This window comes from Bufo gargarizans, chromosome 9, assembly GCF_014858855.1.
Source record: "Bufo gargarizans isolate SCDJY-AF-19 chromosome 9, ASM1485885v1, whole genome shotgun sequence".
NCBI classification, from domain to species: Eukaryota; Metazoa; Chordata; class Amphibia; order Anura; family Bufonidae; genus Bufo; species Bufo gargarizans.
The window spans coordinates 31,326,785-31,470,963 of NC_058088.1; the positions used below are offsets into that span (position 1 = coordinate 31,326,785).

At 44.4% G+C, this 144,179-nt stretch overlaps 1 protein-coding gene across 5 annotated transcripts; it reads right to left on the bottom strand.

Annotated features, from left to right (window-relative positions):
- Positions 1–15,068: 15,068 nt before the first annotated feature.
- LPAR4 (lysophosphatidic acid receptor 4) lies at positions 15,069–81,610 on the bottom strand. Of its 5 annotated transcripts, none has more exons than XM_044305990.1 (2): positions 81,518–81,610; positions 15,069–16,570 (listed from the first exon to the last, which is right to left on the bottom strand). In XM_044305990.1, exon 2 carries the CDS (start codon positions 16,426–16,428, stop codon positions 15,379–15,381), a length of 1,050 nt encoding a protein of 349 aa, XP_044161925.1. In that variant the 5' UTR covers positions 16,429–16,570; positions 81,518–81,610; the 3' UTR covers positions 15,069–15,378. The 5 variants fall into 5 exon arrangements, with proteins under 5 accessions (XP_044161925.1, XP_044161926.1, XP_044161924.1 ...); XM_044305991.1 differs by lacking the exon at positions 81,518–81,610 and adding an exon at positions 69,402–69,422; XM_044305989.1 differs by lacking the exon at positions 81,518–81,610 and adding an exon at positions 58,941–59,166.
- Between the last annotated feature and the right edge of the window lie 62,569 nt (positions 81,611–144,179).

Consider the following 144,179-nt stretch of genomic DNA (forward strand, 5'->3'; position numbering starts at 1 on the left):
CCTGACCTCTGTGTTGACCCTTCACTGCCAGCCCTGACCTCAGACCTTTTTTCCATTCTACATATACTCTGCATGCCCTGACCTCGGTTTATCCCTACGATTTTGCCTGACCCAACGTGCTCTGTACTGGTGTCTCTGATCCCTGTGTGTCAGCTGTTGATCACATCAATCACACAGAGACTAGTTCAGGAGGTAGAAGCCTTGTGGGTCCCCTGCAGTGAAGTCCATATCTGTGTCCAGGGGTTAAAGGGTGACTACCAAGGGACTGTAGACCTAAGTCAAAGTTGTTGATTGCACAAACACTGCAGTAACAGACCGGCGGAGAGTGTGTGTGGATATCTCCTAAGCTTATTGGAGTTACTGCTGAAGCTACTGTTGTCCTGTTTGACTATTTGAGCCTGAGGCCTATTCCACCAATTAGGAGCATGGCATGCTAGAGCCTGAAAAGGTGGTTAGCAGAAGGCTGGTGCACTGAAGTGAACCCCAGAAGGAGAGTGGTCCCACTGTTCTAGGGAGAAACACCAACACATCACGTGAGAGACTATATAAAGGCAAACAATACCCATGTACTGTAAATATACTACCTTTTGATGCCATCTTCATATATCAAGTTCATAAGCATAATGGACCTAGACTCATTTGAAAGTTCTCAAAGCATTGCTGACAAAAAGTATCTGAACACATTTCTTGAGGGCCTATTCAAATTCAGGGCGAATGGGGAATCAAGTCACTTTAAAGGGACAGACACTTTTATCACATATTAAGAAAAAATGGGTTTCATTAAAGAACAGGAAAAGGATCTGAAGACTACATTCACACCACTACAAATTGCTGTAACATTACGAGCCCCTAAAATAACATCTCGATGTGTCAAGATCCAAGAGAATGCGTACAAAATTCTACCCGGATGGTACCTGACCTCAACAAAATTAGGACCTATCATCAAAAATGCAATGCAATCTGCAGGCAACATGTAGAGCAGGAGGAGCTGAGCAGATTGATAAATTACAGTAAAACCTGTAATTTATACATTAATTTTTTTTGCTATCGGGACAAGGGGGAGGTGTTATCAGTGATTGATGGCATTGTGTATAGGGAGTCATTCATCGATAACACCTCCTCCCTGTACCGATAGCTGTTCACAGGGCTGCAGATATAAATGTAAAAATTACAAGCTTTACTAAGTCTTTTCCCACATGGTGCTTTCAGATAGCATTGCATTTTTTGGTGACAGGTCCTTTAATGTATGGTACTACTAGGGACAGATGGCACTGTGAAAATAATGTTGACTCCTTCCTCCATATTTGGTGGGAATGTTGTATTTTTGGAAACCGATTTTCCAACATATAAACTAGGTATGCTATCTTAAATGGATTATCCCATAATTAATTAAAAAGAAAATAAGACATCATAGTCACAGTACATAAAAATCTCTTTATAACAAAACTAGGACCAGCCCTGTACCTCACATGGATCAAGAGATCTTCTCATTTATTTCTCCAATTATTCTGCTAGATTTCATTGAAACTGGCAACTTAAGGGACATGCCCTTTCTCAGAAGGCATGGCTCATCTCCTGCAGCTGGTGGCAGTTGAAGGATGGAACTGAGCGTGTGCTTCCATCTCAGTCAGGTGGACAGAGAAATTTTAAAAAAAGCAAACAGCAGGTGGCACTGTACAGATAGATTTCATTGAATAACTCAGTAGCGATAATACATTTTTAATTACATGCAATTACAATTTAGATCCAGGGGCTGGTTTGGAAACTGTAGAATATTATATAAAGTAGATCAAATCGCCAGATTGGAAGAATTGTTGCATTGGAATTTACGCTCGCATCAATCATACAGTATTTGCATATCTAGTCTAGCTAGTCTTCATCCAGATCAACTATATATAAATCAAGACCTGCTATTAGATTTGAAGGCTGAACTGGATACGCTTATATACTGCACTTCACACACATACCCCCCTCCCTTTTTACCTAGTCTACTGTTTCATCCCTCTTTGTATTTCTTTCTAGTTATCTTTTAGATTGTAATTGACCACATATGTGTCCGGCAGAGATGGTTGCTGATTTATTGCTCTCCGCACTCATTGGTAATGACATCAGTGTGTCTCACGATACATGGTCTGTAATCATCCTCTGTATTTGCTTCAGATGACATGATGATCTGATGACTGGATGATGTTTTTTCTGGATATATTTTTGAAGTCACTCCATGTATTCCACTTCCTGTCCTGGCTCTTTAAATTCGTCTTTGTTTGAACTTTTAGCATGGCAGGCAGTCTCGCTTAAAGGGGTTTTCCCTTCTCAGACAATGGGGGCATAACACTAGGATATGCCCCATTGTCTGATAGGTGCGGGTCTCACCACTGGGACCCACACCTATCTTGTAAACACAGCTGGAAAAGTGAAGGAGGGCACACCGTGGCTGCCCTTCATTCATTTCTATGGGGTTGACTTAAAGAGGACCTTTCACTAAAATAAAACTTCTAAACTAACTATACAGACATGGAGAGCGGCGCCCAGGGACCCCCCTGCACTTACTGTTATACCTGGGCGCAGCTCCGTTCTCCCGGTATAGCCTCCGGTATCTTCATAGTTAGGCTCCACCCAGGTGAACCTGCTGGCGCCTCCTTCTCCCATGCTGCAGCGCTGGCCAATCACAGTGCTCAGCTCATAGCCTGAGAGGCTTTTTTCTCTCTCAGGCTATGAGCTGAGCGCTGTGATTGGCCAGCGCTACAACATGGGAGAATGAGCCCACGGCAGGTTCCCCTGGGTGGAGCTTAACTATGAAGATACCGGAGGCTATACCGGGAGAACGGAGCGGCGCCCAGGTATAACAGTAAGTGCAGGGGGGTACCTGGGCGCCGCTCTACATGTCTGTAAAGTTAGTTTAGAAGTAGATAGAAGCGGTGGCCACGTAAGCACAGTGTGCTACCACTGATTTCTATAGGGTTTCCAAAAAAAAGCCAAGAACACTGCTCATCTACTTTTGAGGCTTGGTGGTAGGCAGACCCCGACCTGCCCGCTACCGCTTTGAAGGCTTAGTTTTTCGCTGTGTTTACGAGATCGGTTCGGATCACAAAGTCGGGATCCGCACCTATCAGACAATGAGGGCATATCCTAGCAATATGTCCCCATTCTCTGAGATGGGAATACCGCTTTAACTCTCTTTTTTTTCCAGACCTATCAAGAGAACTAGAGCTGTCATATCAGTTCTACACCTACTATTATCATGAGGATTACCCATCAGATAACATTGCCCCTCACAGCAGCAGTAAATTGACAGTGGACTACTCATCTATATACTGTAAGGCAGGCATGTCCAAACTGCGGCCCTCCAGCTGTTGCAAAACTACAACTCCCAGCTTGCCCTAATAGCTGTAAGCTATCCAGGCATGCTGGGAGTTGTAGTTTTGCAACAGCTGGAGGGCCGCAGTTTGGACATGCCTGCTGAAAGGTCTCTTTCACACGGGCGTTGCGGGAAAATGTGTGGGTGCGTTGCTGGAACATGCGTGATTTTTCCACGCGAGTGCAAAACATTGTAATGCGTTTTGCACGTGCGTAAGAAAAATCGGCATGTTTGGTACCCAAACCTGAACGTCTTCACAGAAGTTCGGGCTTGGGATTGGTGTTCTGTAGATTGTATTATTTTCCCTTATAACATGGTTATAAGGGAAAATAATAGCATTCTGAATACAGAATGCATAGTAAAATAGCACTGGAGGGGTTAAATATATTTTTTTTTTATTAACTCACCTTAATCCACTTGATCGCGCAGCCGGCATCTCTTCTGTCTTCTTTCTTTGCTGTGTGCAGGAACAGGACCTGTGGTGACGTCACTCCGGTCATCACATGATCCATCACCATGGTAAAAGACCATGTGATGACCGGAGTGACGTCACCACAGGTCCTGTTCCTGCACACAGCAAAGAAAGAAGACAGAAGAGAAGCCGGGCTGCGCGATCAAGTGGATTAAGGTGAGTTAAATTATTTTTTATTTTTTTTAACCCCTCCAGCGCTATTATACTGAGCATTCTGTATTCAGAATGCTATTATTTTCCCTTATAACCATGTTATAAGGGAAAATAATAATGATCGAGTCTCCATCCCAATCGTCTCCTAGCAACCGTGCGTGAAAATCGCACCGCATCCGCACTTGCTTGCGCATGCTTGCGATTTTCACGCAACCCCATTCATTTCTATGGGGCCTGCGTTATGTGAAAAATGCACAAAATAGAGCATGCTGCGATTTTCACGCAACGCACAAGTGATGCGCGAAAATCACCGCTCATGTGAACAGCCCATTAGAAATTAATGGGTCGGGATTCAGTGCGGGTGCAATGCGTTTAACTCACGCATCGCATCCACGCGGAAATCTCGCCCGTGTGAATGGGGCCTAAGTGTTTAGCTCTCTGTGCTGACTCCTACAAAAGAACATTTTGTATTTTATTTTCATTGGTATAGTGTGTGCAGAAATTAAAATTAAAAAAATAAAAATAAAAAAATTCCAGAAAAGTTGTGTTTTCTCTGAATATTGAATTAAAAAAACCCTACTGATGCAAGTGTATCTTTAACAGTAAATGTACACCTTTCTGAAAGTCTTGAAGCTGAAATAATCTGTATCAAAGCCTAGCAATGTCCAACAATTAGGGCTCACGCACACAAATGTGCCGTTTTTTGCAGTCGCTAATTGTGGATCCGCAAAAAACGGATGCCACTCGTGTGCCTTCCGCAATTTGCGGAACGGAGCAGGAGGCCCATTAAAGAAATGCCTATTCTTGTCCGCAAAACGGACAAGAATAGGACATGTTTCATAATTTTTCCGGGGTCACAGAGTGCTGTCCGCATCTTTTGTGGACCCATTAAAAAGAATGGGTCCGTATATGGAATGCAAAAAGCGTTTTTGTGCATGAGCCCCTAAGAGACAAATGTGCTGATCTAACCACAACTCATAATAGTAGTAATACTCCTAAAAGAGGATGTCTAGTTTAGAAGACGCATTTTCCAAATACCTTATACTGGTATTCTGAGTTAATGGGGTTCTCTGCGATTTTGATATGGATGGACTATCCTCAGGATAGTTCAGCCATATCTTATCAGTGGGGTTCCGACTCCTGGCACCCCCACTGATCAACTGTATAGGCCATGGCGCTATGTAAGAGCTTAGGCCTCTTTTTAGGCCAGTGATATCATGACCTAAGAGCAACTCAGTCTCATTCAAGTCAATGGGGCTGAGTTGTGATGCCAAGCACAGCCACTATCCAATGGACAGCACTGTGCTTGGTAGGCTGAGGAGGCCACGGCGCTCACCAGAGATCCAGTGATGTTGTGGCTTCATGCTTCAAACAGTTGTTCGACGGGACTGCCTGGAGTCAGACTCTGGACGATCTCATATTGATGAGCTAACCTCAGGATAGGCCATCAATATGAAAATCCCAGAGAACTCCTTTAACATAGGTAGTCTCCAATTTAGGTGCCATGATCCACTGATAGAGATGATAGAGGGAGAGATGCTGAGTTCTGTAATATACCGTATACTGTAGGTTTACATTGTTTTGGAGCAGGATTTCAGAGTAAAAAAAGCTGAGAAAATCCTGACAGGACTCTTAGACAGTGAGAGTCCAAATTACAGCTTTCCCACTATCAGTGTACACAAAAGGATGTCATTCATCCTGTGTGTGTGGGTTAATCAGGAGTCCTGTCTCTTCTAGGAGTTCTGTTAGGGTTTTCTCTGTTTTTCACTCAGAAATCCTGCTCCCAATCAGATAAACCTATTGAAATGTACTTACCTGGCCACAATCTGGCAGTGTCAGTCTCTCCACCCAGTAGCCACCACTCCAATCGATGCAGTGGTGCTGCGGGAGATCTGACGTGGCATCTATACCATTTGCATGTCTGTCTGTTTGCAGGACTCTTGGTCAGTGCCTGTGATTTTGTATATCTTCTGGCAACTTTTTGTCCTACTGTGCCCCTTGTTCATCCCCTATTCTTGCTTGGTTATCCTCGGTGTAATAACTTTTGGCTTGGCTCCTGATAAACTTCTTGTCTACTGATTTGGCTTCTACTTACTCCTAGTTTTGACCCTGGCTCCCCAAACTACTCTTCTGTTTTCCTTTTGGTCTTCTAGTATGGTCTGCTACATGTGAGCTATCACACTTTTTCTGTTGCCTTGCTAAGATGTAACTATCTTTGTGGGGGCTCTGGTGTACATCTAGAAGGAGCCTTAGGAGGACAGGTAGCAGTTATGAGTTTGCTGGCTGTTCCAGACAGTTCACCTCATGCCTATATATCTCAGAGCTCAGCTTCTCTCCCCCTATCACATTCTGCTCTCAGATAAAGCAACAGATATCACTAGATAGTTGCACTTTAAGAAGCAAATATGAAACTGTAAGACTGTAAAGAGGTTTGCAAAGTGTTTTTTTTACTGATGATCTATCCTCTGAATAGGTCATCAGTATCTGATCAATGGTGGTCCGGCACCCAGCTGCACTCACAGTAGAGCTGTGGACTTCTCTCAGCTTTCCCTTGGCCATGTAACGTCATGTTCATCAGTCACATGGCCTAGGCGCATCTCAGCCCCATTGAAGTGAATAGGGCTGAACTGAGATACTACACACTTGGTAAGCTGGGAGAAGGCCACGGCATCATTGCAAGCCAGTGTCTTCTCAAACAGCTGATCGGCGGGGGTCCTGGGTGTCGGACGCCCACCGATCAGATACTGATGACCTATCAAGAGGATGGCTCATCAGTAAAAAAAATCACTTGGAAAAACCCCTTTACGAATAATACCCTGAGTTTCTAACAATATGACATTTCACTCTAGCAGGAATTAATATTCCTATGGACATATGACTTCCTTTAGCAAAGCACAACAGGAAGCTCTATTGTAAGACAAGTGAATAACACAGCAAGAAGCTATCCAAGTGTGACAGATCTACTACTGGTCTCTTCTAGGAAGACCATCAATTATCTTGGCCTTAAGTGACAGCAATATAATTCTGAGCTATCCTAAGGCCTGTTTGATTTGGCATTCATAACTTATTTACAGCAGGCCTTATAGATGAGGGCCAGTAATCTAATTGGAACACACACCCTATATGACCTCCAGTGCATATAAAACAAATAATAATAATTAATGTGAATAGTTTTATGAAATCTAAACATTCTTTGTGAGATGTTTCCTTCTTATAATAGACCTCATATTCCTGCGAGATCAAGGCTTTCATTCTTAGGCTGACACAGCACAGTGAATAGCCAATCTGCAGACATTTATACACTTAGCTACGCCATTGTGAAAGAATACAGAGATTGTTCCAGTTATAAATGATCAGGCCTGACAGCGAAATGGCACTGAATCCTCCCTGTTTCTTAAATGCAGAGTAGCAGAGGATCAAGAGTAATAACATACTGGAGGATAGTGATTCATCTGTTGTAGGATATATTAATTTAGGAGTCATCAAAAATAGTACAAATTGCCCTAAATTTACTAAATGTATATCACATGGCATAATATCTCTAAGGCCTCATGTCTATCAGTGCACACGACTATATTTTGTATCCATGTCTGATCCGCATTATTGTTTTTGTTGATTGCATATGAACCCATTAGTTTGTAGGGGGTCCATTAAAAAATGAAATAAAACAATAGTACATGGATGTCATCCGTGTGCTGTCCGCATCCATGTGTCCATTCCACAAACTAGAACATATCCTATTTTTGTCCATATTGCAGACAAGAATAATAATTTCTAGTAATGGAGGAGAGAAAAATCTGGATTGCACATGGAAGGTGTCTGTATTTTGCAGACTGCTATACAGACACGGTCGTGTGCATGAGGCCTTACTTACATCATCATGGCTGGCATACAGTCGTGCTTGAAAGTCTGTGAACCCTTCAGAACTTTCAGTATTTCTGCATAAATTTGACCTAAAGCTACATCAGATTTTCTATATCACAGGTTTGTCAGTGGCAAAAGTATGTGAACCCAGAGTCGGACTGGAAGCTTAAAGTGGCCCCATGTTGTAGGCGTCGTCCAAATCGACAGAAGACAGGGCAACATAAGTAGGCAGGGACAACACAAATAGGCAGGGACAACAGAAGTCGTCAAAGCCAACAATGCCTTAGTGCAGCATAAAATACCACTCCAGAATACTGCTGCCCTACTGTGATATTCAACTGTATCACCGTCCTGAAAACAGTGACACAGTTCAAGTTAGGAGGGAACCTACAGCCACCGGCCAGACACTTAAGTACCTGATGCCCCTAGCATTAATTACTACTGAGAGCATCAGATCGTTAGGTACCCACATGGTTGCCATGAGGAGCACTTGGGCAGCCCGCTGGTCATCAGCCCACCGGGAAAATTACCCTTAGGGACTATGGCCAGTCTACCCCTGTGTGAACCTTAGCCTTCACCATCAGGTGTGATCTCCTGTGCAGCAATAAATGCAACTAAACGTTTCTGGTAATTGTTGATTAGTCCACCATATCTGCTTGGAGGAATTGTAGCCCATTCCCTTCTACAAAACAGCTTCAACTGTTATGTAGATGGGTTTCCTCCCAGGAACTGCTCACTTCAGGTCATTCCACAACAATAGATTAATGTCAGGACTTTGACTTAGCCATTCCAAAACTTTAAATGTATCCTCCTTTAACAATTCTGTGGTAGAACTTGTGTGCTTAGGGTTGTTGTCTTGTTGCATGACTCATATTCTTTTGAGATTCAGCTCAAGGACAGATGTCCTCAGATTTTCCTGGTATCATTTAGAATTAATTGTTCCATCAATGATGGCAAGCCGTTCTGGCCCACATGCAGCAAAACAGGCCCAAAACATGACACTACCACCACTGTTTCACAGATGGGATGAGGTTTTTATGTTGGAATGCAGAGTTTTCATTTCTCCAAACGTAACACTTCCAGCTGGTACCAAACCGCACTTCGGATAGCTATTTTAAAATGCTTTTAAAGACGCAGATGTTATTACCAAATTAATTCACTGAATTCTCATGCGACTTCGGGTTAATCAAATTTTTGCCTACACGGAGGCAATACATTTTAATGCTGTATGGAGGCAGCATTTAAACCAAAGTTTTTGAACGAATTGACTTTGGATCTCTGATTCACTCAACACTAATCATAAGCATGAACATTAGCTAATGTGAGAAAGGGCTTTAGTTGCTTTGAGGTTACCTCGGGTGGCTTTGTGACCTTATGGACCATTACACACCTTGCTCTTGGCATGATCTTTGTTGGTCAACCACTCCTGGGGAGGTTAATGGTCTTGAATTTCCTCAATTTGTATTCAATCTGCCTGACCATGGATTGGTGGAGTCCAAACTCTTTAGAAATGGTTTTCTAACCCTTTCCAGCCTGATGAGCATCAAAAAAATCTTCTTCTGAGGTCCTCAGAAATATCAGTGGTCATGTGTTGTGAAGATCCGACTTTGATAGATGTCTGTTCTTTTAATAAAACAGGTCCCCTACTCACACCTGTCATCATATTGATTGGAAGCTTCTTACTCAAATTTCACATTCAAATTATCAATTAACAATATTGATAAATTATGACTCCCAGTAACCCCATTTTCCTTCTAGGCAAAACTGTTGTTGATATATTTCAGCACTTTTGATTTTATATGGTGTATTTTGCACCTGCATTTTTGGTGCATATTTTGCTGTAAAAACACTAGCTCCAGATGTCAGCTAAAGGTCTATGGGAAACGCAAGACACAATAGCCTTTTTTTTTTGCTACTAGTATTTTTGTTAATTGCCTACTTTCAAAAGTAAAGCATGCTGTAGCTTTTTCAGGTGTTTCCACTTTACCTTCTCTATAAAACGTGCAAGTGCATTTTATGATTATTATGGTTGACATTTTTTTTTTTTTAACCAGCAAAAAAAAAAAAAAAAACGAAGGCAGGCAAAACTCATGTGTATAAGGACCCTTAGCTCCATACCATACTTTTTAAGTGACCAACTGACCCCACCACCCAAAAATAAAAAAAGCCTTCCTCTGGATCAACTTGCAGGATGACAGGCTGAACTGGATGGACAAAGGTCTTTTATCGGCCTTATGTACTATGTTACCGTATGCTACAGGTGTCTTTTTAAAAAATGTTGGGTATCAACATTACTGGGCATTTGAAGCCTTGGCCCTTAATTCTGTCCCAAAGCATCACATCAGTCAGAGGACATAGAATGTGTTAGAAGCAGTAGTTCTGCTTTTCCTTGCGGTCTATAAATTTCCACTGGAGTTGCTCTTGTTTTTATAGGGGCTAATTTGCATACTTTTTCCCATGGACCATTGACTGGAGGTAATTATCCTTACAAATATTAGATCTCTTTAATGAGAACCCATGCACCGACTTTTTATTTGTTGAGAGAAATGTGCAGAAGAATAAAAGGCTTGCACCCAGAGAAGGGTCCTCTGTGCTTTCTTTATGTTCTATGTGCATGTTGTGTTTGTGTGTGGAGATAAAGCTCCATTTTATAGCATTATGAACACCCCACTGATTCATGCAGTCAGTCCCACTAATAAACATTTTTCTGAATTAACAAAAATTCAGTCTGACACTATTAATGTATGTTATATAGCAAACGGGTTCTTTTTTGCAGCAAGCACATGGACTTTTGAAACCTCCATTCAGAACAAATGGGACATCACTGAAATGTCTGCAACAAATGTGTTGCATGTGAATATACCCTAACCCTAAGTTTACACCTGAGCGTTTTACAGCGCGTTCAAACGCGCTGTAAAACGCTCAACACATGAAAACCAATGCTTTCCTATGGGAATGGTTCTCACCTGGGCGTTTTACAGCGCGTACGATCGCACTGTAAAACGCCCGACGCATAATCAAGTTCTTGAGCTTCTTTGGGGCGTTTTGACGCGCGTTTGTGGCCATAGGACACTGCAGTCAATCACACAAACGCGCGTCAAACGCGCGTTTACCATTACAAAAAACACGCGTTTGAGAAACGCTCAGGTGTGAAAGCAGGGTAAAGCAGGCATGCTCAACCTGCGGCCCTCCAGCAGTTGTAAAACTACAACTCCCACAATGCCCTGCTGTAGGCTGATAGCTGTAGGCTGTTCGGGCATGTTGGGAGTTGTAGTTTTGCAACAGCTGGAGGGCCGCAGGTTGAACATGCCTGCCCTAAAGCATACAAAATACAGCATGTTATTATACCTACCTTCATATACTGTAGAGGTCTTCTAAAGTACCTACCAATAGCAGCATTCTTAAAGTTATGAGGACATTGTTATGGCTATTGCCAACCAACTAGAGTGGGCAGCTGGTGACCCACAGCGATCAGAAACACCAGTGTGAAGCCAAGATATTAGGCAATACTCATATGCTGAGGTCAGCACAGGCAATTCATACAAATCTATAAAATAAGTCCAGACGTGAGGGCAGACGGCTTAGGGTCAGCACCGTGAACAGGCACGGGTAAGTTCAGGTGGCAGAGAGTCTGAATTCAGGAATCAGGCAGAAGTCGGTACACAGGCAGACAAATGGTTTATAGATCTTTTGCAGGGTCTCGCAAGGGATGAAACAAACAGCCCAGCATATAAAGTAAAACCGATTAGCTCATTAGTGAAGAAGCTGCACACAGAGCAAAAAGGGGAAATAACTAACTTCTTTAAGGTGAGATTTAATGAATATACAGGTCCTTCTCAAAAAATTAGCATATTGTGATAAAGTTCATTATTTTCTGTAATGTACTGATAAACATTAGACTTTCATATATTTTAGATTCATTACACACCAACTGAAGTAGTTCAAGCCTTTTATTGTTTTAATATTGATGATTTTGGCATACAGCTCATGAAAACCCAAAATTCCTATCTCAAAAAATTAGCATATCATGAAAAGGTTCTCTAAACGAGCTATTAACCTTATCATCTGAATCAATTAATTAACTGTAAACACCTGCAAAAGATTCCTGAGGCTTTTAAAAACTCCCAGCCTGGTTCATTACTCAAAACCGCAATCATGGGTAAGACTGCCGACCTGACTGCTGTCCAGAAGGCCATCATTGACACCCTCAAGCAAGAGGGTAAGACACAGAAAGAAATTTCTGAACGAATAGGCTGTTCCCAGAGTGCTGTATCAAGGCACCTCAGTGGGAAGGAAAAAGTGTGGCAGAAAACGCTGCACAACGAGAAGAGGTGACCGGACCCTGAGGAAGATTGTGGAGAAGGACCGATTCCAGACCTTGGGGGACCTGCGGAAGCAGTGGACTGAATCTGGAGTAGAAACATCCAGAGCCACCGTGTACAGGCGTGTGCAGGAAATGGGCTACAGGTGCCGCATTCCCCAGGTCAAGCCATTTTTGAACCAGAAACAGCGGCAGAAGCGCCTGACCTGGGCTACAGAGAAGCAGCACTGGACTGTTGCATGTCATTTAGAAATCAAGGTGCCAGAGTGTGGAGGAAGACTGGGGAGAGGGAAATGCCAAAATGCCTGAAGTCCAGTGTCAAGTACCCACAGTCAGTGATGGTCTGGGGTGCCATGTCAGCTGCTGGTGTTGGTCCACTGTGTTTTATCAAGGGCAGGGTCAATGCAGTTAGCTATCAGGAGATTTTGGAGCACTTCATGCTTCCATCTGCTGAAAAGCTTTATGGAGATGAAGATTTCATTTTTCAGCACGACCTGGCACCTGCTCACAGTGCCAAAAGCACTGGTAAAAGGTTTACTGACCATGGTATTACTGTGCTCAATTGGCCTGCCAACTCTCCTGACCTGAACCCCATAGAGAATCTGTGGGATATTGGGAAGAGAAAGTTGAGAGACGCAAGACCCAACACTCTGTATGAGCTTAAGGCCGCTATCGAAGCATCCTGGGCCTCCATAACACCTCAGCAGTGCCACAGGCTGATTGCCTCCATGCCACGCCGCATTGAAGCAGTCATTTCTGCAAAAGGATTCCAGACCAAGTATTGAGTGCATAACTGAACATAATTATTTGAAGGTTGACTTTTTTTGTATTAAAAACACTTTTCTTTTATTGGTCGGATGAAATATGCTAATTTTTTTAGATAGGAAATTTGGGTTTTCATGAGCTGTATGCCAAAATCATCAATATTAAAACAATAAAAGGCTTGAACTACATCAGTTGGTGTGTAATGAATCTAAAATATATGAAAGTCTAATGTTTATCAGTACATTACAGAAAATAATGAACTTTATCACAATATGCTAATTTTTTGAGAAGGACCTGTACACACAGGAAGAGTCCTAGCAGCTACACTGCGGCCTGCAGCACAGAACACAAGAGTCTGGCTGCCAGCCCCAAGCAGCAGCTAGGTGCTTGATGAAGCCAGTGGATATAGTGGAACAGTGGCACGCACGGAGTGCCGCTATGACAAACCTCTATTGTTGATTAAGGAGACAGTTGTTGCAGAAACAATAGGTGTTGGAGAGACAGAGCCGTAGCTAGGCTTACTTTCAGTTCACCTTGTTGATCTATACCTGTATCTAAATATCTTGGCTAAGGAAAAATTGCTTGTTGGCACCTCCATGGTACTCAGCACCAGGGGTATATGCTCTGTTTGCCCCCCCCCCCCCCCCCAGCTACACCCCTGTAGTTAGATGTGTATTCAAATTTTTCTTTTCCAAGTAATTCACCTATACTCCGCCTAAGGCCTTTTTTTTGCGGACCAGGTAACAGAGCAACGGATGCGGACTGCCCCATTGAAGTGAATGGGTCCGCATCGGATGCGGACCAGAACTACGGTCGTGTGCATGAGGCCTAATTCTCACATAATTGTTGCATTAGCCCACTGATGGACTACAGACATAGGCTAGTTGCTTACAACATACGCAATCTTTCTATTAACAAACCTGTACATTTGGCAGAAAATGCATATTATGTGGCAGTAGTAGAGTTGCCAGGACCTTGAATGCAACGGACATCTGAGAAGAGCAATACAAGTGGGTTAGAAAAATCCAACCTTGCTAGCCCCTTGTGGAGAAGGCCTGAAAGCACCTATAGTCATTAGATGTGGGGTGTATTGACAACAAATGGCTAAGATTAATGTATGAGGATATGAGAAGCTCCATCTCACATCGAAAGATAAAGTTACATTTTCTGTAACTACATAACCAGATCTTCAATACCGTATTTTTCAGACTAGAAGACACAATTTTTCCCCTCAAAAGTGAGGGAAAATAAAAGTGTGTCTTAGGCCCCTTTCACACGAGCGAGTTTTCCGCGCAGGTACAATGCGTGACATGAACGCATTGCACCTGCACTGAATCCTGACCCATTCATTGCAATGGGTCTGTGTACATGAGCAGTTTTTTTTCACGCCTCAGTTCTGCGTTGCATGAAAAACGCAGAATGTTCTATATTCTGCATTTCTCACGCAGCCCTGGCTACATAGAAGTGAATGGAGATTCAGTAAAAAACGCATTGCATCCAGAAGCAAGTGCGAATGCAATGCATTTTTCACTGATGGTTGCTAAGAGATGTTGTTTGTAAACCTTCAAAAAAATTTTTTATCACGCACGTGAAAAATGCATCAAAATGCATTGCACCCGCGCGGAAAAAACTGAACGCAATCGCAGACAAAACTGACTGAACTTGCTTGCAAAATGGTGCGAGTTTCCCTGAATGCACCCTGAACACATCCGGACCTAATCTGTCACGCTCATGTGAAAGCGGCCTTATGGCCCGAATGCTAATGACCTCTTCCATTATGGAAGCGGTTATTAGTATGCAGGTGACACAGGGAGTGGTGAGGACAGTCCTGCACTGGCTCTACTCACCCTCCCTCATCTCCTTCCATGCTCCGCTGTGCATTGTGTCATGACTGCGTACAGAGTCAAGGGCAAGCGATTTGAGGCTTAAGGAAGTTGGAAAATCTTCTCTGAGTCTGATGGGGCTTGGGGGGTACGATTCTGGGGTCTGATCTGAGGTCTGTTAAAAAAATATTGTTTTCTTATTTTCCTCCTCTAAATCCTAGGTGCGCCTTATAGTCTGAAAATTGTGGCAATTCGCTTTTCTTAAAATTCAACCTGCAAAGTCATGACAAATAACAGCAGCCACCATATGTGCGTGTGTGTAATAATTTTTTAGTACTTTTTTTTCTCTTGTTGACATTCAAATGGTGTAAATACTGAAACACTGGCAATTTGGGACAAATACATCTACAACACTTCATAATGAGTATTTACACAAAAACATTAAAACTTTGTGAACTTTTTACAGTATGCCAGACAATATATATCTATTTAAATTAAAACTTCTATTTTTATACACATTAATTCCAACTATAATACTGACCACAGGGTTCGAAGCGTCCTTCATAAATTATAGTTCCATTCATTAGACATTTTGTCCCATTTTATACCATTACATAGAACTCTAGTCCTTAAAGTTAGACTCTGACACCAAATCCCCTCCATTGTTAATGTTCATTTGCTCGGTTAGTTCCTCATGTGTTCCTGGCAGAGCAATTTTTGTTGCCGAGTCAATCTTGAACAGGTTATCCATCTTTATGAGCGGGTTTATGTTAAAGGACTTTTGAAAAGATTTAGAAGTGAAATAATATACAAAGGGGTCAAAACAACAGTTTGTCGTTGCGATACACAAGGTAATTGGGTACATTGTCCGTGCAAATCTCTCAATCGAGCAGTTCGCTATCGCCTGTGAACGTACCAAAGCATAAAGAAACAGGATCGAATTGTACGGCACAAAACACACAACAAAGATGGCAATATGGACAATGATCATCTTCAGAACTTTTTCTTTGTTGGTTCCAATCTGACACAAGGTTGCTGGTTTCCTCAGTGTCCTTAAAACCAAAGAGGAGCAGGTAAGATTGAGGAGCAAAGGTATAAGAAATCCAACGATTTCAATGAACATGGTGATTTTTGACAAATAGGTTTTCCAGATGCTTTTGGAGAAACCTTCGAAGCAAGTGGTGGTTGTGTTGGACACATTGGTGGTAGAGAAAAGAGATGCAGAAATGCCTCCACTCAGTACTAAAATCCAAACCCCCGCACAAACAATGGCAGAATTTCTTCTTGTTCTAATGGTTCGGGAACGGAATGGGTAGACAATTGCCAGAAATCGATCCACACTGATGCATGTAAGGAAAAGCATGCTTCCGTAGATGTTGGTCAAGAATGCCGTGCCTGATATTTTACACAAGGTGTCTCCAAAGGGCCAATGGCGGTTAAAGTTATAAAATATTTTGAAAGGAAGAGTGAACACAAACAGTAGGTCAGACACGGCAAGGTTGGTCATGTAAATGGCTGTCTCATTGTGCATCTTCATTTTGAAGCAGAAGACGCAGAGGGAAGCACAGTTTGTGATCAATCCCAGGACAAATACTATACTATAAATCACACCATAAAGGTTGTATTTAAAAGAGTCATCGATGGAGCAGGTAATATTGCTGTAGTTTCCCATCCCAAGCTCCAGAATGTTCTGCTGAATCCTCTACGGATTCTAACTGTACCCATAGAATATTTTAGAAGCAGTCTTGGCATTGCATGGTTATGTGGTGGCCAAGCTCAAATGCATCTTCATCTTCATAATACATGTTGATAGCCTAAAAGAAAGAAATTTAAAATTAATTGTAAATCTTTTTTTTGGAGTGTAATAAGCTTACATTTGTGTATATAGACTTTGAATGAATATGATTAACTAATGTTCCAACCATCTTAAAGGGAAACTGTGATTCTGAGCATATTGTCCTATGGTATCTGCAGGCAGCAAGTTATAGAGCAGTTATAAGTTTCTTATAAGTTCTGTGGTTGACAACATTCCCTGTATGGCTTTACACACTGAGAAAATTACTTTCAATCACACAGTAGGACCACCAATTGGACTCCCAATCGCAGATGTACATAAATGTGTAAGGAATGTGTAAGACGGGAAACCTATTTAAAGTTTGCAGAGCAGATGATATTAATATGGGACAAATATCTAATTAGATCAGACTGCCTAATTTTAAAGAAGTCACCTCTGCGACCCGCATCTATCTCTAGAACGGAGCTTGCAAAGTGAAGAAGAGTGGACCTCTGGCGCAGCTATTTTTGTCAGCCCCATAGAAGGGGAGAATAGAGCAGAGGCCGCGCTTGCATCCTTGAGTTTCCTATTCATTTCTATGTTACTTCCGAATATAGCCGAGCGCACTGATCAGCCATTTTCTGCTTTCCCATAGAAATGAATAAAGGGCGGACGCCAAATGTAGTCCCCTCTCTTTCAAGTTGCGGCTTCCATTCTACAGATAGGCCTCTGGGACCTGCACCTATCAGAGATTGGGGGCATATCCTAGAGATATGTCTCCGATGTATGAGATAGGCCAACCCCATTAAAACATATTATAAGACCATTTTATATAAGGAGTCCAACAAAACAAGAAGATGATGGATGGTCAGTATCATCAAGGATGGATTCAAGCACTGAAAACCAAATCATGGACGAGACATTTGGAAGAAAACACTTTTGCGATGTTCAACAGGAGCGGAGAAAAGTGAATAATTGAATGTACCTCTGTCTATATTGCACAGACATGTATTTTTTCCCCTTGGCATGGTAGACACGCACACAACCTCAGGGTAAACACTTACACACAATGAAGGCTATATGAGCCATTTTCCACAAAGAAGCCATATTGTGTCTTTTCTAACTTGGATTAGACGTACAGATGGTTCACTAGATTATGGTGCGGTGAGGGAAAGACTATACACGTGTACATTTGGAAACCAAGGAGGCCAGATGCACGTTAAAAATAAATGATGGTCAGCCATAGCAATATAATAACATGGGAGTTTCTTGTGGTTGCGTGATATAAGTAGAGGCTTTACTTTAAAACCCATAAGGCATTTCAGGATAGAGGAGCACAAATTCTGGCAAAGCTTAGTAACATTAAACAAGTTAAAATCTGTTCTGTAGACTGGGATTACAGCGTGCGAAGGAGTCTTGCAATGATTATATTTATGTTCAGCTGTAACTGAAATCAGGTCCCATAGTATATACCAGAATATTCATATCCTATCCAGAGATGACATGACGGGTCTACATCATGCATGGTACAGTGGTACATTATTCTGTCCATGCATCAACTGGCTTCAATTTGCAGAAGGGCCCACACCACATCTGCTCCTGGAAATATCATTATAATGAACCAAATATACAGCGCAACTCTACTCGTTCTGTATACATGACCCAATGAGCATCATCTATGATTGATGGGATTTCAAATTTATTTCACTCCCATTGACTAGAACATGTCACAAAGCGGGTTTAGACCAACTGTGTCACTGAACATATGTGGCTTAGAGCTACTTCTAAGGATGTTAACCCCCTCTCCCCCAATCTTCACTTTTTAACCCCTGCACAGGGATCTGGACTCTGCTGCAGGGGAACCACTAGTTCCCTACCTCTTGAAATAGTCTATGTTCAGTGACCGCTGACCCAGGTAGGTCAAGAGACATCAATGTGTGGCACCGAGGAGACAAGCTTGAGTGTGGTCACTGGACAGGCAGGAAGAGTTCATTCAATCCGGTATGCAGGCAATAGGTTAGGGTAGGTGGCTTAGGGTCAATAAGGGAGTTAGGCAGTAGTCAGGTCAGGCAGATGAGGGTCTAAACCAGGAAACAGGAAGAGGTCAAGAACAGGTAATCAAAATGGAATAATAGCACAACTTTGCCAGGACTAGCAAGCTAGAGAACCTATTGCTCAGGTACAATCTCAGTGAGGAAGGTGCCTTATAGCAAACAAGGACAACAGCCACTGGCTGGGAACAGATTGGGCTACATACATGCTGGCCCTTTTAAGAGCCAGTGAGAGGATGCACGACCTAGGAACAGCAGGCAGAGGAGAAAACACAGAAAGAAATCAAACATGCAGAAGACTAAACACTAGGAGGAAAAAGAGGCCACTCTCATCCTGGAGTTACTAAAAGGGTGAGTGTTCCGGTGGCCATGCCTTCTGGGTTTGGCGGGACTGACAGCCAGTATAGCAGAATATAACATAGCATTTGAATAAACTGAACTTAGACTACCATACAACTGGTAATCTAAATTTGGTTTGGTTTAGGTGTTGCAAAATATGTCTTCCATAGTAGAGACTTAGAAGGGCCAAGATAAGACTAAAGGTGGCCATGCACATTTGACTAAGGCCTCATGCACACGACTGTTGTGTTCCGTTCCGCAAAATGGGGTTCCGTTGTTTCGTTTCCAATTTTTGTTTCCGTGTGTCTTCCTTTATTTTTGGAGGATCAACAGACATGAAGGAAAGTAAAGTAAAAAAAAAAAAAAAAAAAGTCTCAGTCAAGTTTGCCATGCAAATGATAGGAAAAAAACGGACGCGGATGACAATCTTGTGTGCCTCCGCGTTTTTTCACGGACTCATTGACTTGAATAGTCCGCAAACCATTTTCCGTGAAAAAAAATAGGACTGAAACCACGGATCACGGACGCGGATGACAAACGGTGCATTAGCCGAGTATTCAGCGGATCCATTGAAAGTCAATGGGTCTGCAGAAAATCACGTAAAACGGAACAACGGACACGGAATGAAACAACGGTCGTGTGCATGAGGCCTAAAGCTGATCAAAACAGATTATATCAGAAATGTTATAATGATTGATCGTTTTAGCCAACTGATGACAGACCATTATTGCGTGGAACGAAGTTGTGTTCAAAATAGTTAGTAGACTATAAATGATCTTACTATGAAAGAATCTTCCTGGAACTTTCTCAAAAAGATCATTTGTCCTTACCAGATGTGAATGAAAATGTATGGCAAGTTTAAATGACGGGGGGCAAAATTGACTTGCGATTGGCCCAATCCGTGTAACCATCATTCACCAGATGATTGCTCAACCATCGATCTTCTATCTAATGTGCATGGTCACCTTAAGGTTGGGCAGCTGAAGACATCTGTGTTGGTCCCATATGTTCATACGTGCCCACGTTGCTGAGAAAAATGATGTTTTAATATATGCAAGTGAGCCTCTAGGAGCAACGGGGGCGTTGCCATTGCACCCAGAGGCTCAGGCAGTTGCAGAGAGAGCAGAGCCTCTAGGTGTAACAGCAACGCCCCCGTTGCTCCTAGAGTCTCATTTCTATATATTAAAACATCATTTTTTCTCAGCAATGCGGACACATATGAACATGGGACCAACACAGATGCCTTCAGTTGGAACAGGTCATCCAGTTTCATAGGTACAAATGCTCTGATAGATGCCCTTTAAGTCACGCAATTTCCAATCACACAGTTGTCACGGCAGATTTAATTTATTTGCCATCCTATCTTATATCACATGCCAATGAATCTTCTAAAGGTTATTTATAGTGAGTTAATTAGACCATTATGTAGCTATATACAGCAAAAATAATTTAAAGTGACCTGAGCTCTATACATAGCATAGGGGTCTCTCCACTTTGGTTGGCGGTGGACGCGTCTATGAGAGGCCAGCTGTTATCAGCTTCATTTCTGCATTTATTCCACCCATCCAAAAGGTCTTATTAAAAATCCCATAAGACAGGATATTTACCTCAACATTCCTATAGGATTAAAATACCACACGGATCCCTTTGGATACTGACGGCCATGAATCAGCCTACTTAGCACACATTCAGAGAAAGATAGAGATATATAGAGATATATAGAGATATATATATATTTTACAGATTCTCTGACTCTACACTTTACACTACATGAAGCAAGATATTCTATCATAGATTGATCTATGCTTAGAAAGCTTAAAAGGGGTTGTCCAGGTTCAGAGCTGAACCCGGACATACCTCCATTTTCACCCCGGCAGCCCCCCTGACTTGAGCATTGGAGCACTTCATGCTCCAATGCTCTCCTTTGCCCTGTGCTAAATCGCGCAGGGCAAAGGCATTTTCAGGAGTTCCGGTGACAAACCGGGCTCTACATGGGGCTGCCAGGAAGCCTGGTGACGTCACCGATACTGATGGGCGGGCTTTAGCGCTACCCTAGCCATTAAAACTGTTAGGGCAGCGCTAAAGCACGCCCATCAGAGCTGGTGACGTCACCGAACACACTGCCGGGTGGAAGCCTCTGCCCGGCAGTGTGTTAGTGTGAACAAAAAAGAGCCCTTGCCCTGCACGATTTAGCGCTGGGCAAGGGAGCGCATCTGAGCACGAGATGCTCCGATGCCAACATCAAGTGGGCTGCCTGGGTAAAATTATCGGTATGTCCGGGTTCAGCTCTGAACCCGGACATACCCCTTTAAACTCAGCGAGACCCTCCAGGGAGACATACTGTAGTTTTATCAGTCAGATAAGTTTCATGGCCGGATGTAAATTCTAGATTATTTTATGGCCGTAGAACAGAGCCCGGAGCCAGACTATAGGAATATCTGCACTATAGGACGCTGGATGTTACTTTATCCAGAATGAGATGCTCATGACAAGAACATTGGCTCAGATTTACGGAGGACTCGTGCACACGACTGTATCCATTTTGCGGTCCAAAAACACAGGTGATGTCCATGTTGTGTCTGTTTTTTTTTTTTTGCTGACTCAGTGGGTCTGTGGTTGGACATGTTCTATCACATGTCGTCCATTTTTTTTATTTTTATGTTTTGCAGACCCATATAAATGAACGGATCCGTGTGCAACCCACAAAAAATGCGGCTCAGACTCGGATACAATATACGGTCATGTGCAGGAGGGCTAATCCTAAAGATGCCGTAAGCTTAGATAGGCACTTTAAACCTGCCCCAGATTTATCATAGGGGCTCAGGCTGGAGGATAAGTCTGGTCGAGGGACAGACACATCTCTCCAACTCTGTGCCAACTATTGGCTGGCTTACTTTGATACAGAATTTTGCGACAAAATTGTGGCGCAGTTTTTGATCAAAATGGGTAAGGGTATCCCAAGTAGCTTCTTTCGTGGGTTGTTCAATTCGTTACAAATTACTTAGTCACAAAATCGCATTCCTTTGTAAGTAGCAGGTGTAATGACGGGGGAATAGCGATTGTGTGGCCCCCGTCACTGAACCCCCCAGATGCTGCATTCATTACTGATGGCGGCATCTGATGTTAAAACATACTCACCTTTAGGGATGAGCAAACCCAAACTGCAAAGTTCGGGTTCGTACTGAACTTTGTGAATTCGGGTACCTGGACTCGAACCCAGATTTTTTCACTAAAGTCCGGGTACAGGTGATATTATTTTCCGTTACAACGCGGGAGAGCGCAGTGATGTCATCGGGCACAACGCATGTCCTTTGGCAGGACCTGCTGAATGAAGATAAAAGAGACTGTTGCAGTGCGATCAAGTGGATGAGGTGAGTTTTTTTAACCTGTAAATGGCTGTATTCTGTCATAAGAATGCTATTATTTTGTGATATAACCATGTCATAACGGAAAATAATAAAGTGAAGTTCGGGTCCCCATTAAACTTCAATGGGGTCTGGGTTCAAGTTCGGGTCCCGAACTTTGACCTGAAGTTCGGCCAAACCTGGCGAACCCGAACTTCCATGGGTTCGCTCATCCCTACTCACCCTATCTATCTGCTCACAGAGAGAGAAACTGTGCAAAATCTCACGCTGCGACATGATGACATCATCACGCTGGCGGGCACGGTGATGTCATCACTGATGACGCTACAGCGCCCTGCCGGTCCGATGATGTGGCGAAATCCCCCCACGCGAGGTAAATATTATTATTTATTTTTTTGCGTCTGACAAATGCATTGAAATGCCGGATCTGTCTCTCCGGCGTCATCCGGAAAAACGGATCGGGCATATATATTTTTTTCACATTTTTTGGGGTCTGAGCATGCGCAGACTGCAATGCCGGATTCATTTTGGGGCCAGATCCAGCATTAATGCATGTCAATGGGAAAAAATGCTGGATCCAGCATTTCGGCAAATGTTCTGGAATTTTTGGACGGCGATAAAACCACAGCATGCTGCGGTATTATCTCCGTCCTGAAAAGTCAAAGAGACTGAACTGAAGACATCCTGATGCATCCTGAACGGATTTCTCTCCATTCAGAATGCATGGGGATGAAACTGATCAGTTCTTTTCCGGTATAGAGCCCCTAGGACGGAACTCAATGCCGGAAAAGAATAATGCCAGTGTGAAAGTACCCTAAGTTGCCCATAATAACCAATCATATTCCACCTTTCATCGTTCAGAGCCCCTCTGGAAAATGAGAGGTGAAATCTGATTGGTGTACTGGAAAACTGGCTTAGTTGCCCATATCAACCAGTTGGATAAATCTTCCCCATGGAATCTATAAGGACATTACTACATGTTCTATGACGTAAAGCACCACCAAAAATATTAAATAGATATAAATGATTAAAGAAGTATTCCAGTTATTCTTTGTATAAAAGAATAGAAACATATATACTTTCAGTTCGGAAGATCTCTGCATGCTGTCAATGAATAGAATCCTGCATAGTAGTAGATGTTCCTGCCTGGTCTTGTGATGGTCACACAGGCGCACCGGTCATTACATTACAGTTATCAGAAGTGATGAGCGAAGTTATTCAAAATTTGATTCAGCTGCTTCCCTGAATTTTACAAAGAAATTCACTCTGTGACGCATTTCTTTGTAAGTAGTGGGCGCAATGACTGGGAACGGTGATTGCACCTCCCCCTGTCATTGAACCCCATCAGATGCCACGTTCATCGCTGATCGTGGCATCTGACATTAATATTAAAGGCCTTCGGGGGTCAATAATTTAAAAAAGTAAAAATTAAACCATACTCACCTTATCCATTTAATCGCAAAGTGTATCTGCCACGTGTGGCTGTACCCTAAGCCTTTAAAGTATAACGGTCATATTATTTTTTGGGGGAGTATTGGATTGTGATGATTAATATCACCTTGGTGGCCCTATTTCAACTTTTCACGGTGTATTCAATTACCCCTTAAGGGTACTTTCACACTTGCGGCAGGACGGATCCGACAGGCTCTTCACCCTGTCGGATCCGTCCTTCCGCTGTTTCGCCGTGCCTCCAGACCACCGCTCCGCTGGGGATGGGGTGGCACTCCGGCGCAGTACTGCAGTTCGCGGTCAGAGGACGCCGGACTAAAAAGTTGGACATGCAGGACTTTTAGTTTGGCGGCCTTTCGCCATGCACTGCCATACTGCGCCGGAGCACCGCCCCTGTCCCCATTGTAGTCAATGGGGACGGAGCAGCGGTCCGGCAAAACAGCGGAAGGATGGATCCGACAGGGTGAACAGCCTGTCGGATCCGTACTGCTGTAAGTGTGAAAGTAGTCTAATTCCACATTTTTGTTCCCTGTACTGCCTACTTTTACCTGTGCTTAAAATAGGGTTGCTAGGCATGGTCCGTCTATGTGTTGAAGGACGGAGGACGCAGAAGCACGCAGCGTGCAAGGTCACATTCAGGGGCGTAGCTATAGGCTCATGGGCCCTGGTGCAAGAGTTCAATTTGGGCCCCCCTACCCTCAATACGGTTTCCTAACACCACCAGACCCCTGCACGCCCACCATGCCCAATAGCAGAACTAAAATCTCACAGAGAAAATACATTTTGATCCAATAAGTGCATAATAATAATAATGATGATAAGGATGCCATCTAAAAGTAGTCAATTTTTTATTTTTTTGAAAAGTAGGCACTGTCTGTGGCAGCATAGTGACTTCTGTGTTACAGGGGGGCTGTCCTCGCTGCCAAAGAATCTCCCCCTGCCACTTGATTGACAGGGATGGATATCTCGCCGTACCAGGACAATTGCACGCCTGCGCTGCTGCTCTGAGTAGTGGCGCCATGTGCTCAGAGTCAGAGGCTTTGCTGGAACAGAGACTGTGCATTCACTGCAAACCAGAAGTAGCAGCACATGTACTCTGCTCTTCTAGCATGGTAGCAGCAGTGCAGGAGGGAGACTTTCAGGGCCCCACAACATGTCCAGAGACTCCAGCCTCCAGCCCTATCATTCAAGAGGCAGGGACAGATGAGATTCCTCATCTGCAGCAGCCAGCAGGGACAGTCACAGACTGGGGGTGGGGGGGGTTGGTTTATCACGCCGCCAGTTAATACATCCCTGATGTATTAACTGACCAATAACATGGAGATCCCAGTGCCAGCTGCCTTGCTAGTGGATGATTGGCATATACTTCTGTGGTGGCCCACTGCAGAAGTATATGCCAATCGTCCACCAGCAAGGCAGCTGGCACTGGGATCTCCATGTTATTGGTCAGTTAATACATCAGGGACCCCCTGGCATGTGGCCTGGACATAGCTAAGTGCAAACTGGGTGATCCATAGGCAGGACCGGGTCCTCGTCCACCAGCCCGTCCCTAATGCCAGTCAATACCCCCTTAGGAAATCTCTCATCAGATGTAAGAGCAGCAGCGATCGATCAGCCAGGATTAATGTGCACAGTGGGAGGCCCCCCCTTAGGCAGGCGACAAACTGCCCCCCTCAGTCTTAGGCAAGTGACAAACTGCCCCCCCTCAGTCTTAGGCAAGTGACAAACTGCCCCCCCTCAGTCTTAGGCAAGTGACAAACTGCCCCCCCCCCTCATTCTTAGGCAAGTGACAAACTCAGCTCTGCTACATCTACAATGAGCAACTACAACAAATGTAATGCCAAACTGCAGTTCCTCTATGTGATGCCTTGGATAGCTTCCACTGTACCCACAGGCTGTGGGTCCAGTGGAAGCTATCCAAGGCATCACAAGGAACTGCAGTTTGGCATTACATTTGTTGTAGTTGCTCATTGTAGATGTAGCAGAGCTGAGTTTGTCACTTGCCTAAGAATGAGGGGGGGGGGGCAGTTTGTCACTTGCCTAAGACTGAGGGGGGGGCAGTTTGTCACTAGCCTAAGGGGGGGCCTCCCACTGCGCACATTAATTCTGGCTTATCAATCACTGCTGGCCTGCTGCAGTCACATCTGATGAGACTGAGATTTCCTAAGGGGGTATTGACTGGTCTGGGCTTATCACAATCTCACCGGCGCTCTCGATCAGCCACCAGGTGGGTCAGGGGACTCACTTAGGCCAGGGACAGTCACTTACTGGACCGGACCAGGACCCCAGTCGGACGGTCCAGTAGCACCGGCGCCACGCTCACGTCAGTGTGTCGCAGGATAGGAGAGAGGAGTCACTCACAAGTTCGCAGCACCTCTGCACACAGCTTTCTCTTCCTGAACTGAAGCCACTCCCCCTCCTCACTTCGCCTGCACAGTCAGGGCTCGCCTCTCAGCCTCCGCTCCGCCCCCTGTGAATCTGATTTCAGTAATCAGCTGCGGGCTGTGTTCTCCTGGCTTGAGGGGGCCCCGTGGGCCCCCCTGACTTAGGGGCCCGGTCGCAATTGCGACCGCTGCGACCCCTATAGCTACGCCAGTGGTCACATTCCTGACAGCCAGGGACTGTAAGTAAATGATTAAAGCCAGGTCCTCCCCAGCAGCTGATAACAGTGCCTGGGCTGTGTGCACTTCTCCCTGTCCCTGAGCTTGGCAGACGCTCCCTCACTCAGCAGAGATGGAGAAGGCAGAGTTGAAGCAGCGCAGAGCAGGGAAGGGAGATCTGCCATCTGCTCAGTGTATAAATGAAAGCAACATGTGGTAAGAGGACCCCTTTGTGCTGCAGGAGATTAACCCTTTAGGGGGAGGGCTCTGGTTACTGACACTTTTGGGGGGCTATTGTTACTGGCTAGTGAGGGCAGGCGGGATTAGCCTCAGGGGGAGGGCAGTGGCGGCCATCTTAACTGAATAGTGAGATTGCAGTTTTATGCAGACTGGTTGCTAAGGGCTGAATCTTATTAAATATGTGGTAAGTCAGTCTATTAGTAACTGATTCTGGAATATCATGTTATTAGTAACTACATATATGAAAATTGAAATTAGGGTCTAAATGTGAGTTATCCTTTAAAGGGGTTGTCCAGTTTTAGAAAAACATGGCTACTTTATTCTTCACCAGCCTATGGGTTGTGTTTGCCATTACTGCTCAGCCCCATTGATTTGAACAGGGCTCAGCTGCAATACCACACTTAAACCTTAGACAGGTGTGGCACTGTTTTGAGCAGAAAGCAGCCCCGTTTCTCTAACCTTGGGCAACCCTTTTTAATGTAATTCGCTGTGTATGCTATTGTAGTTCAAATATCTATCAGACCTAAAAAGGCTATATCCCTTAATGTTTGTAAACTGAGCGGTCCGTCTAGATTCCCAGCACTTACACGTCTAGGGAACGCTTGGCATGGAGCAAGACTAACAGACAAATAAACCTCAGCCTGAGAGTCTCCAACCGTCCCTACATCTAAGCATGGATGTTGTAAAGAGACTTCCCGGGAAAATGGTGCTATATGCACTGTAGCGCCGTCAGATTATTTTCCACTGTACATCAGAACCCATTCTCACCATTTCTTACATTAATATTTACGGATTCACTCTTCTTCTTCAGAGCCTGGTTACGAAATAACTTCCCATAATAGAAAGTGCAATGTGCTTTTTTAGATAGGGCAGCACGTGTGATTTGTAATAAGGGTTTTACCGCATTTACGGAAAATCCGCAGTAGACCTGGCGTAATTACACAGCAGATGGATATTTAATTCTCCCCGAAAATGACAGCAGGAAACGGTGCAGATATGTTGCAGACTCCTCCCTCTACATTAGGCCTCATGCATACGACTGCATTTTTTATCCCTGTCCGATCCAAATTTGTTGCAGATTGCACATGGGCCCATTCATTTCTATTAGGTCATATGCACACGGCTGTTGCCCAATGCACGGGCACTATCGTGCGGCTGCCTCAAAAGGATCCGGACCCATTCAGGTTGATACGTCCGCACTGCAAAAAAAAAAGTAGTGGTACGGAGAGAAATCCCCCGAAAGCACTTTGTGTGGCTTCCGTGTGGTTCCGTTCCGCACTGCACCTTCCGGATCGCGGACCTATTCGTGATCCGTGATGTGGTGTACGGCCGTTGCCCGTATATTGCGTACCAGCTGTTTGCAGGCCGCAATACGGGCATGGCTTGTGTGCATGAGCCCGCAAAAAAAAAAAAACCCAGACGGCACACAGATGAAATCCATGTGTCCGTTTCACAAATAGAACAGGTCTTATTCTTGTCCATATTGCGGACAAGAATAGTCATTTCTAGTAATGGGAATGAGAGAAAGGCGGACTGCACACGGAAGGTATCCGTATTTTGCGGATCTGTGGTTTGTGTGCATGAGGCCTAATTATTATTTATCCGCCATAAAGAGGTTGTGTCATGGAGATGAACCCCTCGAAAATTAAGCTGGCAGGTGTGGCTCCGCACACCCTGATGAGAAGCCGCCTCCAGGTATAATGTTTCACTGCAGGGTAAATGTAGCACGACATGGTTGGCATTCACACGATACCCGCTCTGTAAGAGCGTATCTCCTTTGGTATGTAGAGGAGGGTCCTAAGCAGGGCACCCTCTCTGCATAGGGTGGCCACTGGCTTCACCCCAGGAAGCCTGACCTCACCGGCCACTCCCACCTCTGTGAAGCCACGCCTCCACCTCCATGAAAAGACACACTCCCAAATCGCCGGCCGGGAAAAAACAGGGGGAGGAGAGGGAAGAACTTTCTGAATGGCAGGTGAGCTGGCGGCAGCCGAGGGTGCTTATGTCACCCTCAGTCAGCCACAGGGAGCCATGTCTGACTAGCTCTAGTGACTGACCGGGGGTGAGAATCCTCAGTCAGTTGCTGCAGTTCATGCTCAGACAGCACAGTGCTGCTGTCTGAGTGTGAGCTACTGAAAAGGAGGATATCCCCGTGTCCGTCCAGGCCCGGCGCCGGACGGAGGACAGGGAGCCAGAAAACCGGACTGTCCGGCCTAAAACCGGATGTCTGGCCACCCTACCTCTGCAAGGTCCATATTGTCCTAGTTTTGCAAGACACGAGCCATGATCTTGAGACAGCCGCTTTAATATCATATAGATTTCTTATATAACATTAAAAGGGTTTTGCGAGACTTAAATACTGATGACCTATCCTCTGGATACTCCTGGGACCCCCGCGGCCTTCTTCCTGCTCACCAGGCACAGCGCTGTACATTGTATAGCGGCTGCGATTGGTACTTCAATGGGGCTGAGCTGCGCCCAGGCCATGATGTCCGAGGAACGTGATGTCACATGGCTTATTTACAGGGATGCTCAACCTGCGGCCCTCTAGCTGTTGTAAACTACAACTCCCACAATGCCCTTCTGATAGTTGTAGGCTGTCAGGGAATGATGGGAGTTATAGTTTTGCAACAGCTGGAGGGCCAAAGGTTGAGCATGCCTGGCTTAGAAAAAGCTGGAGAAGGTCACGGCGCTGGTGCCTTCTGAAACAGCTGGTCAGCGGGGTCCCGGGTGTCGGACCCCCACTGATCAGATACTGATGACCTATCCAGAGGACAGGTCATCAGTATCAAAGTATCTGAAAACCCTTTTAAGGCCTCATGCACACGACCATGTCCATGGTGTGGGCTACAAAATACAGATAGCTTCCATGTGCAATACACATTTTTGTCACTCCCTTTACTAGAAATTGCTATTCTTTTCTGCAATGCGAGCAAGAATAGGTCATGTTCTATCATTTGCGGAATGGGCATACAGATGCAGACAGCATGCGCGTTACTGTACATACATGCGCTGTCCGTTTTTTTGTGGCTCCATATAAATTACTAGGTTCGTAAATAATATGCAAAAAAATTAATAAATGTAGATTGGATACAAGTGCAAAATAAGGCAGTGTGTATGAGGCCTTAAACTGGATCAGTTTGGTCAGAAACGGAACCTGAATGCCCTGTGCCCCTCTGTAGCAGGGCTCGTGACCGGCAGTTTATATTACTCATGTCTTCTTCTATACCTTTGGGTTCTCTCACCATGGCCCAGGTGTGACTCTGCTATTGCCATGGCAAATATGCGGTACCACCTTTGGTTTTAGTAACTACTTGGAGTCCCCATGTAATAACAATTCTGGAACATCCATTCTTACCACTCTATTCCTGTATTATTCCTGCTAGAAGTTTATGAACGAATTGTCAGCATCTTGCAGTAACGGTACACATGGACGTTACCCGTTGGGGGTGTGACACTGGCAGCACTGATTGGACAGCGTCAGACACACGCGCTACCGGTAACACCCGCCAGTACCTTTACTGCAGGCTGCTGGCTATTTGTAAACTTCTTGCAGGAATAATACAGGAATGGCACAACAGAGTCATAAGAATAGATGCTTCAGAATTGTTATTACATGGGGAATGCAAGTAGTCACTAAAACAGACATGTCTCACTTTAAAAACTGAGGTAATTAGCATCAAGGGGAGATTGATCAAAACTGGCATAAAGGTAAACCAGCGTCTATAGCAACCAATCAGATTCCACCTTTCATTTTTCAGAGCTCCTTTTGAAAATGAAAGGTGGAATCCGATTGGTTGCTATGGGCAACTTAACCAGTTTTCCATTATACCAGTTTTGATAAATCTCCTAAGTCTCTATCGCAAAAAAGGCTGGAAAGCCCTGTACTTACTACAAACGCCAGTACCAGAGCGTACCTGTTAGTGTGGCAGACTATCAATGTTTTTCACCGCAAAGCACATTTCACTGTGAATTTGCAGCCCAGGATAGGCACTTCTGTTAGGGCATGTTCACACGAACGTGGTCCGCCCATTTCCGTATTGCGGATCCGCAATACCTGGGCACCGTTCCGTGTGCTTTCCGCATCACGGATGCAGACCCATTCACATCAATGGGTCCGCAAATCCGGAGATGCGGAACGGAAGCACAGAACGGAACACTACGGAGTGCTTCCTGGGGTTCCGGTCCTTGCCTCTGCACCGCAAAAAGATAGAACTATCTTTTTGCGGTACGGAGGGATCGCTGACCCATTCAAGTGATCCCATGCGGCTGCCCCATGGACGGTGCCCATGCATTGCAGGCCGCAATTTGCAGTCCATAGCACGGGCTTCACACGTTCGTGTGAACGAGCCCTTAGTGTTAGGGATCCATCTGCAGAAGCCACCTTGAAGCCTGGTAGATGGGCCCAACACACGTTTGATCAAAAATGTGCGCAAAGAGCTACTATTTTTTTTATTTATAGTAGGTATAATACCACTTTACTTTAGTATAATGCCTATTTCCCAGTTTCATGTTGTGCTGCCATGCCCGTTTTTGTTTGCTTCCTGCAGGCTAGCTTTATGGATGTGCACCTGCGACTATGAATGTGCTCGTCTAGATTTCCTTGCAGTCAATATGAACACAACACGACCAAGAATATCGGCCTCATGTCGTCTTTCAGAGGAGTCGATGAATGCTTGTTCAGCGTTGCTGAGCCGTCTATATCCTGTGAGGTCTTTAAGGCATTTCCTGGCCTAGTGTATACTGCAGGGAAGGATCTGTTTTGGATTCAGTTAATTATCTTCACAGAGATGTCTTGAGCAGAACTTTAGCCTAAGGGGGGGTGGGGGGGGGGGGGGGGGGAAGGGGCACATGTTCTCTTCAGAACAGATAAATGTCAGCCAACCCACCAACATTCATCCACACCCAACAGAAAATTGGCTGGCCACATGTTCTGCTCTCTCCTGACGTCGTAGTAGATGCCCCTTGGATTTTAGGGCAAAAAAACCCCCCAGTAAACAGTAAAATTGTACTATAAAAGTGCGGCAGTCTTTTTACAGGCTTTGTACTTAAAGCCGGATTTACATAAGGTGATTGTCAAGTAAATTATGGGGAAGAAACGTTAGTGTCGAACGAATCAAATCTGGACTTTGATCCAAGTTTCAGGGAAAATCCGATTCGCAGCAAAGCAGAATTTCCTTGTGATTTTCCCTGAATGGCGGCATACATTTAAAAAAAATAAAAAATTCATACTTACCTCCTCTGTTTGAGCGCGAAGAGCCGGCCACCACCATCTTGAGTGAAAATCTCACACGAAATCCCATGCGAGGTGACGTATGATGTCACCACGTCAGACAACGTCATGTCATCACAGGCCATACAAGATTTTGCCCTACATCTTCAATCAGGATGGCGGAGAATGGCTCTATTTTACACTGTATTATTGCTGTCAGATGCCGCGATCAGCTATTAACTATTAACTGCCTGCTCTGTCTGTGCGTTTGCAGCAAGTAGCAAATATGAGCTATTATCTGGTGGAATCAGCAGAAGATCTAATGCATTTAGGGTTCTCCAATGAACTGCAGCCAGCATGAATTCTTTAAAGGGGTTCTGCAGTTTGTTTTAACTGATGATCTATCCTCTGGATAGATCATCAGCATCTGATCGGCTGGGGTCTGACACCCGGGACACCCGCTATTTGAGAAGGCAGCTGCGCTCCAGGAGCACCGCGGCCTTCTCACTGTTTGCCGCTGGCCCAGTGACGTCATGACTAGTATCAACTGGCCTGGGCGGGGCTAAGATCTGTTCACTTGAATCTAGCTTAGCTCCGCCCAGGCCAGTTGATACTAGTCGTGACGTCACTGGGCCAGCGGTAAATAGTGAGAAGGTTGCGGCGCTCCTGGAGCGCAGCTGCCTTCTCAAATAGCTTATCGGCGGAGGTCCCGGGTGTCGGACCCCCGCCGATCAGATGCTGCTGATCTATCCAGAGGATAGATTAGATTATCAGTTTAAACAAACAGCAGAACCCCTTTAAAATTTCCTTTGTAGGTTCCACTCCTGGTTTTGGTAAAATACAGTGTAAGTGGCCTCACTCAGAGATTGCTACTGTGCAGGATGTGGCAACAATGCCTCCATAGGTTCCTGATCACATATTTTGGGGATTTTTTTTTACTTTACGATAGTTGATAGGAGTGCAAGAGAAAACCGTAGGCTTTAAAGGTGTTATCCAAAGTATAAAACATGCCCCCCCCCCAATGCCAGGGTCCCTCATATAGATTATACTTGCCGCGTTCCCCGGCACCCGTGTCGCTCCTGATCCCTGCGTGAGATGCAGCGGTTGTGGTGCGGGGATCAGATGCGACCAGCTTAGTGTATTTAAAAAGTCACAAGCATCGCAAGTGCCTCTTTTTCTGTCGCCCTTGCCACTTTTACAAAAGGGGGAATAGCAAAAGTGGGAAAGGGGCATGACCAACAGCAGAGACAAATTTATCTTCACTTACACCATTTTTCTGGTGCAAAAGAAGCCAGAAATCTATGGCAGCTCTGAGCTGTCGTAGATTTCCGGATTTCCGGTTAGGCGCACAGACTGCAGGAGGATGTGATGAAGCCTGTGCCTCATGATAAATTAGGCGCACCTTCCGTCAGCACAGGGGATATTAAGACAGGCGCAGAAAGCTCCAGTCTTGATAAATCTCCCCCTATATGTTGTAATGCCAAGGTCATGATGAATATTCAAATCTCCAGATGGCATTGATTCCTGCCTATGACATATGTCATTAAAGCGACTGCCTGCCATTGTAAATCTTTTCTTTCTACACCCCAGAGGGTCATTGGGGGGGGATGGGGTGGAGGGTCTTGCCGAGTGCTGCACCACAGCAAACCCACAAGGACACCTCACTGCAAGTATTAGACACCATGTTCATGCTCTAATGTCCACAATGATTTGGACTTGGTCAAGCTAAACAAAAATCACTTTGAAAGGGGTTTTGAAGTTATTAAGTTAATGAGGGGATATCCCCCCATTTAGGACCCTCATCTATTGATGCAGCTACAATGAGGGTCTATTGCATTGGAGAACCACACATGCATTACACAGACAGCCCACTAATTTCAATTCACACTGTAATATTTCATTTCCCCTGTGGTGGCGCTGTGGGGGAATGGAACACTTGCTGCAGTGTTCCTCCAACAGAGCGCTTCATCTCTTAACTTGGTGATCAGCCACTTTCTGGTGCCATTTTTATCTATAAGAAATTTCCAGAATGGGGAACCCAGGTAAATGAGCAGAAAATGTAATGCTGGAAAATGCCATACAGATACATTTAGCAGGGTCCGTGCCTCAGACAAAGATTGGGACTGGCCTACCAGGATACTAGAGGATCCACCAGTTGTCCTTTACTTATGCAGCAATGATCCAGCAGAAGACAACCCCATCCAGAGCAGACTGTGGAGGCAACCACTTGTTGCTAAGGTCTATTTCTAATGGGATGGTTTCTAAAGAGCCTATTAGCTGGGGTTCTCCAGAATATTAAAAATAATAATAATAATTGGCTTCACCCCGCACGTCCTGTGGGACCTATTGCCTTGCATTACAGCTCAGCTCGATTGAAGATAATGGAGCAGAGATGCAATAAGACCTACAACCTTAAAACAGGGGTGGCTGGGTCCAACTCCCGGGCATTCCCACAAAGCAACTGTTCAAGGAAGGTAAATCGTTCATCAAAGCTCTGGTGAGCGTTGCAGCCTCTTCACAGATTACCAAGCACAGCGCCCGCCGCCTTCCATTGTATAGTGACTGTGCTTGGTATTGCAGATCGGCCACATTCATGAGACTGAGCTGCACCTCGGCCATGTGACCGATGAACGTGACGTCACTGATCCGGGAAGAGGCCTAAACATTCATGGAGAGCCCCAGACTGATCTCATATTGACAACATGTTCTAAGTATAGGCTATCTATATGAAAAGCTTTGAGAACTGCTTTAACCTTTACTTTTAAGCCAACGACCACATAGCCTGCTTGCTCTTGCAGACCCTCCACTTCTTCACACCTATACCCTACTCTACCACAGCAGGAAGATACATTTGTGAAGAGCTCTTGACACAAACTTGTCTCACAGCGGTGCAACATCTAGGACATGCTGCATGAGTGATGAGTCCCTGAAGTATTTGTGTCCACCATTAACTGCAAAGATGTGTAAAAAATACAGTCACTGTTTAAGGGAGCAATCACATGACCATATCTATTTTACGGTCTACAAACCACTGATCAGCAAAACACGGATACCAGCTGTGTGCATCCCGCACGTCCTGCGAGACCTATTGTAAAACTGCCTAATCTTGTCATCAAAATGGATAGGAGGACATGTTCTATAATTTGCGGAACTGCTATATGTATGTGGGTAGCACACAGATGACATCCGTGTGCTGTTTGCATTTTTTGAGGCCCCATAGAAATGAACAGGCCTGCGTGTGATCCAAAAAATGCGGATTGGACGCGGGCGGACCAAAAATACAGTCGTATGAATGCTCTCTAACAGGCAGGAACCATCTTGGTTTTTCACAGAAGCAGTGCCACACATGCCCTAGCAGGGGCAAACTGGGAACTTAAAGTGGCTCTGGAAAAAAACTAAAAAGGGTCCCATGTTGTTGGCAGACAGAGAACAACATGAGTAGGCAGGGACAACAGAAATGGACAGGACTGGCAATAACAGTTCAGCACAAAATATTGCCCAAGCTGAACCAGATGTCACAGTGCAGCACAAAATACCACTGTCTTGTCGCAGTATTCAACGGTATCACTGTCCGGAGAAAGGTGATGCAATTGAACTCAGGAGGTGCAAAAAGTACCCAATACTCCTACATTAATTAATGCTGAGAGCATCAGAATGTTGTGTACCAGGCTGGTGACCATAAGGAGTGCTCAGATGGACCCACCCCTTTCCTAGAATAGTTAAAAAAAAAAAAAAAAAAAAAAAAAAAGTGTCAGGGCGGGCGTGTACTCAGACTCACAGATAACCCACCAACCAGGCTCTGGGCGAGAGACAGGGGAAGGGTCACCTCCTAGCTAATCCCTGACCTCTTTCCCTGCACTGCTCAACCCACATGCAGACCTTAAAAAGGTAGGTATGATGTGTCCCCATGCCTGGGCTGAAAAAACCCTAAATTCCCTGAGATGGTGAAGAGGGGAAATAGGAGCAGCCTGCTCGCACAGAACCTGGATAGGAGAGAGGACACAAAACAACCAAACTTGAAATCACACTTATCTTTCTGAGCTGGAACAGGCAACCTTCCTTCCTAGCTTCCAAGACCACAATGATTCCTATAATCCGCTCAGAGCACTGGACTGGTGTGCTATTTAAACTAATGACCCCACCCAGTGCACCTGATGAGAGGCGGATCCAGCACGGCTCCAAAACAAACACTAAACTCGTGCTGCTATCCTGACCGACCTCTGCACATCGTCAGAGTGGGGCATGACAATACGGTTATCAAAATGGATTGGGTGTAAAGCTTTGTGCTGAACCACCGGGGCAAAGAGCAAATTTGGCCTTACAGATGTTCTGCCATGAAACCTTCTGCCAGTCATGAGAAACATGAGATGAGATGTAAAGTACTATAAACGCGTCTTTATCTCAGTGTAAAGTCATGGTTATATGATGATGTCTACTAATTTCTACTGATTTCAACTAAACAGAGATGAGCTTGAGAAGAAACATCTTGACATCTTTGGCACATTCTTGAATGTCAGTTTTTGTGATAAACTTGGAGAATATACAGATGCTGGAGAAGAAGACCTCTGCTCTATCTAGAGCAATTAAAAAGAGATTGGCCTGCTAGATTTTATTCTTGTCCATTAAAGGGGTATTCCCATCATAAGCGTCCAATAGATGAGGGACCCACCATTAGTGTACATCTCCACAGAAACAGCTAATTTCCACAGAAGTGAATGGCGACCTCTCCATTTATTCTCAGATGTGATGACGTGGCCAGCAGCCAGAAGAAGATCCAGCGTCTATCAGACATTTGTGGAACATCATTTGGATAAGCCATAAATGTCTTAGATGGAGAGAGAGAGATAGAGAGATCTGGAAAATCCGTAATCACTTGTAGAACCTAAGTACCGAACAGAAGATCAGATGCAGAATTAGGGTCCATTCACACATCCGTGGTGTGTTGCGGACCCGCAAATTGCAAATGCGTAAGCGGAGAGTACATAGTGTGCTCTCAGCTTCACGTCCGGGCGCATAGAGAATGAATGGGTCCGCACCCGTTCCGCAAAATTGCGGAACGGGTGCGGACCCTTTTGCAGACGTGTGAATGGACCCTTAAGTTGAAGCAGATAATGTCGGTAGAAGGAAAGGACCACATGGCCGCCTTACATATTTGCTCAGAGACATGAGATCTTTCTGCCCAAGAGGTGGAAATTGCCCGCGTAGAATGTTTTCTAATAGAGAGAGGCGGAGAAATTCCAGACGAAGAAGTGTAAGCTAGGGAAATAACCGTCTTAATCCATCTGGCTAGCGAGGTTTTAAAAGCTACCTTGCTCTTATTTACACTTTATTAAAAGGACAAATAGAGCAGAGGATTTTCTCCAATCTCTGGATACTACTAGGTAATTTAAAAGACATCTCCTAACATCTAGACAGTGGAACTCCCTTTCGTCCTCATTTTCTGGGATCATCAAAAAAGGTTGGAAGCACTATCTCCTGGAGATATATTTTGATGGAACCTTTGGTAAAAAGGTTCTGGTTTAAGAACTACATTATCATCAACAATTGACATAAAAGGGGGGTTGATAGAGATAGCCTGGATCTCACTGATTCTTCTTGCAGAGGTTAAAGCCACCAATATAACTAAGTTGAATGCAAGAAGCTGTAAAAGGAGTCTCTCACCTATACTGACCATTATAGAACACTAACACCATTATCAGCATTATAGTCCCCAGTTTTTTCCATGTCTGCTGCTATATGTATTTTATGATAATTATGTAATATATATGTGGATTACCCAATAAAAATTTTCAAGTTTATAAAATAACTTCTTGCATGGTAGCTTTTTTTTAGCTTGATAGGAGTTGCATGTATGATTCCATGCAAGATACTTATAGTATTTAATCTTTGGGGTTTATAGATTTCTGAAGAACCTAGGGCGGGCCGGAGAAGGGGGAGACGTTTCATATGAATAGAGACGAGGGGCCTGGGCACCGGCCGCTTGAACGCTGCCCCTGGGCACCTTCAGGCCTAATTTGCATATTGAAAAGTGTTTTTTGAAGAAAATAAGTGACTGACAGCTAAACAGTAAGTAGCATTCCAATATGAGGACTATAATGCTGATAATGGTGTTAGTGTTCTATAATGGTGAGTATAGGTGAAATACTCCTTTTAAAGAGCAAGATGACAAGGGTTCAAAGGGGGACCTGGTCAAGGCATTTAGTACTAGATTTAAGTCCCATGGGGCCATACTGGGTGCTTTAACTGGAAGCATTCTGTCTGCCGCCTTAAGGAACCTTACTATCCACAAGACAGTGGCAAAGTTACTATAAAAGAGGACAGAAAGAGACGATGCTTGAACCTTAAGGGTGCTCTTTGCTAGCCCCATAGACAACCCCTTCTGAAGAAATTCCAGGACCTGAAAGACCGAAGTCTCTGATGGTATTGAATCTGATCCCCCAAAAAGCGAAGAATTTTTTCCAAATCCTGGCATAGATCGACATAGTCACGATTTTTCTACTTTTTAACAAGGTAGATACTAGTGCTTCTGAAAACCCCTGTTTTAGTAATAGCTCTCTTTCAAATTCCAAGCCATAAAGGTGCAGACCCCCGACATTCAGATGACAAACTGGACCCTGCAAGAGAAGGCCCGGTAATCTCTGGAAGGATCCAAGGGTCGGTTATCGACATGGATCTTAGAAGGGAGGACCATACCCTCTTTGGACAAAAGGGGGCTATTACAATCATCTTTGCACCCTTGTCTCGGATCTTTTTCAGAACTAGAGGAATCTGCTGGAAAGGAGGGAATGCATAACATAAGGGGAAATTCTATTTTAGAAGAAGAGCATCTACCCCATATGGGAACTCCTATAGATTGAGAGAACAAAATGTTTTCACTTTTTTGTCTTCTCTGGTGGCAAAAAGATTGATGAAGGTAGTCCCCAAGTCTTGGTTATCTCTGAAAAGACTATTGGATTTAGAGACCATTCCCCCTGTCTTAACTGATGTCGACTCAGGAAATCCTCCTGGAAGTTCTCCTTGCCTCTTATATGGAGATCAGAAATGTGACTGACCTTCCCTTCCAGGCTTTGAAACAAAAGATTTGCTTCTTTCATGAAGGGAATTGACCTCGTTCCCCCTGATGATTTATGTAAGCAACTGCTGACTGATTGTCCGACATTATCCTTATGTGTTTTGAACGAAAAAAAAAGGCATTGCAGTCTCCAAAGCTAGTCTTACAGCTAAAACGTTTTCTGCACTGGAGGCCACCTCCCCTGAATGACTTGATCCAGAAAATGTGCCCCCCACCCAAAAGGGACTGGCATCCGTTGTTAACATTACTGGATTGGCATGATTCCAAGTAACTCTTCGTCCCACCAGGTCAGATCCACTCTTTTTTAGTGCAAAAAGGATCTCCGTCTGTAGAACCCGAGCATGGAACTGAGCCAATGCTACCGCAGGAATACAGGAGGTTAGCGTTCCCAATACTGACATTGCTTTCTGAATAGATAGATTCTGTGAGTATCTTAGCATATTTATTTTCGTTTGTAGACAAGAGATCTTTTCCTCTGTCAGGAAAACTTTCTGGGCCACTGAATCCAGGAGCAGACCCAAGAACAGCTGACGAGTCTTCGGTATAACGGGATTTCTTTACATTTATCAGCCAACCTAATTCTTTCAAAATGTCTATCACCTTCTGCACTGCCGCCACACAGTCCTGATGAGAGCTTGCTATAAAATCAGAAAACCGTCTAGATATGGTAGGAATTGAATATTGTCCTTTCTTATGAATGAGGCTACTTCTGCAATCACCTTTGTGAATATTCTGGGAGCCATAGAAAGGCTCCCAGAATATTCACAAGGTGCCTGAAACTCCAGGTGACAAATATACTCCCTGATGACTACTGCAACCCTGAGGAACTGTTGATGCAAGGGGTGTATGGGGATGTGATAATACGCATCCGTCAGGTCTAGGACTGCCATGAAACAATTTGAAAATAGTAAATGGATAGCAGTTTTCACTGTCTCCATTTTGAACTCTCTCAGATGAAGGTGTCTATTTAACTGCTTTAGGCCTCATGCACAAGACCGTTGTGTGCATCCGCGTCCGTTCCGTCATTTTTCACAGTTTAGCGGAGGTCCCATTCATTTCTATGGAGCTGTGAAAAAAAAAAAATGATAGTCCTCCGTTTTTTCTCCGTGTCCGTGATTCCAGTCCGTCAAAAAAATATAACCTGTCCTATTCTTGTCAGTGGAAAACGGAGGACAGACCCATTCAAGTTAATGGGTCCATCAAAAAGAAAACGGATGCACAACATCCGCGTCCGTGTCCGTTTTTTTTCTACAAGACCTTGGTGCAATAAAATTACACTTTTCATTAACCTTCCTTTTTTTTCCCGTCAGACAAAAAAAAAGGAAGACACAAGGAAACTCAACTGAAGCAAAATCGGACACGGACCACTGAAGCCAAATCACTGACAGTGAAAAAACAAACAAACACTGTCGTGTGCATGAGGCCTTAAGTTTATAATAGTGCTAAACGAGTTGTCAGTTTTTCTTTTTACTAGAAAAAGAGCAGAGTAGAATCCCTTACTGCGTTCTTCCACTGGAACTGGGGTTAGCACATGTTTTTCTAATAAATCTAAAACCTCTGACTCTATTGCCGACAAACCTGAAGATGATGCCTAAGCTTTTGTGACTATAAATCTTTGAGGGGGTTTTGTACGAAATCTAGCTGTAAGCCTTCTCCTGTGAGCCTTTGGACCCATCCCCCTACTATCTTTTCCCATGCGGAAAGGAAGAGCTTTAACCTTCCTCCCACCGCGCTTCTGGCATCATTGCTGGGACGGTTTCCCAAAACCTCTGGACCTAGAATTCTGTTTTTTGTCTCTAACTCGACCTCTTCCTCAAAATTCAGCTGAGGAACGAAATTGGCGTCTGGATCTGGAAAAGGAGGTGGTGGAAAACCCAGTTGTCAGACCGGGAAATTTCCTTTTTCTATCTGTGGCTTTCTATCGTAGAAAGGAATAGCCTTTAATAATTTATCTGCGCCTTCAACAGGAAATAAATTCTTTCCCTCCATATCCTCTCCAGAGGATGATGAATATGGAGAAACGCCTGTCGGCTGCAGACTACTTCTGACGACAAGCCTTCTGTAGATTTTTTCTGACGTCTACAGGTTTTTAAGGAAGATTTGACCTCAGATCTGATGAGCGATTTAATATTTTTCAAAAAGGTAGGATATTCCTCTATCACCGGTTTGTCAATACATTGTTGGCAATGCTTCTTAGTATAAGAGGAGGATAAGGGACAACTACATAAAGCACATTCTTTATTATTTCTTTTTGCCAAAACGTTTTTAGGCCTTGTCTAAAAAGAAATAAATAATTACAATATCAAATCGGTATCAAGTTTGGGCACTTGCCCCTCTTATTTCAGATTTGAAAAGGTACCGGCACAATTTTGTGTGATCCAGATGGAAGTCAGGTCATTTTTTCCAGTCCAGGACCACGCCGGCCACTGCCGGTATTGTCGCCTTATCACTGCCCTTTCCCCCGGAAGCTATGCGCAATTAAGATGCGAATTCCAGCTAAACTTAAAGTATGTCACGTGGAACACACTTCTTACTGGAAGTGACGTCCACCTTTGTGCTGACTCAACGTTTGAACCACATGTTGGGAAGGCAGCGGAAGTCCTCAATGGTATCTAGCCTCATGTGGTGGAACGCATCACCCCCTCTGGGGCTGCTTCATTACTTCTCCTAACGTTGCATGGTCTTACTCGCCTGGAGGGGCACACGCACCTGCTGCAAGGACCTGACCGAGGCCCCGGAACCCCGCTGACTCCTAGGGTCCTGCCAGTCCAACATATGACCCCAGCAGGTATTATTTATCATCTAGCCCTGCAGAACATCTCCGGGACTTCCAGACCAGTGGTACCTGAAAGAAAACTGCAGGTCTCCCACTCCAGGGACAGGAAACCAATGAGGTGGGAGAGAGGCTCCACATTTTTATTCTGCAGGTGTCTTGTCCCTAGGGGCAGATCCTCTTTCTCTCTGTGGTGCTGTCGTAGGGGGGGGGGGGGGGGGGGGGGGAATTAATCATATGAAATTACACAAAATGGGCCTATTTTGTTTCCACAAAAACTGTGCCATTCTTGTCCATGGCCTTTGTCAGGTACTGAGGCTTCGCTTTAAGGGGGCTGAGTTGTACAGTTAGACACTATTCCACATTTCAGCATCACCTGTCAGAAGAATGACTGTTGCTCCAATTTTGGTTAGGTTCTTGAAAATCAAAAGCAGTGAAAGGATGTAATGGGTCACAGTTGATAAGCCACAGTGTATGTGTAACACAACGTCCAAACATGGTCCTCAACCATAAGCAGATATGTCTCCTTACAAGAGCAGTTGGCAGGGAGCCATCACATTTCCACAGTGGCTTATTGTAGTCCAAGCAGGGGGATGTGCTGGTTGAAAAATCATTTAATACTAGGCCATGTTCACAATTATGTAAAAAATTACTGAAAACTACTTTTATGCAACTTTTTCATGATCTGTTTCAGATGAATTGAACAGTTATAACATGGCTTCGGAAGTTCCTACAGTCTGTAATATCTCCTCGCCAGTGTGTCATATGACCCTCCATTAGCAGCCATTTTGTGGACAGGACCTCTATGCGGACAGCAAAAAAAGATTTGCCTAAGGCTACAGGCACACGAACGTATTTTGTTTCCGTGTCCGTTCAGTTTTTTTTTTTGCGGATAGGATGCGGACCCATTCATTTCAAGGAGTCTGCAAAAAATGCTGACAGCACACCGTGTACTATCCGCATCCGTTTGTCCGTTCCATAGCACCGCAAACAAAATAGAGCATGTCCTGTTCGTGTCCGTTTTGCAGACAAGGATAGGCATTAATACAATGTATACGCAACAGAAAAACGGATGCCATATGAACGTTCGTCCGTTTTTTTTCCCCGGATCCGCAAACCACATTGTGTGCATGTAGCCTAACAAGGGGACATAGCTTATGAAATATAGCAAACGGCACAGAAAATCAACAAAGGCTGAATTAGCAATTGTCATAGAGTCACCTTACATACACATTGGTCACTAGTAGCCAAAAAGTGGCCAACCGCCTTTAACTGCCGATGGTCATTGGATCAGGCTTTGAACTAATGTCATCGTAATAGTCATATACTCATATTTAGGGCTCATGCACATGACCGTTGCCTTTTGTGTAGTCCGAAAATTGCGAATCAGCAAAACACGGACACGGCCATGTGCGTTCCGCACTTTGCGGAATGGAACATCAGACCATAACTAAACGGTCTTATCCTGGTCTGTAATGTGAACAAGAGTAGGACACGTTTTATATCTTTGCAGATGCAACAGAATAGACTTGCGGATGCGGACAGCGCACATAGTGCCGTCGCATCTTTTGTGGCCCCATTGAAGTGAATTGAAGGGGCGGGAGAGAAAGCCATTGGCCAACAGCTATCTAATGTGTATGGAGACTGTTAGGAGTAAGAAGAAGCGGGCATGGGTGAATCATGAAGATACGGCCTCATGCACACAACCATATCCAGGACATGTTTTATATATCCGACCCGTATAAAATCTGGATCAAATGAAACAACACTTGTGTGCATGAGCCCGTGCTTGAGAGCGGAGCCTCTAGTAACGACAACGCCGCCGTTGCTCTTTGAGGCTCATTTGTGTGTGTGTGTGTGTGTGTATGTATATATATATATATATATATATCTTGAGGAAAATAGGACTGAACTCCAGATAAAAGTGAAAAATAAGTGGAACTTTATTCACCCATGATATGGCAACTTTGCGACGTTTCGGCTCACAAGAGCCTTCTTCCAGCCTATATATATAGCATATATTTTTCAATATAATTTAAAGTCTTCAGCATGTCAATTCTGTGTGCGGTTCTTTTGCAGTGGCGAGATCTGCAGCAAAACCTCATGTAATCCGCACCAAAAACGCAAATAACAAATGTGGTTTTGGTGCAGAAAAGCACAGAAATCCGAATGGACATTCATGAAGAATTTCTGTAAGACAGCCCACAACCATGTGTAGTCTAAGGGTACTTTCACACTTGCGGCAATCCGGACGCAAACTGATGGCATTTGTCAGACGGGTCTGGATGCGGATCCGTCTGACAAATGCATTGAAATACCGGATCAGTCTATCTGGTGTCATCCGAAAAAATGGATCCGGTATTAATTTTTTTTTTTTTGCATTTTTAAAAAAGTCTGCGCATGCGCAGATCGAAAAGCCAAATCCGTTTTGCCGGAACACTTCATGCCAGATCCGGCACTAATACACGTCAATATAAATTTTCTGTCAAGTGTTCAGGATTTTTGGCCGGAGAGAAAACTGCAGCATGAACTAAAGAGAGACTGAACTGATGCATCCTGAACGGAATGCTCGCCATTCAAAATGCATTAGGATAGAACTAATCCGTTTTTTTTCTGGTATTGAGCCCCTGTGACGGAACTCAACACCGGAAAACTAGTGTGAAAGTACCTGAACACATGGAGATTTTTGCGTGGATTCGGTATAGAAATGCAGAGAAATAAAATAAATAAAATAAATAAAAACATGCAGAAATTGTGTTTGTAAATCCGCACCCATGTCCATGTAGACTAGGGCTGCTGTAACGCATTTTTTTCTGTATGTTTTCTGTGTTTTAAGTGTCATTTTTGCAGAAATTTTTTGGGGGACGTTAAAGGTCTATGAGAAATATGAAACTCTGATACTTTTTTCTGCGTTGCTGCATTACTGGAGCTCTTGGCATATTCACATCACCTTCTCTACACGTGGAGCGCTAGTGGGCAAACAAACTCAGGGACATGTTTTAAACATTTTTATGCCAGTGGGGTAAGAAAGTTGCAAATTATGACACACGTACCATTTGTGCTTATTATTTCAAAAGTGGGTCAGGACTCCGTGACCGGCAGAAACTGGCACAAAGGATAGTTCATATCTAAGTCAACTCATAGCTGGTATAGATCTGAACCTCTTGTGCATGGATTTCCTGGAAGTGCACCCAATTTATTAAGAGGGCTGTGCACACAAAAAAAAAAAAAAAAAGACAAAAAGAGCAAATGCGGTTATTCTGGTTTTTACAGTCCCCAAAAATGCTAATTTATGCAAGTAATTTGCAACTGTAAACCATGTCTATACATATGAATGAAGTGGTTTCTGCCACTAAAGGTGGATTTACATGGGGCGACTAGAAGTCCATTGTTGGGAAGGAAGCATTTTCCCCCGACAATTGGCTGCTCGTTCAGTGGAGGAGACTGCGCATCTATATGCAGCGAGCACCATTGTGATCCCTCGTCCTCCTACAGCTACATTGTTTCTGGACAGCAGATCGCTGCTTAGACGGCACGCTGTGCTGCCCAGTAACAATCATTTCACCAGGTGAGGGTTTATCTTGTTCATTGGGTGATCAGCCGCACTGTTACATGGGCAGATTTCATGAGTGTTCGCAGGAATGTTCGTTCACGATAATCTGCTTGAATGTCGCCCTGTCCAATTCCACCTTTAGCGGATGGATTTCTGCAAGTCCCATTCAGATAGATGAGAGAATAGCAGAAGTGTATGGAACAGATCTGCCATGTGCGATTATACTGATACAGAAATCTAGAGAAGGGAACCATAGGATTGACATTCATATGTCTTAAAGGGGCTGTTCACCCCTGGGGACCTTTTCTGCAGAACCCCCAGCGTGGACATCACACGTACCTGATCCCCACACCTTGTTTCCGGCTCCATTGCTGCCCCTCAGGTGCCGCAGGTCTTGGATGCAGCCAGTTGGCTACTGCAGCCAATGACTGGACACTGCAGTGATGTATCACCCATGCGTCATGTCACTGGGTCACATGTCACCGTGGCAGCCACATGACCTGCGCCAAACTCGATGCTGACACAGGGAGACTCAAGACCTGCAGCACCCGATACGCAGTGATGGAGCCATAACCCAGCGGCGAGGATCAGGCAAGAATGATTCCCACCATGGGTTCAGCCACCCTGGAAGGTCTTGTCCGGGCTTTTACTATTAAAGATCTATCAGGATAGGTCATCAATATCAGATTGCCGAGGGTCCGACACCCGGCACCCCCACCGATCAGCTGTATGAGGAGACGGCGAATGCAGTGCCCACGTGCCGTCTCCCATCCTGTTCACCCCTGCCGTCTTTGGCAAAGCAGCGGTGAACAGGAAGAGAGAAGGGAGAGGGCACGTGCCCACGCCATCTCCTCATACAGCTGATCGGCGGGGGTGTCAGGCCTCCGCCGATCTGATATTGATAACCTATCCTGAGGATAGATCATCAATAGTAAAAGCCTGAACAACCGTTCCTTTAAGACAAGGTCCACAGAGGTATGCAATTCCTTTTATTTAAGGCCTCTTTCACACTTGCGTTGTCCGGATCCGGCGTGTACTCCACTTGCCGGAATTACACGCCGGATCCGGAAAAACGCAAGTGTACTGAAAGCATTTGAAGACGGATCCGTCTTCAAAATGCGTTCAGTGTTACTATGGCAGCCAGGACGCTATTAAAGTCCTGGTTGCCATAGTAGGAGCGGGGAGCGGGGGAGCAGTATACTTACAGTCCGCGCGGCTCCCAGGGCGCTCCAGAATGATGTCTGAGCGCCCCATGCGCATGGATGACGTGCCATGCGATCACGTGATCCATGCGCTTGGGGCGCCCTGACGTCACTCTGGAGCGCCCCGGGAGCCGCACGGACGGCAAGTATACTGCTCCCCCGCTCCCCGCTACACTTTACCATGGCTGCCAGGACTTTAGCGTCCCGGCAGCCATGGTAACTATTGAGAAAAAGCTAAACGTCGGATCTGGCAATGCGCCGAAACGACGTTTAGCTTAAGGCCGGATCCGGATCAATGCCTTTCAATGGGCATTCATTCCGGATCCGGCCTTGCGGCAAGTCTTCAGGATTTTTGGCCGGAGCAAAAAGTGCAGCATGCTGCGGTATTTTCTCTGGCCAAAAACGTTCCGGAACTGAAGACATCCTGATGCATCCTGAACGGATTTCCCTCCATTCAGAATGCATTAGGATAAAACTGATCAGGATTCTTCCGGCATAGAGCCCCGACGACGGAACTCTATGCCGGAAGACAAGAACGCAGGTGTGAAAGAGCCCTAAACCATAGCAAATATATGAACTTTTAAAATATTTGCATCCATTTCCTGGCCGGGCGGCGATGCACTGTAGCAGATTATCATGTTCTAATAATAAACAGAATAAAGTCTAAAATGAAAACAAAAAATGGAAACAATTCCTAATAAGACAAACAGGCAGCAGAGCCAGCGCCCCTTGTATATAAATCTACCCAAATCCTGCATTAATGCCCGAGCTCTGCTTTCCTCAATAAACATGTACAATTAATTAACACATTACATTTCTGCTTACAAATGTCAAAGGAATTCCCTCCATCCACCCAGGGTAAGATGCATCTGCTTCCATTATGTCTGACACTCATTAAAATGTGTAAACTGCCTCCTCCTCCTCCTCCGCTCGGGCCCCTTCCCCCATCTGAGAGCATTTCTCATCTCTCCTGATGTTTACTCTCCAGCCTCCTGTCCTTCCTCCCAACATCTGCATCAAAGTTCACAGTTCACTTTAAAAGACCAAGGTCACACCCAAACCCCCATAGAGCTGCTAATGAAGAGGATGAGCCACATTCTCATGCACTGGTCATAGTGGTATACAGTATGACACAGGTGGTGAGCATAGCCATCGCAAGTCCATGACTTCTCCTTCGCTTGAGAGGTTTGCAAACAACTTCAGGAGTCAATCCATGTTTCATGTGTGTGTCTTTGGCTTTGTAGATCTTAGGCTGTCAAATTGGTCCAAGGGCATGTGGAGCATCTAGAGCACACCATGAAGAACCAGGCGACACCTTCAATGATCCACAGCGGTGGTGAGACACATGATGATGAACAGATCCCTTGGACCAACTAGACTTATAATCATCACTAGGAAAGATTATGCCAAATGTAAACCATGGCCATGATTTGATATTTTTTCTTTCCCAATTGCCCTTGGTTAGCTTCTATGGAAAAAAACTGTTACATTGTATCACATTTTACCCTTGGATTATCCAATAATAAATCAGGGACTACCGATTCTGCCGTCAATAAATTGACACCAGGACGTGCAAATCAAATCCATAAAGACTAATCTGAGGAGATTATTCTGACCTTGCCGAAACAAGATTTCCTTCCCAAAGACCTTTGCCTCTTTCAACCCTATCCTTAGGGACCCGGCAGCTTATGAACAGACCATCAATCCTGATAGGCTTTTAACTAGCAAGGGCATTGATCTACAACAGCAGACCGCAATATTGTAAGGCTACCTTCCACCCAGATTTCTCTGCGTTTATGCGCCAAAACCTGCGTGTCTTTTAAGGCAGATTTGCCCCGAGCTCTCTTTTTTGCATTACAAAAGGGTGAAATCTGCACTAAAAGTCTGCAGAAACCACTGACGCGCTGCGAATATCAAATTCCACAAGGAAAATGCAAATCTCATTCCCATTGCTGCTACTGTATTAGGGCTCATGCACACGATCGTATTTTCTTTCCTTGTCCGTTACGTTGTTTTTTTTTTTGCAGACCGCATGCGGAACCATTCATTTCAATGGGTCTGCAAAAAAATAAATAAAAGGAAGGTGATCCGTGTTCATTGCGTTTCTGCATGTTCGTATACGCAAAAAAATAGACCACTACGGACAAGGAGAAGACTGTTCTATAAGGGGCCAGCTGTTTTCCGTTCCGCAAAATACAGAACACAGGCGGTATTTTTTTGCGGATCTGTGTTTTGCACGAGTCCTTAGGCTGCTGAAAAACCGTGCGCAATCTGCAACGTGTGCAAGTAGCCTTAGATTCCCCCCACATACAGAAAACATACGCTGGGAAATTGTACAAAGCACAGCAGAGGTGGTAGAGTTATTCCAAACTGGAGTTTACAGGAGTTTGTTAAAATCAACATTGCATATAGGTGTGGTCAGAAGACTGGACACGGAACTGCGATAGATAGATAGACTATAGATAGATAGACGATAGATAGATAGACTATAGATAGACGATAGACTATAGATAGACGATAGACTATAGATAGACGATAGACTATAGATAGACGATAGACTATAGATAGACGATAGACTATAGATAGACGATAGACTATAGATAGACGATAGACTATAGATAGACGATAGACTATAGATAGACGATAGACTATAGATAGACGATAGACTATAGATAGACGATAGACTATAGATAGACGATAGACTATAGATAGACGATAGACTATAGATAGACGATAGACTATAGATAGACGATAGACTATAGATAGACGATAGACTATAGATAGACGATAGACTATAGATAGACGATAGACTATAGATAGACGATAGACTATAGATAGACGATAGACTATAGATAGACGATAGACTATAGATAGACGATAGACTATAGATAGACGATAGACTATAGATAGACGATAGACTATAGATAGACGATAGACTATAGATAGACGATAGACTATAGATAGACGATAGACTATAGATAGACGATAGACTATAGATAGACGATAGACTATAGATAGACGATAGACTATAGATAGACGATAGACTATAGATAGACGATAGACTATAGATAGACGATAGACTATAGATAGACGATAGACTATAGATAGACGATAGACTATAGATAGACGATAGACTATAGATAGACGATAGACTATAGATAGATAGAATGAATCTGCAAAGGTTTTACAATACAACTGCAAAGGTTTTTTCGGATCTAGGGATGAATAGCAAGAACTTACCCCTATGAGAAACCAGATCCAAAGTTTCCTGTAGCCCAAGGACATATGACAAGAATTAAAAATCCACATGCATGGCCATGTTTGCAGGAAATCAAGTCTGCGCTGCTCACAGGACAGTTGCCCAGTTTCTTATTCCCCGAAATGAGTTAATCCTCCCAATGTGAAGGCAGCAGCTGTTATCACCAGTCCTTTGTTAGAGAAAGCCCAGGCTGAGCCTTACAAGCAGCATGCCCTGCAGAGGAGACTGCTCAGAAGAATAGGCCTAATGTCTGGGATGGATCTGAGAGCAAGGGGGACCCTTGGGGGTCTCAATAGGAAATGGCTTCTATTGGATGAGGAATATTATTAGACTGAGTTCCCTCCCAGTCCCCTGTGCTTTGCCCATTCTTTGCAAACCAATCCCAGTCCTTAGAGAGTTTATAAAGAGCACTGCCAGGGAAAACTGCTCCCCCAACAAAAGAGCCCCCAGCCCCGGCTCGGCTTCTGGGCAATGAGACCCATTTCCTGCTCAATTAGATAGCAGGGGGAGTGTAAGTGATGGGATCTCACTGTCCTAAGGAAAAGCAAACAGTATAACCTGTGTGTATATAGGGGACGTAGCAAAGCGCTGTTTGTTATTCATTCATTAGGGCTGTATAGTGACTGCTCCTTATGGCACGCTGTAACAATAAGCAGTGCTAGATGGCAAACTCAACTCTGCTACACTGACAGACATATCTGTGCGCACAGACCAAAGCTCTCTTAGGGCTCATGCACACGGGCCGTATTTTGTTATCCAAATACGGAACCATTCATTTCAATGGGTCCGCAAAAGATGCAGACAGCACTGTGTGCTCCGTTGCTCCATTCCATGGCCCCGCAAAAATTATAAGGCATGTCCTATTCCGCAAATTTGCTGAAGGCACGCGGGCTGGATCCGCAATTTGCGGAACGCAAAAAACTGCACGGTCGTGTGCATTGGGGAATGCTATTTGGGGTCCCCAATGCACAGGCAATATCCGTGTGAATGCCGCAGACCCGTTCAACTTGAATGGGTCCCTGATCCGTCAGCACCACAAAAAAAAATAAAAAAAAAATAGAACATGTTTTATTTTTTGGGCGGTGCAGAGGTACGGAGTGAAACTGCACGAAAGCGCTCCGTAGTGCTTCCGTGCCTCCATTTCACACCGGACCTTTTGGATTGTGGACCCATTCAAGTTGAATGGGTCCACTCGTGATGCGGTGCAAAAACGATCGGGATACGCTGTTTGCACGCCGCAATACGGGGCACGGCGGGGTGTCTGAGCCCTAAGAGATAACTATGATATCAGTAGGGATCTTCCCGCTAACCCATACCCCTTGGAGCCCCCTAAAATGAACTGAGCGGCAGGTAGAGCATGCGCACTGTCGCTCCATTCATCTCTAAAGGAGTTCCGGAAACAGTCGAGTACAGCGCTTGGCTATCTCCAGAACCCCCGTAGAGATGAATATGCCTTCCAATCCACTCATTTTGGGAGGCTTTGATGGGTACGGGCACCAGTTCTCCTGATAGGTGGGGGTTCTTTTCACTGATCTAATAAGGGATAACTTAACGACTGGAATACCCCTTTAAATCAGCATCCGATAATCCTGCATTTGTTTCCAGCGTGGAATTGCGATATGATGTGAAGTTTCACAAGACCAGGAGCAATAAGCCGAGCAGCTCAGGGAACGGGCTGCGCACCAGTACATGGGTTCAGTGTGACTTTCGCCAGGTTGTCTATACAGAAAAGTAGCGGCTTTGCTTTTTTTTTTTTTGGTACCGGCAGATTTTTGGCCTTTATATTATATCCTCAAACACAGGTCTAATGGCACAAACTTGCGGCAGAAGACGTGCAACTCTAACAGGTATTTGGGGGCGTTTGTCAGCACTTTTATATTTCCTGTGCATGGTGGTTTTTGCACCCGAGTTTCATGTTAATTGAAAGTCTATGGGAAATATGTAAATGCAGGACACAATAGCGTTTTATGCCTAGTGGCGACTTTTTCATGGAGCACCGCCTCCTCTTCAAACAGCTGATCACCGGGAATACATATTGGCTAAAAACTACGCCAGCCCCAGTTTTTTCCCCAGGCGCACAGCTGCCAGAGGATTAGCCAAAATGTGCCCCAATTGGGGTGTACTAGCCCTTAGGCCTCTGGTACTTTTTTACCACAAAAAGAAAAAGAGAAAAAAAAATAAAAAATGCTTTTTTGTTCTTCTCCATATTAGCGGAATATTTTATGTTTTTTCTTTAGTAGGAATTTTGTGCTTTTTATAGTGGCCTTAGCAGTCACATCTGCTCAACACATGACACATCAGAGCAAAGCAGCTGTGACGGCCGAGGCCTGCGATTAGCCGCAGCATTCATGGACCAAGCCACTTCCTGGTTCTGAGTCCTTTCCTTCCGGTCTAAAACGTGAAGCCACATTTTGCGCTTGTAATATTCCAAATATTGGCGCAAATTACATGACAGTCTAGACATTATCACATTACTAATCCCGGACAGTGTTCATTTGGTGCAGCTCTGTTCCTGAAGGACCTCAACCCTTAGGCCTCCTGCACACAACCATATCCGTTTTGCGGTCTACAAATCACGGATCCACAAAATACAGATGCAGTTCATGTGCATCCCACCATTTTTTTTTTTTTTTGCGAGAACCAGTGTAAAAAAGCCTATTCTTGTCCGCAAAATGGGCAAAAATAGTGCAGGTTAACTCATTTGCGGCACAGGTGAGTTTTTTTTGTGGACCTATAGAAATGAAAAGGGTCTGTGTGCAATCCGCAAAAAGTATGGATCAGACACGCACCAAAAGTACGATCATGTGCAGGAGGCCTTAGGCTGGTTTCATGTGGCATTGTGCATTCCGGGAAAAACAGTCCATGTGACGGTCATATTTTCCAGTCTTACTGCGGCTTGGCTGACCTGAACTTGCTGCATAACGGTGATCTCCGATACCCGACCATGGGTCTATTCTCCCAGTATGAGTACTATACTGTACAGTGTAATCTTGCAGCATTATAGGTTACTATGATGCAGTGATATTGAGTCAGACGAGTCATGGTCAGTCTGGGAAAGGTTACCGTCACATGGACTATTTTTCTTGGACCATGCAGGGCCGTGTGAAACTGGACTTGCAGGTGAGTTATTTTTTATTTTTTATTTTTTTCCAGTTTACTATGGCAGAATGTCTGTTAAAACAGCACCTGACTGGTCCTTTGATCCTAGATTAAAAGGGGTTCTCCGGGCTATAGATATTGATGATCTATTTTCAGGACAGGTCATCAATGTCAGATCGGTGGGGGTCCGACACCCTCATTGATCTGCTGTTTTGGGCAGTAGCTGCTCCAGAAGCTAAACTGTGCATGAAGCTGGGGGCAGACTGCTCCTTACGCCGTGTAGTGGCCGCACTGAGGTACTGCAGCTCAGCTCCCATTCAAGTAAACAAAGTTGTGCTGCAGTACGCCAGCTCCAGAAACTACACAGGGTACGAAGCCTTCTGCTTCCGTCCATAAACGGTTACATTTGTGCTGAATGGGACCCCACGGATGTGATAATTATGACCTGTTTTGAGGATAAGTCATTAACGCCTGTAACCCGGAGAACCCCCTTTAAAGAAGATAGAGAGTTTCACAAAAGTGAAGCAGCACTCCAAAAATGGTGAATTGGTGAGGACCCGTTTATTCATATCGATAGAGAGATAGAGAGATTTTTTTCGGGACTTGATTTTGCAGGGACAATAAACTTGTAGAACATCTGTTTTCCTTGTTCCCGAGCTTCATGAACCATTTCCAAACACATTTCCCATAACTCTCTCTGGCACAATGTCAAACTATTGAGGCTTCAGCATCATTTTACTGCAGGATTTTTGCTTTTTCACTCAACAAATTGAAATATTACGCGCAGTTTAATAAACCTCCATATACATTGTGAAGGCTGGGGCTACATGCTGACTTCTGTCACGTAACAGTTTTTGTTCGGGTCGGTCCGCGCAGGACAGACGCCCTATAGATTTGCTACCGCAGACTTGTGTGTGCAGCATTCTATATAATCAGCAAAGTGGAGGAGATTTTAGGAGATCCCATCCACACGTAAAAAACAATCTGCAACGGAAATCAACAGCATATCAATTTCTGGTGTGGATTTAAATCTTTGCAATGAATAGTGTGAAATTCAAGGCAAATCCACAGAAAATGTTCCACTACAGATTTGTGGCATAAACTGCCACTGCGGCCATTCCCTTAAAAGGATTGTCTGGGTTCAGAGCTGAACCCGGACTTATCCCCATCTTCACCCTTCCTGATATGAGCATCGGAGCATTTCAGGTTTACATTTTTGCACTGCTAGGCAGAGGCTTCCACCTAGCAGTGTTCCCCGTGACATCACCGGTTCTGATGGGTGGGCTTTAGCACTGCCCTAGCCCTTAAGCCTGCCCATTAGTGCCGGTGATGTCACCGGGCTCACTGCTGGGAGGAAGCCTCCGCCTAGCAGTCCCTGTGGAGAGCACGGTACCTCACCGCGATTCAGCAGAGGGCAAAGGAGAGCATTGGAACATGAAATGGGTGAGAATGGGGATATGTTTGGGTTTAGCTCTGAACCCGGACAACCCCTTTAAGCCAGTTTCACACGAGGGTGTTTGGACTGGGAAACATGTATCGTGGCTGCATTTCCCAGACCAAACACTGCTCCTGTGACCCAAACTCACAGCATCATAGTGACTTAGGATTATTTCAGGAAGGAAGTCACAACATCCTACAGTACAGTAGACCAGAGGTTAGGCAGGAACTCAGAGCATCATAAATCATTATAAATGCTGCAAGTTCGGGTTAGAGGAGCAGTATTTTTTCTGGGAAATGCTGCCATTACACTAAGCCCGCTGCCCAGAGCTGACACGATCGAGTGAAAAAAACATGGCTGCTTTCTTCCACAAATGAGACTACACCTGTCCATGGGTTTTATCTGGAATTGTAAGGCCCCTTTCATACGAGCGAGTTTTCTGCGTGGGTGCAATGCGTGACTTAAACGCATAGCACCCGCACTGAATCCTGACCCATTCATTTCCAAAGGTCTATGTACATGAGCGGTTTTTTTTTCCAAGCATCAGTTCTGCGTTGCCCTGGCCCCATAGAAGTGAATGTTCAGGCCCCCCAGAGCGTTTTGCTTGGGGGACACATGGGGGCAACGACACCATTAATATGTGTTTTTTGTATAGTTTTGCATGTTTTCTTTCTTGTATTCCCGCTTTTTTATTTCAGGTTTTATGAAGGGGTTAAGTCCTGTCAGATTCAGCTGGTTTTATCTGGTCTTACCTGAACCTTGGATGACATGCAGGGATCCTCTCTGATTGGTGCAGCTGGTTGCTGGGGGAGATTTCTGGACAGCTGATTGGTGTGGATGCCAGCGGCGGGAAAGTTTAGTCCTTAAAATGAGAGTTTCGGCGGCGCTTCTGGGCCAGTTTTATCAAGACCGGATTGTCGCCCTGCCCTCCCTCCGTATTCTTTTGCTTATGTCGCTTTGCTTTATTAGAGGGGCTGTATCACTCAGCTATTGCTGAGTGGATTTCGGTAATTATTGGAATTTTTATTGGTTATTTATTTATGAATTTTTAATTATTTATTAATTTATTTACCCTTAATAAAGCATTGCGGCCATTTTTATTCCATCACAAAGTGTCATGTCATTATTTTTAGTATTTATTTTAGGATAAGCTAAGTCAGTAATGGGTCATTTGCCTCCATGGGGCTTCAGTGAAAAACGCATTGCATTCGGAAGCAGGTGCGGGTGCGATGCGTTTTTCACTGATGGTTGCCTAAGAGATGTTGTTTGTAAACCTTCAGTTTTTTATCACGCGCGTAAAAAAACGCATCAAAACGCATTGCACCCGCGCAGAAAACACTGAACAACTTAGCACAATCGTAGACAAAACTGACTGAACTTGCTTGCAAAATGGTGCGAGTTTCACTGAATGCATCCGGAGCCAATCCGTCACACTCGTGTGAAAGAGGCCTAACTCTGCTCCACTGAAAGAAAAGAGAGCAGCCATATCATAAGACCGACCTCTCATGTCACTGTACAGTGTTCCCCGAGCCAAAGTCCTACATACCATAGAAGACCAAGCAGCTGCTATTGGGCCATTGAAGAGAGGAAGTCCAACCTTAGGTCTCTTTCACACGTCAGTCAACCGCTCACGTATCCATTGTGTATTCACACATAAGCGGTTTTCCACAGACCATGGATCAGTGATACTACCACGGAAGCATGCCCTATTTTGTCAGTGATTACGGATCCCACACGTACATTATAGTCTATGGGTCGGTATAAAACGTAGACACAACACGAATGCCATCAAAAAAAATAAATAGAACATAAAAATAGAACATATCCTATTGTGGACAAGGACAGGCATTGTTACAATGGATTCGCAAAAACAATAAAAAGGATGTAATACGGACGTCACACAGGTGTCATCTATTTGTTTTGCAGACCGCAAAATACATATGGTTTTGTGCATGAGCCCTAATACAAATGACACAAGGAAGGCAAAAGACGGACATGTGGACCGAACACAGATCCTTCATGGACATCTTCATGTATGAACCACTTGACACATGAAACAGGCCTTATCTGGTTCTTTCCGATTTGATACTGGGTGGTGAGATCAGATACAGATTGTTTAATAATCTGTGAAAAGGTGGTCCGTGATGGATCAGTGTGTCATCCGTGTTTCACTGACACGGCACAGCTGAAAAGTAATTTTCAAATCATCTGTTCCTAATGATTAGTGAAACATGGATGGCCCTTGTGTTGCATCAGTGGTTTTCACGGACCCATAGACTATAATCGGCATGACGGATCCGTGATAGAGCCTGCATCTGTGCTAAAGACACGGACCGTGGTTAAAGACTGATGTGTGAACACACACATTAAAATAAATAAGTACGTGTGCTGTCCGTGGAGAATACGTGCAGCACACATACGTGGAACACTGACTTCTGAAGGGCTTAAGTATGGGAGTGGAGAATCATTATTATTATCCGTTATTATTAGGATTATCAAAAAATTGTGGAGGAAGTCCTCTTGCGCATGAACATTTTTTTCCCCCCGTTTCCGTTCAGTTTTTTTGCGTTCCGTATATGGAACCATTCATTTCAATGGCTCCACAGAAAAAAAAAAAAAGGAAGGTACTCAATTTGCCTTCCGTTTCCGTATTTCTGTATTGCCGTTCAAAGATAGAACAGGTCCTATTATTGTCCGCATAACGGACAAAGATTGTACTGTTCTATCAGGGGCCAGCTGTTCCATTCCGCAAAAAACTGAATGCACACGGACGTCATCTGTATTTTTTGCAGATCCATTTTTTGCGGACTGCAAAATACTGAAAAAGCCATATGCTCGTATGCAAGAGGTCTAACTGTGACAAAACCCAGAACAGGAGGCCCATTTTAATTTTCGCTATCATCACTCTGCATCACTAGCATGAGCCATGGAATTGCTTATAATAAGGCTACATGCACACGACCGTTGTGGGTTTTGCTGTCCGCAAATTGCGGATCCACAAAACACTGCCATTAATAGAACTGCCTATTCTTGTCCGCAAAATATTTTTTTTGCGGACCACTGAACGGAGCAACGGATGCGGACAGCACACGGAGTGCTGTGCGCATCTTTTGAGGCCCCATTGAAGTGAATGTGTCCGCATCTGACCGGCAAATACTGCTGCTCGGATGCGTACCAGAACAATGGTCGTGTGCATGAGGCCTAAGAGGGGTGTGTGTGGTTATTTATGTCAGTTGGGGCTCATTCACACAACCGTGGTTTGGTTCCGCATCTGAGCCGCATTTTTTCACTTCAATGGGGCCGCAAAAGATGTCCGCATCCGTTGCTCCGTCCCGTGGCCCCGCAAAAAATTATGAGTCATGTCCTATTCTTGTCCGTTTTACGGACAAGAATAGGCATTTCTATAAAGGGCCGTCGTTCTGTAAATTGCGGAAGGCTCGAGGGCAGCATCCATGTTTTGTGGACCGCAAAATACGGCACGTTTGTGTGAACAAGCCCTTAGGTGTAGGCCGGATTGACTGACTTTTTCTGGGTATGGCCCAGCTGCAGTGATGGCCAGTTCGCATGCGAACATATGCGTCCTGCCATCTTTTTTCACAAGTCCGGTGAGGCACAGGTAAGCCCTTACCTGTGCCGCGAGCCGGTCTGAAAACAAATGCGGTCACCGGGAGAAGGCAGTTCCGAGAACAGCCCGATGAAGGCCCCCGGTGGCTGTTCTCGGAACTGCCTGCTCCCGCTGACCGCATTGGTTTTCAAATCGGCTCGCGCACAGGCAAGCCCTCACCGGACTTGTGAAAAAAGATGGCAACCCGCATAATAACAAGCAATCACTGCCCAGCTGGGCTGCTGGCTATATGTATGTGGCCAAGCCATGCCTACACAATTTTACAGCTAAATCATGCGGCCATTGGCTGGCCAAATGTATATATATATATATATATATATATATATATATATGTCTAATATTTCCCCCCCCCCGCCTCGCATGCCTCGTTATAAATTAGCCAAATCTTACAGCAATTTTTGCCCCTGGAGAGGAAAAATACCCCAGCCCGTTTCCAGGCGTAAATGTTAGTAAATACGCCAGAGCCGGAGTCCAGGCCCTGGCATGGCTCACAACATGCTTCCGCTCCGCCTGTCCCATCCACCTGACAAACATGGCGTAAAAACGGCCGGTTAAAAAGGGATGTGCAACTGTATTTATTACTGGGATTACAACCTGCATCAAAGTGCTTGCCAGAGATCCAGGCTTACGCATGCGCTGCGGGATTTAACCCCAGGCTGGGATCAAGTGCCCAATGTGATCCCACATGGGATCACGGCACATCTCAGGTAACCCCCTTTCAGAAGTAACCCCCAAAGAGTTCCAAAATTACCAGCATGATAAATATTGCAGAATATTTATCACAAAACTCGATCGGATCATCTTGAGGCGATAGGAGAGAAAACCGTAAACTTTACCAAAATTTTCAGTCATCTAATAAGAGCAAGTCATGGAATCCATGGCTAGTTTTAGTTCTATTCCCAGCCAACCTGCTGACCCAACCCCACCAGGGCACATCTCCTGGTGTAATGAAGATTGAAACATTCTGGAACTTGTAGTGTGACAGCCACTGGATAGCCACTAGCTGCTCACACCAATTTTTAATTTTTCGCCTCTTTTATCTTGATTGCACATCAGAATCATTGCCAGGAAGAAGACTGAGGAGCATTTTAACTCTCATCTACAGAAGAAGCAAGCCTAATTGTCTAGTTTACCTTAGTCTTGACTGGAATATCAATTCATCTGGTCCTTGGCCAGCAACTCTCTTTCTCTGCTCGCTCAGGCTATTGAGGGGAGGACAGTCCTTTACTTTCTTGCATCAAGAGGAACAATCTGAACCTGAAGCAAATCCTTCCTGTCTTTAGGGTTTTCTTCTGGTTCTCTTCAGTCATAATAAAATCATGAAGAGCAGTCTTACCACAGATACTTCTCTTTCTGAAGTTAATGGCTTGCAGGTCTAAAGCAAACCCAGACCCGCCTCTGCCTCCACATCATGTGTAAGGAGCTGCCTCATTAACCTCAGATGTGCCAGTGAGGTCTCACTTGTGGTTACAGAGCCATTCTGAGAGGCCACATACTGTAGATCAGATGTGACAATGCTTACTAACGGCCATCACGTTTCTTAAGAAGAAAAAAATAGCATTTTTTTTGCTGTTCTCTCACAGTTTTGCTAACCTGAAGTGCTCACACTGAGCCTCCTGATTCATGCAGTAAGGCCTCATGCACACGACCGTTGTTCTGGTCCGCATCCTAGCTGAAGTTTTTGCGGCTCGGGTGCGGACTCATTCACTTCAATGGGACCGCAAAAGATGCGGACAGCACTCCATTTTGCGGACAAGAATAGGCATTTCTACAATGGGCCGCCTGTTCCGTTCCGCAAATTGCGTAAGGCACACAGGCGGCTTCCGTGTTTTGCGGATACGCAGTTTGCAGACTGCAAAAAACGGAACGGTCGTGTGCATGAGGCCTTCAAATAACAACCCATATAGGGAGCAGGACAGGATTGTTGGTAGGGGCACTGATGGTGGTAGTAGTTCTTAGAGTGGCAATCCTTATTCTAGCGCTCCTTGGGACATAAAAGAATGGAAATGGTGCACCCTTTTTCCCCCTCATGGCACACGGTGGTTTTGGGGTTCCTGTCTGGTGGTGACTGAGATGCCCTTGGTGTTAGATGAGCTGCTGGGAGCAAGGCAGGAGAACATGGCCTGTGTCGGTTAGGCCTCCTGCACACAACAGTATTTTTTAACGTCCCGCAAAACGTGGTTCCGTTGTACCGTGATCCGTGTCCGTTTTTTCTTCCGTGGATCTTCCGTGATTTTTGGAGGATCCATGGCCATGAAAAATGAAAATAAAATCTAAGTCAAGTTTGCCATTAAAATGATAGGAAAAAACGGACACGGATCACGGACGCGGATGATAATCTTGTGTGCATCCGTGATTTTCACGGACACATTGACTTGAATGGGTCCGTGAACCGTTGGCCGTGAAAAAAATAGGACAGGTCCTATTTTTTTCACGGCCAGGAAACACGGATCACGGACGCGGCTGCCAAACGGTGCAGTTTCCGATTTTTCCACGGACCCATTGAAAGTCAATGGGACCGCAGAAAAACACGTTAAACGGGACAACGGCCACGGGTGCACACAACGGTCGTGTGCAGGAGGCCTTATGCAGACAAATGACCAGGCCGGCTTGGTAAAAGCAAAATACAGTGGGGGTAATTTATCAAGGGACTTTTTTAGGCTACATGCACACGACCGTATATGTTTTGTGGTTCACAAATTGCGGATCCGCAAAACAAAAACCGATGACATCCGTATGCCATCCGTTTTTTTTGCGGATACATTGTAACAATGTCTAAAGCGGACAAGAATAGGACTTTTTTTTTTTTTGCGGGGCTACGGAACGGACATACGGATGCAGATATACATTTTTTGCGGACCCATTGAAATGAATGGGTCCGCATCCTATCTCCCAAAAAAAACGGAACGGACATGGAAACAAACAACGTTCGTGTGCATGTAGCCTTCGGCCTCATGCACACGACCGTTGTGTGTTTTGCGGTCTGCAAATTGCGGATCTGCAAAACACGGATTGGCGTCCGTGTGCGTTTCGTCATTTGCGGAACGGCACGGACAGCTATTGATATAACTGCCTATTCTTGTCTGCAAAACGGACAAGAATAGGACATGTTATGTTTTTTTTTGCGGATCATGGAACAGAGCAACGGATGCGGACAGCACACGGAGTGCTGTCCGCATCTTTTGCAGCCACATTGAAGTGAATGGGTCCGCACCCGAGCCGCAAAAACTGCGGCTCGGATGCGGACCAAAACAACGGCCGTGTGCATGAGGCCTTAGTTGTTAAACTAGTTGCACCGCTGGTTTTGTGCTGATTTGACAGTTGGGGGCAGATTTTGGGCGTGTCAGGAGCCGTGCCAGGGCCGATACCCTGGCCCCAGCAAATTTACTAACATTTATGCCTTGAAAAAGGCGAAAAACTACGCCTTCCAAAAGTTGGAGTACTTTGTACAGCAGGCATGCAGACTGCCATAGATGCATCTATTTTATGATAAGGCACATGTCTAGCCATAAATTAGCCAAATCATACAGCCGTCAGTCTATCTTAGTAGTGTGGCGAGCACTCGAAGCAAGATAGCCCAAGCCGTGTGCCGTGAAGTCTGTAGCCATAAAGTCTGCCCTCACGACCCAGAGGGGAGGAGTGGTAGTGGCTATATAGCTGTGGTTGTAATACTCACAGACCATGGTGGCAGCCTTCACCGTACCTTTCCCTTGTCCACACAGTGCATGGAAGGCACACCCTTTCTTGTCTCACGGCACACTCAGGTATTGGGGAGAGGAGCACTATGTGGACATCTAATGGGGCTACTAAATAGGGGCATTTTGTACTGGCACACATTATGCGGGAGACACTTTGGGGACATTGAGTGGCACTAAGAGGAGGTATTTTTTGTACTGGCACACAGAAGGGGGCATTAGCACACATTATGGGGGCACTATATGGACATTGCCACTACTGGGGGAACTAAGAGGAGGTATTTTTTGTACTGGCACACAGAAGCTGGGCATTTTTTGACCTGGCACACAATATAAGTTTTTTTTACAGGCACATATTTTAAGGGGGCATTTTTACTAGCACACATTATAAAGGGCATCTTTTGTACTGGCGCACATTAAAAGAGGGATTTTTTTGTACTGGCACACATTAGGGGGCATTTTTCTACTGGCACACATAAGGCTACATGCACACGACTGTTGTGTGTTTTGCGGTCTGCCAATTGATGGCGTACGTGTGCGTTCCGCAATTTGCGGAACGGCACGGACGCCATTTATATAACTGCCTATTCTTGTCGGCAAAATGGACAAGAATAGGACAGATTATATATTTTTTTTTTTTGCGGACCACGGAACGGAGCAACGGATGCGGAAAGCACACGGAGTGCTGTCCGCATCTTTTGCGGCCCCATTGAAGTGAATGGGTCCACATCCAAGCCGCAAATACTGCATATCAGATGCGGACCAAAACAACGGTCGTGTGCATGAGGCCTAAGGAGAATTATTACTACTATTAATAATGGGGCATTACAGTGGGCTTTATTAGTACTGAGGGACTATGGGGAACATGATTACTAGTATAGACACTATAGAGGCATTATAACTTCTGGGGGACAGTGGGGACCAGTGATGGTCAGTTCGCTGTGTGTGCAGGCGAACACTGCGAACTGACCATCACTGGTGTGGACATTATTACTGTTGGGGGAACTGTAGGTGCACTATTAGATTGATTGATTGATGATTGAAGATTGATGGCTGAAAAAGAACACCTGGTCCATCTAGTCTGCCCTTATATCATTTCTTTTTTTTATCTTAGGATAGACGTGTTTATTCCAGGAAAGATTAAATTCACTTACTGTAGAATTCCCAACCACATCTGCTTACTACTAAGTGGCAAAGAATTATTACTATTGATGGGCCTTTGGTGAGCACTATTACTGTGGGACACATATTTACGGCACTAAATCATCATGGTGGTCTGGTCCGAATGGAGAAGATGAAGAAAGAGAACATCTACATCAAAGGAGACGTCACTGGATGTAAGAGGTGTTGGCACTGTAACACCCTGTATGTTTTGTATTGCTGCATATAATGTTCTGAAGGAAGGGGTTAGGATGAGAATTTGGCATGGGGGGGCGGGGTGTTTCAGTTTTTATCTCAGGCAGCAGAAAAGCTAGGTGCACCCGTATTGCTGCCTTTATTTTGAATTGCCTTGATGTTGGTTCTAGACCTTCTTATAGGAGTAGGGATGAGTGGCGTAGGAAATATTCAAATTCGCAATATTTCGCTAATTTTGGGCTGAATATGCGCCATAAATTCTCAAATTCGAGAATTCGTGATCTCCAGTCATTGTTTACTTGATTGCGAAAATTGGCAATGTAATATATTTGCGATAAATTCGTAATAAATTTGCGATTAGAATATTCAACACTTTTCGTGAATACGAATATTTAGCACTATATTCTAAATATTCGCAAATTCTCGAAGTGGCGATATTCGCGATTAAAATTCACAATTCCAATATTCGCGCTCGACACTACTTGTAAGATGGCTGGTCTCTTTCCTTTATAAGTACTCTGGTAGCAAAGTTGCTTCTTTGGCAGCTGAAGTATCAGAGAGAAAGGTTCTCTGAACTTCGGCCTAGTCTGCTGGATCTCTTAGGCCCATTTCACACGGGCGAGTATTCCGCGCGGATGCGATGCGTGAGTTGAACGCATTGCACCCGCACTGAATCCCGACCCATTAATTTCTATGGGGCTGTTCACATGAGCGGTGATTTTCACGCATCACTTGAAAACTCACGTGAAAATCGCAGCATGCTCTATTTTGTGCGTTTTTCACATAACACAGGCCCCATAGAAATGAGTGGGGTTGCGTGAAAATCGCAAGCAAGTGCGGATGCGGTGCGATTTTCACGCACGGTTGCTAGGAGACGATCGGGATGGAGACCCGATCATTATTATTTTCCCTTATAACATGGTTAAAAGGGAAAACAATAGCATTCTGAATACAGAATGCATAGTAAAATAGCGCTGGAGGGGTTAAAAAATAATAATAATAATTTAACTCACCTTAATCCACTTGCTCGCGCAGCCGGCATCTCTTCTGTCTGTCTTCTGTGCTGTGTGCAGGAACAGGACCTGTGGTGACGTCACTCCAGTCATCACATGATCTTTTACCATGGTAATGGATCATGTGATGACCGGAGTGATGTCACCACAGGTCCTGTTCCTCCACACAGCTAAGATGAAGACAGAAGGAGATGCCGGCTGCACGAACAAGTGGATTAAGGTGAGTTAAATTATTTATAATTTTTTTTCCACACTGGTGCAGTCAGTTTTTGATGCATTTTTCACGCATGTGAAAAAAACTGATGAATAGCAATCTACATCTCCTAGCAACCATCAGTGCAAAACGCATTGCATCCAGATTGTATCCGGATGCATTCCGTTTCTCACTGAAGCACCCTGACAGAAAACTCGCTTGTGTGAAAGAGGCCTAAAGTCCATCTGTCAGCAGATTTGTACCTGTGAAACTGGCTGACCTGCTGGCTGTGCGCTTGGCAGCTGAAGGCACCTGTGCTGGTCCCAGATGCCTTTTAGGCTACATTTACACGACCGTGCCGTGTTTTACGGTCCGCAAATTGAGGATTCGCAAAACAGGGATGCTGCCCGTGTGCAATCCGCAATTTGCAGAACTTGACTGGCGGCCCATGGACATCTTCACAGAGGAAACACGGAAGCCGACATGTGAAAGACTTCACATGCACGTGGTGCATATAATGTACAGATTTTCCATGCAGATTTTCATGTGGACGATTGGCAATGTAGTACAGTACCAGCTAAGTAGAGGAGATTTTCATTAACATGGGGCAGATTTGGGCCCATAGAAGTTAATAGGGCTTCAGTGAAAAACGCATAGCATCCGCGCGAAAAAAAAACTGAATGCAATCGCAGACAAAACTGACTGAACTTGTTTGCAAAATGGTGCAAGTTTCACTGAACGCACCCTGAGAGCATCCATATTGTTTGTGTGAAAGGAGCCTAAAGGTTGATTTAGAAAGCGCTATGTTCCGGCCGATTATCGGGAACAAATGCTTCTACGAACGCTCTTTTTCGTTAATCGACCCATGTAAAGGTGCTGTAGATCACCTGATGAACGAGCAAAACCCTTGTTTATCGGATGAAATGATCGTTGGTGTGGTAGTAGCCCAGACACAATGATTATGTATGGGGACACGCGATGGCAGCAGCGATGCCTTGTCTTCATACTCTGGAGATGATCTCTGAATATAAATGCAGAGCTTCAACTCCACTTAACGAGCAGCTGACTGTCGGGGAGAAACGCTTCCTTCCCGACCATTGGCTGCTTGTCGCCACATCTAAATCCACCTTAAAAGGGTTCTCCGGGAATTAAGAAGATGAAAATACTTAAATATTACTTTATTATAAATATATTCTCAAATACCTTTCATTATTTATAATGGCTCATTTTGTCAGCAATCATCAGGGGGAAACAAAATGGCCGCTCTCCCATTAGTTCACACAAAACCTGTCTTGATCACACATGAGGACAAGTTACTTCACAACAGCTGCCTCATCCTCCCCTCTGCTATGCTTGTCAGGGATTATGATCCTGAATACAGTAGATAAGAACTTTAGCTGAATCTCTGGAGAATTTAGTTCATGAGGAGACATGAAGTACAGAGAGGACAGACAGGACAGGCTGTGGTAATGTGTTGCTGTGGTAATTGAGACTGTAAACAAGTGCTGCTGCTCATTGGCCCCAACTCACCCTCCTCTCATGTCTCCTCATCATCTCCATTCGCACACAATTCCTGACAAGCAGAGCAGAGAGGAGGATGAGGCAGCACTATAGCTCATTGTGGTGAAGTAAGGTTGGGTTCACACGGGCGTCACGTTTTGGCTCCGGATGCGTCCCGGGTGCATTGCGGCAAACCCGCGCGAGTAGATACGCAATTGCAGTCAGTTTTGACTGCGATTGCATTCCGTTGTTCAGTTATCATCACGCGGGTGCAATGCGTTTTGCACGAGCGTGATAAAAAACTGAATGTGGTACCCAGACCCGAACTTCTTCACAGAAGTTCAGGTTTGGGTTCAGTGTAGATGTCATTATTTTCCCTTATAACATGGTTATAAGGGAAAATAATAGCATTCTTAAATACAGAATGCTTAGTAGAAGGTCAATTGAGGGTTAAAAAAATAAATAAAATTAACTCACCTCCTCCAATTGATCGCGTAGCTGCCGGTGTTCTGCCAAATCTCGACACCTTGCGAAAAGTCTATACCGGAAGTGACGTGGCCGCACCGGAAGTGACACTGCAGCACAGGAATCAGCTGGAGGAGGGTGTGTGCGGCGCTGCGCAAGCGCACATCCACTGGCTTAGCAACAATCATTGCAGTACTTTGTGCACCGCGCGTGCGCACTTAGGGGTATAGAGATTTAGCAGCACAAAATGTTGCATCAGATCTCCCTACCCCTGAGTGCGCACGTGCGCACAAATCATCAGTTGCAGTTCATCCTTACCACAGAGCTGAGTGCTGGATACCGAGGCGCTCAGGGGTAGGGAGATCTGATGCAACATTTTGTGCTGCAAAATCTCTATACCCCTAAGTGCGCATGCGTGGTGCACGAAGTACTTCTATCGCGGGCACTGCAATGATTGTTTGCTAAGCCAGTGGATGTGCGCTTGCACAGCGCCGCACACACCCTCCTCCAGCTGATTCCTGTGCGGCCGCGTCACTTCCGGTATAGACTTTTCGCAAGGTATAGAGATTTGGCAGAACACCGGTCTCCTGTTCTTTCTTCAGGACCTGTCAAAGGACCCGTGGTGACGTCACTGAGCTCATCACATGGTCCAATCACATGGTCCATCACCACGGTGATAAACCATGTGATGTGACGTCACCACAGGTCATTTAGCCGGCAGCTCATGATTAAGGAAGTAAGAAGAGATCGGCAACTACGCGATCAAGAGGAGAAGGTGAGTTAATTTTTAAAAAAATTTTAACCCTCAATTGACCTTCTACTAAGCATTCTGTATTAAAGAATGCTATTATTTTCCCTTATAATCATGTTATAAGGGAAAATAATACAAGGAATAGACTGTCATCTTAGCAACCATGCGTGAAAATCGCACCGCATCCGCACTTGATTGCGGATGCTTGCGATTTTCACGCAGCCCCATTCACTTCTATGGGGCCTGCGTTGCGTGAAAAACGCACAATATAGAGCATGCTGCGATTTTCACTCAACGCACAAGTAATGCGTGAAAATCACTGCTCATGTGCACAGCCCCATAGAAGTGAATGGGTCCGGATTCAGTGTGGGTGCAATGCGTTCACCTCCCGCATTGCACCCGCGCGGAAATCTCGCCCGAGTGAACCCAGCCTAACTTGTCCTCCTGTGTGACTAGGACAGGTTTTGTGTGTACTGATAGGACAGCGGCCATTTTATTTTGCCTAATGATTGCTCCCTAGACAAAGCAAGCCATTCTAAGTAATGAAAGGTATTTGTGAATATATGTATTATAAAATAATATTTAAGTATTTTCATTTTTTTAATTCCTGGAGAACCCCTTTTAAGGCCACTTTCACATGAGCAACACAAATTGTGCCAGGATCTGCTCAGGAAGAAACTGACAGTTTTGCAGGTAAATTGAATCAGATTTGTGTGCAATTGAGTTCATTGTGTGCTTTTTTTCAATCCCGATTGTATCAGGATTGCAGGTGTTTTTCACCAGATTGGAGAAATAGATTGTAAGCTCTTGCGAGCAGGGCCCTAAGTCCTAGTGTTTCAGTTGTATATTAGCCAGTTAATTTTGTTTTGTACAGGAACCCTATGGCCTCTTTCACACGGGCGTCACGGATTTTGTCCGGATGCGTTGCAGATGCATTGCGGCAAACCCGCGCGAGTAGGCACGCAATTTCAGGCTACTTTCACACTAGCGTTCTGCTGTCCGCTCGTGAGCTCTGTTTGAAGGGGCTCACGAGCGGACCCGAACGCCTCCGTCCAGCCCTGATGCAGTCTGAATGGATGCGGATCCGCTCAGACTGCATCAGTCTGGCGGCGTTCAGCCTCCGCTCCGCTCACCTCCGCACGGACAGGCGGACAGCTGAACGCTGCTTGCAGCGTTCGGGTGTCCGCCTGGCCGTGCGGAGGCGTGCGGATCCGTCCAGACTTACAATGTAAGTCAATGGGAACGGATCCGCTTGAAGATGACACCATATGGCTCAATCTTCAAGCGGATCCGTCCCCCATTGACTTTACATTGAAAGTCTGAACGGATCCGCTCAGGCTGCTTTCGCACTTAGAAATTTTTCTAAGTTATTAATGCAGACGGATCCGTACTGAACGGAGCCTCCGTCTGCATTAATATGATCGGATCCGTTCAGAACAGATCCGATCAAGCGCAAGTGTGAAAGTAGCCTTAGTCAGTGTTGTCTGCGATTGTGTTCCATTGTTCAGTTTTTTCCGCGTGAGTGCAATGCGTTTTGCACGTGCGTGACAAAAAACTGAATGTGGTTCCCAGAACCGAACCCGGACTTTTTTTTTTTTACTGAAGTTCGGGCTTGGGATCGGTGTTCTGTCGATTTTATTATTCTCCCTTATAACATGGTTATAAGGGAAAATAATAGCATTCTTAATACAGAATAATAACTAAAATGTCCATTGAGGGGTTAAAAAAAATAAATAATAAACTCACCTTATCCACTTGTTCGCGCAGCCGGTATCGTCTTCTTTCTTCTTCCTGCAGGACCTGCAAAAGGACCTGCGCTGATGTCATCGCGCTCACCACGCAGTGACGTCAGGGGAGGTCCCGCTGAATGAAGATAGAAGGACCTTCTATCTTCATTCAGCAGGACCTGCGCTGACGTCTCCGTGCTCACCACGCTGCGGAATATGGTGGCGCTATATAAATAAATATTATTATTATTAAAAACTGCAGAATAACAATCCATATCTGCCAACCATCAGTCAAAAAAAGGCATTGCATCCGGATTCATTCCATTTTTCAGGCAAGGTTAATTCACTTCTATGGTGCCGGGGCTGTGTGAATAACTCACATTATAGTCCAATTTAGTTTGCTGGTATTTTTCCTGAACGCAGAGATAATGCATGAAAAGCGACGCTCATGTCCGGATGCTACGCGTTCACTACACGCATTGCATTCGGATGGAAAACGCGCTGTTGTGAAAGAGCCCTAAGACAATCCAGAGATGCATGGTTCACATGAACCCAGGTTACTAACATTTTGGAGGATGGGGTGAAGGTGGTGAAAGGAACCTAATTTGGCCAAAATAACATTTCGACATGTAGATGTGTGTGATTTCTGTAGGTATACGGTGACTAGAGAAAAGCACACATGTTGTGACTTGGGTTTATGCCTGACATGCATCAAAATGATCAAAGGAAAAAACTGCCAAGTCGAACCTAACCCCTAATGACTGGCTTAACTGCTGAATGACGGGTACAAATTACCAGCACTTTACACTGACATTACAAATTAAAATGCCTCACTGGCTCAGAATCACAATCACCCCGCTCCCAGAAATTTACTAGCAGGGCAAATTTACTTACAATTCTGAGTCTATGTCCACATAGGCAATATCTTCAGTGGATCCTGTAGTGGAAGACGGGCATTTTCCACTTTATGGTTCACATTCAAAACCTCGCCAGCAACTTCCCGTTGACTTCAATTTTAAAGTCAGTCAAAAGATTAGCAAATGTCTCATCATCTTCGAGATATTGGGTGAATCCTTCAAGTCTAACACTTCTGTCTGGATATGTTTGTTACTGCATTTTCTACTCCGCCCCTTATGATGGAGTAAGATTGTGACCATTTTTTTTCGCAGTTGATAAATCTAGTTTAACTCAGGCCGAGTCCACATTCCCACCTAGTTTTCAAAACTGGAGAACTGGAGTGAGTGGGGTAAAAATAGAAAAAGTCATAAAAGTCCACTCGTGATAAATTTCCCCACAGTTTTTTTTTCTGGTGTTTCTGGCCTTTAAAAAATAAATAAATTGGTATTAGCTGTAAGTCTATGAGATTTTAGAAACAGAGTACATGCATGTACTTTTTGAGGTGCAGGTTTTGGGTAAGGCTACTTTCACACTTGCGCTTGATCGGATCCGTTCTGAACGGATCCGATCATATTAATGCAGACGGAGGCTCCGTTCAGTACGGATCCGTCTGCATTAATAACTTAGAAAAATTTCTAAGTTCGCAAGTAGCCTGAGCGGATCCGTTCAGACTTTCAATGTAAAGTCAATGGGGGACGGATCCGCTTGAAGATTGAGCCATATGGGCTCATCTTCAAGCGGATCCGTTCCCATTGACTTACATTGTAAGTCTGAACGGATCCGCACGCCTCCGCACGGCCAGGCGGACAGCTGAACGCTGCAAGCAGCGTTCAGCTGTCCGCCTGTCCGTGCGGAGGCGAGCGGAGCGGAGGCTGAACGCCGCCAGACTGATGCAGTCTGAGCGGATCCGCTCCATTCAGACTGCATCAGGGCTGGACGGAGGCGTTCGCGTCCGCTCGTGAGCTCCTTCAAACGGAGCTCACGAGCGGAATTGCAAACGCAAGTGTGAAAGTAGCCTAAGTGGCATTTAAAAAAATAAAATTTGCAGCATGGTTGGCTGGCTATGGTGTATTTTTTCCCCCTAAACATCTCAGTAGGAACTCAATGAAGACAACACATCAAAAATGTAAAACATAAAAAAATGATTGCAATAATTACAAGTAAGTCCATGTTCACACTTCAGTTATTTGGTCAGTTATTTCCACACCAGGTACGATATGAGTCAAAAGCATAGCACAGGTGCAAATCTTTCCATTATACCTTTTCTCTATCGAGTAGGCTTCACTACAGGTTTAGCTCACAATAAGGCCCCTGGCAGACAAGCGTTCCTCCCGCAGCGAGTCCACATCACAGCTCCCGGCCTGACCTCCCAGCACTGACGGGATTCACATAGCATTATGCCCAGTGTTATCCAATACATTTCAGAACTGTAAGTGTTACATAACATCATAAATCAATATAATGCTATGTGGCCGCCCCGGCAGCGCTGGGAGGTCAGGCCGGGAGACTCGCTGCGGGAGCAACGCTCATCCGCAAGAGGCCTTAGGCTACATGCACACGACCGTATGTGTTTTGCGAGCCGCAAATTGCAGATCCGCCAAAAAAAACGGATGACATCCGTATAGCACGGTGTGCTGTCCGCATTTTTTGCTGACCCATTGAAATGAAAGGGTCCGCATCCTACCTGCCCAAAAAAATGGAACGGACACGAAAACAAAATACGTTTGTGTGCATGTAGCCTTATTGATGGAAATAACTGACCAAATAACTGAAGTGAGAATTTTGCCTAATGTGAAAAAACTGGATACTAGAAAGTCACTAAAAATCACGGGAAAAACTAAGATAAGAACATGTGTTCTGATCAAAATATATTGGCTAAGTGTCTCAGATTTTATCATATCAGAGTGAGGACTTTGTCCATATATAGTGCTTGCATCTACTTTATTAAGTGCATTATTATCTTATTTCTGTGATTTTCTTCAATAATATGGCCAGGGACATCCGCACATTTGTATATCATACTGTGCAGTATGTTTTTATCTTATTTGTGAATGCGCTCCTATTTTATCTTGGGAGTAGCATTCCTCTGCACTTTTGCCCTTCCTATCCAATAGGCCGCCTTGATTAGGTGGTACATATGGGTGCGCTCGCTCCTCCTCCCATTGGTTGTTTGATGCACATGGAGGTGACTAGGAGCAGCACACCATATGTGTGGGGTCTGCGCTCCTGAACATAGAAGCCCAATGGCTTAGGTAGGTTTAGCGTAGGACCCGCCTGACCTGAGACCACCTTGGCGCTTGGTAGGCGGGCTCAGATGTGTTTTGATCAAAATATATTGGCTAAGTGTCTCAGATTGTATCATATCAGAGTGAGGACTTTGTCCATATATAATGCTTGCATCTACTTTACTAAGTGCATTATTATCTTATTTCTGTGGTTTTCTTCAATAATATGGCCAGTGACATCCGCAGATTTGTATATCATACCGTGCAGGATGTTTTTATCTTAGTTTTTTCCATGATTTTTTGTCTAAAATAAAACCATGTTAAAAATATAATACATTACTCATTTTAAACCGTATTATGATTTATGTATGTTTCTAAATTATTGTAACTGAGTCCATTGCTTATCTCACAATAACATAATTTATTCCATTAATTTCTTTCAATTTGCAGTCAGCCCCCGAGGAGACAGTGCAGAGGATAGGAGTGGTAGTAGCCCAGTGTTGTTGTGTCACAGTGTCCTACCTCAATCCGTCGCTACCTGGGGTTCGGTGAAGCGAAAAAAAAGGTGATGATGGAGAAACCAGACAGAGACTTTAGAAAATCTTTTTTTACTGAGTGCAAAAGACAGATAGCCACATATCTAGGAACAGTTTGTACAAAGTGCAGTCTCTTTTCTCCCAGCTGGTGGGTATGGTGGCTGGCAATGTGGCAGTTTGCTAGCTGATGTTCTCCCTCTCCAGATTCCCTTCCCTACAGATTTTCTCTGGCACCTGTAGCTTTCCACTATATGATGCAGACTTTTAGCTATGCCTGTCCTGAACTGCAGTGATGGTGTCTTAATGTGTTACCCACCACTTGCAGCAGAGTCTTGATTGCTTAAATGCTTAATCACTCTGCTGACTAGGACTCTGCAGTTTCTCTGGGGCAATGATGTCCTCCTAGATGAGACACCTCTGTGATCCACAAGGTCTGGAAGAGCAGGAGATGGAGCACATGCTCCCTCAGTTTTCACTTTCTCCATTATAAATTAAAATGATTCTCTCTAGCTCGGCGCCACCTTTGGTGGGAAGTCAGACCAGCCCACTCCTACCAATAGGGGAGGAATGGAATGGTAAGTTCCATTCCTGTTACCAAACATTGCCAACTGTACCCCATCTGCTGGCAAACAAAGTGTATTACATGTCATTACATTCACATTGCATATAAAACAGTAAAACATTGCAGATACCATAATAGTACGAGTATGCCCTGGTCTTGGATACTACAAATTCAAGGGGTATCCATTTCCGCAGGATAAAGTTATGGCTAATTAGTGGGAGTGCCACATATCGGGAGAGTGGAGGTTCTATAATTTTTATAAGGTAATATAGGGAAGGTGACAATGGCTACATACAGGAGGAAAAAGAAGAAATGACTGACTAGTCCATGGACTAAAATCAAATCTTTCCTCGGCTATTTCAGGGGACCCCCTTTCTCCGAGACGTGAGACTCCACCTATCAGGCATTATTAGCACACCCTATGCATAAGTGTCTGAAATAAGCATACAGTATAAGTTAATAGATTTATGTGGTCTTCACTAAAGTTATACAAGACTTAAAGCAATGAAATTATTACAGCATATTCCAAATTTATTTTTGTTTATAGTGCTTTGTTTTTCCGATATTAACTGTACTATAATAATGATATTTATACTTTATTCTGCAGGTCACTATTATTATGGAGATATGTTTTTGTTTTTACTATTTTTAAAACACTAAAATGTTGTTTATTTGTAAAAAATAAATAAAAACAACTTTTTTTTACTGAAGTCTGGGTTTGGGTTCGGTAATTGGTTGATTTTATTATCTTCCGTTATAACATAGTTATATTGGAAAATAATATAACTATGTTATAACGGAAGATAATAAAATCAACCAAACACCGAACCCAAACCCAGACTTCAGTAAAAAAAAGTTGTTTTTATTTATTTTTTTACAAATAAACAACATTTTAGTGTTTTAAAAATGCAAAAGTATATGGCCATTTACGGGTAAAAAAAAAAATCACCTTATCCACTTGATCGCACTGCAGCAGTGATGATGTCATCGCACTCACCACATGGGAGAAAGCGGTGACATCATCGCGCACATCGCAGGTCCTTTGGCAGGTCCTGTTCAGTGAAGATAAAAGAATCAAGTGGATGGGGTGAGTTTTTTTTGTTTTGTTTTTTTTTAACCCCTAAATGGCCATATTATTTTGCATTCTGTTTTAAGAATGCTTTATTTTCCGATATACCCATGTTATAAAGGAAAATAATAAAGTGAAGTTTGGGTCCCCATTGACTTCAAAGGGGTCCCGAACCCGAACTTTGACCTGAAGTTCATCCAAACCCGGCGAACCCGAACTTCCATGGGTTCGCTCATCCCTATTCATATTCTAACATTCATAACTTTTTTTTATTTGTCTGGGAACAGCATTGTGTGAGGACTCATTTTCTGCATGACGAGCTATCGTTTTTATTCTTACCATTTTGGAACTGATGGGACCTTTTGATAATTGTTTATTCCATTTTTTTAGGGGAGGTGAGGCGACCAAAAAACAATTCCTGCACTGGAAATTTTATTAAGGCATTCAATGTGCGGGTTAAATAATGGGATATTTTAATAGATTGGATTGTTGCAGACTTGACAATACCAGTTATGTTTATCTTTTTATTGTTTATTATGTGATAATTTTTTATATTTCTAAAAGCTATACTATTTTTTTTGCCCCTCCTTTTGCCCTTCCCCCAGGGGACTTGAACATGTGATTATTATTTTTTTTTATTGCCTGTAGTATGCACTATTACACTGTACTCCTGTATTACAGTGCATTGGTATGCTAATACATTCAGCAGATGTATTAACGGCCGGGACATGGCAGGGCTGGCGCCTTTCAGAAGGCCCCTGGCTAGCATGGAAAGTACTCCGCACCCTGCGATTGCCTTTACAAGGTCCCGGAAGACAGAGGAAACCCCCTCTCCCCTCCTTTGGCTACATGCACACAACCATATGTATTTTTCACAAAATCTTGATACATTTTTCACAAAATTTAGAACATGATGTGTTCATCCCACACTTTCCTTGATCCCTATAATAAAAATGGCTATTCTTGTCTGCAAAAGAGACAGGAATAGACCATGTTCTGTGCTTTGTGGATGCGAACAGCGCATGGATGACATCTGTGTGCGGTCCGCATTATTTGCAGCCCCATAGAAATGAATGGGCCTGTGTGGGATCTATAAAAAAATGCAGATTGTACATGGAAGAAAAATGCATCAATGTGACTGAGGCCAAATCGCTCAGATGCTGCAGTCACTATTGACCGCTGCATCTGAGGAGCTTAAACTGCTGGGATCAGAGTTATCTATTATCCAGGCAGTGAGAATTGCGTACCTTCTATATAAAACAGTCAGCACCTGAGCCCATGACATCACCGTGACATACTATTACGGCACTGTGCTTTGTGGCGTCACAGAGCGTTTAGGAGTTAATGGACCGTTCCCACCAAAGTAACTAATAGCATATAACTGGATATGGCATAACTCTACATACGGCCGTTTCATGCATTGGGGACCTCTGTATGCACCTGGGAAGGAGGCTTAGTTTATCATCATAGGATATACTAACCTCCTGTGGACGCTCTTCTCAGGAACTACAATATATGGATGTGTTTTTAATGATAATTCTGCTTTTATTATATTTTTCTTATTTTGAATTTTGCCATTTTTTTACTTTAATTTTCTTTTGTTTATTGAGATTTTGCTGGTGAACTTTTACTAATTATAACCTCCCTGAGCTCCACATGTTTTGTATTCAGAACAACCAGAGAAAACATACTTTTGAGGACAAGCCCATGTTCTGGAATTGTGCTCCTGGCTCCAGTTTATTCTAATGTGTTTTTCTTCTAAAGTTCTGCACAAAGATTCCCCACATTCACATTTCTCTCCTGACTCTGAGAGAAGTAAGTCCAACCAATTTCTTTTCAGAAATAGTTTTCACCACTTGCATTGTGGCCCATTCATTGGATGCGGGGCTTTGGCTGAGATGCTTTTATTTTCCTTGGAAACAACTATTCCTGCAACAAGAATCCCTGTGAAATAGAAAAGAATGGGGCCTCAAAGGCTGGACCAGTGCTGGGTTTCTTTGCTATGAAAAGGAAAGGCAATCTGAAAAAATATCCTACTACATAAAATGTAGAAAACTTGCAAATAGAATCTAGACTACAAAATGAAATATGTATCAGTTTCTGCTACATATTGGCGACACTTTACAGTAATGTCTCCCACACTGCTCAGGCACATGCTTCCAAATACAAGCTGTATGATTATTAGTTACTTGACTGAATAATCTGAATAAGGCCTCTTTCACACGGGCGTGTGCGGGCAAAATGCGGGCCGCAATGCACGAGCACGGTCCGTGGGATTTTGCCTGATCCCTTGGCACTGGTATCTCTTGTCCATCATGGGTCAGCTATCACTGAATGGAGACTCCAATATGTAGCAGCCTGGTGGTTCTCCTGCAGTTAAGACCAGATCCCTGTATAAGGCTGAAGACCAGGGGACCAATTAGATAGCCATCTTAGGAATAGCCTTACGTCAAACTAGTTCAATGACACAGTGGGGCCATGCCCGTTCGCATCAATCTCTGCTTAAGATCAATGAATTAAAAATGTAATGATTGAAAACGGATAAAATCCTGATAAAGTCCTGCTCATGCATCTGTTGAGCTTGTTAGAGGAGAGAACCATGATTATATGTAATGAACAATGTGAGCAGCATATATTCAGAACAAAATGGTGAAGAAATAGAACACAAATATTATAAAGTTCCAAAAATATTCAATACAGTTGCAAGAAAAAGTATGTGAACCCTTTGGAATGATATGGATTTCTGCACAAATTGGTCATAAAATGTGATCTGATCTTCATCTAAGTCCCAACAATAGACAATCACAGTCTGCTTAAACTAATAACACACAAAGAATTAAATGTTATCATGTTTTTATTGGACACACCATGTAAACATTCACAGTGCAGGTGGGAAAAGTATGTGAACCCCTAGACTAATGTATATAATAATTAAGCATTAGCTAAATATGATTGGAAAATGTATTTAAAAGTATGAATGTCCCAAAGAAGGAACTGATGCCAACTTCATCCTCAGCTAACTAGCCATTATCTTTAGTTCTCATTCGTTTTGGCAGTGATCCATTTTACTAGAATAATGTTAAAGCTAACAGTGTGTTACTGCTACATAGTGACAGCCTCATAATGTCCATGTAGTAAATGCATTTTATAGAGTTTTTCTTTGACCCTACATAGCTGAAATTCTTGACTTGGTCAACTATGTACATAAAGCTCCTTGTATTTTTTCACTTTAACAAAAATATGTTTATCCACTGTAATTCATGGAGAAATGGTGGAATCAAAGGTGAGCTAGACCTTTCTTTATCCTGGGCAAAGATTCATACTGCTGTGCCTATCTACAGATCAGATGTAGTGAGAATTGACAGTATAGATCTAGTCTGTTCCTGTAGTCTGTCGTCTGTAATGTTGTTGATGCTGCTACATCTGTTAAGGCCCTGGACAAGGTAGAGTGCTATGGGAATGCCCTGCCTGGCACGCAGCAATCATAATGCCTCTTTCGCCTCCTAACTATGCCCATGAATTAGTATAGTACCCCACACCTGGGGGTATTACAAATGTATATATTTATGTATTCCTTTTTTTTTTTACTTATTTATTATATGTTATGGCTGTTCATACCAGTGAGGAATTAATGGCAAGGGTTAACAAGTAACAGGGACAACCATGCTGTTCTTCCCCTCTTGGTAGGAGCGGGCTGGTGCTGCTTCCTGCCAGGAGGCAGAGTTCTGGTTCAGCCTTAGTGTGGAGAGGAAGCACACGTCTGAGCTCCTGCTTCTGTGAGAGATCCCAAGAGAACAAACAACAAAATCTCTGATATCTATGAAGGGTTTTAAGGATAGTCATGACCTTATCATGTAAATGCTACTGCTTAACCTAAAATAACAGTGGTGCACAAAAGGTGGAGAATGGAATGGTAAGTTCCATTCTATCTAAATATCTCTCTGCCATAGCCGCTGCCACCTGAACCAGGCATATTACATGAACATAACAGTTTAATAGAAATTTTATGAATGCATAGCGTAAAGGACCTGAAATAAATACACAGATGACATTTGTGTTAGCCCTTTAGAGACAGTAGCTGGGTGTAGGAATGGCAGTGCCACTCTGGGGTACTACATTTGTCTTGCACTTCGCAGTATAAGGAATGTAGACCAGTTGCAGACTTGCTGCTTAGAGCTTGCACTGCGAGTAAGCAGGCATAGTGGACTGGGTTCCTGCCTGCATGTTTTCCCTGCCTAATGTGCTGACATTATTTTAAAAAAATTAAGAGAAAATTCACTAATGGAAGATATTGAAAAGCCTGAACATGCTAAAAGGGAGCAAAGTGAGTTCATGCAAAGTCAGTATATTTGGAGTCACAATAAATGAAGTGTAAAAAAAACTAAAAACTTTCAGCTGAATTGAGTGATAAGGAGAATCAAGTGGCACATCGAAATAAAGAAATGTCTGACAGAGATGCACAATTAGAATCTGTGAAGCAGAGGTACAGTCAGAGAGAAATTTATATAAACTAAGGGATGTTTAAATAAACAATGAAGTAAAGGAATGGTGGAAGACAGATGTAGTTCTTGAACTCAGAGAAGTGGAAGTTCCAGCTAAAATATGCAACTTGAGCTTTTAGCGTGTTGTGATATTAAAGGTCTGTTTTGGTGTGCAGTACCCCAGATTGTAATCTTGTTATGTCATTTTATGCCGTGTATATTTCCAGTATGATTATGTATGGAAGTGATGGGGTCAAACAACTCTGACACGGCCCCTGCATAATTTAGGTGGGCATCCTGGATCTGCCCCTAGCTCAGTCTAGTTGCTAGTGAGTTTGCAGAGGAGGAAGTGAGAGGAAGCTCCATGTGCTCCACTTCTCACAGGCCTGGACCAAAGTTACAAAGAATCACCTTCTCTCAAGACTATCTACTGAAATAAAGACCTCATCATTTCTACAGTACTCCAGAAAGATAGAGAGAAGGGAGAGAATGAAGAAGGTTAAGAATCTGCATGGCCAAGCATTGGAGTCAGTCAGTAAGGTAAAAAGGTTTTCCCCATCAATCTGTACTGAGTAGCCCATTATGAGAAAGTGAAAACAGAAATTTAGAAATCTTTTCTAATTTATTAAAATGGGAAACTAAAAGTTTTCATAGAAATAATTGTTAAGATCCTTTGCTATGACAGTTCAAATTTATCTCTGGGGGTCTCCCATTTCTCTTGCTTGTCTCTAAAATGTTTCTACACCTTAATTGGAGTCCTCCTGTGGTAAATTCAATTGATTGGACATGATTTGTAAAGACACGCCCCAATTTAATAAGGTCTTACAGCCGACAATGTATATCAGAGCAAGAAACCAAGGAGGAAAGAAATGCCCATAGAGCTCACAGACAGGATTATGTGGTGGCGCAGATCTGGATGAGGGTACAAAAATGTCTGCTGCATTGAAAGTTCCCAAGAGCACAGTGACCTCCATAATTCTTAAATAGAAGAAGTTTGGAACAACCAAACAAAGTAATTTGGGTTGATGGGCCTTGGTCACTCTGGTTGAGCTCCAATGATCCAGTGTGCAAATGGGAGAAACTCCTAGAAGGGAAACCACCACTACAGAATTCCACCAATCTAGGCTTTGTTGCAGAGTGGCCAGAAAGTAGCCTTTCGTCAATAAAAGACACATAAAAACCCACCTGGAGTTTGCAACAAGAAAAAGCACTTTAAAAGACTGTAAGAAAATGATCTGGTCTGAGGAAAACAAGACTGTCATGTCTGGAGGAAACCAGAAACTGCCCATCACCTATAGTGAAGCATGGTGGTAACAGCATCATGCTGTGGGGTATTGTTCAGCAGCTGGTACAGGGAAACTGGTCAGGGTTGAGGGAAAGCTGAATGGAGCAAAGTGTATAGATATTCTTACTGACAAGCTGATCCAGAGTATTCTGGATTTCAGACTGGGCCAAATGTTTACCTTCCTACCAAACACTGACAACACGGGAGGGGCTTAGGGATAACTCTGTGAAAGTGGCCCAGCAAGAACCCTGACTTGAATCTAATCGAACATCTCTGGAGAAAATGGCTGTCCACCAATGATCCCCATTTAACCTGAGAGGGCTTGAGAGGATCAGTGATAAAAGATGGGAGAAAGTCCCCAAATCCAGGTGTGCAATCCTTCTGGCATCATACCCAGGAAGACTGGAGGCTGCCAAAGGTGCTTTAACTAGGTACTGAGTAAAGGGCCTGAATATTTCCTTTTAAATTAATGAAAGATTTCAAACATTCTGTTTTCACTCTCATTATGGGGTATTGAGTGCAGATTAATGGGATTTTTTATATTTTATTTTAGCACAAGGCCCCAACATAACAAAATGTAAAAAAGTGAAAGGTTCTGAAGACTTTCTGAATGTACTGTACCTTATTTGTAGTGACCACCGAGAGTCATCGATGTAATTGTGTTAAAATGGGAAGGTCACTTTACGTAGGAGACCTCATGTATCAGTTTGTTGTCATTGGTTAGCTGGTATACAGTTTCAGTTCTGTTCCCTCATCCCAACAAAATAATTTGAAATACCTTAAAGAGGTTTAACAGTTTGCATCAACATCCTTTAAAACAATTATTTATACAGGTAGCTGTAATCTTGTAATGTATTTCTTTTACCTTTAGTGCTCCTATTGTCTGCTCTGGGCTTTGGTCACATGACCATGTCCATGCAGCTCTTTCTTATTTCCTGTGATGTTATGTCTATGGGCGGAGCAGTGATAGGGGAGAGTCTATGTAACTATCTGGGTGGGAGGAGATAAAAACTAGCTGGGCGTTGTTAGGGGCGGTGATGGAGCCGTGACCGAAAAAGGAGAAGTGCATCATGGGTTTGGTTGGATACTAATAAAGGAATTCTACATACAGGATGGAAAGAAACCAGAGTATGCTTGGTAAAAAAGTATCAGGCTAGTCTAAATTGAAAAAATAAATAAACCAGTGAAGCATGAGGTAGGTAAACAACTACATGAGTGAGTCTGTTAAAAACCAGAACAATCCCAACCGCCCACTGTAAATCCATCATCGACATCTCAAGTGAGAAATTTAATAATAGAAATGCTAATATTAATTCATTGACTACAGCAGCTAAAACACCAAATGAGAACGCTCTTTCAATTTGGTCATAAAGAAAGAGGAACATTACCAAGGAATGTACAGAAACAGAAGCAGTAATGGCTGTTCTCACCTGAGAGGGCACCAGCTAGGAAAGCACGGACTGGAACTGGAAACAGCAGCTCCACAGCAGTAAAATGAAAAAATGGAGTAAAAGTCCAGCTTCTCCAAAAAGTTAAAATCTTTATTAAATATCACATGGTTCACATAAAATCCATAATCCAAAAAGACAGAGTCTATGCTTTTCGGACTTCTGTGGATGGGTCCTTATTCATGATTACCAAGGAATACCATGAAACTCCATCTATCATTGATGTAGAGAAATGCAATTGTACACTGGGTCGGACAGCAGCTTTGATAACTGCTTGTTGCCTATATCCCTGTACCATGCGTAGGTCTATTAACTGGAATAGGACCTGTCGATAATACTCTGGGAATTGGATGGTTGCCTTGGAAAAAGTGCCATTCACTGTGTAGTTGCATTTCTCTATGTCCCAAGTCAGATCAAGTGGCTGATTATGCCTGAACAACCCGTTTACAGGGGTATTCCAGCTTTTTATACAAATTTTTAATCCTTAAAAAATCAAAGCACACTTACCTGTAACCCTTCAGCCCACTGATCCTTTTGGTTGCTCTGTTCTCCGCATGTACATTTCCAGCATGGACAGGGTTCATGTGCACCACTGCGACCAATGACTGGCCACATCGATGACGTGCCCCCAAGTGGCATGCGACATGATAGAAAAGTTACGTACATACTATGTAATTCATTCTTATCCCAAGAATTTGGAATTGATTGCGATGTTGTGAATGAATATTTCATATTTGTATTTGGTCAATTTTTAATGTGTACTTATCAACGGCCTGGACAGTAGAGTTTGCGCTGTAGCTGATGAAATGCACACATTGCATACAAGTTCCTAGAAACATCCTATAAGCTGCGCATGCCTTTTTCTTGTAAGATAAAGTAGTTAAGTGGTGTTAAATATATATTTAAGCCTCTCGCAACACCTCCCCACGTCTTGCCTGCCAGTATCAGTAATGAAACAGCTTGGTTCTGTCTGTCACAAAAGAATGTTGAGAGCTCAGTTCCAAAACCTCTTTGGTTTAACAGAAGGTCTATCAAGGCTTTTACAATACACGTGACTTAAATAACAGATTATCTCCAACATCTTAGCATTACGAAAGTAGCTAGAGTTTCTTCATCAACAAGGCTGTCGGAGTAAAGTTTTTAGTTAGGAATGTATGAAGATTTGCCTAACATTGATATGTTTTACATTAGCCGTACACTGGTTTCTCTCAAAAACTTGGTAATGATCAAGTTAGTCATGTGAATGTGAAGGGTCTGTTTGGTTGTTCGTGTTAAAGCAAAGATATGTACAGAGTACTTGTCTAAGTTATGGTTATTATAAGTTATGGTCCTGGAGGAACACATAAATATCGGACATAGAAATGGGATGATAATTTTGAAGGTCAAAATTATTTGTAGGTAAAATGTACTGTATATATAGTACACCATATATTCACAGGGAGGCTAAATAGCTTAAATTTGACAAGCTATGCATTCAAGAAGTTCTTCAGCTGTCCAAACAGTTAATGTTTTGGGCCTCCCGTTAGATTTCTGGGGACAAAGGATAGGGCTTGCTGGAATTCAACATCCGCCGATCAGCTGAGAAAGAACTGGCGCTCCTGTGTCACGTGACTTAGGAGCAGCTTGGCCCCATAGAAGTGATTGGGGCTGAGTGTGATACCTGTGAGCGCTGTGGCCTTCTCGCAGCTTTCCAAGCACAGTGCTGTACATTGAATAGTGGCTGTACTTGCTAAGCTGTGAGAAGGCTGTGGCGCTTTCTCAAACAGCTTATCGGCGGGTGTCCCTGGTGTTGGACCCCCAACAAATCAGATACCGATGATCTATCCAGACGTTAGGTCACCAGTACAGGGTTCACCTAGCCTTTCTGCTGCCTGAGACGAAAACTAAAACGGCACCCCCCCCACTGCCAGTTTCTTAACCTAACCTCTTTGCCACAATCAAAGCGCTCATTGCCCATGGCCCTTCCACTGCCCCCCTTTTGCCCCTACCTGGTGTTTCCTGAGGTGATCACCTCACCTGGCCTCATTTGTGGAGAACCCCTGCATCAGTATTCAAACCTCGGAAAACCCTTTAAATGTATATAAATTTCTCGCTAATACTCAAGGTAATATATAACGTGATGTAGGATACCATTGATGTTATGAATGGAAATTGTGAGCAAGTGATGAGAAAAACTGGTAGCTCTGATTATAACAATAACAACCCGACAACAATGGTCATAGATCTAGAGACGTACTCAGTATATTCATACATCCTGCAGCTATGATTCAACATATTGTTCAAAGGGTCCTAATTTCTCAAATCGTGCACTTCAATCTTTATATGAAACAATGATGCTGAATCAGACTTGAATATTTCCACCATTACGAGTCATTTCAGGTTCCAAGGCATTGTTTTGGGAGACTACTATTGAAATGTAGGAAAAGTTTACCAGGGTCAATATTTATGTGGCTGCTGTTTCCTGGCGAGAACTCGCCTTCACCGGCTGTTTCAGGAACATACATTTTGGTACATAGTATGTTTTTTTTGGCAAGATCCTACAAGGAACTACTTGTAGTTGCACCAGAACCTATTATGTAACTGATGTGCACTTACAGTCAAGGGCTCAGAAGAATCGCATAGGTCATCGCTGATGAGTGTTCACAGTAACGCTCGTTAGCGATGATTTGGCAGTGTAAATGTACTGCCAATTACCCAATAAACGAGTGAAATACTTGTTCATCAGGTAATTGGATTGTTTGTGCGAACACAAAAATCCTTGTTTCCCGACAGCAGATTGTGCTGTGTTATCACGACCTGCTGCCGGGAAACAACAAGTCAGTATGGGGAAGAGGCAATGGCATACTCTGGAGGAGATTATGCAGCGGTCTCCTCCACCAGCGAGCAGCAGATTGTCAGGAAAGAACGTTTCCCTCCAGACAATCTGCTGGTACATCGTCCCATGTAAAGGAACCTTTAGTGTTACATTTTTTTGTGGTGCGGAGGCACGGAGAGAAATCCCACTGAAACAATCCGTAGTGCTTCCATGGGCTTCCATGCCCCCTATCAAGTGAATGGGTCCTCATCCGTGATGCGGTGTGCACACGGCCAGGGCCCGTAAATTGCTGATACGGTCGGGCAACGGCCCTGTGCATGAGGCCTAAGAAAGTATATTTTTAGTAGAGAAAATGAAGCTCAATGCCATAGCTTGAAGTTTTGGTTGAACTCTATGCAAACAAGAATCCCAGGTAAAATGTGCCATTTATAATGACACTGTATTTTCCTGTGGAAGAGGGGACCTTGGGTCCCTTTCTGCACCAGGGCCCAGATGAAACTGCTTCCACTGCACTTCCAATATCTAGTAATGCTCTGAAGGTGCTTGTAAATGTGCAATCAATGAGAATAGAGGGGTGGCATACATGGTTAAAAACAGGGATAGAGAACACTGACAATTGCAGCACTTTTCATTCTATTCCTGCGCATCTCATTCTCTCAGCTCAAGATTCATGACAAGCACAATCCATTGGTCAAGTCCTGTAAGCATTTCAGATTCTCTAAGAGTAAATGAGCCTATATTGATAGCAGCCCACATTTGTGTATGTTTAACCTATGTCTAACTTTAAAGGGAACCTGTCACATTCAAAATGCAGTCTGACCTGCAGGCGGCATGTTATAGAGCAGGAGGAGCTGAGCAGACTGATATATAATTTTGTAGTTAAAGATTAGTGTTGAGCGAGCATGCTCAGCCAAATACTAGTTTGGCTCGAGCATTGCGATGCTCGGCACATCGCAGTGTTTGTTTGAATACCTCATGTGCTCAAGTCAGTGTATTTAAATCCAATTTAGTCTTTATTTCTGCCAGGATTTGAACTCACAACCTTCTACATTAGAGGCAAGGAATTTAACTACTCAGCTATAAAGCTGCATGATAAACTGTGTCAGAAAAACCTCATAGTAGTTTGTCATGTAGTAAGTATTTCCATACAGCAGAAGTATCATTTCATATTTCACTGCATGTTAACATGTAGCTGTATAGCGTAGTGCTTAAGGGTCTTGGCTCAAATGTTGAAGAGTGTGAGTTCAAATCCTGGCAGAAGCTTTTCAGAAATGGAGGCTAAATCAGATTTAAATACACTGGGTGTCCCCAAGCACTTACTCCATATATGGACATAGCTATATATGGAGTCAAAGCATGGACTCAAACTGGGGGATTCTCCCACTGTACAGTGATCTTCTGCATAGACATCAGTGGGACCCAGCACCCTCCCCTCTTCAGAGCAGGGGGTGTCTGGTTTAATGCTCGGTTTCTTTTATTGACTTCTATTGTGCTCGGGTGCTCTGCAGATCACCCGATCATCGCAAAGTGTTCTACTCAATCAACACTAGTAAAGATTCAAAAAAAAAAACTTGTCGATCATTAATTTAAATATAAATATTAAATCGGCTCAGCTCCTCCTGCTCTATGACATCATTCCTGCAGATTAGACTGAATATTCAATGTGACAGGTTCCCTTTAAGATTATTTAGCCTCATAATGACCTGTGTACACTGAAGGCTGATCTATGCTATTCATGTACTCCACTCCAACACGTCATGTGGTAGAGATTTAGCTGTTCCAACCCTTTCACCAAGTTGTCTTATCACTTCCAGACTTCTCTGTTACTTCAGTTGGAAGCCGGTCAACAAATACAGCTTGAAAGTGCCTGTTGCCAATCATTGCAAACTATATTTTGTAACTTGTCTCTATTTCAGGAATTTGACTAGTTTCCATGAACATGAATTAGTGACCAAACAATTCACCATATAGAGTCAATAGAAAATGGGTTCCAAATAGGTTTCTGTGATTTGATGTAAGTTCTTCCCAGATACCTTAATGCACATATTCTAGATATTTTGTAAGGTAAATGATGTTAAACATCATTGCAGAGAGTGTCTTGACTACAGTAGTGTATATTTATCTGCTGTCAGGGCTGCCAGTTGAAATATAAGGGTCCATATAGTCAAATGGTCAGAGAAACCTGAATTCTGTCCTACGGGATCTATACTCCATCTTGTATTCCATAATAGATATTGGATAAGTGTGGGGGGGTGATGGAGCGGAATAGCATTATCACGATGCAACATAAAGATCATATTATAACCCTTAACAATCACAGTCCTTTTGGAAGAAATAGAAGGGAGAAATATATGAGAATGCTATTTTTGAAACTCCCATAGAAATTAATGAAGATCACACCGTTCATGTGAAATGCGCTCTCCTTCACTTTCAGGGGATGTTCTGGTGGGTCCTAAGAGCTGGTTCCACCTCTATCTGACATTGGTGGCATAGTTTAGTGTTAACTAGCCACCTCAGATCAGACCACCCCTTTAAGTGCTTTTTCAGGCCTTGAAGAGAGGGACAGAAAGTCGATTGGGGTCTAACTGACTCCAGCACTGACATTTATTATGATCCCTTTCCTTTGATGCTTCAGAAGAAGCCATTTTTCTATCTACCCTACATTAAAGAAATGTTCTGGGTGCCAATAATTTGTACTTTGCCCATACTCCAGGTTTTCCTCTCACCTCAGAAGTGTTGCCTAGTATGGTAGCTTTTCTCTTGCACCATTTTGCCACCCATACAGGTTCACTGTCCCAAGGCCTCTTATTGACAGATCAGGCTTTAGGCTAGCACGTCAAGAACTCCCCCATCTCTTTCTATTACTCCTTAAATCCTGCTGGAAGAGTGATTGAATATGCATGGCTGACTAATGATAAGTGATCGCATTTGGGTCCTTCTGCTGGGACCTTATAAGATATTTAAAAAGTTTTGATACATAGAATAACTCTGGGGAATAGTTGTTCTCTTTTAAGAGATCCAGTGCTGTGTGGAGACTTACTTCAGGCAATACTCCATGAGAGGAAAATGTATAAAAATTGGTTCTTCTCCAGATGGAAGAAAACTCTCACATCAACCAAACCAAAGACTCCTCCAAAATGATGAGATACTGTACTGTAGACAGCTACTTAGGGTTTTCCCCCCTTGCCAGTACAGAACAGGGCACCGATTTGACCAGTATGAGGTAGTGTCCTTCCTTTTTGAAGAGAGTCCAATTATATATTTTTTTCTCATGGAAGTTTGGTAGATGTGAGTCTACATATACTGTTGGATTTCTTCAATGAGAACCAGTAAATCTACCCCCCCCCCCCCAACCTCCCCAAAGAAAGCATCTCATCCAACCAACCAGTACCCTGCTCTATACTGATAAGGGTCTACCACCCAGTAGCTTTCTACAGATGGATGTCTCTTCCTATTGGGGGAGTTACTAGTTTGGCTGATATAGGTTAGTTTACTTCATTTTGAAGAAGAGCTGATTTCCATATGTAGGATAGGATACATCCTGTACAAACACACACACACACACACACACACATAATAGTAGGATACATAAGATAGAAAGCGAGAGTAGTCATTTTGGATGACCGTTCCTCCCCCATTGTTTCTATCTTGAGCACATGAAAAACCTGAATGTCTTGGAAGACCACTGTTGAAGCATATAATTTTACCCTATAGCTTTACCCATAAGTTATAATAAACCATGGGGTGATTTATATTTAAAAACTGCTATTTATTTCTGTAAATAGCTTGTCAGTGTAACACAAAATAACAAATATTAACCTGAGTAATGATGAACAGCTAATGGATCATGTCCAGCTATCAGTCAGTCTGCTGAGAGGAAGCATCTGGACGCCTGCACTGGCCGTGAACTAAGACTGTGACAGTAGTCAACGTCCTGACCAAGTAGAAAAATAAATATGTTAACTTAAGAAGCGAGATATTCTGGATAAAGGGTACATCGCATTTCATCACATTACTGCTGGGGGCTGTTTAAAGGGATATTAGAACGAGAAATGACTGAGAAAGATAACAAACAGAATGTAGACATTTACCTATTTGTCAATCTGCAAGACTTTTTGTAAAGGCCGGGCTGAATATTTATTTTCCCTAGATCTAGTGACAGTAACTATCACTAAAACTTCCTAAAAATGATAATCTATCATATTTGCATTCCTAAAGGGAGCATCCTACCTTGAACACCATCTTGTCTTCTTTTTAATTTAAATGGGTTCAAAGGTCTCTTGATTGATTTCCTAATACAGGGATCAGCGACCTCCGTCACTCCAGCTGTTCTGAAACTACAACTCCTAGAATCCTCCTTTCATTTCTAGGGGAGTTACAAGAATAGCTGAGTAAGTGTGCATGCTGGGAGTTGTAGTTTCACAGCAGCTGGAGTGTTGAAGGTTGCTAATCCCTGTCCTAATATGTAGTGGATGAAGCTTTGTTCCTCTAATATAGAGCTCGAAATTCTGTGCATCGAAATATAGTTAATTTAAATTCATAATGTTCTGACTGCCTACATCCACCACTAGGGGGAGCTTAGGCTCATGCTGCATACATTTTACTCAATAATAATATCAAATCTGTAGTAAGCCTACCCTAAAGGCATGTCATGAATCTACTTCTCTGCAGGAGATTTGGAGCTCTGCATCAGAAAAACTGTGCTCCAACCACCATCAATATACATAAAAAAATAAATCAGCATAGATTTTATAAATTTACCGGACCACAATCCAGCTATGTCTGTCTCTTCGGCTCCGCAGCCGCCATTCTGGTCCATGCAATGGTGCTGGGGGAGATCAGAATTGGTGCAAGGAGACATTGGCCGCTTCCATAAGGATGGTTGGTCAGAGACTTGGGACACCTAGCCATTTAGGGCTCCAGCTCAACATCCAATCAGAGCAGTCTTTTGTGCCCGCATCTAGGTGATAATATTAGTAAATGTGCTATGACCTCTCCATTTACCTTCTACCTTGATATGTCGGCCACCAGCTCTATTTGTATGACTAAGGCCTCATGCACACGGACATTGCTCATCCGTGCCCGTATTGCGGCCCTCAAACAGCAGGTCTGCAATATGCGCACCAGCCATGTGCTCACCGCATCACGGATGCGGACACATTCACCTGAATGGGTCTGCAATCCGGAAGGTCCGGAGTGCTTCCGTGGAGTTTCTCTCTGTGCCTCTGCACCGCAAAAAAAATTACATGTTCTATTTTTTTTTTGCGGTGCGGACAGATCACAGACCCATTCAAGTTGAATGGGTCTGGATCTGTCGCGGCAGCCACATGGATAGTGCTCGTGCATTGGGGACCGCAAGTTGCTGTCCCCAATGCACGGAACGGCTGAGCAACGGCTATGTAAATGAGGTAGCCACAATGAAACATCCGAAGTCGATTCGCATAAAACTTTGTTTGAAAACTGTACGGAGTGAGCGCTCTGTACAGTATTAGAATGTATGAGCCGAAGTTATTACTTTGCGAAGTCTCTATTGTAAAAAATCATTTCCCAAACTCGGGTTCGGTTCAGTTCCAAAGTACCACAGGAAATGTTTTTTTCACAGTATAAATCAATTTATGAAGTTATAAGTAATAACTTTGGCTCATAGGAGCCAATATATTATAATACTGTACGGAGCGCTCGTTCCGTACAGTATTCAAACAAAGTTTTATGCAAATCAACTTCGGAAGTTTCATCCAAATTCGATTCGCTGAAGCCTAATAAGCACGTAGCAGTCTAGCATAGAGCGAGGTATTTTATCATTCAATCCACAGAGGTTAAACTGAACCCAACCTTTTGTTCAGCCAGCAGATGGACGTTTGTGTGAGTTCAGATTGCACCGGGGTATTCTTTCAGTTTACTGGCTCGAGCTATTTTAGAACAAAAAGGTTATTTAGATGTGAAAAAAATGCACCACTGCTGTGGTTTAAGGGAGCAAACATAACAATGTAATATTGGAAATCTATCAGATGCTCTATTGTTTCTTAAGAACGCAGCTGTACAGAATTTTCCTGTTTTCTCCTTTGTCCTTAAAATACCACCTTACTTAAAGGGGTTGTCCCATGAAAAATATTCTACAGATTTTAAACCAGCACCTGGATCTAAATGCTTTTGTAATTGCATGTAATTGAAAATTTCGTATAGCCACTGAGCTATTCAATAAAATGTATCTGTATAGCTGCTGTAAGTTTTTTCTGTTTCTTTGACATGCTCACCGAGAAGGCCGCACATGCTCAGTTTCCTCCTGAGCTGTGATAGGGAGAGCTGAGACACGCCCCCTTAGCTGCAACAGAAAAGACCCTCCCCTTGAGCTGCCAGTTTGATATAAATCAAGTAGAGCAAAGAGAGCAGCTTTGTTAAAAAGAGGTTGTCATGTACTGTCTGATCTCTTTTTTTTTCTTCATTTTTTACATTGCTCATGGGATAACTCCTTTAAAGCAGTACTTTATTAGATTTCACCCTAACTGCTGAATAACAAAATGGATACAAAAGACTGTCTTCTCCCATAACCTTAGAAAATATAAGTACTTTCCCTGCAAATTCATATTTCATCCACTTCTGGTGTATCTTGGCCCATGTGCAATGAGCCGGACCGTGGGTACAGTTACATGGACACCAAATTATGCAGTGGGTCAGGATAAGGGTTTAAAAGTCTATAGTTTTGTTTGTGACGCCAATTGCAGCGTGTGCAGGGTATTGTCACAGGGCCCTTTAAGGTGTTGTAACTCACGTACCAGGTTCCGAATGCCAGAGTGGTGTAATGTCTCTGTATGGTAGTAGTAATGGTGTCAATGATGTCTCCTACCTGGGTACGGCTGGACTCCTGGATCCTGGCTCACTTGCAATAAAATGAGGGTAGCGATAGTGGGAGTAATAGAGGAATTTGCAGCAGAAATTGAGATCCAGACTTTAGGTGAAGTTCAAACTTGTCTTTACTGATTGTAACTTTCATCCAACCAAGATGCAGCTTTTGTCTTAGGTCCCAGCAGGTATTGGCAATGTGTGGCAGGAATATATCTTCTGCTCTATCATGTACCTGGAGCTTTGCAGGAAAGGACGTCTGCTTTGTTAGCTCTAAACTGTGGCAGGAATTTGGCTTCTGCGCTTTCTATCTTCTGCTGTATGGGGACTGACTAGCTGAGGAGGAATATGGCTTCTCCTGGGTCTCTGGTCTCTACTCACAGCTATCTTCACAGGGTATGCTTCATCCTGGAATTCTGGAGTCTGCTTGCTTCTTCCAGCTGAGACTGCAAGGCTCAGGCTGGGGATGATGACCAATGTCTCAGCCGAGATAAGATCCTGGCTTTGGATCCCTATATCTGGGAGCTGCTACACGCACAGCCTTCCCCTAGCCGGGGTGGCTGGCACACTCACTTAACTTTCTTCCCTCCCCATGAGGCAGGATATGGACACAGCCCACTTCTGCTCACAGAGGGGGGAGCTAAACTGGAATATACTATTCCAGTCTAGAAACACTGAACTGACTCTAACTCCTTGCTAACACATCGCTGCCACCTGCTGGCGAACATGAAGAATGACAACAAGATACATTTAACAAGGCTTTCAAAGCACATTTGTGACATGGCTTTTTTTGGAACATGGCAAGTTGGATCACTGTATCTGAGGCCCTCACCTATGTACTACAACAGTCTTTGCTAAGGAATTTACCCAAAAATGTAAAGTTATATTTCCATCATAGTTTAATCACATGTCAACAACTAGTGCTGAGTGAATCGAAGTTAACAAAGTGGACTTCGATCCAAATTTTAGGAAAAATTTGATTTGCCACGAAGCCGAATTTCATTGTGCTTCGTGGTAACAAATCTGTTTTTCTTGAAATTAAAGGCCATTTAAAAAAAAAAACAACCATACTCACCTCATCTATTTGCGCACAAAGAGGCTGTTGGAACCATCTTGATTGCAGAAACTTTGCGAAATATTGTGTGAGGTGACGTATGACATCACCATGCCAGCTCAGCCAGTGGGATGACATGATGACGTCTTCAATCAAGAATGACGTGACGGCCTCTACGTGAGCAAATGGATAGGTTGAGTATTTATTTATTTTACCCGGATTAACCCCTGAAAGGTCTAAATGGTAGCCTCAGATAACACGATCAGCGATGAACATGGCATCTGAGGGGTTCAATGACGGGAGGTCGCGCGATTGCCGTTCCCTGTCATTGCACCCTTTACATACAAAGTAATATGCTTTGAGACAAAGTAATTCGTCACAATAATTTTTTGGGGTGAAATTCAGCGAAGCAGCCGAATCAAATTGTATCAACTGCATCAACAACCTATATGAGCATATTCTATGTCATTGTTCTGGATATTATTTCTTGTAGTCATTCCATGTATACTAGTTCTTGTTTAGAGTCTATAACTTTCTCTTTGTCTGGACTTTTAGTGCGGCAGAGATTTTTACTTAACACTCTTTGGCCTCATGCACACAGCCATTTGGCCGTATTGCGGCCCGCAAAAGGCGCGTTGGCAATTCACGGCCTTCGGCCGTGTGCACCCCGCATCACGGATGTGGACCCATTCACTTAAATGGGTCCGCAATTCCGGAGATACGGAACGGAGTCACAGAACGGAACACCGGAAGCACTCCGTAGTGGTGTTTCTTTCCGTTGTTCATGTCAGATTTTTTTGCGTTGCGTACAGACCACGGACTCATCCAAGTTGAATGGTTCCAGTCCGCTGCTCGGATGTTGCCCGTGCATTGGGGACCACAATTGGAACGGCCACACAACAGCCGTGTGCATGAGGCCTTTGTCAGACCAGTGAGGGGTGGTAACTTAGTTAAAGCACCGTGCCTCCCTATGTTATCCCTGTAGTGGGGCTCTTCATGGTTTTTCACGTTGTATTAATCAATGGACCTCTTGGTTATCATAGCCTATCAAGAGATAAATAAAATAAAGTTGCCATTTAATAAAGTAAATTAAATAAAGTTGCCATTCTGTCGGTCATTTCAGTCTTCTTTGTACTATTCTAATGAGGATTACCTTGCAGATAAAGCTTTCCCTGTGCGGAAGAGTTATAAACTGGAAGTACTTTTCTCCCCAATTGAGAATATTTCTCTCTCAGTAATTGCTGGTACAAAAGGACAATATTTCTTATTTCATTTTCAATGGCATAGTACCGCCCAAAAAAATAAAAAATAAAACAATGTTCTATTTACTAACAGGTGACCTTGGCCAGCCACAGTGTATAGAGGAGCAAAATATCAGTATGACTGTTCTGTCATGATAAAAAAGTTAGTAGAGCTAGTCCTGTATAATGCTATTAATAGAGACATTGCTATATTACTTAAAACATTGCTAAGATTTTACTGGCAAAGTTCTTTACCAGATGGTTTCATTTTTAAGTACAAAAACCCCATAATTAGCAAAGTTGTATCTGGAGTCATTGGTTTTTCATTTACATTAAAATGTGCATATATGAATAAGATTATTTTTAACATATATATATATATATATATATATATACAGTATATTTTTTGTTACATCGTGTTAAGGTATGAATTCCTCGACTTGTGCACAGGATATCTATGGTGACATACTGTCAATTACTATTCATGTGCTTTGTCTCTTAGTTTTCATCTTAACATTTCCATCACCATACTTTACAGGTAGTGTTAGGTTTTTCTGATTAAATACTGTATTCGTTTTTTGCCAGATGTTTCTTCTGATACTGTGTTTCCCATTTCTGCCCAGAGCACATTGTGCCAGAAGTCCTGGTGTTTAACAAGGTGTCCATGGGCAAAGTCGAGCCTTGTCCTGATGTTTCTGGACTGGAGAGATTTCCCCTGGTGCATCCACCAATGTTGATCTCATTTCTGTAGTCCCTAGCGGTAGACTCATTCAATGTGACATCAGTAATGGGGAGGTCTATCTGTAGGTCCTCTGATAAACCGCTGGGGACCATAAAGGGGTTTTGCGGTTGATAAAAGTTATCCACTATCCACAGGATAAGAGATGACTTGAAGATCATGATGTCCTACCACTGGGACCTCCACCAATCACGAGAATGGGGGCACTGTACTGCCTGCAGCTCCTCTGAAATGACCGGACCGGCCGGTCACACATGTGCATGGCCGCTCTATTAATTTGTATGGCAGTTCTGGAGATAGCCGAGCGCTGTACTCGGCTATCCCTGGAACTCCCATAGAAATTATTGGAGCGGCCACATACATGTGCAACTGGCTGCTCTGGTCATTTCAGGGGAGCTGCAAGGGGCCTGCAGGGGGTACGTGATCAGTGGGAGTCCCAGCAGTAGAACCCCTACAGATCTGAAAGTTATCCCCTATCCTGTGGATAGGGGATCATTTTTTAGCATTCGGAATACCTCTTTAAAGACATCTATCAGCATCTTTTGTTCTGCTCTCTTTCTCTGAAAGCTTTAATGAACTACAAGGAAATTTAGACCAGCACATCCAAAGTCACAGGTGTACATCCATAAAGCTACCTACAAACAAGCAAATATAGCAGCACACTGTGACTTTTCAAAATTTTCTTGCAGTATGTTGGAGGCTAGCTGCCTCCTTTTAGTTTAAGCACTCCCCACCCATCTTCCCAGAGCTTCTAGGCAGAGTATAAATGTAGCTGGTTTCTACACTGCCGTGAACATTGTAGGCTTAAGTGAGGCCCAGGAGAGGCAGTTCTGTTAGTGTTAGGTACCCATCTGCAGAAACCATCTTGACGTTGGTAGATGGGCCCGACACACGTTTAATCAAAAATGTGCTCAAAGAAATTCCATTTTTTATGTATAGAAGGTATACCACCACTGTAATCCAAAATAATCCCTAATCTATTCTATTGTTCTATTGTTTGCATGTATAACAGTTGTTTGTTTGCAGCTTGATGGAACTAGGCATGATGAAGATTATTGATTTCCACAACAAAAAGCAAACTAAACTAAATTTCTGAGGTATAAATAAGGTGGTTCTTTACACCTGACAATTCTTCAGGCGAACGTTCCTGATTGCTTCTGCAATTGATTGTCCATATAGAAAATCATTGATTCTAGTCAGCAGATCCCTGTTTAAACAGGTCAATCTGGTATCCAGAAGTGATGATTTTAGGTGCCTGCCAAAAGATATGATCAGTCACCCGACAAACAAGGTCTTGGTCGTTTATCGAATAAATGATTTGTGGTCGAGGCTAAATACGAGACTAGGGCAGAGTGCCTGCCTGGAACCTAACCGGCTGGGGTGTGCCTGGAGCCGGGTATGAGAGTAGCCTAAAAGGGGGCTACCCCAAGGAAGACCCTTAAAATGAAGGGAATGGGTGGGTGGGACAAGAACCGGAACGCCCACTGTGATGAGGTAGGTGGGGGTTTAAGAAGGCTCAAGCCCCTCCCACAAATGCAGGCTGACCTTCAGCCTTACCAACTTGTGGTCGAGGCTAAATACGAGACTAGGGCAGAGTGCCTGCCTGGAACCTAACCGGCTGGGGTGTGCCTGGAGCCGGGTATGAGAGTAGCCTAAAAGGGGGCAAAAATGACAACAATAGTTAAGGTGTAAGACTTTATTACCTTATAACACCAAAGACCGAAAAGCCAGCGAAATCTCCACCTGCGGGTTAGGTATGTACCTGGCGAAGCAAGACGAACGCCATCTCCCCATCTTCCGGATGACATGGGCAGGGACCCCCCGCCGGGAAGCCGCGGAGGCGGCACCAATGCGGAAGGAATGACCGGATATCGTTCCTGAGTCTAATCCCAAGCCAGCCGCCACCGTGCGGATGTGGCTGATGAATTGCGCCGTGGTGAGAGCTCCCTTCAGATGGGGTAGCAGAGGGCTGTGAGGTGGCTCCTCCCGGAGGGCGAGGATGAGCCGGTCAAATACCCGTATCGGACACCATTCATTGCTAGTGGGAAAGAACTGGACCTCCACCGGGGGGCCAGTTTGACTGGTTTTGGTGGTAATTATCTTCAGCGCGTAATGGTCAATCCCCCTCACCAGCTGCTCTCTGTGCAGGCTGCACTGTCCCGCCGAACCGCACGTGAACTCGCCCGGCCTAAGGAAGCCATAAAATGCTAAGTACATGGCAGCTTTGATGACCAAGCTGGGAAAGGGCCCAAAAGGAGCACCATCCAGGGCTGAAGATAATTTCCGGAACATTTCCCCCGTGATGCCCTGTCTGCGGGACGGGGCATTGGGCCCGCCCTTCTGGACCCCTCGCAAGGTGGCCTTGACCGCATGTGCAGAAAGAATGGACCCGCCCCCCGGATTGCGGAGCATGGTGTGGTGTTGCACGCCCGCTAGGTACAACTTAATGGTGTTGTAGGAGAGGTGTAACTGGTGGTGACAATGGGCGATGAAGGCCATGACGTAGGGAATGTCTTCCAGGCCAGCCTGCGGGTGCAGGCGTGAGAACTCCTGGAAGGTTCTTAGGCCTGAAAGGTAGTTCCTGGCCGTGTTTGGGGCAAGGGACTGCTGCGCCAGGTCCCTTGCTGACGCGATGAGTACGCTTAGTCCATTGTCAGGGAACTGAAGGGCGGGGTGGGAAATCTGCGTGGCTCGGCCTCCGGCATTACCTGGAAGAAAAGTCCGAAATTAAACCTGGACAGCGCGTCGGCTGCTATATTTTTCTCCCCCGGGATGTGGCTACAATGCACGTGGAAGTTATGTGACAGGGCCAGCCAAACCAGCTGGCGCAACAGCGCCATGATTTTGGGGGACTTGGCCCTGCCCTTGGCCAATATGTCGACCAAGGCCTGGTTATCTGTCACAAACATCACCGGCAAGTTGGCCCAGAGGTGGCCCCAAGCCTGAGCTGCTGCCACAATGGGGTATAACTCCAACAAAGAGGAGGTGCGGATGGATTCAGCCTCCTCTAAGATGGCGCTGGGCCACCGGTCTGCTAGCCACTGGGGACCCCAAATGGCAGCGTAGCCGCAAGATGCCGCTGCGTCTGAAAAAATAGTCGGGCAGGAGGAAGACCAAGGTGACACGAAAAAGGAGACACCGTTCCACCGGGACAGGAACAGCTTCCACATAGCCAGGTCCGCCATGGCCTGGCCGTCCAAACGGATGACGCTGTCCTGTTCGGGTGCCGAGGGAAGAAGCTGGAGTAGCCTTGACACGAAGGTTCTCCCCTGGGGCATAATCCTGGAGGCAAAGTTGAGCCGCCCCAGAAGAGACTGCAGCTCGACTCTAGTGAGGCATCCCGTGGCTGCCGCATGGGAAATGACCTCCCGACACTGAGCGAGTTTCTCCTCTGGTAGGCTGGCTTGCAACAGAACTGAATCCAGGATGATGCCCAAGAAAGATACCCTCGTGGCCGGACCCTCAGTCTTAGCCTCCGCGACCGGAACAGCCAGACTGGCAAACAATTCGAGGAGGATGGAAAGTATGCCGGACCCGCTCTGTGGCTCCTCGACAACAAGAAAATCGTCGAGGTAGTGAATGACCGACCGGAGGCCCCCGTGATGGATCAGGATCCAATGTAGCGCCTTGGCCAGCTGGTCGAATAACCACGGGCTACTCTTGGATCCAAACGTGAGCCTGTTGGCGAAAAAATACTGGCCGGCCCCCTCAATACCGTAGAACTGCCATAACTGCGGCAGTATGGGAAGGAGTTTAAATGCATCTGCAATGTCAACTTTTGCCAGCCAAGCGCCCCTACCATGCGACAGGATTGCCTGGATGGCGTCGTCCACCGAGGAATATCGCATGGAAAATTCTTCTGAGGGGATCAGAGAATTGAGGCTTGGAACACCGGACACATGGGGGGCGGACAGATCATAAATCAATCTTTTTTTATTGGTGTTTTTCTTTGCTACCAGGCCGATGGGGTTAATGCGCCATGAGGAAAATGGAATGCATGGGAATGGGCCTATGAGGAATCCCTTGGATACCTCCGACTGGAGCAATTCGCTGGTTGCCGGTGGGTCCAGGGTGGCGGACAGCAGATTCTTGCCCTCCCAGGGCACCTGTGGCAGAGCGATGAGCCCTGTGTGGAACCCCTTGCGGAAGCCTGCCAACAAGAACGCCACGAAGTTCTGATCGTGGTGGTCGCGAAGGAGCGCCGCCAAGAGGTCCACGTTGATGTCCGCTAGTCAGGAACCCTTGGAAGACTTCTTTGGGCAGGCGGACCGTGGGTGGGCCCTGAAGCACAGGGAGCAGACATGGAGCGATCGGCAGCTGGCATAAGAGCACCCCCCTGAATTAAAGTTATTGCAGACCTGGCTCCTCCCCAGGTAGACAATGGGTCTGCCGAGCTTGTCTGTGGAGGGGTTGGCAGGAAATGATCCAGAGGTCCCCGGGATGGGCCTGTCCTGAGACGGGTGCGCGGTATTGGGGCACCATTCAGAGGAGTGGAAAATCGACTGACATGTCGCACAGTTGGGAGCCCTGAGGCCAGCGAAGTGACGGCAGAAAAGCTCGGTATCAATCAAGGACCAGCTGGTGACATACTGGAACTGGGCCAGGGCTGCCGCCGCCTTAGCCGCAAAGGAACGGTGGTAGTCATAGAAGGCCGACCCACCGTATTTGTGCCCCAAGTCAGTGACTAGGTACAAATAGCTGTCCAGCTCCTCCCTTCTCTCTGGCTGCGCGGTGCAAACGATGTCCCTGAAGAGGCTGAAGGCCAGGACAAATTCCGGGATGGACAACTTGCGGTTGAGCCGTGAATCCTTGGCCCGAAGGACCACCGACACATCACCACAGTTGATGACCCGGTTTTCGGGCACATCTTGAGCGGCAATGAGGATTGATGCCAAATTGACATCTTTCCCCGCCCGGATGTCTCTTTTAAGGTTGTCAGGGATGAAGTGAGAGGGGGACACCTGTGGAATGGGTCTTGGCGTACCTGTAGCCAGCCAGCCTGATGTAGATGGGGTCATCAGTGGAAGGGGAGCCGGGGGTACCACGGGTGGCCGGCCTTCAAGCTCCGAAACTCTAGCCCGAACGTCCGCTACCGAGTCCACCAGGGAATTCAGGGTTGCCTGCAGCTGCACCAGGGACAACTGGATGGCCGACGCCTCCGGTTGCACGGCCGTGGTGCTAGGGCTGGTCATAAGCAGTTTATACAACTCTGCCTTTCTAGCGGTGGCCGGGTGTGGAATGCCCCTCCGGTTTAACTCGGCCAATAGCTTCGGGATGGTCCAGCTCCGAAGGGACGAGGGACCCGCTTGGCTTGATGCGATCGAGCCGGAGATGGAAAGGCCGTCCTCCATATCCGAGGCTCGAGACATGGCAGAGCAGCTAAAAAATATAAGGCATGACAACGTAAAGGGAGAAAAGAAAAAGAAAAGAGAGGAGAAGAAAAAAAAAAAAAAGAGAAGGTGATGACGCATTTGGAGATTAAATTGGTGCACGACAGAGAGACACGTACCGGTAACGGAATTCGCAAGATGGTTCCGACGAACCTGGCCTAGCCGAACAGACGAAGGTAATTAACGCGTGGTTATGATTTGATTGGGACCGAGGTGGTGCCGGCACGAACTTACCTGAACAGGACCGAAAAAGGAACGGAGAACTGGGAACAAAAACTCCTGTAAAATAAAGCAACAGGCGAAACATTTGAGAGTGCAGAGGCCATGGGTGTCCCTCAACCTGCGGAACCAGGCGAACTGGCCAGGCTGGGGCTCACCCTAAGGCCAAGCGACCATCCGAGCGCATCGGATTGGACACCTGACCGAAGAGAGCCGCCTGGGCGAACCAAGCGGTTTGACAGGAGAGAAGGCGCGTAGCCCTGAAAATAGAGGCTGCGCGTAGCAGCGGCCCGCGAAGGGCAGTGGTAAGCCATGAACTTCGGATTTACGGACAGCAAGAATGCCCAGGGGAGAAGCCGAAGATGGCCGCCTAGGGAGACCTGCAGTCGAAGGACAGGTGCGTGAACCCGTATGTAAGACAAGAAACGTGAAGACCCGGGCGTACCAGGAGTGAGCCGAGCCCTGGGCGTACCAGGGAAGGAGGGGCGCCACCAACCGTGACCGGCCACCCGACTGTAACCGGCAGACCACGACTTGGTGACCTGACAAACATGATGGCCTGGGCGAACCAGGGAACCAAGACCCCTCGGATGTGACCCGATGGCCGAAGTGGGAAGGAGCCAGACCGGTCCCCACGTGGACCCCCGAATTTAAAATAATTTATTTTAACTCATTTCCTGTATGGCGGGTTTTTCCGTACTTCTAATTTCCCTTTTTTTTTTTTTTTTTTTTTTTTTTTAACTATATGGCGGGTTTTCCAATAAACTAATTTTCCTCTTTTTTTTTTTTTTTTTTACTATATGGCGGGTTTCCATTAAATGTAAAAAAAATTTTTTTTTTTTTTCTTTTTTTTTTACTATATGGCGGGTTTCAAGCAAATTAAAATTTTTTTTTTTTTTTTTTTTACTATATGGCGGGTTTCAAGCAAATAAAATTTTTTTTTTTTTTTTTTTACTATATGGCGGGTTTGTCTGTGAATCCATTTAACTTCCCCTTTTTTCCTTTTTTTTTTTTTTTTTTTTGCGGACTATGGCGGGCTTACCCCAAAACGTACCTTAATGTCATTCCCCCCTTGGGGTTTTTTTTTTTTTTTTTTTTTTGCGCATGCATTTATTTAATGGACAATGGAATCTTGATCATTGATTCTTGGCACCTCCTCCCTCCCCTCCCCGTCCGGCCCGGCCGCCCGTGATCCCACGCCCGGCGTGGAACGCAAGCTCACCATGCAGCCAGGGCGACGGGGAAGGGGAGGGTGACGTCATTGTGGGCGACGGAAGAGGAGTGCGTTCCAGCCTGGAACGCACGCCCGTGTGCACCGGCTGCCACGCCGGACTTGAGGCGTCGCCGCTTGGTAAGCTGAACCGGCCCTCCCCCCCCCCAACGATCGGGGAGACACCGTTGGGCCGGTAGATCAAGCAAATGCCGGAAGCCAGCGGAGCGGTGAGGACCGGCCCCCGGAAGTGCGTGCGTTCCACCCTGGAACGCACGCCCCCGTGCGCCGTGCCGGGAACAGGAATGCCGGCCAGACCTGCGAGCCACCCACACCTAAACCCCCCCCCCCCCGGCCCGGGTGAGTCGGCCGGCTGCCGGGTACGTCCCCTGATGCTGTATACCAGGAACCCAGGGAGACGAGCGGAGGGGGGGGGAGGGCTGGCCGGAAGCCCGAGCGCACCACGCTGGAACGCACCGGCCGCATGAGGTGGAGGGAGGGCGCCAGACCTCCTCAGCTCTTGCCCTGCGAAAAGAGCCCCATACTTACCACCAGGAGACACGAACTCAGCGAGAGGCGACCGTAGGTACCAGGGAACACACCAACACTAACCAGTGGATCACACAAGAACCGGAACGCCCACTGTGATGAGGTAGGTGGGGGTTTAAGAAGGCTCAAGCCCCTCCCACAAATGCAGGCTGACCTTCAGCCTTACCAACTTATCACTGGAAACTTTACACTGCCCAATTATTGTGAACGAACATTGCTACAAATGATCATGCCTGAATTGACCCAGTGATCGGTCCATCTAAAAGAACCATTAGGTCCTTTCTAGAAACATCCTTATCATGTGCTTCTGATGCAGTGCTCCTGAATTCATCACTTTCATTTTTTACTCATTACAATCTAGCAAATACTTTTTTTTTTCTGATTGTATTTATTTTGTATAAGTGATGCGAGATGTTCTACAAAGCCTAAATCCACTCCAAACCTCAAGCACAGGCAAAGAGTCCTGAAGAGCCCAGAAAGCTAACGTGTGTTATTTATTTCTCCATTCTGAAAGGGGAGGTGTACGGGTGAAATAGTTTAATACGAATGCTCATGTTGCATATGTTGGTGGTCTATGATGTAAAATGTGTATTTCTTCAGTGGTAATTGTTTATAGGTCTATAGTACAAGGAGTTAACAGATCTCCTGTTTACTTCAAACTTCCACCTGTGTAACATGCATGGAAAAACGTCTGTTTAGAAAGCACTGCATATATGCTTTTCATCAATAGTACATCACGCTATATCAATTAAACACAAGGTTTATCCATACAGATGTCTTCAAGCAGTGTGTAATAGTCTGCAAGAATGCGCCTTTGATGTTGTTCCTTAGAATAATGAAAAACAGTTTATGCAAAAGAGAAAGTCAAGGAGAAGGACTGTAGATTGTAAGCCCTCGCGGACAGGGTCCTCTCTCCTTCTGTACTAGTTCGTAACTCATGTATATTGTACTTGCTTATTGTAATTGTTCTGTTTTATGTATGGTGCAGCGCTATGGAATAAACGGCACTCAGGGTAGTAACTATTGTCCATTCGGCCCCAGAGCAAAATAAGATTGGGTCCCCACCAGCTAGTGTAAGAAAAAAAAAAAAACAGCATACAACATCTTCTGTATTACATTACCCGCTAGTGACAGCAGCGACATTACCTGCGCTACATCTCCTGTATAACTTTTGCGCATCCAAAATATTTGTGACATTCAGTTGAATTTTTTCGCCACTGATGAAAGCGACATTACCTGCGCTACATCTCCTGTATAACGTTTAAGCATCCTAAATATCAGTGACATTCAGTTTCATTTTTTCGCCGCTGGTGACAGTGATATTACCTGCGCTACATTTCCTGTATAACGTTTGCACATCCTAAATATCAGTGACATTCAGTTTAATTTTTTCGCCGCTGGTGACAGCGACATTACCTGCGCTACATCTCCTGTATAACGTTTGAACATCCTAAATGTCAGTGACATTCAGTAAAAAAAAATTGCCTTTGGTGACAGCGACATTACCTGTGCTACATCTCCGGTATAACGTTTGCACATCCAAAATATCTGTGACATTCAATTTAATTTTTTAGCCACTGAAGAAAGCAACATTACCTGCACTACATCTCCTGTATAACGTTTAAGCATCCTAAATATCAGTGACATTCAGTTAAAAAAAATTCGCCGCTGGAGACAGCGACATTACCTGTGCTACATCTCCTGTATAATGTTTGCACATCCTAAATATCTGTGACATTCAGTGTAATTTATTTGCGCATACACTTACAAAACCTGCACTACTGTACATGTGACATACTTGCAAGCATATATACTATTTAATATGTTCAAGGCGGGCAGTAAGGGATGGGGAAGTGAACGTGCTGCTGATGGTGCATGCAGAGGCTGTGGTGAAACTGTGCCTGCTGCCAGAGCACAAGAAACACACTCATCCACGATGCCTCACTTTATGTCCCAGTTTGCAGGGCAGCGCAGGACACCACTCTCAAAGTCACACCAGTGCGACCAGGTGGTCGGTTGGATTGCAGCAGATAATGCTTCCTGTCGGTTAAGCACCATCCTGTCTTCCACAAAGCCCAGTCTCAGTAGCCAAGAGTCTGGTCAACATAATCCTCACCCTGATCCTCCTTCCTCCCACCATGCAGAGTCTTGGCAAACAAGTGATCCCACACTCGGATATTCAGAGGAGCTCTTTTTATCGCCATTCCTTGATTTGGCCCTCTCACCAAGCCCGCTTGAAGAGGAACATGAGGGGATCTTGTGCACTAATTCCCAAACTCTTGAGCATCCACAGTCAGAAAAAGATGATGGAGGTGAATGGCAAATAGTGTTTTATGAGGTGGATGATGATGATGATGAGACACAGTTGCCAATAGGTCAACTGCAATTAGTGTCTCAAGAGGTTAATGATGAGGATGAGACACAGTTGTCAATAAATGAGGTTCTTGTTAGGTCAAGGTCAGGAGGACGACCAGAGTTAGGAAGTGGAAGAGGAGGTGGTGGACGATGAAATTACTGACCCAACCTGGGAAGGTGGCAAGCAGAGCAAGGACAGTAGTACAGAGGGGGAGGGATACTCAGCACTGCAACAGGCTGGAAGAGGCAGTGGGGTGGCAAAAAGGAGAAGGCGGGCCACACCAAACATGGTTGTGTCTGATAATGGCCGTAACTTGGTGGTGGCTTTGGAGCTTGGCAAGCTCACACACATACCATGCCTAGCCCATGTGTTCAACTTAGTGGTTTCTAAAAACCTACCCCAATTTCCCTGAGCTACTGGTGAAGGTGCGCCGCATGTGTGCCCATTTCCAAAAGTCATCTACAGCTGCCGCCAGTCTGGCAAAGCTGCAGCAGTGCTTGCAATTGCCAGCTCACCGACAGTTGTGCGATGTGAGCACGCGCTGGAACTCCACGTTCCACATGTTGGCCAGGCTTTGTGAGCAGCAGAGGGGAGTAGTGGAATACCAGCTGCAATGTGGTCATCGCCTTTCCAGTCAGCTTCCGCTCTTCACAAGCAACGAGTGGGCATGGATGTCTGACCTCTGTGAGGTTTTACGCAACTTTGAGGAATCAACACAGATGGTGAGCGGTGATGCCGCTAATATCAGCGTAACCATCCCACTTCTGTGTCTACTGAAATGCTCGCTGCTCACAATGAAGATGGACGCTTTGCATGTGGAAGAGGTGGAAATAGGGGAAGACAGTACACAGGGTGATAGCTAGACCACCCTCAGTTCGTCTTCTCAGCGGGAGTTGGATGATGATGATGACGAGGAGCTGGAGACGGTTACCTCCACTACAGAGGGTAGTACCCATAGCAGGTTCATTCCATCTGTTCAGCGTGGATGGGCCGAAGAGGAGGAAGAGGATGGGGAGATTGAGAGTAATCCTCCTGATGAGGACAGCGAAGTCTTGTCTGTTGGGACTCTGGCACACATGGCTGGCTTTGTAATGCTGCCTTTCACGTGACCCTCGCGTTATATGCATTTTGGCCAACACCGATTACTGGTTGTTCACCCTTCTCAACCACCTCTACCTTCTCATCTCTCATTCCTGTGGTTGAGAGGTCTAGAAAAATGGTGCAATACCAGAAGGTCCTTGTGTAAAAATTGCTTCAAAAATTTTCAGCTGACAACGCTGGCGGCAGAGTACGTAGTTCCTTGGGCAACCGAGGAGGGGAGACAAGGGGAACACACAGCAGTTCCAACAGAGGCAGGGCAACAGTCTCCAAAGCCTGGGACAGTTTCATGACACCCCTCCAGCACCCTCACCCTGATGCGCGGCCTAGTGTCACAAGAAGGGAAAAGTTTTGGAAGATGGTGAAGGAGTACATAGCAGACCGTGTCAGCGTCCTCAGTGATCCCTCTGTGCCTTACAACTATTGGGTGTCCAAGCTGGACACGTGGCATGAACTGGCGCTCTATGTCTTGGAGGTGCTGGCCTGCTCTGCTGCCAGCGTTTTGTTAGAGTGGGTATTTAGTGCTGCTGGGGGCATAATAACTGGTAAGCGCATCCGCCTGTCAACTGAAAATGCTTAGTTTGACTCTTATCAAAATGAACAAGCGGCTGAACATAAAGGCACTTTAAATGTGGCTTTTATGGTGTATTGAATACCCTGTATTCCCATGCACCCCTCCCACCACAAAAAAGGTATATGGTTCAAACTTCTCTTTCTCGTCCTCCTCCATCATATCAACATGCTTATTAGGCTGCCCTCGCTCCTAATGTTTTAGAAGGTCAGATCAGCACAGACCCTCACTCATAATGTTTTAGATGGTCAGATCATCAGCAGAACCTCACCCCTAATTTTTTAGATGGTCAGCTTAGCAGCAGACCCTCAGCCCTAATTTTTTAGATGGTCAGATCAGCAGCAGGCCCTCGCTCCTAATGTTTTAGATGGTCAGCTCAGCAGCAGACCCTTACCCTTAATGTTTTAGATGGTCAGATCAGCAGAAGATCCTCACCCCTAATTTTGTAGATGGTCAGATCAGCAGCAGACCATCACCCCTAATTTTTAGATGGTCCAGCAGGCCCTCGCCCCTAATGTTTTAGATGGTCAGCTCAGCAGAAGACCCTCACCCCTAATGTTTTAGAAGGTCAGATCAGCAACAGACACTCACCCCTAATTTTTTAGATGGTCAGCTCAGCAGTAGACCCTCAGCCCTAATTTTTTTAGATGGTCAGATCAGCAGCAGGCCCTCGCCCCTAATGTTTTAGAGGGTCAGCTCAGCAGCAGACCCTCACCCCTAATTTTTTAGATGGTCAGATCAGCAGCAGGCCCTTGTCCCTAATGTTTTAGAGAATCAGCTCAGCAGCAGACCCTCAACCCTAATTTTGTAGATGGTCAGATCAGCAGCAGACCATCAACACAAATTTTTTAGATGGTCCAGCAGACCCTCATCCGAATGTTTTAGATGGTCACATCAGCAGCAGGCCCTTACCCCTAATTTTTTAGAGGGTCACCAGCAGGCCCTTGCTCATAATGTTTTTGAGGGTCACCAGCAGGCCATCAATCATAATTTTTCAAGAGTTTGTATGATGCCCTCCTTTATGTGTAATAAAGGGTGTATTGGAGTGCCGGTTCCTTGTAATTTTTGGCAGCCCTTTCACAGTGCATAGGCTTTATGAGTGTAGGAGTCCCACTACCTGAACAATTGTACCACAATGTAAATGAGGCCCTCCTTTATGTGATATACCGGTTGTATAGAAGTGCCTCTTCCTTGTAATTTTTGTCAGCACTTGCACTTTATATACAAGTAAATATACAGGAAAGAATGTTTCCTACCAATTTTTCCTCTAAAATTGATTTTATCTTCGGTTTGGTGCGTATTATGGTCAGTCTGTAAAAGTGGCATACCACTTGGACAACATCGTTCCCAGCAGCGACCTACTGTAGGAGTCCAAGATGCATCCAGACATCCTCCCCATGCTGTTCCTAAACCATTTCAGTGGTGTTTCCGTCAATTTCTGACCTTTTCCTATGAACCTGACACCCTCCTCTCTTCAGAGCAGGGGTGCCTGGTTTAATGCTCGGGTTCTCCCAAAGTGTTCTACTCGAGCACCCGAGCACTTTGGCGCTCGATCAACACTAGATGGCATGTAAAAATGAAATCTCCCAACAGTATACTACTACAGAGGGATCTGGATAGATTGGAGGCTTTGGCAGATAAGTGGCAGATGAGGTTTAACACTGACAAATGTAAAGTTATGCAAATGGGAAGGAATAATGCAAGTCACCCGTACATACTAAATGGTAAAACACTCGGTAACACTGACATGGAACAGGATCTAGGAATTTTAATAAACAGCAAACTGAGCTGCAAAAAAACGTGTCAGGCAGCTGCTGCCAAGGCGAATAAGATAATGGGTTGCATCAAAAGGGGCATAGATGCCCGTGATAAGAACATAGTCCTACCACTTTACAAATCAGACCACACATGGAGTATTGTGTACAGTTCTGGGCTCCTGTAAACAAGGCAGACATAGCAGAGCTGGAGAGGGTCCAGAGGAGGGCAACTAAAGTAATAACTGGAATGGGGCAACTACAGTACCCTGAAAGATTATCAAAATTAGGGTTATTCACTTTAGAAAAAAGACGACTGAGGGGAAATCTAATTAATATGTATAAATATATCACAGTTCAGTACAGAGATCTATCCCATCATCTATTTATCCCCAGGACTGTGACTGTGACGAGGGGACATCCCCTGCGTCTGGAGGAAAGAAGGTTTGTACACAAACATAGAAGAGGATTCTTTACGGTAAGAGCAGTGAGACTATGGAACTCTCTGCCTGAGGAGGTGGTGATGGTGAGTACAATAAAGGAATTCAAGAGGGGCCTGAATATATTTCTGGAGCGTAATAATATTACAGGCTATAGCTACTAGAGAGGGGTCGTTGATCCAGGGAGTTTTTCTGATTGCCTGATTGGAGTCGGGAAGGAATTTTTTATTCCCCTAAAGTGGGTAAAATAGGCTTCTACCTCACAAGTTTTTTTTTGCCTTCCTCTGGATCAACTTACAGGATGACTGGCCGAACTGGATGGACAAATGTCTTTTTTCGGCCTTATGTACTATGTTACTATGTTACTAATGGCCAGGGGCGGATTGGCCATAAAACCTACAGGGAAATTTCCTGGTGGCCTGATACCTACGGGGGCACTCAAGCCATATTGATGGCCGCAGGCCAGGTACATAATGATTTGATGCTCAGTGGCCACAGATGCCCTCCTGAACTCAACTGTATTGTCGTGCTCATGATAGCGATACAGTTGTATACTGTGGTTGGGGAGTCAGTATTTGGTGGTATTGGTGGTATTTGGTTCTGCTAGGGCGGTATTCTGTTCTGGTCTACAGTATTGCAGGTCTCTCCTACTTCTGTTGACCCTGCCTACTTGTTTTGGCCCTTCTTCTGTCAATTTGGACCCGCCTACAATATGAAGCCACTTTTAGTTTTTTTCCAGGGGCACTTTAAATTCCCAATCCGCCCCTGCGTCTGGCTATCAAATGACAACGTTTTTTTATTCTGTGTGCAAAGGTAGAGTAACAGGAGCTTTCGTTCACGTAGAAATGTCCATTGTTCTTGCTGTAAGTGCAGCACCCATGGAATAACGTGAACCAAAATATATATCATGATTAGCTAGGCACACTTACAATACATAATACACAAAAGTAATTAATTTGTAGCTCATACATTAAAAACAAAATTTGTGTTGGTATGATAACTCTGTGACCCTCCCCAAATATAGGAAAATAATCAGTTCCCTCTTATCCAGTGATGAAAACTGGACCCTAAAATATGAAATTCCATCATCACAGAAGTCAACACGCATGTGTTCTCCAAGTCTAAGCAGGGATTCTTATTTCAGTCTCTTCATTTACCTTAATTTGTCAAAATCCGTGTGCATTTGCACATATCAAAATGGGGGTACTATCATTCTTACACCTAGCTACTGTCTCCAATGGCTAACAGAGAATGTAATCTGTATATTTATTTCCAGGTTCTCTGATACTCTGCCTTAATAATTGCTATGTAACTGTTATGTATTGTATTTTGCGCCCTGTGCCTGGTTGTCCAAAGTGACAAGACATGCCGCAGTGAGGAGCTGCTGCAGGAGTCTTCCGTAGGGAGGAGCTTGGAGGAGCTTGTAAAACACCCCAACTATTTGCATAGGTTCATATACTGAGTATTACGAAGGGGTCAACAGCTAAAGGCACCCCACATGAGCGGCGTGATCGGCTATTTTCAGAATCCCCATAGAAATAAATGGGAGCGCACTGCGCTGGCGTGCGGCCACTGCACCCGTTCATTTCTATGGGGCCGACGGAAATAGCTGATCAAATGGGAGACCCATAGAAATTAATAGAAGGCAGCCCTTTGGGGCATTGCCTGCACCATTTAGGTGGGACCCGCACCTATCAGATAATGGGTGCATATCATAGTGATATGCCCCCATTGTCTGAGATGACACAACTCCTTTAAGGGTTGATTTGTTTTATAATTTTCTTTGAAAATCTGATTTTCATTTTATGCTCTGAAGGGTGATTTCCCCATCTGAGTTTAGTGAGACAGTTTTTCTTCATACACAACAGAACATTAAGCTGCTATGTCCACATGGCAAATGAGATGTTTGGGCAACCAGTCATTTAGAATACAGTTTGGAGACCACACATCCACAGTTAGTATTTGTAATACAGTTGCGAGAAAAAGTATATGAACCCTTTGTAATGATATGGATTTCTGCACAAATTGGTCATAAAATGTGATCTGATCTTCATCTAAGTCACAACAATAAACAATCACAGTCTGCTTAAACTAATAACACACAAAGAATTAAATGTTACCATGTTTTTATTGAACACACCATGTAAACATTCACAGTGCAGGTGGAAAAAGTATGTGAACCCTTGGATTTAATAACTGGCTGAACCTCCTTTGGCAGCAATAACTTCAACTAAACGTTTCCTGTAGTTGCAGATCAGACGTGCACAACGGTCAGGAGTAATTCTTGACCATTCCTCTTTACAGAACTGTTTCAGTTCAGCAATATTCTTGGGATGTCTGGTGTGAATCGCTTTCTTGAGGTCATGCCACAGCATCTCAATCGGGTTGAGGTCAGGACTCTGACTGGGCCACTCTAGAAGGCGTAACTCTAAAAAACTATGTTAAAAAGAGAGGTGTCTATAGATGGGAAGGATTGGGACCTTCTTTTGCCCTATCTCATGTTCGCAGTGCGAGAGGTACCCCAGGCTTCTACTGGGTTCTCGCCCTTCGAATTGCTTTATGGCAGACATCCTCGTGGTCTGTTGGACATGGCCAAAGATGAGTGGGAGCAGCAACCCTCTCCGCATAAAAGTGTCCTGGAGTATGTTGTCAAGATGCAACAGCAGGTAGAGTCCGTTTTACCTCTTGTCAGGGAGCATATGGAGGCTGCTCACCGAGCCCAAAGTCAGATCTATAATCGACAGGCTCGGGCTTGGATCTTTAACCCTGGTGACCGGGTTTTGTTCTGGTGCCGACCGTGGACAGTAAGTTCCTGGCTAGATGGCAGGGGCCCTACGAGGTAATCGAGAAAGTTGGAGAGGTAAATTACAAGGTACACCAGCCAGGGCGGTGGAAGCCGGAGAAGGTTTATCATGTTATTTACTTAAACCTTGGAAAGATAGGGAGACCTGTACTGAAGACAGCCCGTGGCCGGGTTTTCTAGAGGAAGAGGTTACGGCTCCTATGTCTGATGCAAGGGAAGCGGTTGCCACAGTAAAAATTGCTGACAGCCTCTGTAAACAGGCTCAGGAGACTAGAGAGTTCATTAATCGGAACACGGATGTGTTCTCGGACCTCCCTGGACGCACTTCCGCAATCCAGCATGACATTGTCACTGAGCCTCAGGCAAAAGTCCAGTTAAAGCCATACCGGGTACCCGAGGCTCGGCGACAAGCCATCTCAGAGGAAGTGCAGCTCATGCTGCGGCTAGACGTCATTGAGGAGTCTAAAAGTGAGTGGGCCAGTCCTATAGTCTTAATACCCAAGACGGACGGGGCGTTATGGTCTTGTAACGATTTTCGGAAGCTGAACGAAATATCTAAATTCGATGCAAATCCCATGGCTTGGGTGAAGGAGCTTATTGAAAGGTTAGGCCAAGCCTGGTATTTTTCTGTTTTGGACCTCACCAAAGGGTACTGGCAATTACCCTAGCTGGAGGCTGACAAAGAGAAAACTGCCTTAATTACACCAGAGGGACTGTACCAATATAAGGTGTTACCCTTCGGTCTGCATGGCGCCCCTGCCACTTTTCAACATCTAATGGACATTGTGCTTCTTCCACATCGGCAATACGCCTCGGCTTATCTGGATGAATTTGTCATTCACAGCACCAACTGGGAAAGTCACCTGCCCAAAGTACACGCCGTAGTGGAATCCCTTTGAAAGGCTGGGTTAACAGCTAACCCAAAAAAATGTGCGATAGGGTTAGAGGAGACCAAATACCTAGGGTATGTCATTGGGCGCGGAGTCATCAAACCCCAAGTAAACAAAATAGAGGCGATAAGGAATTGGCCCCGACCTGTCACCTCTCGGCAAGTAAAGTAATTCCTGGGAATGGTGGGCTATTATATTAGGTTCGTTCCCTATTTTGCCACTTTAGCAGCTCCTTCAACATGACTCTTGAAGGGACGGAAGTCCGTGGTGGTTTGCTGGAATGACCAAGCGGAAGAGGCTTTCTCCGCTTTGAAGTCGGCCCTGTGTGGGTCACCGGTTTTGGTGACGCCCGACTTCAAAAAGGAGTTTATAGTACAGAACGATGTCTCTGAGTAGGCCTTGGTGCTGTACTGTCTCAGGAAGTCAATGGGGAGGAGCATCCCATTGTCTTCCTAAGCCGTAAGCTCACTCCAGCTGAGACCCGGTACAGTATAGTGAAGAGAGAGTGCCTGGCCATCAAGTGGGCACTCAAGTCTCTCCGTTATTATCTGTTGGGAAGAAAGTTCCGCCTGGTGATCGACCACTCCCCTCTCAAGTGAATGAGCCAGGTCAAAGAGAGGAATGCTCTGGTCACCAGGTGGTTCTTGTCCTTACAAAACTTTAAGTTTATAGTAGAACACAGGGCAGGCCGGTTACAGGGAAACGCAGATACCCTGTCCCGGGTACACTGTCTGGCGTGTGTTCACCCCCTCAGGGTTGAACAAAGGGGGGGGGGGGTATGTGACATAGCAAGGGGTTTTGTTTGGGAAGGCTGGTATTTTCCTCCAAACATGGGTGGCTGGGCTGATTTCCTGCCAGGTGAGATCAAATACCGGACCGGAGTTTAAGTGCCGATCCGGGTTTTGGCAGCACCTGGCTGTCCTTTTAAATAGGCAGCTGGGCTCAGAATCAGAGTCTCTGTCTTGGGATCTGAGGCATGGTGCCATACTAGAGGGCTGACAGCCGCATGCGTGGAAACAGGTCCCCTAAAGCCTGTTGTGGACTCTGAAAGAACCTGCTAACAAGGTGTCTGTTTTGTGCTTTGGACTTTCCTTTGTGTGGAAAAAACACTAAGACTATCAATATTGCTTTGTTTTTTTTCTCCTGTGTGAATAAACACTGAAGTTTTGTTTTACAAACTGTTTCTTTTGCCTCTGTTCTGCGTCCGCTTACCCTGCCTACCAGAGCGAATCCTCACACCATGTTATAAGGGAAAATAATAAAGATTGGATCCCCATTCTGATCGTCTCCTAGCAACCATGCGTGAAAATTGCACTGGATCTGCACTTGCTTGCGGATGCTTGCGATTTTCATGCAGCCCCATTTACTTCTATGGGGCCTGCGTTGCATGAAAAACGCACAATATATAGCTTGCTGCAATTTTCATGCAACGCACAAGTGATGCGTGAAAATCACCGGTCATGTGCACAGCCCCATAGAAATGAATGGGTCCGGATTCAGTGTGGAAAACTCGCCTGTGTGAAAGAGGCCTAAGGGAGTCAGGGACAGTGAAAAATCAATCAAGCTTGTGTTCTACTTCCATGGACAGTGAAGAGAAAGGATATAATCACAATGAAGCAGAATTGAGTGTCTACAATAGGGACAGGCAGGAAAAGCTGTCAGCCAGGGAGTAAGAAATGTGGAGCTGAGGCTGGCTGTGCCTCCAAGCACAATTGCAGCTGCTGCAAATTGCTAAAGCAGCTACCTGCAAGGACAACACTTTTAAAAAAACTAGCTGACTCCCTCAATGAATACTTCTGTTCAGTTTTTACAAAAGAAAATGAAGGAGAAGGACCTCAGTTAGGAAAGAAGACTAATGAATCTTTTGATGCATGTGTCTTTACAGAGGAAGAGGTTCTAAGTAGGGATGAGCGAACTCGAACTGTATAGTTCGGGTTCGTACCGAATTTTGGGGTGTCCGTGACACGGACCCGAACCCGGACATTTTCGTAAAAGTCCGGGTTCGGGTTCGGTGTTCGTCGCTTTCTTCGCGCTTTTGTGACGCTTTCTTGGCGCTTTTTGAAAGGCTGCAAAGCAGCCAATCAACAAGCGTCATACTACTTGCCCCAAGAGGCCATCACAGCCATGCCTACTATTGGCATGGCTGTGATTGGCCAGAGCACCATGTGACCCAGCCTCTATTTAAGCTGGAGTCACATAGCGCCGCCCGTCACTCTGCTCTGATTAGCGTAGGGAGAGGTTGCGGCTGCGACAGTAGGGCGAGATTAGGCAGATTAACTCCTCCAAAGGACTTGATTAACTGATCGATCTGCAGCTGTGGATCATTGAGCTGCTGATCCTCAATTGCTCACTGTTTTTAGGCTGCCCAGACCGTTTGTCAGTCACATTTTTCTGGGGTGATCGGCGGCCATTTTGTGTCTTGTGGTGCGCCAGCACAAGCTGCGACCAAGTGCATTTAACCCTCAATGGTGTGGTTGTTTTTTGGCTAAAGCCTACATCAGGGTGAAGCTGTCACACCAAGTGCATTTAACCAGCAATAGTCTGTTCATTTTTTGGCCATATACAAAATCAGGGGCAAGCTGCGCCTGTCACCAAGTGCATTTAACCCTCAATGGTGTGGTTGTTTTTTGGCTAAAGCCTACATCAGGGTGAAGCTGTCACACCAAGTGCATTTAACCAGCAATAGTCTGTTCATTTTTTGGCCATATACTAAATCAGGGGCAAGCTGCGCCTGTCACCAAGTGCATTTAACCCTCAATGGTGTGGTTGTTTTTTGGCTAAAGCCTACATCAGGGTGAAGCTGTCACACCAAGTGCATTTAACCAGCAATAGTCTGTTTATTTTTTGGCCATATCCCAGTCTAATTCTGTCACTAAATCCATACCGGTCACCCAGCGCCTAAATACTAGGCCTCAAATTTATATCCCGCTAAATCTGTCCTTAGTGCTGTAGCTGGGCGAGTTATTTAGTGTCCGTTCAAGCACATTTCTTGTTCTGGGTTGAAATACAATTCCCAATTTAGCAATTTCATAATTTAGTGGTTTCTGCTATATCAGAGCTATTTGAAATCTATCCCTAAAAGGGTATATAATATTCAAGGTGCACATTGGGTCATTCAGAATAACTTCACACACACCCGCTACTGTGTATTTCCAAGTCTAATTCTGGCACTAAACCCATACCTGTCACCCAGCGCCTAAATACTAGGCCTCAAATTTATATCCAGCTAAATCTGTCCCTAGTGCTGTAGCTGGGCGAGTTATTTAGTGTCCGTTCAAGCACATTTCTTGTTCTGGGTTGAAATACAATTCCCAATTTAGCAATTTCATAATTTAGTGGTTTCTGCTATATCAGAGCTATTTGAAATCTATCCCTAAAAGGGTATATAATATTCAAGGTGCACATTGGGTCATTCAGAATAACTTCACACACACCCGCTACTGTGTATTTCCAAGTCTAATTCTGGCACTAAACCCATACCTGTCACCCAGCGCCTAAATACTAGGCCTCAAATTTATATCCAGCTAAATCTGTCCCTAGTGCTGTAGCTGGGCGAGTTATTTAGTGTCCGTTCAAGCACATTTCTTGTTCTGGGTTGAAATACAATTCCCAATTTAGCAATTTCATAATTTAGTGGTTTCTGCTATATCAGAGCTATTTGAAATCTATCCCTAAAAGGGTATATAATATTCAAGGTGCACATTGGGTCATTCAGAATAACTTCACACACACCCGCTACTGTGTATTTCCAAGTCTAATTCTGGCACTAAACCCATACCTGTCACCCAGCGCCTAAATACTAGGCCTCAAATTTATATCCCGCTAAATCTGTCCCTAGTGCTGTAGCTGGGCGAGTTATTTAGTGTCCGTTCAAGCACATTTCTTGTTCTGGGTTGAAATACAATTCCCAATTTAGCAATTTCATAATTTAGTGGTTTCTGCTATATCAGAGCTATTTGAAATCTATCCCTAAAAGGGTATATAATATTCAAGGTGCACATTGGGTCATTCAGAATAACTTCACACACACCCGCTACTGTGTATTTCCAAGTCTAATTCTGGCACTAAACCCATACCTGTCACCCAGCGCCTAAATACTAGGCCTCAAATTTATATCCAGCTAAATCTGTCCCTAGTGCTGTAGCTGGGCGAGTTATTTAGTGTCCGTTCAAGCACATTTCTTGTTCTGGGTTGAAATACAATTCCCAATTTAGCAATTTCATAATTTAGTGGTTTCTGCTATATCAGAGCTATTTGAAATCTATCCCTAAAAGGGTATATAATATTCAAGGTGCACATTGGGTCATTCAGAATAACTTCACACACACCCGCTACTGTGTATTTCCAAGTCTAATTCTGGCACTAAACCCATACCTGTCACCCAGCGCCTAAATACTAGGCCTCAAATTTATATCCAGCTAAATCTGTCCCTAGTGCTGTAGCTGGGCGAGTTATTTAGTGTCCGTTCAAGCACATTTCTTGTTCTGGGTTGAAATACAATTCCCAATTTAGCAATTTCATAATTTAGTGGTTTCTGCTATATCAGAGCTATTTGAAATCTATCCCTAAAAGGGTATATAATATTCAAGGTGCACATTGGGTCATTCAGAATAACTTCACACACACCCGCTACTGTGTATTTCCAAGTCTAATTCTGGCACTAAACCCATACTTGTCACCCAGCGCCTAAATACTAGGCCTCAAATTTATATCCCGCTAAATCTGTCCTTAGTGCTGTAGCTGGGCGAGTTATTTAGTGTCCGTTCAAGCACATTTCTTGTTCTGGGTTGAAATACAATTCCCAATTTAGCAATTTCATAATTTAGTGGTTTCTGCTATATCAGAGCTATTTGAAATCTATCCCTAAAAGGGTATATAATATTCAAGGTGCACATTGGGTCATTCAGAATAACTTCACACACACCCGCTACTGTGTATTTCCAAGTCTAATTCTGGCACTAAACCCATACCTGTCACCCAGCGCCTAAATACTAGGCCTCAAATTTATATCCAGCTAAATCTGTCCCTAGTGCTGTAGCTGGGCGAGTTATTTAGTGTCCGTTCAAGCACATTTCTTGTTCTGGGTTGAAATACAATTCCCAATTTAGCAATTTCATAATTTAGTGGTTTCTGCTATATCAGAGCTATTTGAAATCTATCCCTAAAAGGGTATATAATATTCAAGGTGCACATTGGGTCATTCAGAATAACTTCACACACACCCGCTACTGTGTATTTCCAAGTCTAATTCTGGCACTAAACCCATACCTGTCACCCAGCGCCTAAATACTAGGCCTCAAATTTATATCCCGCTAAATCTGTCCTTAGTGCTGTAGCTGGGCGAGTTATTTAGTGTCCGTTCAAGCACATTTCTTGTTCTGGGTTGAAATACAATTCCCAATTTAGCAATTTCATAATTTAGTGGTTTCTGCTATATCAGAGCTATTTGAAATCTATCCCTAAAAGGGTATATAATATTCAAGGTGCACATTGGGTCATTCAGAATAACTTCACACACACCCGCTACTGTGTATTTCCAAGTCTAATTCTGGCACTAAACCCATACCTGTCATCCAGCGCCTAAATACTAGGCCTCAAATTTATATCCAGCTAAATCTGTCCCTAGTGCTGTAGCTGGGCGAGTTATTTAGTGTCCGTTCAAGCACATTTCTTGTTCTGGGTTGAAATACAATTCCCAATTTAGCAATTTCATAATTTAGTGGTTTCTGCTATATCAGAGCTATTTGAAATCTATCCCTAAAAGGGTATATAATATTCAAGGTGCACATTGGGTCATTCAGAATAACTTCACACACACCCGCTACTGTGTATTTCCAAGTCTAATTCTGGCACTAAACCCATACCTGTCACCCAGCGCCTAAATACTAGGCCTCAAATTTATATCCAGCTAAATCTGTCCCTAGTGCTGTAGCTGGGCGAGTTATTTAGTGTCCGTTCAAGCACATTTCTTGTTCTGGGTTGAAATACAATTCCCAATTTAGCAATTTCATAATTTAGTGGTTTCTGCTATATCAGAGCTATTTGAAATCTATCCCTAAAAGGGTATATAATATTCAAGGTGCACATTGGGTCATTCAGAATAACTTCACACACACCCGCTACTGTGTATTTCCAAGTCTAATTCTGGCACTAAACCCATACCTGTCACCCAGCGCCTAAATACTAGGCCTCAAATTTATATCCCGCTAAATCTGTCCTTAGTGCTGTAGCTGGGCGAGTTATTTAGTGTCCGTTCAAGCACATTTCTTGTTCTGGGTTGAAATACAATTCCCAATTTAGCAATTTCATAATTTAGTGGTTTCTGCTATATCAGAGCTATTTGAAATCTATCCCTAAAAGGGTATATAATATTCAAGGTGCACATTGGGTCATTCAGAATAACTTCACACACACCCGCTACTGTGTATTTCCAAGTCTAATTCTGGCACTAAACCCATACCTGTCACCCAGCGCCTAAATACTAGGCCTCAAATTTATATCCCGCTAAATCTGTCCCTAGTGCTGTAGCTGGGCGAGTTATTTAGTGTCCGTTCAAGCACATTTCTTGTTCTGGGTTGAAATACAATTCCCAATTTAGCAATTTCATAATTTAGTGGTTTCTGCTATATCAGAGCTATTTGAAATCTATCCCTAAAAGGGTATATAATATTCAAGGTGCACATTGGGTCATTCAGAATAACTTCACACACACCCGCTACTGTGTATTTCCAAGTCTAATTCTGGCACTAAACCCATACCTGTCACCCAGCGCCTAAATACTAGGCCTCAAATTTATATCCAGCTAAATCTGTCCCTAGTGCTGTAGCTGGGCGAGTTATTTAGTGTCCGTTCAAGCACATTTCTTGTTCTGGGTTGAAATACAATTCCCAATTTAGCAATTTCATAATTTAGTGGTTTCTGCTATATCAGAGCTATTTGAAATCTATCCCTAAAAGGGTATATAATATTCAAGGTGCACATTGGGTCATTCAGAATAACTTCACACACACCCGCTACTGTGTATTTCCAAGTCTAATTCTGGCACTAAACCCATACCTGTCACCCAGCGCCTAAATACTAGGCCTCAAATTTATATCCAGCTAAATCTGTCCCTAGTGCTGTAGCTGGGCGAGTTATTTAGTGTCCGTTCAAGCACATTTCTTGTTCTGGGTTGAAATACAATTCCCAATTTAGCAATTTCATAATTTAGTGGTTTCTGCTATATCAGAGCTATTTGAAATCTATCCCTAAAAGGGTATATAATATTCAAGGTGCACATTGGGTCATTCAGAATAACTTCACACACACCCGCTACTGTGTATTTCCAAGTCTAATTCTGGCACTAAACCCATACCTGTCACCCAGCGCCTAAATACTAGGCCTCAAATTTATATCCCGCTAAATCTGTCCCTAGTGCTGTAGCTGGGCGAGTTATTTAGTGTCCGTTCAAGCACATTTCTTGTTCTGGGTTGAAATACAATTCCCAATTTAGCAATTTCATAATTTAGTCGTTTCTGCTATATCAGAGCTATTTGAAATCTATCCCTAAAAGGGTATATAATATTCAAGGTGCACATTGGGTCATTCAGAATAACTTCACACACACCCGCTACTGTGTATTTCTAAGTCTAATTCTGTCACTAAACCCATACCTGTCACCCAGCGCCTAAATACTAGGCCTCAAATTTATATCCTGCTAAATCTCTCGTTAACGCTGTCCTGTTGTGGCTGGGAAAGTTATTTAGTGTCCGTCAAAGCACATTTTTTGTTCTGGGTTTAAATACAATTCCCAATTTAACAATTTCATAATTTAGTGGTTTCTGCTATATCAGAGCTATTTGAAATCTATCCCTAAAAGGGTATATAATATTCAAGGTGCACATTGGGTCATTCAGAATAACTTCACACACACCCGCTACTGTGTATTTCTAAGTCTAATTCTGTCACTAAACCCATACCTGTCACCCAGCGCCTAAATACTAGGCCTCAAATTTATATCCTGCTAAATCTCTCGTTAACGCTGTCCTGTTGTGGCTGGGAAAGTTATTTAGTGTCCGTCAAAGCACATTTTTTGTTCTGGGTTTAAATACAATTCCCAATTTAACAATTTCATAATTTAGTGGTTTCTGCTATATCAGAGCTATTTGAAATCTATCCCTAAAAGGGTATATAATATTCAAGGTGCACATTGGGTCATTCAGAATAACTTCACACACACCCGCTACTGTGTATTTCCAAGTCTAATTCTGTCACTAAATCCATACCGGTCACCCAGCGCCTAAATACTAGGCCTCAAATTTATATCCCGCTGAATTTGAATACAATACATTGTGCCAAATAATATATTTGTTGTTGTGGTGAACCATAACAATGAGAAAAACATCTAGTAAGGGACGCGGACGTGGACATGGTCGTGGTGGTGTTAGTGGACCCTCTGGTGCTGGGAGAGGACGTGGCCGTTCTGCCACATCCACACGTCCTAGTGTACCAACTACCTCAGGTCCCAGTAGCCGCCAGAATTTACAGCGATATATGGTGGGGCCCAATGCCGTTCTAAGGATGGTAAGGCCTGAGCAGGTACAGGCATTAGTCAATTGGGTGGCCGACAGTGGATCCAGCACGTTCACATTATCTCCCACCCAGTCTTCTGCAGAAAGCGCACAGATGGCGCCTGAAAACCAACCCCATCAGTCTGTCACATCACCCCCATGCATACCAGGGAAACTGTCTCAGCCTCAAGTTATGCAGCAGTCTCTTATGCTGTTTGAAGACTCCGCTGGCAGGGTTTCCCAAGGGCATCCACCTAGCCCTTCCCCAGCGGTGAAAGACATAGAATGCACTGACGCACAACCACTTATGTTTCCTGATGATGAGGACATGGGAATACCACCTCAGCATGTCTCTGATGATGACGAAACACAGGTGCCAACTGCTGCGTCTTTCTGCAGTGTGCAGACTGAACAGGAGGTCAGGGATCAAGACTGGGTGGAAGACGATGCAGGGGACGATGAGGTCCTAGACCCCACATGGAATGAAGGTCGTGCCACTGACTTTCACAGTTCGGAGGAAGAGGCAGTGGTGAGACCGAGCCAACAGCGTAGCAAAAGAGGGAGCAGTGGGCAAAAGCAGAACACCCGCCGCCAAGAGACTCCGCCTGCTACTGACCGCCGCCATCTGGGACCGAGCACCCCAAAGGCAGCTTCAAGGAGTTCCCTGGCATGGCACTTCTTCAAACAATGTGCTGACGACAAGACCCGAGTGGTTTGCACGCTGTGCCATCAGAGCCTGAAGCGAGGCATTAACGTTCTGAACCTGAGCACAACCTGCATGACCAGGCACCTGCATGCAAAGCATGAACTGCAGTGGAGTAAACACCTTAAAACCAAGGAAGTCACTCAGGCTCCCCCTGCTACCTCTTCTGCTGCTGCCGCCTCGGCCTGTTCTGCTGCTGCCGCCTCGGCCTCTTCCTCCGCCTCTGGAGGAACGTTGGCACCTGCCGCCCAGCAAACAGGGGATGTACCACCAACACCACCACCACCACCTCCGTCACCAAGCGTCTCAACCATGTCACACGCCAGCGTTCAGCTCTCCATCTCACAAACATTTGATAGAAAGCGTAAATTCCCACCTAGCCACCCTCGATCCCTGGCCCTGAATGCCAGCATTTCTAAACTACTGGCCTATGAAATGCTGTCATTTAGGCTGGTGGACACAGACAGCTTCAAACAGCTCATGTCGCTTGCTGTCCCACAGTATGTTGTTCCCAGCCGGCACTACTTCTCCAAGAGAGCCGTGCCTTCCCTGCACAACCAAGTATCCGATAAAATCAAGTGTGCACTGCGCAACGCCATCTGTGGCAAGGTCCACCTAACCACAGATACGTGGACCAGTAAGCACGGCCAGGGACGCTATATCTCCCTAACTGCACACTGGGTAAATGTAGTGGCAGCTGGGCCCCAGGCGGAGAGCTGTTTGGCGCACGTCCTTCCGCCGCCAAGGATCGCAGGGCAACATTCTTTGCCTCCTGTTGCCACCTCCTCCTTCTCGGCTTCCTCCTCCTCTTCTTCCACCTGCTCATCCAGTCAGCCACACACCTTCACCACCAACTTCAGCACAGCCCGGGGTAAACGTCAGCAGGCCATTCTGAAACTCATATGTTTGGTGGACAGGCCCCACACCGCACAGGAGTTGTGGCGGGGTATAGAACAACAGACCGACGAGTGGTTGCTGCCGGTGAGCCTCAAGCCCGGCCTGGTGGTGTGTGATAATGGGCGAAATCTCGTTGCAGCTCTGGGACTAGCCAATTTGACGCACATCCCTTGCTTGGCGCATGTGCTGAATTTGGTGGTGCAGAAGTTCATTCACAACTACCCCGACATGTCAGAGCTGCTGCATAAAGTGCGGGCCGTCTGTTCGCGCTTCCGGCGTTCACATCCTGCTGCTGCTCGCCTGTCTGCGCTACAGCGTAACTTCGGCCTTCCCGCTCACCGCCTCATATGCGACGTGCCCACCAGGTGGAACTCCACCTTGCACATGCTGGACAGACTGTGCGAGCAGCAGCAGGCCATAGTGGAGTTTCAGCTGCAGCACGCACGGGTCAGTCGCACTACAGAACAGCACCACTTCACCACCAATGACTGGGCCTCCATGCGAGACCTGTGTGCCCTGTTGCGCTGTTTCGAGTACTCCACCAACATGGCCAGTGGCGATGACACCGTTATCAGCGTTACAATACCACTTCTATGTCTCCTTGAGAAAACACTTAGGGCGATGATGGAAGAGGAGGTGGCCCAGGAGGAGGAGGAGGAGGAGGAGGAAGAGGGGTCATTTTTAGCACTTTCAGGCCAGTCTCTTCGAAGTGACTCAGAGGGAGGTTTTTGGCAACAGCAGAGGCCAGGTACAAATGTGGCCAGCCAGGGCCCACTACTGGAGGACGAGGAGGACGAGGATGAGGAGGAGGTGGAGGAGGATGAGGATGAAGCATGGTCACAGCGGGGTGGCACCCAACGCAGCTCGGGTCCATCACTGGTGCGTGGCTGGGGGGAAAGGCAGGACGATGACGATACGCCTCCCACAGAGGACAGCTTGTCCTTACCCCTGGGCAGCCTGGCACACATGAGCGACTACATGCTGCAGTGCCTGCGCAACGACAGCAGAGTTGCCCACATTTTAACCTGTGCGGACTACTGGGTTGCCACCCTGCTGGATCCACGCTACAAAGACAATGTGCCCACCTTACTTCCTGCACTGGAGCGTGATAGGAAGATGCGCGAGTACAAGCGCACGTTGGTAGACGCGCTACTGAGAGCATTCCCAAATGTCACAGGGGAACAAGTGGAAGCCCAAGGCCAAGGCAGAGGAGGAGCAAGAGGTCGCCAAGGCAGCTGTGTCACGGCCAGCTCCTCTGAGGGCAGGGTTAGCATGGCAGAGATGTGGAAAACTTTTGTCAACACGCCACAGCTAACTGCACCACCACCTGATACGCAACGTGTTAGCAGGAGGCAACATTTCACTAACATGGTGGAACAGTACGTGTGCACACCCCTCCACGTACTGACTGATGGTTCGGCCCCATTCAACTTCTGGGTCTCTAAATTGTCCACGTGGCCAGAGCTAGCCTTTTATGCCTTGGAGGTGCTGGCCTGCCCGGCAGCCAGCGTTTTGTCTGAACGTGTATTCAGCACGGCAGGGGGCGTCATTACAGACAAACGCAGCCGCCTGTCTACAGCCAATGTGGACAAGCTGACGTTCATAAAAATGAACCAGGCATGGATCCCACAGGACCTGTCCGTCCCTTGTCCAGATTAGACATTAACTACCTCCCCATAACCATATATTATTGGACTCCAGGGCACTTCCTCATTCAATCCTATTTTTATTTTCATTTTACCATTATATTGCGAGGCTACCCAAAGTTGAATGAACCTCTCCTCTGCCTGTGTGCTAGGCCTAAATATATGCCAATGGACTGTTGCAGTGGTGGCTGACGTGAAGCCTCATTCTCTGCTATGACATGCAGACTGATTCTCTGCTGACATGAAGACAGATTCTCTGTTACGGGACCTCCCTCCTCTGCCTGGGTGCTGGGCCTAAATATATGCCAATGGACTGTTGCAGTGGTGGCTGACATGAAGCCTGATTCTCTGCTATGACATGCAGACTAATTCTCTGCTGACATGAAGCCAGATTGTCTGTTACGGGACCTCTCTCCTCTGCCTGGGTGCTGGGCCTAAATTTATGACAATGGACTGTTGCAGTGGTGGCTGACGTGAAGCCTGATTCTCTGCTATGACATGCAGACTGATTCTCTGCTGACATGAAGCCAGATTGTCTGTTACGGGACCTCTCTGCTCTGCCTGTGTGCTAGGCCTAAATATATGCCAATGGACTGTTGCAGTGGTGGCTGACGTGAAGCCTCATTCTCTGCTATGACATGCAGACTGATTCTCTGCTGACATGAAGCCAGATTGTCTGTTACGGGACCTCTCTGCTCTGCCTGTGTGCTAGGCCTAAATATATGCCAATGGACTGTTGCAGTGGTGGCTGACGTGAAGCCTCATTCTCTGCTATGACATGCAGACTGATTCTCTGCTGACATGAAGCCAGATTGTCTGTTACGGGACCTCTCTGCTCTGCCTGTGTGCTAGGCCTAAATATATGCCAATGGACTGTTGCAGTGGTGGCTGACGTGAAGCCTGATTCTCTGCTATGACATGCAGACTGATTCTCTGCTGACATGAAGCCAGATCGTCTGTTACGGGACCTCTCTGCTCTGCCTGTGTGCTAGGCCTAAATATATGCCAATGGACTGTTGCAGTGGTGGGTGACGTGAAGCCTCATTCTCTGCTATGACATGCAGACTGATTCTCTGCTGTCATGAAGCCAGATTGTCTGTTACGGGACCTCTCTGCTCTGCCTGTGTGCTAGGCCTAAATATATGCCAATGGACTGTTGCAGTGGTGGCTGACGTGAAGCCTCATTCTCTGCTATGACATGCAGACTGATTCTCTGCTGTCATGAAGCCAGATTGTCTGTTACGGGACCTCTCTGCTCTGCCTGTGTGCTAGGCCTAAATATATGCCAATGGACTGTTGCAGTGGTGGGTGACGTGAAGCCTCATTCTCTGCTATGACATGCAGACTGATTCTCTGCTGTCATGAAGCCAGATTGTCTGTTACGGGACCTCTCTGCTCTGCCTGTGTGCTAGGCCTAAATATATGCCAATGGACTGTTGCAGTGGTGGGTGACGTGAAGCCTCATTCTCTGCTATGACATGCAGACTGATTCTCTGCTGACATGAAGCCAGATTGTCTGTTACGGGACCTCTCTGCTCTGCCTGTGTGCTAGGCCTAAATATATGCCAATGGACTGTTGCAGTGGTGGGTGACGTGAAGCCTCATTCTCTGCTATGACATGCAGACTGATTCTCTGCTGACATGAAGCCAGATTCTCTGTTACTGGACCTCTCTCCTCTGCCTGTGTGTGTGCTGGGCCTAAATATATGCCAATGGACTGTTGCAGTGGTGGCTGACGTGAAGCCTCATTCTCTGCTATGACATGCAGACTGATTCTCTGCTGACATGAAGCCAGATTCTCTGTTACTGGACCTCTCTCCTCTGCCTGTGTGTGTGCTGGGCCTAAATATATGCCAATGGACTGTTGCAGTGGTGGCTGACGTGAAGCCTCATTCTCTGCTATGACATGCAGACTGATTCTCTGCTGACATGAAGCCAGATTGTCTGTTACGGGACCTCTCTGCTCTGCCTGTGTGCTAGGCCTAAATATATGCCAATGGACTGTTGCAGTGGTGGGTGACGTGAAGCCTCATTCTCTGCTATGACATGCAGACTGATTCTCTGCTGACATGAAGCCAGATTGTCTGTTACGGGACCTCTCTGCTCTGCCTGTGTGCTAGGCCTAAATATATGCCAATGGACTGTTGCAGTGGTGGGTGACGTGAAGCCTCATTCTCTGCTATGACATGCAGACTGATTCTCTGCTGACATGAAGCCAGATTCTCTGTTACTGGACCTCTCTCCTCTGCCTGTGTGTGTGCTGGGCCTAAATATATGCCAATGGACTGTTGCAGTGGTGGCTGACGTGAAGCCTCATTCTCTGCTATGACATGCAGACTGATTCTCTGCTGACATGAAGCCAGATTGTCTGTTACGGGACCTCTCTGCTCTGCCTGTGTGCTAGGCCTAAATATATGCCAATGGACTGTTGCAGTGGTGGCTGACGTGAAGCCTCATTCTCTGCTATGACATGCAGACTGATTCTCTGCTGACATGAAGCCAGATTGTCTGTTACGGGACCTCTCTGCTCTGCCTGTGTGCTAGGCCTAAATATATGCCAATGGACTGTTGCAGTGGTGGCTGACGTGAAGCCTCATTCTCTGCTATGACATGCAGACTAATTCTCTGCTGACATGAAGACAGATTCTCTGTTACGGGACCTCTCTCCTCTGCCTGGGTGCCGGGGCCTAAATATCTGAGAATGGACTGTTCCAGTGGTGGGTGACGGGAAGCCAGATTCTCTGCTATGGAACCTCTCTCCAATTGATTTTGGTTAATTTTTATTTATTTAATTTTTATTTTAATTCATTTCCCTATCCACATTTGTTTGCAGGGGATTTACCTACATGTTGCTGCCTTTTGCAGCCCTCTAGCTCTTTCCTGGGCTGTTTTACAGCCTTTTTAGTGCCGAAAAGTTCGGGTCCCCATTGACTTCAATGGGGTTCGGGTTCGGGACGAAGTTCGGATCGGGTTCGGATCCCGAACCCGAACATTTCCGGGATGTTCGGCCGAACTTCTCGAACCCGAACATCCAGGTGTTCGCTCAACTCTAGTTCTAAGTCAACTGTCTAAAATGAATTCACAAGAAAGGTAGTAGGGAGGAATCGGGCAACTATAGGCCAGTAAGCCTGACATCAATAGTGGGGAAATTAATGGAAACCATACTTAAGGAGAGGATTGTGGAACATCTGAAATCCCATGGATTGAAAGATGAAAAACAGCATGGGTTTACTTCAGGGAGATCATGTCAAACTAATCTTATTGATTTTTTTGATTGGGTGACTAAAATAATAGATGGAGGAGGTGCAGTAGACATCGCTTATCTAGACTTTAGTAAGGCTTTTGATACTGTCCCACATAAAAGGCTTATCAATAAAGTGCAGTCTTTGGGCTTGGACTCCCATATTGTTGAATGGATTAGACAGTGGCTGAGGGAAAGGCAACAGAGGGTTGCAGTCAATGGAGTATATTCAGACCAAGGTCTTGTTACCAGTGGGGTACCTCAGGGATCTGTTCTGGGACCCATATTGTTTAATATCTTTATCAGCGAAATTGCAGAAGGCCTCAATGGTAAGGTGTGTCTTTTTGCTGATGACACAAAGATTTGCAAAGGGGTTGATGTTCCTGGAGGGATACACCAAATGGAAAAGGACTTAGGAAAACTAGAGGAATGGTCAAAAATCTGGCAACTAAAATTTAATGTTGATAAGTGCAAGATAATGCACCTGGGACGTAAAAACCCAAGAGCAGAATATAAAATCAGTGATACAGTCCTAACCTCAGTATCTGAGGAAAGGGATTTAGGGATCATTATTTCAGAAGACTTAAAGGTAGGCAGACAATGTCATAGAGCAGCAGGAAATGCTAGCAGAATGCTTGGGTGTATAGGGAGAGGAATTACCAGTAGACAGAGGGAGGTGCTCATACCGCTCTACAGAGCACTAGTGAGACCTCATTTGGAGTATTGTGCTCAGTACTGGAGACCATATCTCCAGAAGGATATTGATACTTTGGAGAGAGTTCAGAGAAGAGCTACTAAACTGGTACATGGATTGCAGGATAAAACTTACCAGGAAAGATTAAAGGACCTTAAGATGTATAGCTTGGAAGAAAGACGAGACAGAGGGAATATGATAGAAACTTTTAAATACATAAAGGGAATCAACAAGGTAAAAGAGGAGAGAATATTTAAAAGAAGAAAAACTGCTACAAGAGGACATCGTTTTAAATTAGAGGGGCAAAGGTTTAAAAGTAATATCAGGAAGTATTACTTTACTGAGAGAGTAGTGGATGCATGGAATAGCCTTCCTGCAGAAGTGGTAGCTGCAAATACAGTGGAGGAGGTTAAGCATGCATGGGATAGGCATAAGGCCATCCTTCATATAAGATAGGGCCAGGGGCTATCCATAGTATTCAGTATATTGGGCAGACTAGATGGGCCAAATGGTTCTTATCTGCCGACACATTTTTTTGTAAAATTCTGTAAAGCATCCAAATCAAATTTTTAAGACCTTTGCTCAACTTAATCAATCATGTTTTAATGGGAACCATGTAGCCCTAAATTACACCGGTTTCAATGGCTACTGAAGAGTAAGCGAGCAGCCACAAAAAAATTCCTGTGGCAATATTAACAGGTAGAAGGAGGATAAAGCCATTGAACCAGAAGTGATCTGCTGATTGCCAGGGGTGGCTTCAGTTGTAAAATGGATTGTTCAGTTTGGACATCCCTTTTATATTAGGCTACTTTCACACTAGCGTTTTGGCTTTCCGTTTCTAAAATCCGTCATGGGCTCTCACAAGCGGTCCAAAACGGATCAGTTTTGCCCTAATGCATTCTGAATGGAAAAGGCTCCGCTCAGAATGAATCAGTTTGCCTCCGTTCAGTCTCCATTCCGCTCTAGAGGTGGACCACAAAACGCTGCCTGCAGCATTTCTCTGTCCGCCTGATGGAGCAGAGCCAAACGGATCCGTCCTGGCACACAATGTAAGTCAGTGGGGACTGATCCATTTTCTCTGACACAATCTGGCACAATAGAAAACGGATCCGTCCCCTATTGACTTTCAATGGTGTTCAAGAAGGATCCGTCATGGCTATAGAAGACATAATACAACCAGATCCGTTCATTACGGATGCATGTGGTTGTATTATTGTAACGGAAGCGTTTCCATGACGGATCCGCAAAAAAAAAATGCTAGTGTGAAAGTAGCCTTAAAATTCAATACCAGTTTTATCGGCTCTGTTCTTATCCAGTGATGGTCTATTCTTGCTTTACTGTGTGCAACTGAACTGCTTTTCAAGGCAGCGTGTCCAGCAACACACACCCCACATTGTGTATTATGAGTGAATTGGCATTTGCCGAATTGATGCAGAAGAGAATTTGAGATTTTGAGGGGAGAGGCGCAGAATGCATTCCCATGTGGCCTGCAATGAGTAGACATTGTATTATTTATTTTGTTTTTATTAATACTGATAAACTATAAAATGTCATGTTATCATCTAATTTCTTAAAGGCGTCATCAAAAATTAGGAAAAACATTAGCTTTTTGTCTAGAATGGTGTAGCCTATGTTCTATGCTTTACAGCAGGCATGCTCAACCTGCGGCCCTCCAGCTGTTGAAAAACTGCAACTCCCACAATGCCCTGCTGTAGCCTGATAGCTGTAAGCTGTTTGGGCATGCTGGGAGTTGTAGTTTTGCAACAGCTGGAGGGCCGCAGGTTGAGCATGCCTGCTTTACAGTATATTGCATTTTAGCCCCATTTGACTCAGTTGAGCTCAGCTGCATGGACAAGTGTGATGTTGTAGCACACTAAGGCCTTTTTTTCTAACTTCATCCATACCTTTAAAGGGCATCTGTCAGCAGATCTGTCCCTATGACACTGGCTGACCTGTTACATGTGCACTTGGCAGCTGAAGACATCGGTGTCGGTCCCATGCCCATATGTCCCCGCATTGCTGAGAAATATTATGTTTTTTATATATGCAAATGAGAATCTAGGAGCAACGGGGGCGTTGCTTTCTCTGTAACTGCCACTCCCTCTTCTCTTTGATTAACAGGGCCAGGAAGTGGAAACGTCACCACACCTGGCCCTGTCAATCAAAGTGGAGAGGGTGCAGCAGTTGCAGAGAGAGCAGAGCCTCTAGGTGTAACGGTAACGCCCCCGTTGCTCCTAGAGATTCATTTGCATATATTTCAACATCATTTTTCTCAGCAATGGGGACACATATGAACATGGGACCAACACAGATGCCTTCAGCTGCCAAGCGCACATGTAACAGGTCAGCCAGTGTCATAGGTACAAATCTGCTGACAGATGCCCTTTAAAGCGAGCCTCCTGTTGTACAAAAAAAATCACATTAACTCAGGAGTGAACATAACACCTACTTGTTGACTTCCTTTTCATCTCTTTAGCTGCAGATCCAAGGCTCCTCTACTGTCATCCAATATGGCCGCACCACTTTTTAGACTACCTTATACTCGCTGTGCATCAGAAGTTCAAGATAATGCTTGCTCAGCCCTGCTCTCGGATTGGCCAGCATTGCTCACGTGTGCAGTGTTGGCCAATCTGAGGGCAAGAAGTGCCCTGGGCTACCAATTGCACAGTATGCATCAAGTAGTCTGAAAAGTGGTGCCGCCATCTTGGATGGCAGATGAGAAGCCCAGGAACTGACAGGTCTACAGCTGAAAAGATGAAAAGGAGGTCACCAGGTGAATCTGCTCCTTCCCCAGTTAATGTGAATTTGTTTTGTTCTTGAACCACAAGGTTGTATTAATGAAGCCTTTTTCACTATTCAGTCCCCATGCTCTGATCTTGAGGATGTTCAACATTTTTAAACTGCTGACGGGACATGTCGCCACTGGAAGAACACTTGAAGATGCCAGGTAGATAATATTGTCTTAATATTTATTAGAGCCAACAATTCTGTCTCAAGAGAAAAATGAGGTTGAGCAACAGCAGGTCATTGCTCCAGGTAACACACACTGCACTAGTTCTTCAGACTATTTCCTAATAAACCCCCAACACATGTCTTCCCCAAAATGGCAATGCCTACTTCACAATTCCCTTTTATGAGTTATATTAAAGTAACAAAATAAAAAATAAAAAAATAATGATAATTTTGGCTCGTAGCTCTGTTCACAGTTCTGTAACCATCCACTGTTTATTATGTGGAGAGTCATGTGGAGTTTTCATATTGTTGACTCTGGATTCTCAAACAAACCAAGGTTTGGATAACTAGAACAGCCTTGTTTTCCGTGACCTCCTTGTCTTTTAAGTTTGCTTATTTTACACCGACCGAATACTTTGGATGATTGTCGCTTTGCATTGGCTTTAACCTCAGAGTGCAATTTACGTTCAGTTTTCAGTATGGAGCAAGGTCCTGTAATGTAATGGGATACTGGAAGATGTTGGGTTGAAATATGTTTTCTTCATGTTCAGAGTTTTGACTTGAAGAGCATTAATATTTGCAGAATGAGACTGCAAAACACATGTAGGTCTATGTATTCATTTCCTGTAAAACCCCCTAACACTGAGCATGTCAATTTTCACACTTATTCACCAAGTCTATATATACAGTGCTGCCCATAATTATTCATACCCGTGGCAAATTTTGACTTAAAGTTACTTTTATTCAACCAGCAAGTAATTTTTTTACGTGAAATGACATAGGTGTCTCCCAAAAGATAATAAGACGATGTACAAGAGGCATTATTGTGGAAAAAAACATTTCTCAGCTTTTATTTACATTTGAGCAAAAAGTGTCCAGTCCAAAATTATTCATACCCTTCTCAATAATCAATAGAAAAGCCTTTATTGGCTATTACAGCAAACAAACGCTTCCTATAATTGCAGACCAGCTTTTTGCATGTCTCCACAGGTATTTTTGCCCATTCATCTTGAGCAATGAGCTCCACATCTTTCAGGTTGGAGGGTCTTCTTGCCATCACCCTGATCTTTAGCTCCCTCCATAGATTCTCAATTGGATTCAAGTCTGGGCTCTGGCTGGGCCACTCCAAAACGTTAATGTTGTTGTCTGCTAACCATTTCTTCACCACTTTTGCTGTGTGGTTTGGGTCATTGTCATTCTGAAATGTCCACTGGTGCCCAAGGCCAAGTTTCTCTGCGGACTGCCTGATGTTGTTGTTGAGAATCCTCATGTATTGCTCTTTTTTCATGGTGCCGTTTACTGTGATTAGGTTCCCTGGTCCTTTGGCTGAAAAACACCCCCAAAGCATGAGGTTCCCACCACCATGTTTGACAGTGGGGATGGTGTTCTTTGGGTTGAAGGCTTCTCCTTTTTTACGTCAAATGAATGAAACATCATCGTGACCAAACAATTAAATTTTTGTTTCATCTGACTATAATATTGATGACCTATCCTCAGTGTGTCGGACCCCAATCGATCAGCTGTACGGGGAGACATTGCACGCAGTGTGCATGTGCCATCTCCCTTCTCTCTTCCTGTCCGCTACATCATCCCCTCCCCTCTCACAGCATAACTCTTAAAGGGAACCTGTCACCGGGATTTTGTGTATAGAGCTGAGGACATGGGTTGCTAGATCACAGCTAGCACATCCGCAATATCCAGTCCCCATAGCTCTGTGTGCTTTTATTGTGTAAAAAATAAAAACGATTTGATACATATGGAAATTAACCTAAGATGAGTCAGAACTTGAAAATATGACTCTTCTCTGGTCACACAAGTAAGATATGACTCTTTTATGTTTATTTGCATATGTATCAAATCAGTTTTTTTACACAATAAAAGCACACAGAGCTATGGGGAATGGGTAATGCGGATGTGCTAGCGGTGATCTAGCAACCCATGTCCTTGGCTCTATACCCAAAATCCCGGTGACAGATTTCCTTTAAGCACAGAGAAGAAGAGCTACAGAAGCTGTGCCCCCTTTCTTCCCCTCCCTCCCTTGACCAGAATTGAAAGTGTTCCAATTGCCCTGAAAGTTGTGGGTGACATTCTGGGGTCTCCTTAGACTGTCTCCACCCCCCTTTGAAGCTATTTGAAGCCAATAAAGAATTAGTCTTAATCTTAAAGTGATGTGACATATATGACTATGGCATGGCTGCTGGTGGTAACAAACAGTGTCTATAAAACATAGTGCACTGTAGAATTTTTTTACATTAAAAATGGTCCAGCAAATGTATCACTTGGAGGTAAATCCCTGCCATTGTGTATTCTGTACATGTCTACCACCTGTTTCTCCTTCTTCATCTTTCCTATCTTCTGATCTTAAAAATGGTTGGTGTTATTTGGAGAAATACAACTTAATCGAATCGCCCAAAATTTGGATTGATCTGAATTTTTTGAAAATTTGCATTAGTTTAGATTGGTTTAGAATCAATTTTCTTATCTCAAATACTGATAGGACAACATTTCTCCTTTTTACATGTACTATTGATTTATGAAAAGTTCTTACAATACGCATACCTTAGGGAATCATTATTTAAGCAATTCAGAGTGCAGTTCCAGAATATATTGATGCGGCAATATAGCAATTCCATATGTTTAAGGTCTACTTTAGTGCTTTTGGTTTAGGATTTTGGCTGCATGGAATCTTTTCCTCAATGATTACTTGCTCAAGTTCAATGCAAGTGGCTAAAACTTCCATTCCAAAAAAATGAAAACATTTAGGTTACCCAGAAATAATATTGTGGTAACTCAGGAATACAAAGTATAGAAATATATTTCTTCTGCTCTCATTCCCAGACTAATAGATTCAAGGGGGGTCTTACAACCACACCTTAATAGCAGCGCATTGCTCAGTGTGTGGTTTGCCTTATAAGACTTTTGCCATTGTAAGAATATCTGAAATCGACAAGCTAGGAAAACATCCATTTCCTCTTCAGAGTGGCTGCTTGAAATCTGCCCTGCAGGTGCTTCTGTGCTGTGCAAACAATCTGTATTCAGCTATTTCTCTAAAGATATTAAAAAAATATGTAAGTCTCAACCTTATTTCATAAAAGTATTCATTTTGCAACAGAAATGGTGTACAGTATAATTCTCTTAGACAGGCATCTGATGGTTTGAAAACCCTGCTGGTCCAGAGACCCATAAACCTTTGTGTAAAGCCCATATTAATGTCAAAAATACAGGGGGGAATTTTCATGCCCTGAACTATAGAAATCCGGCTTGAAAAAGTTGCAGAATAAGGCCTCTTTCAGACGGGCGTTGCAGGAAAATGTGCTGGTGCGTTGGGTGAACACACAGGATTTTTCCGCGCGAGTGCAAAACAGTGTAATGCGTTTTGCACTCGCGTGAGAAAAATCGCGCATGTTTGGTACCCAAACTCGAACTTCTTCACAGAAGTTCGGGCTTGGGATCGATGTTATGTAGATTGTATTATTTTCCCTTATAACATGGTTATAAGGGAAAATAATAGCATTCTGAATACATAATGGATAGTAAAATAGCACTGGAGGGGTTAAAAAATAATAATAATTTAACTCACCTTAATCCACTTGATCGCGAAGCCAGCATCTCCTTTTGTCTTCATCTTCACCTCCTGAGAATAGGCTATCAATATCAAAATCTCAGAAAAAACTCCTTCAATAGTAGCATTTATGGTTTCATTAAGTCGTTTAGATGTACAAAACTGTAAAAAGCTGTATATTTACAAAACGCCAATATAAAAGCATAAATCCAGTTCCTGTCAATATGAACATTACATGGGAAACAGGAAGAATGAAGCTTCACAGTGTCTTCAATACATTCAGACGGTTTAAGTTTGTTATTTCTTTTTGACCATTGTTCTATGTATGGAACGTTCTTAGATAAAAGTAACCACAAAACAACTGAAACAAACACCTGCGTAAATTCACAAGTCATCTGTATGTCTAAGATACTGGGGAAGTACAGAAACATGACGTGCAATTTTATTGATTTTACAAATAAAAAGACTGATTTTACATTTCAGACACAATGATGGATATTTTATTTTATATGTTTCTGGTGACATAGAAATAATGGAGAATATGTGTAACTAGTGATGAGTGATTTTCTTGATTTTCGGATTTGGTTTGGCCTAATCAGTCGGACAATGTGATTTTGTCTGAATAAATTCAACCCAATTTGAAAGTGCTTAAGTTGCCCTGAAAAGTTGCATATCCCACTCTGGGATCTCCTAGGACTGTACCGATGGTGTGTATACACGTGCACCGCCTAGGCTCATGTCATTCTCCTTCATCATCTTTGCCGCCTTCTGATTTGAAAAATAGCTAATGCAATTAGAATAAATTTACAATAATAAAAATTGCCAAAAAATTGGATCTAGCTTTGACCAGAATTTTGGGAAAAATCTGGTCAAATTAGATTTGTCTAGAATTAATTCACTCATCTCTAATGGTAACATCCAAACTAATGGAAAGCCTTAGGCTGGTTTCACAATGGCGTTGCGGGAAGTTCAGGTTTGGGATCGGTGTTGTGTAGATTTTATTATTTTCCCTTATAACATGGTTACAAGGGAAAATAATAGCATTCTTAATGCAGAATGCTTAGTAAAATGTCCATTAAGGGGTTAAAAATAATAAACAAATTTAGCTCACCCCATCCACTTGATCGCGTAGCGGATCTCCTCTTCTTTATAATTTCTTCAGGACCTAGCTAAAGGATCTTTGATGGCGTCACTGCGCTCATCACATGGTCCATCACACGGTCCATCACCAATGAATCTAACCAGCAAGGAGGCAATATGGACAATCACAATACATTAGTGCCTTGTATTAACTTTCTCTACATGATAAATGCCACTTGCTGAAGTGAGACGATCCCTTTAATGATACAGCCCGCAAATGATAAAAAAATGGGAACCAAATATTCAAAACATCTTGATTCATTCAGTATCAAGTATGGGTGCAGAAATACAGGCACTTACATGTCTTGGCATGCATGAGGTTCTTAAAGGGGTTGTCTCATCTTACATTCGTGACATATTGCTATGATATACCACCATTGTCATATAAGTGCGAGTCTCACCTCTGAGACGGGCAATTATCTCTAGAAAGGGACCCCCAAAGTCAGCAAAGAGCAAAGGAGTCTCTTTTTTTTGGCTCCTTTGCCTTTTAACAGTACTATACATATAATGAGTGTCTATGGAGGAACACACTCATTATTCCATATCTCCAACAGGAAGTAATGTACCGCTAAAGTTATATGTTTCGTAGTGAAACGCTTTCTCTGTATTCCGACCTCTAGCCGGTAGTGATTTTTTTTTCCCAGCTCTTCCGCTTCCAGTGTTACTGCCTGTGAAATGGGCATCTTGGAACCAGTGGTGCAGCGACCGGGCCGCAGGGGCAATATGTGAGTGTTGATGGGCCGATGGGGGTAGTAGTAGTTTCACTCATGGTTAGCAGAGCTCCCTGGAATGGCGTGCAGTAAATGGAAGGACAGCACCAGTTCCTCTGGGGCATGCTCTGTTGTCCAGGGACTCCCACCAGATGGTGGTTGAGGTGCCCTTGGTGGTGTGAGTTTAAGGTGCCATGGAGGCAGGGTCCCTGTTGTTCGTGACGCCAGCACCGCAAGGTGCAATGAGGGATATTGACGAATAAGGAGGGAGTCAGCTATTAATCAAACTGGAACTTTACTTGAAATATTTGCCTTGAGGTAGTTAGCATCCACACAAATAATGCCTTGGTTCACAGAATAATGCTGAGCTGCAACTCCAGACAACAGGCTCGGTGAAGCAGTTTTAGACAGGTTCCAGCTTGACTTAAAGGGAGTCTGTCACCACATTTGAGCATACTAGACTCATCAAACAGCGTTATATGTGCCACCGAGAACTTAAAAACGGTACCTTTGTTGTATCTAATGGAGTTTTCTTTCAGCCAAAAATGAACTTTTAAGATTCTGCAAATGCGCCCTCTCAAGTGTCCAGGGCGGCGTCTCAATCGTCCGAGCCCCAGGCAGCACCTCCTCAACGGCTCATAACCCCGCCCTCCGTGTGCTTTACTCTCCTCCTCTCTCCTTTTCCACTGCGCCCGCTACGAATTTGACCGCGCAGCCGCAGTGGATAAGGAGAGAGGAGGAGAGTAAATGGGCGGGCAGAGGCACACGGAGGGCGGAGTTATGAGCCGTTGAGAAGGTGCTGCCTGGGGCTCTGACGATTGAGACCCCGCCCTGGGCACTTGAGGGGGCGCATTTACAGAATCTTAAAAGTTCATTTTTGGCTGAAAGAAAACGCCATTAGATACAACAAAGGTACAATTTTTAAGTTCTCGGTGGCACATATAACGCTATTTGATCAGTCTAATATGCTCAAATGTGATGACACACTCCCTTTAAGTGAGAGAGTGATACTTTTCTTGGTTCTGGTCTCGCTCTGATAACCCAGCGTTTCAGTACTTGGATCTTCTGAATTTGGCAACCAACAGGGTGGTCTCTCTAGAGGCAGGCATTAAACTTCTGCTCCATTATTTGCACAGGTCGCGTCAATACAATGCACCCACTTTGTCTCTGGCTTCTGGACAGTGGCACTACAAAAAGGGGATCCAGTAACTCTAGGCTTGGCTTCCTAGATATATGTATCGCCCTACTGGGGTGTGGCCAGGGGCACACAGCAGAAGCTACATGCTCTCCTCTCCTTCACTAAACTCTCACCTGACTTCCTGTGACTTACCTGTTCTATATACAGACGTGGACAAAATTGTTGGTACCCTTTGGTCAATGAAAGAAAAAGTCACAATGGTCACAGAAATAACTTTAATCTGACAAAAGTAATAATAAATTAAAATTCTATAAATGTTAACCAATGAAAGTCAGACATTGTTTTTCAACCATGCTTCAACAGAATTATGTAAAAAAATAAACTCATGAAACAGGCATGGACAAAAATGATGGTACCCCTAGAAAACACAGAACATAATGTGACCAAAGGGACATGTTAATTCAAGGTGTGTCCACTAATTAGCATCACAGGTGTCTACAACCTTGTAATCAGCCATTGGGCCTATATATATGGCTCCAGGTAATCACTGTGTTGTTTGGTGATATGGTGTGTACCACACTCGACATGGACCAGAGGAAGCAAAGGAAAGAGCTGTCTCAAGAGATCAGAAAGAAAATTATAGACAAGCATGTTAAAGGTAAAGGCTATAAGACCATCTCCAAGCAACTAGATGTTCCTGTGAGTACAGTTGCACATATTATTCATAAGTTTAAGATCCATGGGACTGTAGCCAACCTCCCTGGACGTGGCCGCAGGAGGAAAATTGATGACAAATCTAAGAGACGGATAATCCGAATGGTAACAAAAGAGCCTAGAAAGACTTCTAAAGAGATTCAAGGTGAACTTCATGCTCAAGGAACATCAGTGTCAGATCGCACCATCCGTCGTTGTTTGAGCCAAAGTGGACTACATGGGAGACGACCAAGGAGGACACCATTGTTGAAAACGAATCATAAAAAAGCAAGACTGGAATATGCCAAACTACATGTTGACAAGCCACAAAGCTTCTGGGAGAATGTCCTGTGGACAGATGAGACAAAAATCGAAGTTTTTGCCAAGGCACATCAGCTGTATGTTCACAGACGAAAAAATGAAGCATATCAAGAAAAGAACACTGTCCCTACTGTGAAACATGGAGGAGGCTCTGTTATGTTCTGGGGCTGCTTTGCTGCGTCTGGCACAGGGTGTCTTGAATCTGTGCAGGGTACAATGAAATCTCAAGACTATCAAGGAATTCTAGAGAGAAATGTACTAGCCAGTGTCAGAAAGCTTGGTCTCAGTCGCAGGTCATGGGTCTTGCAACAGGACAATGACCCAAAACACACCGCTAAAAACACCCAAGAATGGCTAAGAGGAAAAAATTGGACTATTCTAAAGTGGCCTTCTATGAGCCCTGACCTCAATCCTATTGAGCATCTTTGGAAGGAGCTGAAACATGCAGTCTGGAAAAGGCACCCTTCAAACCGGACACAACTGGAGCAGTTTGCTCATGAGGAGTGGGCCAAAATACCTGCTGAGAGGTGCAGATGTCTCATTGACAGTTACAGGAAGCGTTTGATTGCAGTGATTGCCTCAAAAGGTTGCGCAACAAAATATTAAGTTAGGGGTACCATCATTTTTGTCCATGCCTGTTTCATGAGTTTATTTTTTTACATAATTCTGTTGAAGCATGGTTGAAAAACAATGTCTGACTTTCATTGGTTAACATTTATAGAATTTTAATTTATTATTACTTTTGTCAGATTAAAGTTATTTCTGTGACCATTGTGACTTTTTCTTTCATTGACCAAAGGGTACCAACAATTTTGTCCACGTCTGTATGTGATGTTATAGTACCACCTAGTGGTGCCTGGGTGAAATGCAACTACCAGCCTGTTGACATGACATATACAAAGGTTTGAAGTGTCCCCTTTTAGCATGTAGTGGGACACTGCACTGGCAGTAATGGTATCTACACTATACAGGTGAAACTCGCAAAAATTTGAATATCGTGCAAAAGTCCATTTATTTCAGTAATGCAAATTAAAAGGAATTGCATTAATACAGCTTAAATTTAGAATTTTGTGAAAGGGTTCTATATTCTAGGCTCAAATTGTCACACTCTAGTCAGCTAATTAATCCATACCCCCTGAGCAAAGGGGACCTCAAAATTGTGACTTTGGTGTTTCATAAGCTATAAGCCATAATCATCCAAATTATAACAAATATAGGCTTGAAATATCTCACTTTGCATGTAAAGAGTCTCATATATTAGTTTCACCTTTTAAATTGCATTACTAAAATAAATGAACTTTGCACAATATTCAAATTTTTCGAGTTTCACCTGTATAAGGTGCTGTGCTTTTATGTGTGTTTGTGGTCTTGCTCCTGATGATGGGGACTCAGTTCCTGACACACATTGTCAAAGGGTTTTTCTAAGACTATAAAAATGCCTCCTGAGATGCTAGGGAGGCTCGTCCTCGTTCCCATCTGCCATTGGCTGCTCCCCCCTCCCGAGCACGGGGAGAAGCGGCGGTGCGGGGACCAGGAACGGCACAGGGAGCGTATTCATTGTGAGGGGCCCGGCATATGGGGGACATTTTTATAGTCTTGGATAACCCCTTTAATAAAAGAGAATCCACCATCAAGGGCATGTGGCATCTATCCCATCAGTCAACCTTGTGCAACTTGGGTGACACCAGCATAAGAAGTGAGGGACTCAGGTTTTGAGCTTACCCCTGTCAGTCCTCCCTCTCGGGTGGAGTGCATATTTCCAGTTTCACATGTGAATTGGTTAAGGAGTCTAGTGCTTCTACATTACTTTCTTTTCTGTTTCGCAGTCTTTAGACCAGAGCTGTTTTTAGTGGACAGTTGCTGACCATGGCTGGCTGTGTGAACCTGCCATTGTCTCTACAAGAAAGAATTGGTGGGTAGAGATGAGCGAATCGAAGCTGACGATGTGCAATTCGTTACGTATTTCAGGAAAAATTTGATTCGCACCGAATGCAAATTTTCTTGCACTTCATGGTAATGAATCGCCTTTTTTTTTAAAATAAAATGGTTGCTGCACGTCTCAAGACATGGAAAAAGGAACTCTAGGAAGGCGGGATCACCCATAATGCCATGCATGCAGCCAATCAGCAGCCAGCCAGCCCTGTGATGTCACAGCCCTATAAATAGCCGCAGCCATCTTAGATTCTGCCATTTATTAGTATACTTAGTGCAGGGAGAGACGTCTGCAGGCGCTAGGGAGAGTGATAGAAAAAACATCATTGTGCTAAAAAAAAAAACTATTTACAAGTGCAGGGAAAGGATAGGGAGGAATCATTCCACAGCATTTGTGTAGAACAGGGTTCAGTAGTTGAGGTTGACTGGGTAACAGGAACAATCCTATTACACCTTGCTGGGGATCCATATTGCCATTATACAGCTCTGTCATTCCAGCAAATCGTTCTTGTTATTGGGGTGCAAGTGCTGCTGTTAACAGGGTTTATTGCAAGGAAATATTTCTATAGTACGTCTTATTTGCCCTTGTGTGGTGCAGTTATATGTTAAAGGGAACCTGTCACCGGGATTTGATGTATAGAGCCGAGGACATGGGTTGCTAGATGGCCACTAGCACATCTGCAATACCCAGTCCCCATAGCTCTGTGTGCTTTTATTGTGTAAATAAACCGATTTGATCCATATGCAAATTAACCTGAGATGTGTCCTGTACGTAAGATGAGTCCAGCGTGAAGGAGCCCAGCACCGCTCGCATCCTCAGAATCTACTCCTTGCTCCCCGACATCAGAAAGCCAAAGCGCCATAATCTCATGATGCGCGAGCTAGCACATGAGCAGTGTCATCATAGTGTTCCTTCCTTGTGCTGGCATCAACCTCATCGAAGGAACTGCGTATGCGCTAGCTTGGATTATGGATGAATTCACACCTCCTTTTGCGGTATAGACCGACTTACTTAGTGGTGAAAATCTTTATGTGACACAGGCTTTTGTTTTGGAAAATGTATAGGTAAATGTACATCTCCTTTTGCGCTATGGACCGAACTACTTAGTGGTGAAATTCTTTATGTGACAATGGCATTTTTTCAGAAAATTTATAGATGATTGTACACCTCCTTTTGCAGTATGAGACGAATTACATAGTGGTGAAATTTGTTATGTTAAATAGCTTTTTTTTTGAAAAATTGATGGGTTACTGTACACCTCCTTTTACAGTATGGGCCGAATTACGCAGTGGTGAAATTTTTTATTTCAAAGCAAACTCCCCCGCTTTGTATTGCTTGCGAAGTCTATGTCACCAGCTATGCCCCTCGCACAATTTACAGCAAATACATTATTTTCATGTAGAGATCCAAGCATTATGTTGGAGGCATGTAGTGTATGCAAGCCATGTGTGACCCCTCTCATCACTCTCACGCTGTTCTGCACTTGGTTTGCCTGGGAGAAAGGAGTCACGCAGGGGAGGAACTGCTCCGTATCTTTCAGCAAGAAATCGAATCCTGGCTTGCTCCGCGACAACTGAAAATCGGAATCATGGTGACCAACAATAAGAAGAACATGGTGTCGCCGCTGCTTCAAGGAGGGCTGAGCCATGCGTCCTGCATGGCACACGTTTTCAATCTGGTTGTCAAGCGGTTCCTGAAGACTTCCACCCATCCTAATAATGGCCAGGAAACTTTGCATGCACTTCAGCCACTCGTACACCACAAAGCACACCTTACTTGAGCGGCAGCGGCAGAACAGCATCCCCCAACATTTCCACCCGTTGGAATTCCACTCCACATATGTTGGACCGACTATACGAACAGAGAGGCCAAAAAAACAATTTCCTGATGATCCAAGCAGACAGGAGTACTCCCCTTTGTAACTTCGATGTCGGCCAGTGCCGACTCATGCGTTACACCTGCCGTTTGCTCAGGGCCTTTGAGGAGGCCACGTTATTTGTCAGTCGTCAGAACTACAGGATGACCAACGTCATTCCACTGCCTTATGTCCTGGAACAGATGCTGGTAAATCTATGGTCTCTGGTCAGGAGACTGGAGACGTGGAGCCTAGAAAGATGGCGGCAGAGTTTGATACATTTGTCTGTCAAGATCTCTGTTAACAGTCAGTGAACGGGAACATCATTTATCGAAAGAATATGCAAACACCAACCGATGGGTGTTAACCCCCAGAAGTAGGTAATTGGCACGAAGGAGCAGTCATTTTCGCAGCTCGAGGTATCCTCCCGAAAGCTTCACCTGTGCAAGTCGACTGTCTGCATTGCGAAGCTTGTCTAAAAGAAAAATCCCGCAGTGCACCCTCTTGCAGGAAACTCTTGTTCCGGCATAGGCTGCTTTGCTACTTCAAAAACAATGGACTCTGTACAGCGTGACACCGTTGTATAATTTCTCATACACCAGATTGAAAGAGTATTCCAAGCACCTGTCTGCCCACATAGCTGCCGAGAAGCAGAAGGGTCTTGCCATTGAAGTGGTCTCAGAGCTGAATCTAAAAGCCACAGATTTCATCCAAGCCTCCACTCACCAAGGCAAGCACAGAGGACCAGATTGTGTGGACAGGTTGGTTCTGCGGGACTTACACAGAGGACGATCTATTGGAGGTGTTACCAAAGACATTTACTTGCCTCCCGCTCTTCCTGTATAACGGCTCACGGCTATCGTAGGATCGTGGTTCCAAAGAAACTTTGGCTGTTTTGGTAAGCTGGTGATCAGTTCTCACGACCTTACGTGGCTAACAGCGATGTGGACCGGGTATGACGTGTCTGGATCAGTGTCAGCCACAGATCTTGTTTTCTCTGTGGCCGTCAAACCTCACATGGACATTTCTTATGCTATCCACGCAGAGGACTTCAAGACTTTATGAAATTATATTCATAAATCAAAGGATGAGGTCACGTTGGGGAAAGTGGACAATTTATTCCAATGTCTTTACTCGCAGTTGTTCAGACACTTTAGAATCCACTTATCAGCAACCTCAGTAAGGACTACCTAATCCGAGTGCTGGGATTCATCACGGAACTGGCCATCAATAACATCCAGTATTGAACACATGCACGACTCTCATCTCGGACCTTGTCCACAATGTTCGGGGACCCCCGGACGTCTTACATAGTGTTGAGCGGCATGTCCCATATTCGAATTCGCGAAATTTCGCGAATATTCGAAAGAATATTTGTAAAATATTCGCGAATATTCGAATTTGTTATTATTTCGCATATGCGATAATTCGAATTTTCGCATCGCATAATACATATTATGAGATGCAAAATTCGCATGTGCGCTAATGAAATCGCCTTACGAAGATTCGCAACTCAATTCAATCACTAATGTAAGAATGCAAAGCCCTTTGCCTCTGTTCTGGGACAAGTGCCGATATTCGCCTGTGCGCTAATAAAATCGCCTTACAAAGATTCGCGCCTCAATCACTTTCTAGGCAATGTGAGTAAGATCTGAGCTTTTGGACTTTTGGGAATCAATCGAGATACAGTGGGGGGTGATGACTGTAGTTGACAGAGTACAGATCAATGTAATCTGTAAGGTGGAAACTAAAATAAAAAATACGAATATTCGTAAATCGAATTTTACGAAGTTCGAAATATTCGCGAATATGGTGCTATACTATATGAATGCACATGCACAGGCCTTTGCCTCTGTTCTGGGGACAAGTGTAGATATTCGCATGTGCGCTAATAAAATCGCCTTACGAAGATTCACAACTCAATTCACTAATGTATGAATGCAAAGCCCTTTGCCTCTGTTCTGGGACAAGTGCCGATATTCGCATGTGCGCTAATAAAATCGCCTTACGAAGATTCCCGCCTCAATCACTTTCTAGGCAATGTGAGTAAGATCTGAGCTTTTGGACCTTTGGGAAACAATCAATTATATGTGTACTGTAATTTTGTGGAAAAAAAAACAAAAAACAAATATTCGTTTTTACGAATATATAGCACTATATTCGAAATATTCGCGAAATCGCGAAGTTGCGATATTCGCGGAAAAAATTCGCTTTTCGAATATTCGCGCTCAACACTAGTCTTACATGTCTTAGACATGATCCCTGCAGTGCTTACTACATGTTATACCGCTTCTTAGCCTTCTGTTATAGCGGCTGTGAGACCTGCAAATATTAAAGCTTATTTATGAAGATTTCCGGGTGTTGCCTGTACCGACCAGTTTCCTTCCAGCTGTGATTGTGTAGCCTGCACTGTAGGAATGAGTTGGAGTCGGCGTGTTTGCTGTACTGTCCTCTAGTTATCAGCCATAACCCCATACATTTCATGATCAATATGCATTACCATCGTGGTACACCACTAGACAGGCTCTCTGCAGCCAGGAAATAGAGTTTTTTTATTTAATTTTACCCCAAAAAATTCGGCAAACCGGCGAATCAAATTTTAGAAAAATTTGCTCATCTCTATTGGTGGGTATTACTTGGCTCTTTTGAACATTTTCTATACCATAAATTGTTATATATTTGTATATTTAACCCTTAGTGACCTGCCGGTTTTGAGCCTCATGACCAGGTGATTTTTTTTTTTAAGTTTTTCATTGTTACCTTCGGGACCTATAACTTTTTATTTTTCCATCTATGTAGCCGTATGAGGGATTGATTTTGTGGGACAATTTGTAGTTTTTAATGGTGGCATTTTGGGATACACATATCTTACTGAATAACTTTTATTAACACTTTCTGGGAGGAAGATGGGAAAAAACAGCAATATTGTTATGGAGGTTTTGTGTTATAAATTTTGCTGTGTTAATTTTTCAGCATCAATAAGATGTTATTCTCTGGGTCGGTACAATTACAGCAATGCCAACTACATGTATTTTTTTATGTTTTATTACTTTTGCACTATAAAATTAAGAAAATGTTTTTGCATTGCTGCAACCCAAATCCAATTACTTTTGTATTTTTTCTTTTTACTTGAGCTGTGTAAGAGCTTTATTTTTGTGGGACAACT

Coding starts and splice junctions, on each gene's coding strand:
- LPAR4 (XM_044305990.1), bottom strand. CDS start 16,428: ATGGGAAACTACAGCAATATTACCTGCTCCATCGATGACTCTTTTAAA.